Raw genomic sequence first — 144,179 nt, forward strand, 5'->3', positions numbered from 1 at the left:
GGGGGGGGGGAATCAAGGGTAAGGCAAGGGAATTCATTTCGGATTCACTGGACGCAAAGAAAGAATTGCTTGGAAAATTATTTAGTGAATATTCTGTACAGAAATGGATTAATTGTTGTGAACACGTGAAAAAATTGAAGATTCTTACTTTGAAAGAGATGGACTTATGGACGAGCGTGTAGATTAACTGATAATTAGACTTGGTGAAGCCGATTCAGACACGGACACAGATTCATCGATAGACACAGACTCGGATGAGTGGGAGAGTGAAACTGAAGAAGGAGAACTAGAAAACATTTAGAAGGTGAGCTCAGTTCTATCGTTTATACATATTTCATTTTTCTATCGTTTTATTTCATACATTTCTTATGCTGGTAAGAAATATCCCTAATATAACTTAATTAATTTAAGGTTTAAAGGGAAAATATCAAAATGTATTTAGAATTTAGCGTAATCAATAGGTAGCGTAGGTGAGGGGATACTAATTCATGCCTTTCACATTCAAATTTCGTTGAAAATTCTCAGACGATTCCTCTCCCTCCAGGTTTGCAACACTGCGAACTAAAGTCGCCGCAGACAATGGGGTGGGGAAATGTGATGCAAGGTGCGCAAACAATGGATTGCAACGTCTTGTTTTTAAACTTGTCAAGTTATAATAATGTACACTAATGCATTGTTGGCATTGCTAGCAGATATTAACGGTCTACCGATACTCACACAACGAAGAAATAATCTTTACCTATATTTGCATTGTTTTAAAATATATATATATAGCACTGACGAACAAAGGAACAAAGCTGATTTAAATCAATTCACCTTGTTGCCAGACAATGTATTCATGATCAAAAAAGCATTCAAAATGATGGTTTTTCAAACACTTGTGTATCTATGGACCTAATCTTCTTACAACTTAGCTTTGGGAAATTTTCGCACGTACTGAAATATTGGTCCATCCTTCTTCAGTGGTTTTACAATCACTTTCATTAGCCCCAGCTTGATGTCTAAGGAGCCAGCCCCACTTGGCGGAGTGGTTAGCACATCGCGCTACGAATCCCGGCCTGGATGTTTGTGAGTGTCCATTCATCAATTTCATCATATCATCACTCATTCTCATCTTCGCAATTTTTCCAAAAGTGACACAAAAAGCGAAGTAAAATAAAGCAAATCAATCAATAAATTGATGTCTAATGGTAGTAACAAAACTTCACTGGGACCGACTAGTGGTTTAAAAACAACCAGTGTTGTAGTCCCAAAATTTTCAGAGAGTATACGCTAAGTTTCGTGAAATATTAAAGAGACACCATGCTTCCATTAACTTTGGATTGTGTCTCATTAACACATTGACTGCCGTGTGTATGATATGTCATACACATGGCTTCTTGCTTCTGGGCCACGTGTATGCTACTCCATACACAAACAAGAACCTGATTCTTGGCCGCGTGTATGGAAACGCATACACAGTTCAAGCAAAACTATATGACTGTTAAATAGCCGTGGCGTACAGCTAAGATGGGGCAGTAATAATTTTAATTTCTGTAATGTCTTACAAGAGTAAAAAAATCTTCAAAACTTTATGTACGCTTACGTATTCTTTTCACTAGTACAAATGTATTGACAACTAAAAAAGAAGGGTAAATGTGCAAATACATTTTTTTTCTGGTTGGAATTCACAGCAAACGATTATACATTATGGAATACATTGCTAGTTCATCATAATTCTTACAAAACGATTCGTTGTATAATATTTTTTTGTAAACTTATGTTCCTTGTAGATGTATAGTTAGATATAAGGATGACATATTTTCTACCGAACACTTTGGAAGTTCAATGATTTTTGTTGAAACACTCCCGGCACACAAAAGGATTTTTGGGACATTTGTCAAATACTGTCTTCACCCACCTGGCAAACTTCCTCCCTGTCGAGTCAGAATTTCCACTTCTGCCATAGATTTTGTAGCAATGTCCACAGCGTCCTTGCTTCTTTCTTCCATTATCCCCTACTTTGTTTATCAAGTGATGAGTTTGAGTTTTTCTGCCTTGTTGCACAGGTAAAGTGAGTTTGCTGTCCAAGAGGTAATTGTTCAGAAAGAATATTTAGGATTACAAGTTTCCTGAATTCATTTATGTTACTGGACTGGATGCAGTCATTGTAGAGTCTTTCGCAGGGCATTCCCATATGAAGCGAATTGATCACTTACGTCAATGAAGGACTTGCTAGTAATGTAATCAATAATTGCGGTAGGCTTTCTAATTTCTGAACCACGTCTTTCTGTTACAGTTACCTCTTCAGCAGAGTGATCTGTAGATAGGACTAACACATCTCTCTTATCTTTCCACTTCAGAATAGTCACACCTTCCTGAGTTTCCATTCCTACAATATCACCTTTCCTCAATTTATCTTGAACAACATCTGCTGGCAAATATTTACAGTTAGACCTAATTGTACCGATCAGATGGGTATTATTGTCAATGGCAAGGTAAGCAAGAGGAACGCTGGTATAATAATTATCTGTGTAAAGATGCCGGCCTTCACCGAGAAGATCTCTTACAAGCTGTAACACAACAGTTTCAGGAACTGACATGTTACCGGCCGTTTATATTTCCAATAATGTTCCATGTATAACCCCTGCTGGCACATAACTTGAAAACTTTCACTCCGTATTTATTCTTTTTGGAAGGGATGGACTGCCGAAATGAAAGTCTTTCCCGCCACGGTATCATACTTTCGTCGACACAATTTTTTTCCCCTGGTGTGTATATTTCTTGGAATTGTGAAATGAGTTTGTTGGTGATGTTCGTAATTTTATGTAATCAATCATTAGGGACAGCACGTGAATTGTCTGCAAAATGCCACATTCGTAGAAGCAGTTCAAATCTGTTTCTACTCATTATACTTCGGGGAAGAGGAAAATCAAACAAAGCACTAGTGCTCCAGTAGTCTGATAATTTTGGTACTTCGATCACCACAAAATTTTAAAATAGCATGATATTCATAAAGAACAAGACAAAATCTGGTAACACAAAGCGAATAATTATGTGTATGAAATCATATACACGTGGCATACAACGTCAAATTGAAAACCTACGCCGCGTGTATAGAAATGCATACACACCACAAAAACCTCAACAATGGGCTTAATTTCAATTGTATTGAGATATTATGCATACACATTTCATTCACAGTCGGTCAGTAACAAGAAAATCGGATTGGCCCAGAAGAGATACATTTTCAGTTACACGGTGGCAGTCAATGTGTTGTCAAAAAGTATCGCACTTCCAGCATAACTTTCTTCAAGTTGGTCACACTGCCTTCAGCACCCACGTGCTAAAAGGTGGTAGCCTTGTGGTTACGTGGCCGAGGTTTTATCTTAATCGCTCCATTTTTATTTCTTTTGTTACAGAGTAAAGATGGCTGCTCTGCTGGCAGTGTGAACCAAGGAAGAACAGCGATCCGTTTCTCTGGTCTGAAGGAGTGCCAGGAACAGAAATTCATCGCAGGCTTTTAGTACAACATGGAGATAATGCTCTACTGCGTAGAAGTGTGCATGAGTGGATTGAGAGGTTTGCAAATGGCTGGACAAGCGTGAAGCACGAAGCGGGAGCAGGATGCCCATCAACCTCCACCACCGACGGAAAGATTCAACAAGCTCCAGAGTTAATTCTGACGAACCGACGGGTCACAGGGCGGCAGTCGATGAGATGGCATGTTCTCTGCAAATTTGTCATTAGTGGCGTGCCCAAGGGGCTGACGGGTTGGTGGGGTTATAACACCACCCCTTTGACCCAGTATTAAAAAAATATATATGACAAGGCAGGATAAGATAGTAAAATGATGATAGACTACTAAAAAAGTATACACAACTCCCTCCCATTCAGAAAATTCTAGGCACGCTATTGTTAATCATGGTTATTCGTGCTAAATCATGCACGACAAGCTTCAGAGCACTGATCTCTGTTTTCCCTTGGTGCAAGAGAGAGAGACAAATGGAGCGCTTAAGATCAAACATCGGCCACGTAACCACAAGAGTACCACCTTTTCGCAGGCGGACGCTAAATACACATTTCCATTTGATGCATCAAGTTTCACAAAATTATATTTTCTATGCATGTGTCTTGCTCTTGCTTTAACAGTATTACTCCAAACCCAATCAATTTCTGATTTACTGTCGGTTTTGACAGTTGCAGGTCTGCTTATAATGTTTTCAACACCTAACTCTGATAATAAAATTATGATCCATTTTAAATCACACAGACCTTCACATAATGCAACCAATTCTGCTTCACATGTTGACAATGCAACCAAATTCTGTAATTTGCTTTTCCAACTAAAAAACTGAATGTTCAATCTATACAATGTAACCAGTACGTGATTTGCTTCTGTTGTAGTACTCAAACTTGCATCTGTACACAACTCAAGTTTGCCACCTTCGTCTGAAAATGTAATACATAATTGCATGTACCTTTCAAATACCTGTATACTCTTTTTAGTGTTGCCAAGTGAAGTTCTCTTGGATCATTACAATACCTTGACAAATGGCTTACACTAAATGCTATATCTGGCCTTTACATAAGTGAACCTAACATTTGTAAATACTTAGTTTTGTTAACTGATTTTGATTTTGTAATGTTATCCAAGTCTTGGTGCAAATCAGCTGGTGTTTTCACAGGATTATAATCATGAAGTTCATATTTCATTCATATTTTTTTAAATATAACCCTTTTGTGATGACTGATACCCTTTTCCAGTTACAATTATGTCCATACCAAAAATGAAAATAAGCTGTTAATCTATTGAATTACGAAATACTTTTGAATTATTTTCATTACTTTATTAATACTCTCATCATTTGGTCCTACTACCAAAATATCATCAGCATACACTCTTATGCACAGAAGTTCTTGCTCTTTTAATTTATAAATACATCGGTCACTTTCTAGTCTTTTGAAACCTATTTTAGTGAGAACTTCGTTCAATTTCTCATTCCAACAGAGATCTGATTTTGGTAACCATACAAACTTCTTTGTAATTTACATTTTTTGTGCTTTTATTCCACCAAATCATCTGGTTGTTCATGTACACTTCTCTTAAAATACCACATACATATGCAGCCTTCATATCATATAGTTTCACTTTCATTTCATAATATGCTCTCACAGTTAACAATACATGTACAGATAGATTCCATCCTTATTACTGGTGCAATTGAACTTTCATAATCAAGCCCTTCTTTCTGCCCGCAAGCAATTGCCATCAATCTTGCTTTTCTTTTGTATATTGGCCCATCTACGTTTTTCTTTGTACTAAATACCCATTTGCGTTATGTAACCATCATTTTATCCTCTTTGGGAACTAATGTCCAAACACCATGTGATTCCAATGCTCCAGTAGCGGCTGCTGCCTATTCGCACGCTAGCTCGTGCATACCCAAATAAAGGTGTAATGCAATTATCTTTTTTTTTATATTCATTCATTTAACGCCATTTCTTCAAAACATTAAACGTTCCCGGGCCACATCACCTTCCATTTACTTCCTTACTTCACGACCGGATCAAGAAAGTGTGGGGCTTTACTCCCACACCCCCTATACGACTTCATGGCGTGGTGCTAAGCACAGGGGAGCACTTTACCTTTACCTTTACTTCAGCGTTTTTCTTTTCGAGTTTTTCTTGTGTCAAATGACGTTCGCATTAGCAACTTCTCAAAGTAAACTTCTCAAAGATCAGATGCGATGGCTGGAATACATTGATACAGGTGCTGGAAAAAATCATGTGTGTAAGAGTTACTTATAAAATGTCAGCGGTTTGAATTAATCCCATTCATAATGGGAAATGATGTCATATAGACGTTCTGAATTGTATTTGGAAGTTCAACGGAAATTTTAAATAATCATAATTTAATCTTGTATTTTTGTCATAGAACAGTAAATCCAATTCGTTATTCAGTGCATATGAGAATCAGTAACTTACTATATGTCCCTGATTTGAAATGATTTTTATAAAGGTGCTGGCAAGAACTAGTTGCATTTGATTAGGGTTTCGAGAATCCTCATGACAATGACTAAATTGAATAAGTACTTTAAAAGTGGTAATTAACTGAAGTGTACGATGAAATGTTTATGTGGCATTAAACTTGGGTTTCTGATGAGACATATTTATATTGAAGAATATTATACACATTATTAAAATATGGTAATTACACATTATTATTATTATTATTATCCCTTACAAACTATGGCAGTTTATCGGTATAGCGTTGTGAGATTTCGTCAGGTCGTCGAATCGTGAATTTTCTTCAGGTTACGAAAGAGTACTTGATAAGATCGATTGAAGAAATCACTGGGGTATTTCAAATTTGTAATAAAACTTATTTTTACAAATGTTCATGAAATATAACTCTGCTATCGTCTCATTATCAGTGAAAGGTGCGTCATAACTTCGTTTGCCAATACAATTAGCAGAATCGAGTGGAATTAATTGAATGGGGTATGGTGCTTCATCAAAGTTTTGGGGTATAGATTCTTGTGCTAAATTTGATTGTTCTCTTTTTATTGTCTCACTTCTTCTCATACCCAGATTTATGTTGATCTTCATTCATTTTTAAGTGTTCTTGTTTTTAGTACTTCTTTTGTTTCTTCTCTAAGAAATGTTGAATAACACTAAATGCTCAGGACGTTTTAAATCTTGGCGCTGCTTACGAGGCAGGTCACAGTTACATATTTGGACATATCACAGACTAGTGGAGACCGACCTTCAACTCGGAGGCCGAAGTCAAATGGCCATCTCTGCCGGAGAGCAGTGACCCCTATCGTGTCTGGCCAGAGAGACAAGTGTTGCTAACATGTGTTTTATCGCGCCATCTGTTGGCATTCTTGAATAATAGGCCAACGAGAAGGTGTCGTGCGATGAGCACACAAAGGAAATTTCGTACATCGAGCGCATACTTCCTGAATGACCTTTAAACAACCGTATATCAAGTGCACACATTTTTTTCTATCTTTTTGATTAAATGTCAACCTTCCCTCACACCTTTCTCCAGACTTGGTACTGGACAATGTGTAATCTAATACAAATGGTGGTTTAAAGGTGGTTTAATTCAGCAGTCAACTTTTCACAATAATATATTCTCAATCGGCAATAGCCTCGTCACATAAGGTTGGCTTTCAATCAAACTTGGTCACATACGACAGAGCTCTCAGGCAGCGAAGCAACTCGTCAGTTTCAGCATATTTGCACGTACGTCGATTTCGTCTTATCCTCCAATAAGACGTACACCGTGGGAGAAATGTTTGTTTCTTTTTCTGAACTTCCACAATCAGCATGGATTGTATAAATCTGTTGGAACTGTTTAGAACAGCCCTTGAATGTGCCGTCTAAGAAGAAAGAGTCTCTGGACTGTAATAACTTTCTGACATTGTCACTTCCAAACACCATGCATTTCTTTCCATTATCCAGAGTTACGTCGAACATAAGGGAAGCTCGCCCCGTCGGAAAGTCGGAGCATCTCCTCATTGAAAGAAATTTCGGAACTGTCGGCCGGATTTTGCGCACATTGATAAGATGTAAATTCCATTGTTCATTGACGTTTTCACTGAATCCTTGCACTTGAATTGCCGTTCCTTCACACACCGCCAGTAGATAATGTTCTCAGTTTGACGGCCAACAAGGTACCGATATCCGTCGAGCAGAAGACTGGGTTTACTCTTGTAAGTAAGTCGTGTTTACTTTCATTTGAAAAAAACTGCACAAAAACAAAGTGCTCTGAACCACGACTTTCTCACTACAAATACTTTCCAAAGAATGAACCCACTTTACAAATTTCAACTTCCTCCTTGCCCGCACTTTCATATGCTAGGGTGACTCAGTTGTGTGACCTTCACGTGAGCTATCTAACGGCTTCTCTTCTGTGTGCGCTCCAAATACCGTGCACTCGATACACACGTAATCAACATTTGAATAGATATAATAGCGGGTTAGTCAAAAAGGAGAAGATTTCAAAATCTTATTTCAAACAAACAATACACGAGAAAAACATAATCCGCACACCCTAAGGGGACCCGCAGGATTTTTCTCAGGGGGGCAGTCACAGAAACTTTTTTTATTATTATTATTATTATTATTATTATTACTGCTATTGTTTTTATTTTTGTCGTTGCTGTTATTATTATTACATTACTATTGCTGCTACTTCTACTTATGTTTTTTGAATTACATACATTTGTAATTTCCATATTCTGTATATCGATATACAATTTGCATAACTGTATACTTAGCATTAATTCATGTAGAACAAATAAGCTGTGTTTTATAGTTAGATAACCCTACTTCAAATAATAATAATAATAATAGTTGCTGTATCTTACGGTCTTTAAGTTACAGAAAACAATACTTTTTTGTTATAAAATATCTGTACAATTTCACCATTTGAATTACATTAACTCTTTCCAGAAATCTCAGGGGGCGGGCAAGCGTCCCCCTGGCCCTCCCCTGCGGGCGCCCATGCGCACATCGTTGGATACATTAAGCTTCAAAGTTTTGTAGTATGACAATTCGTTTCTTTGGTGCACTAACAATTTTTGGTGTGCTACAATTTGCCAAGTGTGAATTCATTGTATACAAGTGGAACGCAAAATTCGAACCTTCTGTCACGGTCGTCAGGTTGGCAATGCCTGCAACTTGTACGACTGCATATCCACAACACACGAAAGCCTAGAACTGTTTCAGATCTTGGAGAGTAGCAAGCATACTGTTTTTTGAGGAATGCACAGATTTTCTAGGGCTCTCGGATACGCTCGACATTTTCATCGAACGTCCCGTGAGCGACCAATGCTTTTCCCTTTGCATATGCAGCCGTCTTCGACGAATTTCTTATGTCACTCGTAAATTTCTTATTACGAGGCGGATGTTTGTTGAATCTACGGCGGAATTCAAGTAGCACTTCCACAATGGATTCACACTTTTCAAATTGTCTTGTCCTCACTTACCTGCAACAAGAAAAAAAGCGTGCACGAAGACACCAATTGTCCTACAACAAAACTTTCAACCTTAATTAGTGGCGGTGATTAGGGGGGCGAGGAGGCAGTTGCCCCCTCGTTTTTTGCCACTTTTGCCCCCACACTATGCTAAACCTTATCTACAAAGGGAAATAAACTGTCCTTGCCCCACAGTTTTGGGACCTTGCTCCTCTCCCCCGGTTTTGGAAACCAATCGCCGCCACTGACTTAATCTATCCAATGATATGCGGATTATGTTTATGAAGTGTAGCCTATTGTTTGTTTGAAATTACATTTTGAAAGCTGCCCCTTCTTTTTTACTATTCCAGTATATTCTCTTTTTTTTTTGTAAACATTTCTTTCAGTACTTAAACGTCCATGACTTCATATACACTTAAAAATTTTACAAGTCTTCCGTTAAGATGTAAGAAGATCCATCCTACCCCCCCCCCCCACGCCCTCCCCTACACACACACACACACTTTTCGCATACACTTATGGTTGAACAACTGCCTTCGATAACATTGTAGCACAGTCATTAGGTGTTGAAACAGGCGAACAAAAATTACCTGTGAGAAACAATTATGTTTCTTTCGAACTCCAAAAGTGGCTAGAATCGGAAGGGGAAGTTCAACGCAACGTATAACCTTGAACCCAGAACGTACCTCGAAACCTTCCTACCGGCAAAACCTGTGGAATTTTAAGAGTGGAATTCCTATTCAAATTAAGAGCACACGTTACGCAAACCCACAAAAAAAATATTCCTAACTTGATCGTTGCTGGAGATAATAGTTGCTTGTGAAACCTGTGCAAAAAAAAGCCAGAAGTTGTTGATCAGAGGTTGTTAGCTGGGATGCTGCTTGTTAAAGAAACAGATGTCGTGAAAAAACCGTGGGAGGGAAGCTTACAGAGAACGTAACTAAAAGGTTGCTCGTGTGAAATTCCATAGGAAGCTGCTTCATAACTTGTTTCTCTGTCAGAAGTTCCTCAGAAGCTTCAACCATGGGATCCTGGACGGTCACTTTGCTCACAACTGCGGTCGTTTGCACCGTCGAAGCCGCACAAATTCGTAAGTTGCCTATTCCACATATTCTAAGGACGTGTCCGATAGGTGGAAGACCATACTTTAAGCGAGCATCCTCCGAGAACGGTCTCGCAGTTCGGTCTTGAAGTTGTGGACTGGAAGTGAAAGCCTTTCGAATTGCACTTCGACTGCAGCGCCAAAACGATCAGTAGATAAAGCTAAGGACATATTGTTTTTCCCGAGTTTCAAACACTTGTTCTTTACCATAGTCAGATCACATAGTCTTTTCAAGTGTTCTCACACATTAGAACAACTTCAACCAACAACTTGCTTAATTTCTACCTACGTGATTTCAAACAAATGAACAACGAGCCCACAAGTCAAGTACTCAAGCCTGCAACGATGCGTGCTCTGCGATGTGGTCTCGATTGCTTGTTTCATTGGCGCTTTCGAACTGCACTAGGTGACGTCACTTCCGACAAGACCATACTTTAAGTATGCTCTTTACCTCTCGGATACAGCCTCCGCCTCAGCAATGCATTTTTTGGAATATTTGAGTTTTGTTATTCATCTTCCACTTTCGGCTAATCGCGACGATAAGGATGAGTAAAGATATGATTGATGAAGGGACTCTCAGAAAGTTAGGCCCATGCCCAGGTCGGGATTCGAACCCGAGACACCTAGCATCGTAACGTTCTGTGCTAGCCACTTCTCGCCACGTGGATGGACACTTCTTTGTAGTAGTACAGGGGTGAAACCAAGAACAAGACAAGACTTGTGTTAAATCCTGACCAGGAGAGACTACGGGAGATTTCACACCGATGCGACAAGCGAAACGCGACACTTCAGGTATTCTCCAATCTAACGCAGGCTTGTGCGGTCTGCCGTGCCGCTACTGTGTGAGATGTTGCTGTTGCTCGGCTAATTCCCAAGCGGCAAGTGTCGCGTGTCGCTTCGGTCTCAAATCTCCCTCACACCGAAGTGACACAGGTCCCTTTAGTCTATAAGAGGACATTCTCGAAGCATACGCGACGAACAGACCGAGGCGACACGATGATATTGAGAAAACTGGCCAATCCAAATGGCACATGCAGCTTGTCGTATTACTTTGGTACGGAAAAACTGCATTTATTTGTGAATTTTCCATATAAAGTGAAACATCTGGTTTCGGTGTGAAATCTCACGACCCGTGTCACTTGGAAGCGAAATATATTGACTGTTTCGTACCGAAGCCACACAACAACCTTGCACGTACCGCTCGGATTAATCACTTCAGCTAAAGGTAGAGCGTACTTTTTTCTTACATTTTCGTAATAATAAGCAGTGATTCAGTTCTCTCTATAATTAATTCAAAATAATGAACGAATTTAACTATCACCCGTTTTAATAACTGCTAATACAGTAATATATAATAACATTTTATTTCATTAAGCCGGCTCCCGCGGTGGAGTGGTTAGCACAGGGGTCGCGGGTTGGAATCTTGGCCTGGGCATGGATGTTTGTGAGTGTCCATTCATCAATTTCATCATATCATCACTCATCTGCATCTTCGCAAATTAGCCAAAAGTGGCACAAAAAGCGAAGTAAAATAAAGCAAATCAATCAATCAATCAATCCATCTATTTAATTGAAACATGTGTGTACGCAGAGGTTAATTGATTCGCACACGTAGGTACTTCAAAGATTAACACGAGGATAGAAAATAATAACGATTTAATACTAAACTTACAAAGACCATTTCTAAGATGGCTGAACACATTTCTCATCATAAACAAATTTACAAACAATTGTATATCGATTCAGATGTTATGCCCACTTGACAAAACTCAACAATGGAGACGTGTAGAGCTACAGAGCTGTTGTCATAGGCGTCAACTTTGGGGGGGGGGGGGGGGTGAAGGCACTTTCTGCCACCCCAAAATTCAAGTAGAGTGAGTGTCACATTGTATAGCCTACTTTTTTACACATATAAGATATTGTTTATGCCAACCTTGCCCCGCAAAAATTTACTTTGGCCCCAAAAATTTATCTTACGTTGGCTCATCTGCCTGTTGTAATGTAAGATACTATTGTTGTAACGGCCTCCCCGATGGTGCAGCAGTAGCGTCGTCACCTTGTAATCAAGGGGTCCAGGGTTCGATACCCGGTGGAGGTACATAGTGGTTCGGATCCCACATTAAACTGTACGTCTAGTCCCGATTAGCCTTACTGTGTATAAAGTGCACTTGAAACACCAAATCAATCTATCTATTGTTGTAACGAATATCAATATCTTACGGCTATTTTAATAGTTAGTTAGTCAACAATATGCTGTGGAATGGTGGTGACGTACTTGGGCAGTCTAATCGAAATTCACACTTATTTTAATTTGCAGGTGCATAAAAATTAGTATTATTATAGTATAATAATGCCTATGACAATCCCCCTGTGAGTTTGATATTCCCTCCGGAGATAAGTGGATGGATTCAACACTGATGTCAAGTAGGACGGGACTTTCTCCCCTGACCACCTCCTCTGTTGGCGCCCTTGGTCTTACGAGAAAGAAATAGTTCGTAAAATTTTACGTAATATATAAATAGGCTACATGGTATGTGGTAAATTCTCTTTCAGATAAATTTTGTTCGCTAAACTTAGAAGAAATTCAAAGTATTTAAATAATCTAGTTTTTATAGTATTGTAAGTTTTATTCCGAATATAGGACACTTCTCCATAACAGACATTTTTACTTTGTTGTTGTCGGTTATACAGAGACTCTACTGTACGCTACTATGTTATGTATAGACTGAGACTGCTTCTAAATCGAGACGAGTTGCTGAGAGGGCAAGGCACAGTAGGTATGCAATTTAAACACAGTTTGTTTCAACTATAACAAATTTCTAAAGCTCTAACTGATTTCCGACATTTAAAACAAGTAATTTTATAACTTGTTCCCTTGCATCACTTAATGAAGAAAATCAATTTGTTTCTTGGCTTGCTAAATAGTTTCCCTTTTCCTCTTTTCTATCTCAACGAACGAGGCGATCCTAGTGGTGTAAGAGAGAACTGTTTCCAGTTCATTCACAAAGCCACCGCTAGATGTCACTACTGCAGAATTTATACAAAGACTATAATTTTTATGTGCTTTCTTCTTTAATTAAGACTTAAATAGTACAATATTTGAGGACTAATTATTTATTTAAACATATATTACAAATTTTTGTAATATTTAACATCATTGATAGCAGAAATCAATGTAGATTTCTCTATTTCCCACCTTTAAAATATTACGCAATGTCTATTTGTATCGGTAGCCAGAAAATTGTAGTTAATCTAAGATGCAAAATAAAAAAAAATACAATATTTGTAAGCCATTCAACCATGGCAGAAATAAAATATAATTTTACAACGCATGCTACTGAGAACCTTTATCATGACATTTTAAAAATCACTGCCATAATTATCTTATCCGGGGAAAGAGTTTCCCTTAATTTGGAGTTCAGGAATTATAATATCAAGAAAGTGTTGTTCATTGTGGCAGTATTATTTCCCCTGTGACTAATTCGTAAAAATCGTCGCGTGAGTAGCAGTGACCACGTTACACGTGAATTCCCGTATAACTTCGGGAATCTCATACTTTCCTGGAGATAAGTGCTTCAGTTTTCGGGAATAAAACATAGCAAAAACTTCACAGCCATGCAGCGCCTAGAGGCATGAACGTAGTGAAGGTGATGTGATTAGCACCACGCTTCGCTCGCCTACACTTGACCCTCACTCACCCCGGTAGTATGGAACGTCCGTAGGATTTTTTTTCAGGTAGAGACAGGCAAGGAACTTTTCCCAGGGAGACGGGGAAGAGGGATATTTCCTCTAATAATAGTGTTGCCCCCCAAAAAACACTCATTCAGTTTGAAGTATCATGTTCCTGCAACGTCCTTATAATCATTTGACATAAATTACTGTGACTAAAATGAAATTATATATGTGAAATATATGCCTTTACATTAATTTTCATTTTCCCCGGTGGAGAGCCGTGCACCCCCTTGCCCCCTCCCCATCCGGACGTCCATTCCAGGTATAAGGTTTTTATTTGCCCAAATCTTACACTCTTTGATGTGTATTTTCCCAAACCGTACACTCTTTGATTTGTATTTGGTCCAAACTTTGTACCCTTTGATTTGTATTTGATCCACTTTGATTTGAATTTGATCCAAACATCGTACTCTTTGATTTGTATTTGATCCAAACTTTGCACCCATTGATTTGTATTTTATCCAAACATTGCACTCTTTGATTTGTATTTGATCCAAACTTTACACTCTTTGATATGTATTTGATCCAAACCTTGGACTCTTTGATTTGTATTTGTCAACGCCTAACACTCTTTGACTTGTATTTGACCTAAACCTTACACCCAGCTATAGGACCTGCTTTGAGTAGTAACAACTTGATTTTAAAGAATGTAGAAAATTCTTACTTAAAAATACAAGCATTCCTGAATGTAAGGTTTGCGTCAAGTAATACATTATACGCGAGTTAATCCTTTACAAATAATCTGCGAAATACCGGAACTCTTCGTTCTTGAGACCGATACACAGTTGTCTTAAATTATTTCATTAAACGGTATGTTGATTAATACGCAATAGATTTATATCATATGTATTATTACAATGGGCAGAAAGTAATGTTAACATCAAACTTTATTATCTTTACATCAAACTAGCCAGTTTTTCAATCTTTTCTATCATTCTCATGAGCTTGTGTGCCAGTCCTTTTAACGTAAGAGACAGTAGTACATTTATTTTTTCCACACAAAATTATATTTTTCACATTGCTGTATCAGTTTATAAATTAGTTACCATACCTATAAAAATGTTTAGTTGATATTGAAGCATCGAAATGTATTTTAGTGGAATACTTTACTGACAGAATGATTTCTTTCTATAATCTCATATAGTTTTAAGTGTGTCAGAACATTTTGTGCTTTTGAGATTTCGTGTAACTTGCACTAGAAGTCTCAAGTGCTTATTTACGTTCTAAATAGTTCCTGATTGTTTTCTATAGCCAAGCTACTGGCCTCACTCTAATTTACAAGACAATTCTTGCAGCAAAAACAGAAAGCTTTCTACATATTTGAGTGAAACATGCAGGCAGCTCTAAGACTCGAACCCATGTCTTTGGCCTATCGTGCCATTGCTTTACCTAGCACACATCCTGGGTACCGAATCGTACGGAGAAAGCTTTTGGTTAAACAAGCAATTCACTTAAAAATAATATTAAGTACTCCATTACCTTTTTGTGTAGTACAGTGACCCTTGTGTAACCGGCCCCTTTGCCCCTCCTTGAAGCTAACTCTGTTTCTGCACATGTCTCTTGTTTGTTCTAATGCAGATTTTCTCAATCTCCTGGCCCTGCTATTAATTATACCGGGATGCTAGAGATTCTTCTGAAACAGTTTTTTTTCAGTCAACATTATTTAAATCAAATTATTTAGTAATAACATAGTTATTAGCTTTCCGAGTAAAACTACATAATCGTCGATTTCGTAATTACTTTTAATTGGAATTTTTCGGTGCTCAAAAGGCCACTAAATCAGACCTTACCAAATTAGTTCAGTGATTTTGGAAAGTACAGGAATTGACTTGTTTGTTTCTTACTTAGCGTCGGTTTTCTGTCACTTTTGGCTGATCGCGACAATAAGAATGAGTGATGACATTAAATTGATGAAGAGATACTCACAGAAAAAAAAAAACATTAATGTCCAGACCGGGATTCGAACCCAGAACCCCTGGCGTCATAGCGATTGTTTCCCCTGTCATTCTCTTTCTTTGTTTTCTCATATCACCTATATCTTACCCAAAATTCGACCCTTCAACCCCCTGGCATAGTAGATCGATGTGCTAACCACTCCGCCACAGAGGTCGGCACAACAAGATTTAATTAGATTCAGTCGTGTAATTTGAACTTAAACCTAAAGTTCAAATCACCAACTCTGTAAACAAAACCATGCAGAAAGCATTGCAAACTCATAGAAGTAAAATAATCCACACGAAATCTAGCGTTGTTACAGGATTCATTACGTAAGGTAAAACAACGGCCAATTTGTAGTATGGGATACCCTGCCGGAAATGACGTCTCACTTTAAACTCAATGTTCTTTCTTTTGTACTCATTGCTTCACCTTTATGGTTAACTCTTTGCACCAGTAATCATTTCCCATAAATTTGACTTCTTTCTTGCATGCGAATTTAATATATTTTACTTGCATTTTTTTTAGACAAAATTATATAACATGGTAATGTATATTACTAAGGTTTGATATAGATAGGAGTGTATATGAAATTTGTTTGTAGATTTTATGTAAATTGTATCTTATGTAAATAAAATATATAATGGGCATCAACAGCCATATGCAATGCTGTAAGTCCAATAAATATATTGATGATGATCAAAACAAGACAAAGAAAGTTCGTAAATTTATTGCGGTTGGAAACTTTAAAACTCTGATGTTTTGAGAGTGGGTTCTCACATTCAGAGGCTCTTATATAAAATGAATAGGTGCGGCGAACAATGAGTGTCACAGCAGATGATTGCGGTCATGAATCAGCTGACGCGGAGTGATACATCGAATCGGTGAGACGGTTTGTTTACAGAAGGTCTCAGGGCTGGTGATTTACACTTTAGATATAATCGAACTATCACTCTTTATGATTATGCCATAATTTATTTACTAATATTTAATTTCAAGGTTACATATTGATGAATGCATAAAGTTAAGAAAATAAGAAAGTCATTTACAAGAATAATTGATGGATTGGGTCATCGACTTTTTTAAGAAAAGTAATGTACAAGGTATGAAGACTGAGAAACGCTGTTCTAGTGTTTGATACAATACGCAAACTATTTAGATATGTTTAGGAATAAATAACCGTTTAGTTAACATGCTTCATCTCACGACGTTATATAAAACAGTCACGGTTTGATTCATTAAGATGTACGCTTATTTACAATGTACAATTCGAGGTATACTAGCGCCAAGACTTCTGACACTTCAGAAAAAATGCGAACTACAAGCTTCCCTTAAACTAACGACACTAGCGCCACTACTTCCAAGCCAGAGTTTCAATGGTGTATCTGTGGTATAAGCAAACTCTTCCAGCTTCACATTAACAAACCAGAAGCAAAAACTGCTCGTCGTAAGTCGCAAGCTTTTTTTTTCCTATCGGCAAGAAACTCGTTCGTGTTATTAAAATTCAATAAGGGAGCCTTTTAAATGTTTCTTTCAAGCTCCAAGGCTGCGACCATGAAGAAACCTGTTCTCGACTCTTCGCGTCCTTTACCCATCCATTCTTCCAGCTGCTACTCGTACATTTTTTATCGTTATTATGACGTAAATTGCATGGGAAATTTTCTCACAGTCACATATTTGCATGTTTAGGCATAAGAAAACATTATAGTCTGTACGGAAATACAATGTTTAAAGTATAAATTGCCATTATAAATGGAAGAAATATTAACGATGTTGTTCTTAGATAATATTTCTGTACTTTGAAGTGCGCATTTTCTGGTATGAACAAAAGAAGAGTGCTATAACAGCAGCCGAACACATTATTTAATGTTATCGTTATTTAAGTTGCATGTCCAAGTAGGGACAAGCTCTTTACTATCGAAGAAACACTGCACTATCTCTCACAATAATATCAACTCCCATTCAAGAACTAAAACTAAACCGTATAATAACTAAAGCCTGAATCTTGTATTATACAAGTATGAAAGCTGAAAATGTCCACGAATTATAATAATAGAAGTGACACATGAAATTCTTATGTCACATATTTTAAAATATTCCAGTGGATTTAGATAAAACTACATATTTTAAGGTTTACAAATTATGGTTTAAATTTTATAGCCATTGCTGAAGTATTCTTAAGAATCGTAAGCATAGACGGGTTTCGTGTGACGTCTGGATGCCCACAACCGCCATGTTTGCCGTCAATTTTGTTTGTCGCGTGCAATGATATAATCCCGTGAGCTTCTGTTTGAAACGGCGAATGCTGCATAATGTACCATCGTAAGCAAGGTTAAAATCTCCCGTCCGCCCCCTTGAATTCCGTATGCTTACAAGAACTGGTCTCAATCATGGCTGCTGGAAGCCACAATGCAACAGTTTGTGAGGTAGGTGAAACACAGCGGTAAGAAAATGTGACTTACTGGGGTATGCATAATTATTTCCAAGAAAATTATCTATCAGCATGTTGTCGCGTGTGGCTTAGGTCTGAAAAATCCCTACAATGTTACAAACCAGTTGGAAACAACGATCTTTATGTTTTTTTAAAAAATGTTCGTTTGTTTCGATTACTCCTACAACTTTGATACTGAGCCCTTGAGGAGGAACTGCCCGAGGGAGCTTTCAGACTAAAGCGACAAACAACACGCTACGGGAGATAGGCGACAACCAACAAACTAGACGTGTGACTTGGAAACCAACCTCCAGAATTAAATACAAGCTTTCCTATCGAAGCGACACGACAAGCTGCACGTGTTGCTTGTCATTTGCAAGTCGTCCGGACTGAGTCTTTTCCTCAATATCGTGCATCGTCTTGGTAGCGCATGCGGGATGGTGCCCGTGTCGCTGGTGACTTCGGTGTGAAACCTTCCTGTCTCTTGTCGCCTGTCACATTTCGCTTCGATCTGAAAGCAAGCTCCTAGAACGAGTTGGTTCTAAACAAAATATATCGTATGAATTTTTGTTTTAAGCCCACTTTATACACATTTAGATTAATCTGGACTGAACCTACAGTTTAAAATAGAACAACTGTGCAATGTGCGTCTACCAGGTATCGAATCCGGAACCATAGGCTAAATCCAGATTGGACCTACAGTCTTAAGTAGGATCTGAACCTCTATGTGCCTACACCTGTCGGGGCCCCGTGATTACAAGGCGACGACGTTACCACTGCGCTACCAAAAGATATCGTCGATTTCAGACAACATAAAGCTTCAACATTTCAAGAGTCCACGATTTTGCCAACTCATTATCAGATTTTCTGCCGACGACTTAGTCACTGACCATGATCTAATATCGAGCGGCCGCTAACAAGCAGACCTGTTTTTTTTCTTTTCTATTTTATGTCTCCAAAACTCAACATTATCGGTGTCAAGGTACGATAATGCATTTCGACGTCCCACTGGTTCAATCGTCATGAGAACGATGCAATCAACTTGACTTTTGTATCGATTGCGTTTGACTTCGAGTTGTTCCTTGTCACTTGAGAGAATGAATCCGGAATTTGTATCCAAAACACCTGCTCAGCACCTTCAGGAAAAAAGTTGCAACTTTGAATTGGAGAAGAAAACGTTCATTTAACCTGTTTCTTCAATGCAATTATTGAATGGTTTTTAGAGCGTAACGTCTACAGCAAAACTAGTGGTTCAAAAGAATTCCTGCGTGCAGCTCCGTAGCTAGATATTTTGCGCCATAGGCAAGAATGGTGTTTGCCCCCCCCCCTCCATACCAACCATAGTATGTGTCCTTCGATATTTTCGACTATGAGGAAACGAAGAAAGGTTCATCAAAAATAATATAGGTTACAAATATCTGATTTATAAAAGAGTTTATCATATTTAACAATATTTTAGTTATGTCTTTTCGTCTAAAGAATATCTTTAAAAAGTACTATTACTTCTAATTTGGGAAACAGAAAATTCCAGCAATGTGTTACCAGAATATAAGCCAACAAGTAAAAGAAGATAACGTTATGAATAATAATTAAAATAAATAATAGAGTGCGGTATATTCTAAATTGAAAAATTTGTAATTTAAAATCATTCAACTCTGCTTTAAAAATAGCATTGTTATAATCTACGATTACACATTATTCTAAGTAAAATTTACAAAATACTTATAAAACTCGACTGATGTTTCAGGAAGAAAATAATTATAATTTAACTTTACTTGCTTTCAATGAAGCGAATTCGTCAAATCAAAATTGAGCATTTTTGCAATTTGTTTTTCAATTGCCAAAATTGAGATTATTTAAACTCTCCTGACACACTGACGATCTCAGGTATTTATTATTTCAACTTGAATAGGGAACGTCATATATACGGGGTTGAAGGGTGACATCTATTTTCACGTGATTCATCCCCCAAGTAACTAGGGGTCACTTCGTCTCTTGAAAATCTTCAATTGGAACAAAGGTCGAGTAACACCTTGTATGCATTCTTCTCCCCTTACCTCTGCCAAGTGTAAATTTGCCTGTTGCATATTCTGACTTTTTTGCACGCCCCCCCTCTCCCTAGGGTACCCCTCGCTACGGCCCTGCCCCCGAATTGTGTGATATATATGCCACTCATATCTGCAGACATGAACAGAAGAACCTGCAGAAGAACCACTCCTAATAAATTTATATACCCCTTGCCCACCAAGCAACTCACTCCATCCAAAATCAAGAGATTTAATATACCTCCCTACAGCAACAAATGAACGATTAATTAAACTACCAGAAGATAAATAAGTTAGAAATCACATCTCCCGTAACATATAATATATTATTTTATATTTAAACAAAGGTCTTATGCTGCAAGACTTTCTATTCGTGAAGGACTTGAAGAAAAGAAGTAGGCTATTGTTTTAAAAGTAATTTAAAAAATTGGGAGTTCATTTTGGGCTTTCTCCCACCTCTCCCCATATAGCCACAATCAAATTACTGGGCAATACTTTAAAGTTATAAAAATAAACATCTCTGAAACATTATCTGAGTTAAAGTACGTTCCTAAAGTCACTTAACGCACCATAAAACTGGTAACTTAACTTCCTAGCTGGGACTTTAGCAGTATTTAATTGCCATACACACTTTAACGTATTGCATTTCATATAATACAACATACCATCCTCGATGGTTGAGAGCTTTGAGTGCTGGACTCGCCTTCTAGCTGCAGTAGATTACAGGTTAGAGTCCTTTCCTGAGTGAGTGTTCCTTCATCTTCATCATTGTCCTAAAATGGCAGAAAAACAACGAAAATTACGATGTATGAAGTTAATTTAAAGGAAAAAAACATGACTTTGCAATCTCTTTTTCAGCGGAATACTTCAAGCTATGCTCCAGAAGTGATCCTGACGTCGACAGCTGCCTCAAATCAAGCCTGAAGGCGATCATTCCGCAGCTGATCGATGGTATGTTCATCTTAATTATATTCATATACACTAAAATACTGTTTTTGCTAATATATTTTTTTATAATTAAAATAAAAGCAAGTTGGTTAATTACTACTTCATGATTAAGTTGTCAGTTTGTAATATAGCCTGTAATTTAACATTAGTATCATTGCTACTGACATGAGGTGAAAATGTACATGTGTGCGGTGAGCAATGTTACACCACGGGGAGGGGTATATTTTAATACCTTATTCTACTCTGTACATTGATAAGTTTTCATCTTGCTTTCTTCGATAAGTTACACGAGGGAGAGTGAAATATAAATCTTACAAGTCAAACAAGAATTACATGACAATGCAGCTTAAGTTTATATGAGTTACCAAATGTTAATTAAACTTTTTCAATGCTGCAATACTGATCAAGTGAACTTCAAAACCCAATTCTTGTCATTTTAAAGATGTCACCTACTCAACACACTTGCACCAGTGAAGAGCAGTGGTTTCTTGCCCTCTGGAAGCGTAAAACTTATATAAATTTACAGGCAGATGAAAATTCATAATCTTTGCGCATGCTTACCAGAAAGTTTGCAAATGGATGAGTTTGGCAATGGCTTCAGTTCTCAGGCAAATGGGTGGAGACACCTTCGCAGCGAATCATAAGGTTGGATATCAGCAATGAGTTTATCCTAAAAAGCAGAAAACTTATGCAACTCAACATGTTGAAATCAACTAGACGAAAAACAAGAACAAATAAGGTTTTGATTTAACTCTTCATCTTATTGTAGTACACAATTACCATGCAACTTAAAGGAACTATTTCCGGAATAGTGAAAAAATCAAGTTTCACGCGCGCGCACACACACACACACACAACTTGAATATAACTCTCGATGGTTAGTAACGTAATGTTAGTTAACTTGATAAATATTCTAGATTGATCATAGCAACTAAATGGATGACATGAAAAAATAAACACACGTATGTAAAAATTACATGCACATTTGACCTTCATATTAAAAGTACAAAACAATTTTTCTGTAAGAAAAGTATTATCTTATTATCAGACTAAAAATTAAATTAAAAACCCTATTAATAATGTTTTCTATTCAATATAGAGCTTGAGAAATAATTAACAAACTCTAATAAGAAAATTTAAATTGTTCTTAACCATAAGACTGGCTCTCTCAATTTCAAATCATACACATGGTGAACGTTGATTTGACTAAAAACAAGCCATTCGATGAGCATTTGATCAATTTAAAATATGTATATACGAGGGACGTTCCGAAAGTAAGTTTCGTCATTTTCTTTCACAGGGAAGCTTTATTACAAACAGAAGAATACAATGTCATAACAAAATACAATCTTTTGGCTATTTTTCCACATAGTCACCACCGACATTGATACATTTGTTGTACCGGGAAATCAATTTCAAGAAATCCTCCTGGTAAAAATCGGTACCCAGTGATTTAAGGAAGTTCTTCACAGCCTGTTGCACCTCTTCGTTGCTTCCGAAGTGACGTCCCGATAGTGCTGACTTCAACTCAGGAAAAAGGTGGAAGTCTAATGAGGCAAGATCGGGGCTGTAGGCCGGGTGATTCAATCTCTCCCATTCCAGACGATAAATGTGTTCTGCAGTGGCCCTTGCTGTGTGGAGTCTTGCATTGTCGTCCAAGGAAAAAAAACTCGACTTAAGAGCCCTGGTCTCTTACGTCGAATGGCAGACTTCAGTTTGCTTAGTGTGTGGCAATAGCGTGTTCCATTTGCGACCACGTTTCCAGCACACATCTTTCTGCCATACTGGTTTGCACTCGAATGTGCTCAGGCACGTCGGTCTGCTGCTTATCTCTATACTTCGGCACTCTGCGCATGCGCCATCGCTCCTTTGCTGTCGCTCCTCCTGTCGTGAATTCAGGAAAGATTGTCTTTTGTTATGGCAATGTGTTTTCTCACTTTGTAATACATCTTCCCTGTGAAAAAAATGACGAAACTTACTTTCGGAATGTCCCTCGTACATTCGCTCTTCATATGTTTAGGATCACACGGAATGCCAAAATGTTTTAATTAAATTTAATTATCTTCAAGGTGACCGTCGATTGGGCATATATCCTCTGGACCCGTGGTACGTTCCTGAAATGAGCTTGACCTATCAACGAGGACCCATAACGTCGAAGGTGGTAGCGAAGAATAGCAACACTTACGGAATCAAGAACATCGATATCAGATATGCTAGGTAAGAGGAAATCAATTTTCGTTCTTTAAAAACGCCATTCAAGGAATCGTAACTATTCCTCCTTAGATGATCTCAGTGGTGCACTACACCTTAGAATTCCTTGATGACGACTGACGTCACTCATCATAGGGACTCCAAGTGTGCCTAGAAATCACGGTGAAGCCCTGTTCCAAAATCCACATTGAAAACTTGATTTTTAAAACTTTCAAGTATACAAAAATTTAACAATATAATGGAAAATTCAGCAAAAATTACATTACGTGTTTACTTTCCCTGTAAATACTAGACTGAAAAAATCGTATTTGTTTGAATTAAGCTTTCTCAACAAAAAAATTGTTAGCTTTTACTAAATTTTGTAATTTAGAGCAAATTCTAAGGTAACTCTGAACAAATGTGTACAATTACTACAAGAATTTGGTGTTAGTGCACAATCATTTGGTTATCAATTATTTTAACAGATGTTTTGTTCCGGAAACTATTTTCTTGTTATTCAAAACATACTTTTTACCTGTGTATAATTCAATATAATATTTATCATTAATGTAGTTCTATTTTTTTCGAAACACTATATTTATTTTACCTTTCTTTATTTCTGAATTATCTCAAAGGTATGTATAAGAATGGGTAACGACGATACAACATAAATACAATTTACTTTTCATTTAGTGTCACAAATTACAAAACACACACAACATGACGATGCCTGAGTATCAAGGGAATATAAAAAAATAATGGAAAGTATGACGCGTTGCGGATATTAGGAGAGAACTCGGAAGTTCCGAGCTGTTTAAAAGATATTCATATCTATCTCGTTGCTCGTGCACTGCTCTATTCTAAAGCAAATTTCGGAGTATTAGAGGGTAAGTAGATTCCTGTCAGACGTTGCATGAGCTCCCGCAGTTTTAAATGTACATGATCCAACAATAACAGAAAAATCAACCTGTGTCAAGTTCGCCTGAAATATCCGTAACACGTCATATTTATACTACGAGATTGCTGGGCATCATCCATCTTCGTCACAATCTCCATCTTGTTTCAGGGTGAACTTTGATAAAGAGGGCAACATGCATTTGGAGGTGGATGTCAAGTACCCGTTCGTCGACATAGTGGGTGACTATAAGTTCGACGGAAGAGTCGCTATGTTCCCCATGTACGGAAAGGGGCCATTCAACGTCAGTATGAGTAAGTACATTCTCTATTTCTTTATTCTATTCTATGTTCCTATTTCTCTCTCTATTTCTTTGTTCCTTTCTCTTCCTTGTTTTATTTCTAACTCAGCAACTCAATCTATCAATCAATCTCTCCCCTTCTCCAGGGACGGCGCTACATGGAGGCTAGTATGGGCTGAAGCACCCCTCAAAACAGGTCTCAGCCTCCCCTTTGTAGCCCCTAGATTTTTTCGTAAAAAGTAGAAGTTTACATTATAAAACGTCTATTGGGGAAGGTACAATGTTCAAGTATATTTTCTAGTTCGGTTATATTGCACTGTTACTTTATCAGGATCTGTTCTAAAATCAAGGGGGGGGGGATTTGCTGCAGATATGCCTGGTTAACAGTGGCCACTGATCATTTTATACTATAAGTAATTGTCTAATCATGAGTCGCCATAGTTGCTGCGAAATCTGCTGACTGGACGTATTCAGTGGTTGTGAGTTTGTTCTTTGCTTGTACAGCTAAATGTGTACAGTTATGAGCCTCCATAAATCATGTCACTATATTTCGGAATAGGTCTAACAGGTGTGACAAATTAATTTTTATAGGTAGGACGACGTTAAAAATTTAAAGAAACCGTTATGTTTATTTTATGTTTGTTAGTTTCTCATTGGAGTACCGACAATTGCATGAGTGTTAGGGATGGTCTTTCATTGGTTTTATCGTTATATCTATCCTTATCGCTGCAAATATTCCAGAGGGAGAAATACAATGTTAAAGAAACAAAAGAGTAATAATTTTTCTTGTATGTACGCATTGCTTGCATTGTAGAATTATTTCTCTTGTAGCCTTCGGTTGTTACAAGCATAAAAACACAGTTGTGACGTTTCAGGAGACAACACGCTCCCTTCATCAGACATTAATTTTTATTTTTTCATAACTAAACTAAAAATTAATATTTGATGAAGGGAGTGTGTGTTCTCCTGAAACGTCACAACGAAAAACTCTGTTTTTATGCTTATAACAACCGTAGACTATAAGAGAAATAACAAAAGAGTACACAAACTACTTAATTCTTAAATGCCAAAAATTGTAAAGATTAAAATTGGGCTCCCAGCCCGGTTAGTAACTGCTACCTTCATATCATGCGGTCCTGGGTTCGATCCCCGGTAGAGGTAACATATTATTAAGTGGTTTAGATTCTACTAGAATCTGCAGCCCGATTATCCGCTGTGCATACAGTGAATCTTAATATAAATCCAATCAACTAATTATTCCAATACAGTGCGTAAATCAGCACGCTTGAGCAATTTTATTGCTCGCATTCCTAGTCCTACATGTTAATTATCATTTGTGGGGTTCGAAAATAATTCTACAGTACCTTAATAGTGGACAATTTTAATTCCGTGTAGGAGAATTAATCTTTAAAGCACATCTAAAACTATTGATCGAATTCTGAGCAGTATTTATGCATACTATATTCTGAAATAAAATTATAATCTTCAGCAGTCATTTTCTCCAATCAAAATACCCAGTTCAAGAGTTGCAACTATATTCATTGCTTTATGTCAATGTATTATTTGTCTCCTAGTGGAGGTGAATTTGCAGTGAAAATAGGTTTGTTCCCTGAGAGTGGCACCATCTATGTGGACCATCTCGCATCCTCCCTATTTTTAGCCCTAAGCTCTGAATTCCAGTCGTTGAACAACAAAACGTAATATATTTCATTGGCACACTTTCTAGTCAAGGATGGTATTGTTTATTTGATGTCTACTTTAGTTAGTTTCGTTTTTCTAAAGCACGAAAAGTTACAATCTTTCGCCCCTTCCAACTGTTGTAATTTGTACAGTTTAGAGTTATGGCACACTATGAGGCAGAAAGACCTTTCAACAGCTGCTTGCAATGGTTGAAACATTTAAAATTGCCTTTTACGAGCTTTATAAACTTTTTATTATTGAAATTTGCATACCCCATCTACTGGTGCTTACGGCAAATCAAGTGTTGCCTTCGTAATCGAATTGGTAACGAGAGGTTGAGTGGTCCATCTATTCTGTCCTTTGAGGAAGATCTTGCAAAATCTTTGGATTTAAACTAGGTTGTAGCTGCCCATAAATACAGACGTATCTTATCTCAGTTTCTTGCCGTGGTTCATTTTCTCATTTTAGCAAAAAGGTACTCACACTCTTCACATAGAAATCGTGTTACGTGCAGTATTTACACACGTAGAGCTATATCCAGTGAGTTGATAATGAGTGTAGTTTTTATGGTGTATTTTGTACTGTCCATATGAATATTAAGTCTGCCATATTTTTCCACTCAATAATGGCTTAGGGAAAGAAATAAATATAATTAAGGCATTTTATTTTAGATGAAAGATTCTTGCCTAAAAGTATTTTTGTATATGATGAGACCAAATGCAACGTCTCAGTATTTTATCTTTGGATCTGATTGTAAAATATGTCACTGGTAAAATTATTCCGTAGTAAAGTATTAAGTAAATACCTTTTAGCCTGTATTACTTAGCTACCGAGAATTTGAATTTGAAATCTGTGGCCCCCGACTTATTTCAGGCTGGCGCCGTCACTGCCCCTCTCTCGAGGGACAGAAAGAGGGAGGGAGGGAGGGAGGGAGGAAAGTAGTGTTATGCGGTATATCGTCCAGGCGATATCAACTAGACGATATATCGTCACGATATTTTGGCGATATGTATCGCGTCGGCGATATATCGTTAGATATTTTGACGATATGTATCGTGTTGGCGATATATCGTCAACGATATTTGACGATATATATCGTGGAGACGATATACCGCCGATACCACGATACAGAAAAAATATCGTATCGTATCGTCTGTGACGATATTTTCTTGACGATATATCGCGATATCCAATTTCGAATATCGCCCATCCCTAGAGGAAAGGGACCAAGAGAAGTGAAGAAAGTAAAAAAGTAAAGAAGAGGAAGAGTAAAGGGAGAATAAGGATCACTGTCTTTCTTCTCCCTTTCCTTTATCTCTCACCCCCACTCATATCTAGAGAAAGAGGAATCTAGATTATGCAGAGAAAGGGAGAGACAAACACAATTTAATATAATATTGCTTGTTAGTTAGTTACTACGAACCTCCATACATAGACTAAATCTTTAAATCCACTTGGTAAATAAATTATCAATGAACTTCCTCATCTGCGCAAATGAGTAATTATCAATAGCAACTTATGCAAACCTTGGATTTCGAAAAATAGTATCTCAGGATTACTATTTCAATAATGCTATACAACATTTTCATATATCACTTCGTAGGATATTATTGAGAAGTTGTTGTATGTATAAAGAGAGAGTAGTAGTATTGATCCCCGCCAGTGGCTGTCGCTATTTAATATTCGCAATTCATTTGTATGTACTTATAACTAATTTGCACGTACTTAGAACTAATTCGCATGTACTTAGAATTCATTAGCAAGTACTTAGAGTACTTTACATTTATGTATTTGCATGTTTATAACTTTTTATAAATATATATTTATTTATTTTATGAAAAATATGTATATAGAAGGTAATTAGAGGTACTAAACGCTATGCATATGGTTTTATATTCATTACTGCAAAGTATGTAATGTATAAAATGTTAATATTAATGTTTATAGTATTGAAAATAAGTTTTCTATGGTTTATGAACCGCTATGAACAGTGGTAATGGCTGTAGGTACAGGTCCAATTACGAAAGAAGACGGTCCCGGTACTCGAACCCGCGATATGTAATATTATTAATTAGTACTATGTTTTAATGTTATATGTTATGAAAGACGAAGGTACGACACGCCAGACAGACAAGGGTGAACTCCGCGCAGGTAGAGGAGAAAGGAATTTGGGGGAAGTGCGTTCAAGGTCAAATGACGTCACAACGTCAGAACAAAGAAAGAACGCGAGAACCCGATTGACCAATCAGAACCGGTTTTTTCAAGGTTAACCAGTACGCAAGAACAGGAGAAAGGTATGCAATGCCGTAGGGCAGGGGAGGGATTCAACCAGACAACAAAGGATGTCTGAGAATGCGCAGCAAGGGTCAAATCTCTGAAGCTATGCGTCGCTTGTAGAACCGGTTTCCGCCGCCAATTAATATTCCGCTCAGGTTTGCCTTCAAGGCACAGGACGCTTTAGCGCAGGTTTTTGGATACCCAATTAGATTGGAGCGAGAACTTTACTTTGAACAAGGAGAACGAAGCGTAGGGGTTTATTATATGTACTAGGAAGAAGGGAGAGCTATTAGGGACGGGGCCTACAGTTTTCACCATTTGCTTTTATCACGGGGTAACGAACCTAGGACCCTTTGATTATTGATTTAGGTAGTAAATGTATGTTACTGTGTGCTATTTAACTTAATTTTGAGTTTATTTTTTACCAAACTTTGACTTTATGTCAAATCTTTTACAACTTTATGTTAATTTTTTATCAAAATAACACTATTTGTACTATTCAAGCAACATTTTTTATTAAATTTTGGACTCACAAAAACATTTTTCAATTTTTAACTTATTATTTTACAACTTTATGTTAATTTTTTACCAAAATAACACTATTTGTACTATTCAGGCAACATTTTTTCATTAAATTTTGGATTCACAAAGACATTTTTTTCAACTTTTAATTTATTATTTTACAACTTTAAGTTAATTTTTTACCAAAATAACACTATTTGTACTATTCAAGCAACATTTTTTATTAAATTTTGGACTCACAAAGACATTTTTTTTCAACTTTTAACTTATTATTTTACAACTTTATGTTAATTTTTACCAAAATAACACTATTTATACTATTCAGGCAACATTTTTTTCATCAAATTTTGGACTCACAAAGACATTTTTTACAAAACTTTGACTTTATGTCAAATCTTTTACAACTTTATGTTAATTTTTTATCAAAATAACACTATTTATACTATTCAGGCAACATTTTTTATTAAATTTTGGACTCACAAAGATATTTTTTACCAAACTTGGACTTTATGTCAAACATTTTCCCAGCTTATCCTTATTATTACCAAAATAATACAATTCAATCTGTTCAGGAAGACTTTTAGTTATATTTTCGACACACAAAGTGTGTGATCTCAACTTCTATCTGTTTATTTCACAAGTTTAGGCTTATTATTACCAAAATAATACAATTCAATCTGTTCAGGAAAGACTTTTAGTTGCATTTTCTACACACAAAGTGTGTGTTCTCAACTTCTATCTGCTTATTTCACAAGTTTAGGCTTATTATTACTCAAATAACACAATTTAAGCTATTCAGACAGAAGTGTTTATTTTATTGTGCATTTACAAAGAGAGATTTTCAACTTTTAACTTATTATTTACAAGTTCAGGCTTATTTTTTACTCTAATAATACAATTTAATTTATTCCGGCAACATTGTTTATTAAATTTTGGACTAGCAGACACTTCTTTTATTTGTAACTTATTATTTTACAACTTTATGTTAATTTTTTTACCAAAATAACACTATTTATACTATTCAGGAAAGAGTTTTAGGTATATTTTCGACACACAAAGTGTGTGTTCTCAACTTTTATCTGTTTATTTGACAAGTTTATTCTAATATTTACTCAAATAACACGATTTGAACGTGTTTTTTATTACATTTTGGACACACACACACTTACACAGACACACACACAGACACACACACACACACACACACCCATCCACCATCACACACACGCACACACAGAGAGAGAGAAAGAGAGAGAGAGAGAGAGAGAGAGAGAGAGATTTTTTCCAAGTTTAGGTTTCTTTCCACTCAAATAACACAATTTAGATGTGGTTTGAATTAAATTTTGTACACATGAAGTGTGTTTCGTCAAGTTCTACCCTTTTATTTTACAAGTTTAGGCTTAATATTATTCAAATAACACAATTTAATCCAGTCAGGAAGGATTTATTATTATATTTTGGATGCACAAAGAGATGTTTTCAACTTTTTTACTGTTTTTTTTTGCAGGGTATGTATTAATTTTTATTTATTTTGTTTTGTATCATATATGCATTTACAAATTTTTAACTTAGAGTTTAGTATTTACTTAAATCTTTTCAAAATCACTAAATAAAAAGTACTTTTAGCTAAAATGTAAGCCACAGAATATATTATTATTATTATTATTATTATTATTATTATTATTTGGGTTTACTGATTTCCACTATGCTATTTTTGGTTCTGTATTTCTATATGTATTTATTTAGGTCAGGTTACGCCTGCTACGTAGGAACGTTTGTTTATTTTAGAGTTTGCTGAGTATTTTGTTACTTTTATACTAGGTAAAGTTTCCTAAATATATCAGGTAGGGCTCCATCCATATACTTTTGTTTTTGCTGTTTGGAGATGATGCGATCAGCATCACTCTCCATCTGCTTTTTATTTTATGTACCCAATATTATTTTGAGGCTTAGTGAATTCTAGAGCCTATTTATGCAGGAGAGATGGCTTGAAAATTTTGATCTCAGATAACCCACAACTATTTGTCAGAGTATTTTAAAGGATATTTTATATTTATTATGTGCCACTAGAATATCAAACCTTGCTTAATTTTTATGTCTGTAACGCTGTTATTGTATTTCTAGCTAAGCCTTACTGGATAAAGTACACGAAATGTTTATCATTTCGACTATTTAGGGGAAGGTGGGGCAAAGTGAAATAGCTAACAAATAATAATATTTGAAACGCATGTAATTACAGAAATAACAAATCTAAATACACAGTGTAATACCTACATATGTTGGCTACATATAATAAAAACAATGAGATGTAGCCATCTTTGCTTTAGGAAAGACATACAATATTTATAAACACTGCAAGAATTTCACTTTGCCCCATATATGGGGCAAAGTGAAAAACTAACTGGGGCAAAGTGAAATACACCAATTGTGAAACATTACAATTAATTATGTGTTACAATTGTCACAAATGTAATGTTTTTCATCATCAATCTCATTATCAAATGTTGTGCATTCCTCATGAGCCCATTTCTTGCACTTGGAGCACGTGATCCATCCCTCACCTGGCTTCGATCTTGAAAAGGGCTCACTACAAAACATGCACTCTTCTTCGTCACTCTCATCAGAAGATTCATCATCTAGGCCTACTGGTAGTTTTGGTTTTTTGTTCTTACGCTTGCTTAGAGCTCGACCCCCAAACAATTGTTTACGTGCTGGCCTGTTCTTACATGATGAATCTTTGCTGTTTCCTGTAGCTGAAGAGTTATGAACTAGAAGTCAAAACTGCTGTCACTCCTGTCTTTCTCGATGTTTTTCGGATAACGTTGTCTCTTATCATTGCAGGCAAAGGCAAGATGTCCTTAGGGCTCACCTGTTTACACACTTTTGATGAAGTGCTAGGTTGTGGCTGTACCGTTAGGACGTCAAATGGACGAACTTTTAGCTCATCGCGAACTATTTGTACTCCTACTCCTGATGGACCAGCTGATGCCTCTCCTGGAACTGCCGATTGGTTTGGAATTACATCATCCTCACCTGGAGGTGGTCTGTTCGTCGTTTCTGCAGCTACAAAAGCCTCTTCCGGAAAGATGTTGGGGTCAGAAGGACAGATTCCAGTTGACCTGAATCCATTTACTGCGGTCACTGTGGTGGCTGCCTTCATGTACGCTTTCCCAAATAGTTCACCAACTTCAGTTATAGAGACTACCTTTCCTGGGTGATTACGTAGCCACGTTGCACATTCCTGAGAATAAAATGTGCCTAATGGGCCCATGAAGGCAACATCTAGAGGTTGGGGTTTATGACTCGTGTGAGGAGGGATACACAGGATATGCACGTGGTTGTCGCGTGCCTTTAGGACCAATTGAAGGTTCTTTGTGTGGGTCGCGTGGCCATCGAGAATAAGGAGTGCAGGATCATGAACGGAAGGTTTGGTACAATGGATGAAATGATCAAACCACTTTGTAAAAATATCTGTCTGCATCCAGCCTGAAGGGTGGCAATGAACAATCGTATCTGGAGGTGTTCCATGGGAAAAGGCTGGATTATTTCTAACACGTGGAAAAATAAGAAGAGGTGGAATGTAGTATCCTGCTGCACTAAAGCAGATCACAGCAGTTGTTGTTGTTCCTCTTTCTGCTGATGAAATTTGTCCAACTTGTCTCCTACCCTTTAAACTGATAACCTTGGAAGTTTTATTGGGAACAGTGCTCATACCTGTCTCGTCGATATTATAAATGCGACTAGGAGAAAACTTGTGGGTGTCCATCAGTGCTGTAAGGAGATCGAAAAATTTAGCTACAGTTACCTTGTTGAAAGATGAGGCTCTAGCTTGAGAAGTAGACTCTGGAGTTCGAAATGTTAAAGCAGGATGACGTTTCAAAAATCCATACAGCCAGTCTACACCAGCCATTCCAGACTGCTTAGAGAATGGATGTGCAATATTATTACACTCAGCATACTGAAACGCCAGGCAGCGAAGATCCTTCGTCGTGAGTCCGAATAGTCGTGATTCCATAAGAATGACATGTTCCTCTAATTCTGCCTGCTGAGATTCTGTGAAAATCGTCCTGAATCTTCCTAGTCGTTTCTCACATGACTGGTCAACGTCCACTACAATAAAGAAAAAAAAAGTGTTAATACAATTAGTATCAGCCTATTGTATGTAATTACGTTTGTCACTCGAACCTTCAAATATGTCTATTTTGGTTTACTTTATTTCTCTTTATACTCATAACAATTCAATTTTCACAACAAGACTGAAAAGTTTCCAAGCATTATCCTGTGCTACAGTGTAGGTCCACACGTCTAGGTCCTTTCAAATACGGATGGAATGTTTATAGCCTACTGACCATTCATGAATCAATTTATACAATGTTAAGAGCTAATTTTTTATCAAAAACTAACAGTCCAATCAGCTGGGATTTATGAGCTGCACAGCAGGCTTCATGGCACAGTGGTTAGGAAACTAGTCTCTAAATCCGACAGTCTTGGGTGCGGTCCCCACGCTGAGTTTCTGATGTCAAAAATGGGGGGAAAAATATAAGTTTTATTAGCTACATTATTCATCACATGTAGGCCTTTTATCAATAATTTGTTTAATAATGTTAATTAATAGCAGATAAAGTAATAAAAATAAAGTTAATATATTCATTATTTCTTTTTTCAATCCAATACTGTTTCAAATTAGGTCACACCTTTAATGTTTTCAAGTTGGTATCACAGTGAGGATAAATGTCTTCATAATTGCTTAAGCCTACTTAGGCCTTCTGCTCATTCACAATACGATTTGATTTAAATTAAACAATGAGAAACTTATTAGCCTACACACTAAAATGCACTAGGCTATATCCATAAGCTGCAGTTCTACAAAAATAAAATGTATTAAATAATACAAATTGAAACTCTTACCATCTCGTTTTACTCGACGGTACAGCTTGGCAAGAGGAACGGCGAATGAGTGAGCAGCCTTCTGGAAACTCATATTATCTTTTACAGCTGTTACAGCTAGAGCCATAGACTCCTCTGTCCAGGATTGCTGATTAGTTGTGCGTTTGTAATTACGTACCATCTTGCCTGAAACAAGAAGATGTAACATAAATAATACACAATTTTATTGGAATTGTATTAAAATCTAACCATTACTATTTAGATACTTCGATAAACTGTAGCCCGGGGCAAAGTGGAATAACATTTCTCTTTGCCCCTTTCATTTTGCCCCTGGCACACAGTACAGGTTTATAAATTATTTGCATTTAATTTATTTCGTCTTTACACATTTTGCCATTGCCACATGATGCATGACTTTATAAGTAATGATAAAAATATCAAGAGAATAATGTTAACAAAATACATACCTCTCAGTGTGCAACGGAGCAGGGCGCCAATATTACAAGACCATGTGCTCCAAACACTTTCTTTGTTACTGAAGCCGGAGGAAAAGTTGTCGCGTGCTACCACCTATGAGGGAGATGCACCTGTACGTGATGGTGACAATACATCGGCAAACCAAAAGATGGCGCTGCGTGTGTGCTTGGCAATTCGATCATTTCACTTTGCCCCTTATTTCGCTTTGCCCCACTTTCCCCTACCTTTATACGAGGCCAAATTTTTAGTGTAACGAAAATTATTGTGTGTCTATAAAGACTGAAATTCTTTTACCGAGGGGTCAACAACTGGACGCTTACCAACATTGTTTTTTTTCTTTTTTTAAATATAACCATTTATCAATATATTGACAATTCACAGGACAAGACGAAGTTCACACACGACTGACTATATGAACCATAGGTCCATTTGCTAAACTTTTTGTCTATGCTAGAAGAATAATTTAGCCTTATAGCCTTTTTCAAGGTATTTTTGAAGTATTACTGGTTTTTTGGGTGCATCAACACTTGGGTTATTTCCATTTGGTTTATTACACTAGGCTACAATCACTATCTGAACACTGAAATCCTCTGATTGAAACTAAAAGCTTAGGCTGTAACTAGGGATTTAGTATGTATATCGACAATTTATAGGACAACACGAACCTTACAAAGGATTATAGGTGGCGTAGGACCACACGCCAGAGCTTTGTTAATCTGCAAGAAGCACTTACAGCTAATATTACGAGGAAATGAGGTTGATTTTTCATTGTTTCACAAGGAGGCTATTTTTTACACAACCAATATTTGCTTTTTCAAGTAACTACTTGTACCAGAAGCACTTACAGGCCAACTCTAACTAGACTTCGACTTATTCTATATCAGGTGCTAAATTTATAAAGAACTATGATTGTGTATATTTCTGAGGAAGTACGCAAAAGCAGATTACCCGATTAAAGTATCTGAAAAACAGATTTTTCTATGCAAGTATATTTTTATTGACTGGATTATTTAACAGATCAAACAGGAGGACTGCAAAATTCATTAAATGTAGTTCTATAGTATAGGTGGTTTCAGAGATATAAAAAGAACAAATATAAGATTTCGCTTTTTTTGCTTCTGAGGCTAATCGCGACGCTAAAGGTAAATGGCCAGGAAATGTAACGGAGGAGAAACAATCCCAAAAGTTATGGGCTGCATGTCAGTTAATACCACAGAGATATTACAGTAGGTGTAGGTTCTACCACCAGAACTTTTCTATCATAATAATACTGGTTATGCTGTACTGTTAGCTAAAGATGCTGATATTTGAGAAACTTAAAAGCTTACTCACGACTTACTGTTGCAAAAGATCCGATGACAAAATTTAAAAATTGTAATCGGCCAGACAGGGACTCGAACCCTGGACAGATAGGTTAAAATCCTTACGCTATACACACTAAGCTACCTGCATTTTTAAAAAGTTTGTTATGTTAAGAAATATATTGAAACAATTGAGAACACTGTTGGTCTGGTTCGACAGAGAAGGAGACAACATTTCCAATTTTTTACAGACTGGGTGTATTTTTCCACTATTGAGGCCTTCACTATATGTAATTCGAAACGCTAAAGTTCAGCTAGCTTCCAAAATTGAGGTAAAGATTGTGTTTGGCGAGATTAACAAGTTACAATTATATCCAGTTACGGACAAATAAAGCTAAAACTCTCAGATTTACTCTACTAGCCAAGTTTTAGTAACATTTTCTTCACTTTAGTACAAATACCAAAGAAATAGGTATATTTTATTTATAATTTGACAAAATGTACTAGTATTTAATTCACAAAGTTAGGTAAAAAACAGTATTTTTAAAAAATATTGTTACTGCCTTCAAATTTTATGTTATTTAGCCACTAACAACTGGTTTACACTGTTTGGCATCTTTTAAATAGGAAAAGAAGGAATTATTTGTTTAGTATTTTTACTACTTCATATTTATTTAAGAAAACAATTCTACAGTTTAACTTAATTTTAACAAATTGTTACTAATTTATATATCAAAGTTATGTTATTTGGAGTGTATGAAGGCGTATAAAGTTAATATTTGTACTTATCAGTGCAACTAACAATTATATTTTCGACACACAAAAGATGATGTTTACAGTTAAATTACTTGAATCAGAGAATAATATTTTACAGTAATTGATTCATTCAGCACTAGTCAGTACTTTTATGCATCAGAAAGTTTTCTTAATTTTCTATTACGCATGCTATTTTGGGCTATTCTTAAAATGTATTTCTAAGGCAAACTGGTTTAATTTTCTGCTTATAATGCAAAGTTGACATAGTTTTCGCACAATGCATTGTACATTTGTTATACTCTCTACTTACAGTCCAAATATTATGCTTATTTAATGTATAACTAACTAACTCTCTAGCCTTCTTAAACCCGAATGTTCATGGCTGCAGCAACACATGCCTTTCATCTGTCCCTGCCCTGAGGAAGATCTATATACTCCTTTCCTTCCCTACCAATTTCCTTGTAAAATATGTTAGTTAATGTAAAATTAAAGTAATTAAAATTCAAATAAAATAAAAAAATACTGAACAAATAAACAAATAAAGATCTAAGAAGAAAAGCTAACAACCTAAGTCAAATTCAAGCAGCAAGAGGAATACAGAAACCAACATGGCATCCAGAAAGAGAAATCAATAGTTACACCCATAGCACAGTTTAAGAAACTACATAGCTGAAACCTTAGAGAAACATAAAACTGCAAACACAATATATCTAGATTCTTCCAAGGCATAGGATAGAGTAAAAACATGGCTTGCTTATGGACAAACTCAACAACATAGGAATAAAATAGACAAGCAATCCTTTTTTCAGTAGAAAATTCCAATTACTCAAGTAAGCTACATCATACGTAGTACATAAGAAGAGCAAATTAACATCATCAGCAGTAAACCATCATGCAACTTCTACCTGCTGAAACAACTAAGTAAGTATAATTTATCAGAAAAATGCCTACATTTCAGCCTAATTTACCTCTACATTAATAATACTACCAGAATACTAAGGCTTCAAAAGTGAACACTAAGAATAATGTTCAGACTAAAGTATAGGGCATCTTGCAAAGGATTATTACTCCCTACATCTACAAGTCAATAACAATTATTCTAAATACTACGAACTTGGACAAAATATAGTCAAATACACAACACAAAAAGGAAAATAATTACAAGTAAAACAGCAGACACTCAATATCTCAAAACAATCATGCAAAAATATTCTACAACAACAAAAGGAACATAAATTGAGAGTATTTGAAAATAAAATCCTTAGGAAAATATTTGGGCCTAAAACAGATGAGGAGACAAATGAGTGGAGAAGGTTACATAATTTAGAAGTACATAATTTGTATTCATGTCCAGATATTATTAGAATGATTAAATCAAGAAAACTTAGGTGTGTAGATCATGTGGTACGAATGGGAGAGGAAAGAAGAGTATACAGGATTCTTGATGGGAAACCTGATGGTAAAAGACCAATAGGAAGACCAAAACAAAGATGGAGGGATAATGTAGAGATGAACCTAAAGGAAATTGGTAGGGAAGGAAAGGAGTATATAGATCTTCCTCAGGGCAGGGACAGATGAAAGGCATGTGTTGCTGCAGCCATGAACATTCGGGTTTAAGAAGGCTAGAGAGTTAGTTAGTTATACATTAAATAAGCATAATATTTGGACTGTAAGTAGAGAGTATAACAAATGTACAATGCATTGTGCGAAAACTATGTCAACTTTGCATTATAAGCAGAAAATTAAACCAGTTTGCCTTAGAAATACATTTTAAGAATAGCCCAAAATAGCATGCGTAATAGAAAATTAAGAAAACTTTCTGATGCATAAAAGTACTGACTAGTGCTGAATGAATCAATTACTGTAAAATATTATTCTCTGATTCAAGTAATTTAACTGTAAACATCATCTTTTGTGTGTCGAAAATATAATTGTTAGTTGCACTGATAAGTACAAATATTAACTTTATACGCCTTCATACACTCCAAATAACATAACTTTGATATATAAATTAGTAACAATTTGTTAAAATTAAGTTAAACTGTAGAATTGTTTTCTTAAATAAATATGAAGTAGTAAAAATACTAAACAAATAATTCCTTCTTTTCCTATTTAAAAGATGCCAAACAGTGTAAACCAGTTGTTAGTGGCTAAATAACATAAAATTTGAAGGCAGTAACAATATTTTTTAAAAATACTGTTTTTTACCTAACTTTGTGAATTAAATACTAGTACATTTTGTCAAATTATAAATAAAATATACCTATTTCTTTGGTATTTGTACTAAAGTGAAGAAAATGTTACTAAAACTTGGCTAGTAGAGTAAATCTGAGAGTTTTAGCTTTATTTGTCCGTAACTGGATATAATTGTAACTTGTTAATCTCGCCAAACACAATCTTTACCTCAATTTTGGAAGCTAGCTGAACTTTAGCGTTTCGAATTACATATAGTGAAGGCCTCAATAGTGGAAAAATACACCCAGTCTGTAAAAAATTGGAAATGTTGTCTCCTTCTCTGTCGAACCAGACCAACAGTGTTCTCAATTGTTTCAATATATTTCTTAACATAACAAACTTTTTAAAAATGCAGGTAGCTTAGTGTGTATAGCGTAAGGATTTTAACCTATCTGTCCAGGGTTCGAGTCCCTGTCTGGCCGATTACAATTTTTAAATTTTGTCATCGGATCTTTTGCAACAGTAAGTCGTGAGTAAGCTTTTAAGTTTCTCAAATATCAGCATCTTTAGCTAACAGTACAGCATAACCAGTATTATTATGATAGAAAAGTTCTGGTGGTAGAACCTACACCTACTGTAATATCTCTGTGGTATTAACTGACATGCAGCCCATAACTTTTGGGATTGTTTCTCCTCCGTTACATTTCCTGGCCATTTACCTTTAGCGTCGCGATTAGCCTCAGAAGCAAAAAAAGCGAAATCTTATATTTGTTCTTTTTATATCTCTGAAACCACCTATACTATAGAACTACATTTAATGAATTTTGCAGTCCTCCTGTTTGATCTGTTAAATAATCCAGTCAATAAAAATATACTTGCATAGAAAAATCTGTTTTTCAGATACTTTAATCGGGTAATCTGCTTTTGCGTACTTCCTCAGAAATATACACAATCATAGTTCTTTATAAATTTAGCACCTGATATAGAATAAGTCGAAGTCTAGTTAGAGTTGGCCTGTAAGTGCTTCTGGTACAAGTAGTTACTTGAAAAAGCAAATATTGGTTGTGTAAAAAATAGCCTCCTTGTGAAACAATGAAAAATCAACCTCATTTCCTCGTAATATTAGCTGTAAGTGCTTCTTGCAGATTAACAAAGCTCTGGCGTGTGGTCCTACGCCACCTATAATCCTTTGTAAGGTTCGTGTTGTCCTATAAATTGTCGATATACATACTAAATCCCTAGTTACAGCCTAAGCTTTTAGTTTCAATCAGAGGATTTTAGTGTTCAGATAGTGATTGTAGCCTAGTGTAATAAACCAAATGGAAATAACCCAAGTGTTGATGCACCCAAAAAACCAGTAATACTTCAAAAATACCTTGAAAAAGGCTATAAGGCTAAATTATTCTTCTAGCATAGACAAAAAGTTTAGCAAATGGACCTATGGTTCATATAGTCAGTCGTGTGTGAACTTCGTCTTGTCCTGTGAATTGTTAATATATTGATAAATGGTTATATTTAAAAAAAGAAAAAAAACAATGTTGGTAAGCGTCCAGTTGTTGACCCCTCGGTAAAAGAATTTCAGTCTTTATAGACACACAATAATTTTCGTTACACTAAAAATTTGGCCTCGTATAAAGGTAAATAGTCGAAATGATAAACATTTCGTGTACTTTATCCAGTAAGGCTTAGCTAGAAATACAATAACAGCGTTACAGACATAAAAATTAAGCAAGGTTTGATATTCTAGTGGCACATAATAAATATAAAATATCCTTTAAAATACTCTGACAAATAGTTGTGGGTTATCTGAGATCAAAATTTTCAAGCCATCTCTCCTGCATAAATAGGCTCTAGAATTCACTAAGCCTCAAAATAATATTGGGTACATAAAATAAAAAGCAGATGGAGAGTGATGCTGATCGCATCATCTCCAAACAGCAAAAACAAAAGTATATGGATGGAGCCCTACCTGATATATTTAGGAAACTTTACCTAGTATAAAAGTAACAAAATACTCAGCAAACTCTAAAATAAACAAACGTTCCTACGTAGCAGGCGTAACCTGACCTAAATAAATACATATAGAAATACAGAACCAAAAATAGCATAGTGGAAATCAGTAAACCCAAATAATAATAATAATAATAATAATAATAATAATATATTCTGTGGCTTACATTTTAGCTAAAAGTACTTTTTATTTAGTGATTTTGAAAAGATTTAAGTAAATACTAAACTCTAAGTTAAAAATTTGTAAATGCATATATGATACAAAACAAAATAAATAAAAATTAATACATACCCTGCAAAAAAAAACAGTAAAAAAGTTGAAAACATCTCTTTGTGCATCCAAAATATAATAATAAATCCTTCCTGACTGGATTAAATTGTGTTATTTGAATAATATTAAGCCTAAACTTGTAAAATAAAAGGGTAGAACTTGACGAAACACACTTCATGTGTACAAAATTTAATTCAAACCACATCTAAATTGTGTTATTTGAGTGGAAAGAAACCTAAACTTGGAAAAAATCTCTCTCTCTCTCTCTCTCTCTCTCTCTCTTTCTCTCTCTGTGTGTGCGTGTGTGTGATGGTGGATGGGTGTGTGTGTGTGTGTGTGTGTCTGTGTGTGTGTCTGTGTAAGTGTGTGTGTGTCCAAAATGTAATAAAAAACACGTTCAAATCGTGTTATTTGAGTAAATATTAGAATAAACTTGTCAAATAAACAGATAAAAGTTGAGAACACACACTTTGTGTGTCGAAAATATACCTAAAACTCTTTCCTGAATAGTATAAATAGTGTTATTTTGGTAAAAAAATTAACATAAAGTTGTAAAATAATAAGTTACAAATAAAAGAAGTGTCTGCTAGTCCAAAATTTAATAAACAATGTTGCCGGAATAAATTAAATTGTATTATTAGAGTAAAAAATAAGCCTGAACTTGTAAATAATAAGTTAAAAGTTGAAAATCTCTCTTTGTAAATGCACAATAAAATAAACACTTCTGTCTGAATAGCTTAAATTGTGTTATTTGAGTAATAATAAGCCTAAACTTGTGAAATAAGCAGATAGAAGTTGAGAACACACACTTTGTGTGTAGAAAATGCAACTAAAAGTCTTTCCTGAACAGATTGAATTGTATTATTTTGGTAATAATAAGCCTAAACTTGTGAAATAAACAGATAGAAGTTGAGATCACACACTTTGTGTGTCGAAAATATAACTAAAAGTCTTCCTGAACAGATTGAATTGTATTATTTTGGTAATAATAAGGATAAGCTGGGAAAATGTTTGACATAAAGTCCAAGTTTGGTAAAAAATATCTTTGTGAGTCCAAAATTTAATAAAAAATGTTGCCTGAATAGTATAAATAGTGTTATTTTGATAAAAAATTAACATAAAGTTGTAAAAGATTTGACATAAAGTCAAAGTTTTGTAAAAAATGTCTTTGTGAGTCCAAAATTTGATGAAAAAAATGTTGCCTGAATAGTATAAATAGTGTTATTTTGGTAAAAATTAACATAAAGTTGTAAAATAATAAGTTAAAAGTTGAAAAAAAAGTCTTTGTGAGTCCAAAATTTAATAAAAAATGTTGCTTGAATAGTACAAATAGTGTTATTTTGGTAAAAAATTAACTTAAAGTTGTAAAATAATAAATTAAAAGTTGAAAAAAATGTCTTTGTGAATCCAAAATTTAATGAAAAAATGTTGCCTGAATAGTACAAATAGTGTTATTTTGGTAAAAAATTAACATAAAGTTGTAAAATAATAAGTTAAAAATTGAAAAATGTTTTTGTGAGTCCAAAATTTAATAAAAAATGTTGCTTGAATAGTACAAATAGTGTTATTTTGATAAAAAATTAACATAAAGTTGTAAAAGATTTGACATAAAGTCAAAGTTTGGTAAAAAATAAACTCAAAATTAAGTTAAATAGCACACAGTAACATACATTTACTATCTAAATCAATAATCAAAGGGTCCTAGGTTCGTTACCCCGTGATAAAAGCAAATGGTGAAAACTGTAGGCCCCGTCCCTAATAGCTCTCCCTTCTTCCTAGTACATATAATAAACCCCTACGCTTCGTTCTCCTTGTTCAAAGTAAAGTTCTCGCTCCAATCTAATTGGGTATCCAAAAACCTGCGCTAAAGCGTCCTGTGCCTTGAAGGCAAACCTGAGCGGAATATTAATTGGCGGCGGAAACCGGTTCTACAAGCGACGCATAGCTTCAGAGATTTGACCCTTGCTGCGCATTCTCAGACATCCTTTGTTGTCTGGTTGAATCCCTCCCCTGCCCTACGGCATTGCATACCTTTCTCCTGTTCTTGCGTACTGGTTAACCTTGAAAAAACCGGTTCTGATTGGTCAATCGGGTTCTCGCGTTCTTTCTTTGTTCTGACGTTGTGACGTCATTTGACCTTGAACGCACTTCCCCCAAATTCCTTTCTCCTCTACCTGCGCGGAGTTCACCCTTGTCTGTCTGGCGTGTCGTACCTTCGTCTTTCATAACATATAACATTAAAACATAGTACTAATTAATAATATTACATATCGCGGGTTCGAGTACCGGGACCGTCTTCTTTCGTAATTGGACCTGTACCTACAGCCATTACCACTGTTCATAGCGGTTCATAAACCATAGAAAACTTATTTTCAATACTATAAACATTAATATTAACATTTTATACATTACATACTTTGCAGTAATGAATATAAAACCATATGCATAGCGTTTAGTACCTCTAATTACCTTCTATATACATATTTTTCATAAAATAAATAAATATATATTTATAAAAAGTTATAAACATGCAAATACATAAATGTAAAGTACTCTAAGTACTTGCTAATGAATTCTAAGTACATGCGAATTAGTTCTAAGTACGTGCAAATTAGTTATAAGTACATACAAATGAATTGCGAATATTAAATAGCGACAGCCACTGGCGGGGATCAATACTACTGAGAGTGTTCCAAAAATATAATATCTACCAGAAAATATCTTAAAAATACTATGCTCACCGGGACACACATACAAATTGTAATGTCGATGCAGGACTGGTACGGCTCTCCACCTACATCTTAAATAGTACTTCCACTTTGAATGTATATATTAATCAGAAACAAGCCAATGAGAGAGTTTGTAGAAAGCTATATATACCGGGTGGTCCATTTATAATGATAGTATGGAATATCGCGTGCAGAATGCATCCAATCAAAAAATTGCACAGAATAAAAGTTTGATACTATTGAGTGGGTAAGTCAATGCCGCAAAAATTTCGTCGCCGCCATCCACCCCTTGGGGGGGGGTAAATTTCAAATTTCAAATGGAACACCCCATTCGTTTTACATATTTGGATTCCGTGTTGAAAAAGAAGAATTTTTTGTTTGAAAAATTTTGTAAAAAAATTGCAAACTTCGAACATTTATAAACATTTGGCAGTTTCAGATTCATTTTGTTCCCTTTATGTAATAACGGTTTTGATTTCCGTTGAGAACATTGCATAAACGAATTTTATTCAAAAAATGTGTGCAAAGAATTCGGCAAAAGAAAAGTGTTTGCAATTTATGTTCTTGTGTAACAATAAAAAATATTAATTTGTTCCAACTCTTTGGTTTCAAGGAACAATTTCATATGTACAACAAAATTAAGTATGTTACTACAAATTAGTTATCTTTTGAGATACACAAATAAATGTTTAAAGGAGCAAATGTTCAAAATGATGACCGTTCTCTTTAATGCATTTCAAAACACGGTGTCTGACGCTCCACACTGTTCGTCCCAAAATGTCGGGAGTGATAGAGGCACAAGAATCAATAATTCGTTGCCTCATGTTTTCTGGCGTTGTTGGAACTTCGTGGTAGCACTTTTCTTTAAGTAGTCCCCAAAGGCAGAAATCAGGCGACGTGAGATCGGGTGAACGAGCTGGCCAAGAAACGGGTCCTCCACGTCCTATCCATCGACCAGGAAACTTTGTGTCCAGCATGGCTCGAGCCTGAATGGAGTAGTGAGTAGTGTTGTTCATATGAAATTGTTCCTTGAAACCAAAGAGTCAGAACAAATTAATATTATTTATTGTTGCAAACAATTTTCCTTTGTCGAATTCTTTGCACACATTTTTTGAATAAAATTCGGAAACCAAAACCGTTATTACATAAAGGGAACAAAATGAATCTGAAACTACCAAATGTTCGAAGTTTGCAATTTTTTTTACAAAATTTTTCAAACAAAAAATTCTTATTTTTCAACACGGAATCCAAATATGTAAAACGAATGGGGGTGTTCCATTTGAAATTTCAAATTTACCCCCACCCCCCTAAGGGGTGGATGGCGGCGACGAAATTTTTGCGGGATTGGCTTACCCCCTCAATAGTATTAAACTTGTATTCTGTGCAATTTTTCGATTGGATGCATTCTGCATACGATATTCCATGCTATCATTATAAATGGACCACCCGGTATATATATACATTGTTAAATACATGCACACTCATAAATTCTGGAATGGTCTATGTATTTTGCCATAGAAAATATACATGCACACTCATAAATTCTGGAATGGTCTATGTATTTTGCCATAGAAAATATACATGCACACTCATAAATTCTGGAATGGTCTATGTATTTTGCCATAGAAAATATACATGCAAACTCATAAATTCTGGAATGGTCTATGTATTTTCACATAGAAAATATACATGCACACTTATAAATTCTGGAATGGTCTATGTATTTTCACATAGAAAATATATAATTTAAAATATAGCTAACAATCAAATTTCATATACGAGAAATTTCATTCATATTTTCCTAATTCCCTTATTTTTTTTAGAAAAAAACTATAAGTCTTATTTCTATTACGTGCAATTCATCCCCAACTTCCATATCCAAGTAAATGTTTTCTTAATATTGAATGAATTGTAAGGAAGACTTAATATTGATTAGTAATAATCCCGTTTTGTCTTGCGTTGACACTTGTTATATTTTCATAAATTGAAATTTTATTGTTGTGTAATTTGGATCATCACTTCGAAGCTCGAATTAGGATGTAAATAAATACGTTATGTTTTAAAATAATTATATTCACAATTAGAAACAATTACAGAAAAATAAGAAAAAAGTACGAATATTATGTACTCTACTTTTCAATGGAAGATTGACGTGTAAAAATAATAGGATTTGACAAGAAAATCCTATTACATGGAACATTCCAGAAAAGAGTAGTTAGCAGATATTAAGGTGATTGTTAATTTCAGGTGACGTTTCAGTCACGTGGATGATCGACGGGAAGCCAATTAAGAAGGGGGGAAAGACATACATGAAGATCGAACACTTCAACATGAGGCCTCAGCTTAGCTCCTTCAAAATGTACGCCGGAAATCTCTTTGACGGAGACAAAGCACTTGGTGAGTATTTAATGTTCACACTTATATTAGTAAGCTAATGATTACGTATCCATTGTTTTGAACGTGAAAATTATTCTAATCTCTATTTATTTGCAGTTATTACATGGGAATAAAATTTAAACATTTCAATACTTATTATAGTAATTATTCAAAATATCATTCGTTATATGGCACCATTATTTTATACGATTTTTCATCATGTAATAATACTAATAGTACTGTTATTTAATATAATTTTATTTTGTATTTTTCTTAATAAGTATTCATTCGAAATTTTACAAGAATGGTTTATCACCATCATGATGATAATTAAACTTGTATCTACTTCTAAACTTTATTACAATTTGGAAACAGATTTTCTATGTCAGTTGATTGATTTAGAAACAAATGAACATCAAAGCAAGTGGAACCTAATGTTTTAACAGATAGGAAAGGTTGTGTTGAAACACTAAAAGCTCCTTCTTAACAGTAAAAGCTAACATAACATTTTCTACGGTGAAAGTCACGAAATCTTGAATATCAGCTTGATTTATAAAGGAACTGGTTATCATTTCTATATTTTACAAAAATTGTACAAATTCTTGTCGAACATTTTCAATTACATCAAAGGGTAGACTGTACACAAGCATTTAGGTCAACAATTAAGGATTGTTGCCAGTGTCAGTTCAAAATATTCTGTAACTACGCGTAGTTCTAAGTTTTGGGTATAGAAGTGGATTCAGTTTTTATAAGCATAATTATTCTTACCAACACGGTTTTAGAAAGAAAATTAAGGAAATGTTGAACTCTCGTAAGCTTTACTAACAACTTTAATGTTCATTTAGTTTTGTAACTTTTAATGAACAAATGCTGTCTTTGCCAAAATTCAAATTATTGTATAACGCTTATATATATTTTTTTTATTTCCAGTAAAGTGTACGTCTTGTTGTCTTCCTTGTTTAACAATGGTCGTATTTCTCAATTTTAGGCGATACTTTTCTGTCCCTGGCGAATGAATTCTGGGAAATCATGTACATGGAAATGTTGCCATACTTGCAGGAAAGTTGGGACATCCTCATGACAGACGTTGCTAACAAGATCTTCCTCAAGGTTCCGTTTGACGAAATCTTCCCTGAAAAGTGAACAAATGTTTACAATTGTTGTTAATGTGTTTGATGTAGAGCTTGGGAGGTTTGATTTTGTCTCGTACAGTGGGATCCATGAGTATTACCGTACAAATTGTCCATCACCATGTTCGTGCACTTTTTTTTGACCCAATAAGAGCTTCAAGGATTAAAACAAAACTCAAAACAAGCTGTTGACAACTTCTGCATCAGCATACATAATAATTCATCGCTTAAAAACACACAGGATGTGAGAGACAAATTAATGAAAATAGTCATGGACAATTGGCACGGTAAAACTCATGGATCCCACTGTACTTAACAGAATTTCCTTAGTCTTTAGTTTGCTCAATAAACCAGTTCGTTTTAACACAATATGTTCTTATTATTGCTACATCTTCAAATTTATCTGCAGCAGAACATTACTATATAAAGTAAATTCATAGCGATTCATAAGTCTGTGACAAGGTAACTTAATATATAAGGTAGCGCCATCCGTAAATTGCCGCTCATGCACGAGCGCGTGACGTCTTATGGGAGGATCGGTTATGCTCGGTGCCCCTTCGGTTATGTTCGTTCGGGGCTTGGCCGAAGCAAACGGCCGCTATAATTTCTATGCGAGGTTCAGAGAAGGAAAGTGTTTTATTACTTTGAGGAGGGGGAATTATTCATTATCGAAACTTCGGAATGGTATTGAGACATTCCTTTAATGATTAATAACATGACTGATTGATGTTTCAACAAGTCCACTTTATGCACAGAAAGGCTAATCGGGACTGGATCTACAGTTTAAAGTGGGATCCGAACTACTACGTCCTTCCACCGGGTATGGAACCCGGGATTCCTCGATTACAAGGCAACGACGCTACCATTGCGCCATCGGGGAGGCACTAGTAGTAACATAATTGAAAACTCGCAAACGTATTGTGAAAATCCATACTTTTCAAACTTTCTGATCGATGTGTTACAAAGATAGTTGCGCATGTTCTCATTTACCATGTCTTCATTCTTCATAGATTTATTTTGTTTATTTGTTTCACTCCGCTTTTCTTCCACTTTGGGCTAATCGCGAAGACAATATAGTAAAATGTCACGTAATTGAGTTCTAACGACAGAACGACAGTAAAGGAAATTACTCTTCTTGAATAAAATGTATATTCCGGTTTTATAACATTATGTACACGATATTGAGCATTGTATGAAATAAATATAATGCCCATTAATGAAGTTTTACTACTTCGTTCAATTTAATATTTCACAGATATAATGTGGATGATTTTGTACCTTTCTACTCAGTGTAAACAATGGATGTCATACTCTCCTTTCGTGGAAAATTTTCTTTAAAACAGTAAGCTCTTGTGGTGTAGTTGACGAACTATATACTTGTGCCACGAGCTCGGCATATAGAATAGTTTTTCCTGGTTATAGACGACTAAAATATATTTGGAAATGTAATAGGAAAATCCAAAACAAAGTCCAAAAATGAAAATGAAATTTTACTATTTAATGATTCATACCCTTGTACAGTCCTTCATTGTGATTTCTTGTAACTTATTTGCTATATCTTCATTTATGCTTCAGATATATTATCTTAACCTGTTCTAAATGTCACATGTACAAGGGAGAAATATAATTACCAACATTATTAACCTAATCTCAGTGAACATCAAGTTAAATCTAATTAATGATTATCAATTAAATGGACAGAGTTAATAGAAAAACTATTCTCTGAAGAATTAATTATGTCCTTTGAATTCGTAATTTGGCCCAAGTTTAGATTGCAGGGTGATAATCTCTTCATTACACACAAAATCGAGTGGCAAGATTTCGGTACATGTGTACTATATGACTGTATGTATGGCAGAAGTAGATTGCCGTTGTCATGTTAGGGACTTCATGAAATTTCTACATCTCATGCCCTATCCTCAAAGGCATTATTACTGTTTGATTTTTACCATTACCTGGCTTGTCCACCGCAAAGGAATATAAATTATATGGAATTGAAAACAAAAAAATGCAGTAATAGTGGCAACATTCTCTTGACTATACGTGAGCTTACCGTGTTGTCCTTTGCATCTCGCTTTGGCTTTGCTTAATATTATCAATGAGCTAAATTTTCTGTGTGTTCGTAAATCCCTTCCCGTACGCTTTAATTAGTAGGTTAGGTGAATTATGTTTGGTGTTCTTAGCATCCAGTTTCGAGTAGGTTCGGCTAGTTAAGGGTGTGTCATTCATATTTGTACATTTTCGCTCTTCGCTTGCACGTACACGTATTATAGCTTTTAATACGCAAAACGATTTCACACAACTGTAACTTATATCAGCACGGTAACTTGTACAACCTCACTTTGATATCGAAAATTAACATTTTATGGAAATTACAAACTGGACTTGCGTTTCCAAGGTTTGGGATTTTATTTACAATGCAAATTTTGTAGCACGAAATGCCAATCTTACACTCTATTTCCTCATCCTCCTGTACGTAAAATTTCCGGAAATATGGAACTCGGAGACCCGAACATAATTAATACGAAATTAAATAAAACAAACTTTTAAACAAATTATTAGTGAAATGTGATTTACAATTAGAGAGAGTTCACACATATTTCATCAATTGCAAAACCTAATATACCAGGCCGGCAACGAAATGAATTTGACACCCATCTTCTTAACGTAGAAAGTCCAGGTAAAGGTATACCAACTGTATCTCTCAAATAAACGTAACATTTTTTTGAAACGGCTCGAAGAGTCAACGCTTTGCTTATATCATCTTTAGTCCATAGGGATTTCGTTTTACCGTGTACAAAGTATTATATTTGAGTGTCACTGAACACTTTCCCCAAGATATTCGTGAGTTTTCTTGTTACATTGTCGGTTAGGTTAAGTTGAAGATTTTGAACTTGTCTAGTTTCTTTGGTTAAAGCAAGTTGCAAGAGCTTGTTCTTAATCTTTAACTTATTAATTTCTTTATGTAAACGTGTGTTATTCTTCTGTAAGCGATGAATAGTGTTTTCCAACAACGAAACATTGCTAGCAGTTTCTGTACCTACGTCTATTTTTATTTTTTTCGGCGACATAGTATTTAGCTTATTTAAGGAACGTTTCCTTATTTCACACCTTTCGTAGCGTACATCTCCACAGTATTTATCAGCACATCCTAAAAATGATTCATGTTTTGAAGAGGAAGGTTCAGGAGAATTTGCTACACCACATTCTCTATTATTTTGCACTGAAGTAATATGGTGTAATTTTAGTGATGGCACTGCAGTTGGCTTCAGTACTTTCTTTGTTGGCAAACACAGAAGTTCTGCTCTTAGATCTCGCACATAGTCTTCTTTACAAAAATGGGCACTGCACACTCTCGCATATTTAATATTAATATTAAGTTCTCAATCACAGGCACGAATCCACTGTTTACTTACACGATTATCAGCTGGAAATCTATGATATTTTATATCACTTCCTTTAGTTTTTTGGTTATAATTCTCACAACTTGTTACTGCACAATTAGGCATGATTATAGGTGGAATGAACAAAACAATCTCATTTCAAGAGAAATAATACAATAAAAATAAATCGAACGCTACAAAATCAATAACCTGCTTGTTCCGATTTTTGCGACGTGTTAGTAGCTAAATGTACCCCGCACCAAACTTACTGCACATAGCAACGAGCACCGTCAAACCCGATCCTCCCAGATGACGTAATGCATACGTACTTCGCATAGCAACGAGCATTCCCTGAGTCTGTGAGACAATTTAGGAATTCACCACAGATCAACTTTTCAGCGGACAGAGCTGCTTTGTAAGAAACTGCACGAGCGCATGGTTTTCATGGTTTGCCGCTAGGAGTCAGTAGTAACAGCAGTAGCAAAATTGCGATAAGAAAACGTAAGAAGGCGTTTTGTGTGTTGAAAAACGCAAGAACCGTGTCCGCTGTGACTTTGCAGCGACGATTTCGAGCAGAATTTCAGGAGCCATAATTCGCCGCTAATTTCCAGGAACTTCGTAACCGTAACAGCGCGGCTGTGCCATTAATAGATCCTGATATGCTAACGAGTGTGTGAGACGAAATGCAGTATCGATTATATATCTGCCGCATCAGCGCAGATGGACACATAGAGCATTTGTGAAGCGAGTACAAAAAACGTGGAGAGTTTGTCGTTCTATTGACATTAAATTACCACTCTTATCGCATTGTTTATATGTAGTAAAGTTCTAAGATGTCTGCAGACTTATGGATCACACTGTATTGTTCAAGGAATTCTTCAGCTTGCTGGAAAGGTCTAAAAATCCATGGTCCTTTAAAATGTACGAATCGTTTAACTCTCCTAAGAGAGAAGAATCTAAATCTGCCAAATAAAAACTTTAAATTCTGCCTCAGCAAGGAAACCTGTGCGGACGAACATCCCATGACATATGTTCAAGGGCTTCATTTTAAGTTGGTGTAGATAATTAACCTTGAAATATCATTGATATCGGGTTTTCCTCCGCAAGCCAGGGTACCAAGAAATCTATTTTCGTTTCTCGATCGGTTTTTCCATTATCCTCTGTTTTTCCTTCATAAATAATGGGATATTCCCAACAAAAGTAGCTCCAGAACTTGATATTAGTACGTTTATTCATCATAGTCCCCCACCGTCTCTAGTCCAGCTTCTCGCCTTGTAAAATTAAACTATATGTTCTTGAATAAGTCATCGCCCCCAAAAGCCAATCAAGCACCCCCGCCCAAGTTCATGTCATAATCCCCATAAAGTATTTAATTAGGACATATTTTTTTCTAGTTTTAATGAACACTACTCCCGGTCCTGAGTTATTCATTTTCTTTATCTAACATGTCACTATTACATCAAATACTGTGTAGTGCAAAGTGGAGACTCGATGATCTGTTTTGCGTCTAGTATGAGCAAGGTTTGCCAATGGTTTACCATTAATCAGGGGATAAGAGATGAATTACCACATCCAACTACATGGCATGTATATGTAGATAAGTCTTAACATATTTAACGTCATAAAACGTCATAAAACGTCATAAAACGCATTATAATTTTTAAACTGCTTATATTTATATGAAATAACAATGTGCGAATTCTGTTAAGAGAAAATATGCTGCATATTTGGAAATTGGTAATAGGTAATTATAATTAAGTGAATTTTAGTAAAGATGTATTGACTTTTTACTATTTTTTCTTGTGCTCATTCATTAAAACATGTATATGAACAAAATGTACAATTATTTTCCTAGTAGGAACTAAAAACTTAATATTTTGTAGAAAGAAACCAATTAATCGTATTTATTGAACCACAGCTTACACAGTACATTTTATGACGACATAAGAAATCTTAAGTTCTTAGAGTATCACATGAATGGTAAGCCATATTACTCTTTTTGCTTTATTTTTTTATTACTCATTGAAAAAGAATATCAGAATTAGAACATTTGTGCTGTTTTGAAATTAATGTTTATTTACAAGAGAGCATTGATACTGAAACAAACTTTAGTATAAAGATCTTAAAAGAAGTTTTTGTCTCTGAATACTGGACCTTGCGAATTTATCTATTATTTCATCTTTTGGAATTTGTGCAAGAATGTCACTCTCACTACACAAAACAAGCAAACTTGACAACAATGAATTCCTCCAAAGTGCAACCCAACCTACTTTTAATAACCTTTAATTGAACATCACTCGCGGCCCCCGTGGCGGAGTGGTTAGCGCATCGCGCTACGCGAGGGGACCCGATTTCGAATCCCGGCCTGGGCATGGATGTTTGTGAGTGTCCATTCATCACTTTCATCATATCATCACTCATCTCCATCTTCGCAAATTAGGCAAAAGTGACATAAAAGCGAAGTAAAATAAAGCAAATCAATCAATCAATCGAACATCACCCCAAGACCGTAGATACATTACCTCCCCAAAATCGTTCATCATAATCACCCCCAAATAGTTTGGATAATTGATGTTTATTTGAATATATTTCCATATGTTTTTAATAGTTCAGTTTTCGAAATAACAGAAAGCTAGCACATTGATGCGTTAAGTGTAATAAGCTAAATTATATAAATATGCATTTAAACAGTGTTTGTGAATGGAGAATAAGATTTATGAGATTTATAAAACCCACAATTTGAGTATTTAGAAATTTTTATACAATTTAAGATAGAATATTCAACTTTGGCAAACCAAATAACATGCTGCAGCTGTGTGACCGATTCAATTATTATTTCACGAGAATTACAGAACCTTAGCTGGAAATTCCTAAGCTAATGGCGATAATTTAATACGGTTCCTCCTTCAAAGAACTCGCTCCCTCTGCTTGGGGTAAATATAATTATTTTAGTAATCCATAGCAATAATTACGTGGATTCTATCTTCAGTGCAAATTTCACTTGTTAAAGTAAAATTGTCCTGCGACAATATGTTAGAAATGCGAAGGAATTTGATATTATTTATTTTTATTTTTCTGTTTTATCAGGTAACGTGCAAGGTGTTACTGTATGAAGTACACTTAGTACAATTTGGAGGCACGTAGGGGTTCGGATCCCACTTTAAACTGTAGGTCCAGTCCCGATTAATCCTACTGTGAATGAAGTGGACTTAAAACACCAAATCAATCAATCAATAAAAACTTAGTACAATTATTACAGCATACAGGGAATCAATACTACAATAATACTGCTAATAGAACGCACCTGCTTTAAATTAAGCAGGATACCAACAGTATAAGCATTATATTTTAAGAAGTGATGTTATGTAATGGAGCTATAGTATGAAACTTTAGCAAAATGCGAAACACTCGTTTTCGTAACCCAAAACTGCGAGCGGAGCGAACAAGAAAATTTTTACATCCATTTCTTTGCAGTCTTTCAAGAATATTAATTTAATGGGATGTCAATACTTTCTTATGACCCCGCAATATTTACTCTTTTTCAGCTTCTCTTTTCGCACGTTCGGCGCCAAAAACATGTGGATAGCATATCGCTAAATATAATATTCGAACTCTCCCGCACTACAGAAATCCATTGGCAATCTAAGATTATCACTTTATCAAGAGTTTCATATCTCCCCCTTAAATACTATAATACTCAACCCTCCCACCAAAATTTCCGTGCCAATTTTAGACTTACTGTTGATGTTGAAGAGTGGATGTTGCCTCCTCCAAAACAAATAATTCTCAGTCACCAGAATTTTCGCACAGTCTAGACAATAGTAGTATACAAGAATTGGACTGGTGATCTCGGGTGGGAATTTATCAGACCATGTCCCTGCATATGGCGAGTCCTGGCTTCATCCAGCCTCTATAGAGTGTCTCAACCTTAAAAGTCAGTATGGAAGTAAATAGAGTACTTCTTTCTCTCTCTCTAATACATGAGTTTTGCCAATAGCTCTTTCCTTCTCTACCAACGCTGCGTTGGGAGATGTTACAAAATTTACAAAATGTAAAAGTCAAAATTTGAAACAGTGAAATCATTATCCTGTAGAGTTTTTTCTGCTCTATTTACTAACTGCATTATATAACCTATCATAAATTCATGTGATCTGAATTTTTCATAATTATGCAATTTTGCAAAACGCTCAACTTTTTTCTAGTAAATACTTCAAAAGCCATAAATATCAGCTTGAACAACTTGAGCCAGTTTTTTTCTTCTACGGGATCTATGATATTTGTAGATATGATATTCTTCGCCTGAGTGAAATAATTGGCTTACGAGGAGAGTTATATATATATATATATATATATATATATATATATATATATATATATATACATTGGATATTTTGTATAAATCATCAGACTGTAACACGAAAAAGTTGGTTAGTGAGAAACTTTTCGGTTCGTCGCGATACACATGCAGACCCAGCGAGAAAAGGGTTGACCATTCTTTGAAGTTAAATTAGAATGCATTGTTACTCCACAGCATCGTTATTTATTCCGCAATCGTAGTTTGTTTATGAGGGCTGTCTCGCGTATCAAATTCATTGCGTGCCACCAAGGTTACAATTCAGTTGCAGGCAGGTGCCCCAGTTCGTAGAAAGTGCAGTGTGCTTTATTTTCAGTAAAAAATGTATCTTAATGTTTGCTTTTACATTTATTTAATTTGTAAATGTTTATGTAAAGGATACAACATTCAACGAAAGAAGTAACAATAGGTGCGTGTATTACACATAGCTTATAATGCAAATGTAAAATGGTAAATAGTTACGTCGAAATATAAACATTTACATGCAAATCTTGAGGTAACTATCGTTTGTTTTTTTCCAAAATGCATCAAATACATATATTTTGATGATTTCCTATACGATATTAAGGAAGTAAAGTTTGTCCCAATCATTAGCGATTAACAGCGACTCGATGCGACTCCGTTTGTTGATCTGGCAACGCCGCGCTCCATTTAACCAATACTGACTTTTAAGGTTGAGACGCTCTATAGCAAGTGGTAAAGACGGCCGGAGCGTGACCGAGAACGTGAATGCATGGAGCCATTACCTCCAGATCCTCCTATGATGTGCAGGGAAGTGTTTACTTTATGTGCGTTTGTCAACAATCGACCATATTAGTGTGATGTCGACGTAAGCTCATCATTACATTGTGATATACGATACACATTACAGTTTTAAAAACTCAATATGCTGACCAAGGCAGAACATTTATTTTATTTTAAAACATAAACTAAACGTAACGTTTCAACCTTCTAGCAAGGTCTTCTTCAGACTCTGTTCCAAGTACAAATTTCTGTGTGTATATATATCTTCCTGTTTGTACCTTGTTTCTTTTGTACCGGGTACAGAGCCTGAAGAAGACCTTGCTAGAAGGTTGAAACGTTACGTTTAGTTTATGTTTTAAAATAAAATAAATTTTCTGCCTTGGTCAGCATATTGAGTTTTTCATATGGAAACAAGCCTTAATGGTGTTATAATTAGAATTTTGTATATCTGCTGCCACAACTTTAACACTGCTGGAGGTGCATTCTTCACTAGGACATGAGGTCGGACGTTGGGTAAATTTTACCCACAAGCAAAATTACTCCTTAAGCTGAAATTGTAATTGTTTTAAGGCATTTAAATAATTTTACCTGTATTGATTAATCTAAATTTATTAATTTTAAACATTTTTATATGAACATTAAAAGAAATAACATGTTGGTATACAAAACTGAAACGAAAGAGCGCGCGGTGAATGAAATTTACCCAGGTAGTGTTTCTATAGCCCTACGGGGTGGTTAGCACACCTCGCTACGACTCCAGAGGTCCCGGGTTCGAATTTAGACTTAGGCATGGGTGTGTGTGTGAGAGTGTTCAGTGTCCATTCATCAATTTCATCATATCATCACTCAGCCCCATCTCAAATTAGCCAAAAGTGGCATACACATCTGAGTAAAATAAAGCAAATCAAACAAGCCCTGCGAACGGAACTAACGAAGTCTCACAGCTGATTCAAGGTTCCTACAGTTGAAAGAGTTCAATGGAAAGATACTGAGAAATCGCCTTTGTAGCTTTTACCCATACGCACGTCCTTACAGGTTAAAAGGTGCCCCTTGCGATGGAAAATCCAATCGGAAAAACCAAATGACAGGTTTGCTTGGACTCAAACTTGCTAAGTTGTCTACTCGTGATCTGCATGCTACACCTGCTCTGGGCGCACCCTCTAGGGATCAACATCGTGATTCGTGGGTCAAGGGATTATCTGGGAAACCGAATCTCTTTGTATCTGCAGCACAAGCAATGGAAACAAGACACGACAACCGCAGGGAAGAATACTTAAAAGATGATCTTACCGCGTGACCTTCGCTACCGAAATTTATGATTGTAGTTTGAGGGGGAGAATAGCAGAAGGAAATCCCAAAACAAAGCCCTAGGTAAGTGCATGAAGCAATTCCTGGTCAGCCACTGTCATGAGACGGCCTGTGATTACGTGGGTCGCAAGGGCAGAGTAGTAGAACTCAAGCAGTCATCGAAGACGGTGGTCAGGAATGGGTCGGTACCTTGTCTTTCTCGTCTGCCTGTGCGTGCTAGCGCGCTTCTCCATCTCGGTCGAACTACGTAAGTATGCCAACGGCTTTTCAGCCCTAACATAATTGGTAATATCCATAATTTATCCTGAAAGCACGTCTTGTCAAGTAAGCATGCGCACGTGTTGACCTTGACAGTGAAAGTACTTTCATTGTCAAGGCAGGACCGTTATGTGAAATGGGAACATTCTGCTTCTTCACTTTTGGCCGAAAGTGAATTGAATGCAAGGTGGATTGATTTAAATAGCGATTTAAATCAATACAGTAAAACCTCGTTAATCCGAACAAATGGGGGGATAAGTTGACCGGTTTAACGAAAGTCCGGAATAACTGAAATAGTCTAAAAGACCAGTAGAAAGTGTATCAAAACTCCGTTTATAGTAACAAAACACGTTTATTAATGGTGTATTTAAAGAGCATAGGCCTAAATACACTATACAGTACAGTACAAAGTCTGCGGGAAACAGAATTTCATCAGTGGTTGACTGCCTTTTCTTTGGGAAGTTCTCTTGTTGACTTCTAGCCACATTATTAAAACTTGTATTCGGTTTTTTCTGCCTTTTGCCTGTCGATTAACCGAAGTCCGGTTTATCGGGGTCCGGATTAAAGAGGTGTTACTGTATTTAAATCAGGTGATTTTTTGGAAAAAGTCACTGATTTAAATCACTCTCATGAAATAATTTATAAAGGGTGGCTCAAAAAGTCACTTAACACCCCCGATACAAAGCCACTGCAGCGCGCAACATGGATATGGTGATGACCAATCGTTATCAGGCCAAGGGTGAACCACATCGTTCGGCGGCCATCTTGAATTCAAATTAAGAATTTTAAATGGGAAAGGGGTGATATGATATATCAAATCAGGCTAGAATTTCACGAGAAATGCAATGGTGAAGGTTTTTTCGACGTATCTTTAACTAGTAAAACGTTGTGACTGAATTCTTGTACCAATTTGCTCTTTTTCGAGGTGTTAGAAAAATAACTTAAAATTTGTTTAGCGCATCCGTAATGCATCGAGATCAAAGTGATGTCTAGGGAGAGAAGTTCGCATGCCATTGCACACGGTTTTAATCGGATATATCCACGAAGAGCTGCGCATTATGAATGGTTGTCGCGAACAATTTACAGTGTGACGCTTCCATTGAATTAAAAGTCCTTCACAGTGACAAGACTAATGTTTATGTTCATAAGGAAGTTCATAAACAGAATATGCGACCCTTGTCATCTGATCAAATAACTTTGGACAGAAACTGCTTCACAACGTTTCCATAGTGTTCTGGTGTTCCTCAATATTGAAAAAAAAAACTCTGTGTAAAAAGTACCTTATTCCATAAGCAAGGATGAAAAAAACTGTTTATTTAACGAATCCAAGTAGCCCTAAGCATTTAAGGTTCCGTTGATGACAAATTGACTAACCAATCGTGTTCCACACAGCACGACACACCATTAACTTACCAGCACTAACCATTCAGCTTTGATCTGTCGAAAATGAGTTATCAGATAACAAGCATCGAATATTCTGTTTATGAACTTCCTTATGAACATAAACATTAGCCTTGTCACTGTGAAGGACTTTTCATTTAATGGAAGCGTCACACTGTAATTGTTCGCGACAACCATTCATAATGCGCAGCTCTTCCTGGATATATTCGATTAAAATCGTGTGCAATGGCACGCGAACTTCTCTCCCTAGACATCACTTTGATCTCGATGCATTACCGATGAGCTAAACAAATTTTAAGTTATTTTTCTAACACCTCTAAAAGGAGCATATTGGTACAAGAATTCAGTCATAACGTTTTACTGGTTAAAGATACGTCGAAAAAACCTTCACCATTGCATTTCTCGTGAAATTCTAGCCTGATCTGATATATCATATCACCCCCTTCCCATTTAAAATTCTGAATTTGAATTCAAGATGGCGGACATCAAAATGGCCGCCGACCATGCGGGTGGCGTCAATGTGGTTCCTCCTTGGCCTGGCAAGAATTGCTCGTCACCATTTCCACGTTGCGCGCTGCAGTGGCCTTGTACCGAGGGTGTTAAGTGACTTTTTGAGCCACCCTGTAGAATAATGTACATAGGTATTTTGTAGATATCAGAGTTACTTTTGGTGAAAGTACATTTGTCTCGTAATCATTTAATGGTATTTATTAGGCTCTAAGAAAGGAAAATAAAGGAAATTAGATACATGTACTGATGGTGTGAAGCTCATACGAAGGCAAATATAAACACACACATCTCGTCTTTTAAAATTCAACAATTTTTATGGGCAAGAATAGCAAACATATACAAAATACTAATTATGTTAACGTAATGGTGTCATTATCAGTAAATTGTAAATAAACATCGCGGCTGATATTTTGCAAAAAAATTGCCAATATTCAGCTAAATAGATTATAAAGAACATTTTGAGTTACACTTGTATAGTAAGTTACATCCTGAATATTTTATATTCACTGGAATATAAAGTTACTGAAGTTATTATAGTTTCATTAACACACTCAACGAACATTTTAACAGTAGGTTTATATATATGCAATATCAGAAACAGAAAAATGTATAGGTTTGTTAAGACAATTTTTTTATTTGCTTTAATCAAACTGTTCAATTATTTTACTGGACTTTCTTTGAAAAACATATTTATATGTATGGTACCAGAACCTATGCAAGCAATTTTAAGCGTGTTTTTTAATATATATATATATATATATATATATATATATATATATATATATATATATATATAAAATCGGCTGAAATAAAAAAAACAAATTTAGATTTAAAAAATCATCGAAAATGACTTTTTAGACTAATAAACCACGATTTTTATCCGCCCTGGTGGAAAGTATGGTCAGATTAGTCTCAGAACATCCCAGACGACGTCTAGCGAGCCTAGCAACAGAAGTTTCGACTCGCTCTGATCTGCAAATGCAGAAGAGACAGGGATGTTATGGGAAAGAATCTCACTCTAGCACCGTACATGCCTTCATTATACTCCAGTCGAAAAACGTTTCTGTTGCTTTTGTGCCAGTACTGCGACAAAACTTTCTACGATGTACAAGTTCATTGTATTTGCAGTGCGTTCTCAGTAAGCAAATTTCTAGAGAACGTATCACTGAAATTTTCGGTATTCTAGTATTATACGGACTACCTTATTTGTCTCCGTCACATTATATATTCTCCTCGCAAACATGAGTCATTCTGTTAGCTTAGGTTAGGTTAGGTTCCATAAGTGGCAATCGTATTTGGCGGAATACGATTTGGAGGTAGACTGTATAATACTAAAGTACCAAATTTTCTCTCATTGAGATTATTTCATGATGTGCCTCTGAAGAAACACTATGTTGCAGACTAACGAGGCTCTGGCGTCCGGACTCACAGCCATTATAATATTCAGCGGGTCTTGGTGTTGTCTTTTGTCCACGTGTGTTTGTGATTGTCCCATCTTCTTGTAAGCAGAGGCGTCTCGTGAACGCATGCGGTGCATGCTGCGCATGCGTCAATTGTGGGGAAAGAACAGCTTGCTCTGGGAGGACATTCATGAGCATTTCTACATTCTAATTTCTTCATATAGGAGAAGTATATATTTGACACGAGAGCTCTGAACTAAGCTTATATTACATTTCTTGGGTCTGAAGTGACGCATGTGTCAATTGTGGGAAAATACATAATTATTACTTTATTTCACTTCAGATCCAAGAAATGTAATATAAGCTTAGTTGAGCGCTCTCTTGTAAAATAAATACTTCTCCTATATGAAGAAATTAGAATGTAGAAATGCTCACGAATGTCGTCACAGAGCAAGCTGTCCTTTTTCCCACAATTGACGCATGCGCAGCATTCGCCGCATGCATTCTCGAGACGCCTCTGCTTGTAAGCATTCATCCTCATCTTCGCGATTATCCAGAAGTTTGGTTTGGTTTGAGTTGGTGTTTTAAGTCCACTTTATGCACAGTAAGGCTAATCGGGACTGGACCTACAGTTTAAAGTGGGATCCGAACCACTTGTGCCTCCACCGGGTATCGAACCCGGGACCCCTCGATTACAAGGCAAAGACGCTACCACTGCGCCAAGTTGGAGGCCCATTATCCAGAAGTGGCAGAAAAGGGAAGAAAAAATCAATCAATCAATCTATGAACAAATACACAGTTTCATGCGGTGCAATGGGGTGACCTTTTGAGAAGGCACCCAAAATTCATCCTCACTTCCACGTAGTACACGGTAATTGCAGTCTAGCAGGCCAGCGAGGCTTTGCCGACTGGACCTGTAGGGTTGTGTTTTGTCCATGTATGTGCTGAGTGCCCCTTTACAGCCTCAGCTTTTACCCTAGGAAAGGAGATTTAAGTCCTCAGAGACAAATGTTGATTTTAGTTACGATAAAGGGGTGGGTCTCTTATAATGTGATGGCAGCAAATAGCTCAGGTGTTGACGACCCCAAAAATGTTATTTCAATCAACAGAGTTTCATAACCGAATAATGGTGTGGAGCATTTGAACTTTGGTGTAAGAAAAGCAGCGTTGAAAAGGAACCGAAATGTTCTTAGAAAAGCCATTAAAATGAACCTTAGGAATGAAATGAAATATTTCACACTGAGGTGACATGCCACTTGAAGAAGAACAATGTGAAACCACACACACTTGAATGACATATCACTTGAAAAAAAGTTAAGAAACAAACGGAACGAACCTTAAGAAACAAATGGGACCTTTCATACTGAAATGGCAGAACGCACAGCACTACCACGTTGCTTGAATGTTTCTTTTTTAAAAAATTGAAGGTGAGAAGTAACCAGCAAAAATATGTCCAGTCTGCCTCTTGTCACTTGTCGCTTCGGTCTGAAGTTGAGCTTTGTTTTAACTCCACTTTTGGGCACAAACAGGGACTAAACCTACAGCTTAAAGTGGAATCCGAACCACTATGAGCCTCCACCGTGGATCTAATTTCGGACCATTCCGGTCTGAAATCTGTATAAATTATTTCGGCAAACTCCTATTTATATCAGACATCAACTATGCTATTTTAACTTTCTATTCATCTAAAATAAGATTGGTCACAGAGACGTCCTCTGCTTTCATGCAATCTGTCCACGGCAAGAGTTCACGGCCAACGACAATGCTTTTTGCCTCTAGTCATTGTCAGCCTAAAGCCTGCCCTCCGATGTGATGCATTTCAAGGTGTTCAGGTGCAGCAGTCGCCTTGTAGCGACCTTCACGCCTCACATCTCTTGGTTCCCTGATGTGCATACAGCAATCAGATGAATCTAATGACTATGAGGCAGGGATTTATAAGCACTCAGCTTACTGTACGTGATATTCCTTTCTCTTTAAGCTAAAGATGACAATTAAGATGCATTAGACCTTCAATCTTCGATTCGTACCGGGAACCTTTGATCAGGACCGTAACTTGTTGCTTAACTTTGGGGGTTAACAATAGAACTTGGGGCTTAACTCTGGGGCGTCAGAATAGTACTTGGGATTTCACTTTGGAGGTCAGATTCAAACTTGCTGCTTAACTTTGGTGGGTAAGAATTGAACTTGGGGCTTAACTTTGGGGGTAACAATAGAACTTGGGGCTTAACTTTAGGGTGGTCAGAATCGAACTTGCTGCTTAACTTTGGGGGTTAAGAATATAACTTGGGGTTTAACTTTGGGGGGTAAGAATAGAATTTGGGGCTTAACTTTGGGAGTTAAGAATAGAACTTGGGGCTTAACTTTCGGGTGGTCAGAATCGAACTTGATGCTTAACTTCGGTGGGTAAGAATAGAACTTCGGGCTTAACTTTGGGGGTTAAGAATAGAATATGGGGCTTAATTTTTGGGGGGTCAGAATTGAACTTGGGTCTCAACTTTGGGAGAGGCAGAATCGAAAAGATTTCCATCCCATAAATATCCCAAAACTAATTCATTAAAAAACTGTTACATTTGCGAAATCACAAATATTACTCTTTATTGACTTGCTCCTCAGGCCCGGTTAACAAAAGTATTCTTAATAAAACTGAAACTTTGGAGGGGGCAAGTGCCTCCCATTCCCCCACCCCCAAGCTATACCTATGCCTTTGATGGTTAGTTGATCATACAACACGCAGCCACGAGGTAACTAATGGTAATGGGCATCGAATTAGAATAATATAGACAGAGGCGCAGGAACAGGGGATCCAAATTATGCCCCTGTAATAAATTTGAAAAACACAAGAGGCTTCCGTTGAGTTACTAATCATAGCAAACACAAATTTTCTTTTGTCTCCACCATATTCCTATCCAGAAAAATTTAAGCTGCCGTAAATGTACTACTTTGTGGTGCTGGATAGCTTAGTTGATCCGTCTTCTTGAAAACTTTTAAATGCGACGAAAAATTTGTTGGAAATTAGTGCAGGATGATACAAGATCGTGGGTTCACATTTCTAATTAAATGTGAATGTCTTTCTTTTTCTAGGTTCAAAGGTTTATGTAGATAACATAGAAGCTACTAATCTGAAAGTAAACATGGTGATACACAGTAAGAAAGTAGCTACATTTATTTCTGACGAAAACGGGTTTTAAATCATTACATTTGGAATTACAGAACAGAAGTTACAGTGGGTTTCATAAATACCTGAAAGTGCTGAAAACGTAGGTTCAAACGAACCCTGAAAATTCGTTGGCTTTGAACACTTCGAGTGTAATAGTTTAACATGGTAAAGTGTAGTTCGTTTTACACATAATTGCTAATACCAAATAATTAATTACGTACATATATGTATAATATGTTCATAACCAGGGCTCGAAAAATCCCAGTCGCCAGGTCGCCATGGCGACTAAAAATTTCAGCCTGGCGACTGTGATCTTTTGCTGCAATATGTACGTAATTTTGAAGATTCTAAGTTCAAATTGCAGTACAGCGTAAGTTAGCAATTTTTTTATCAACGTTGTGAACATTCCATAGATTCAGTAACAATTTCTTACTCTTTGTCCCCCATTTCCTGCTTTCTCAAATGATTTAGCGATGTTTTGAATACCGTGATGCTCAGCTTCTTATACAGAATGTTTCAAAAGTCGCACAACCTAAACTTATATCATGAAAACCGTAAGAGATATTTACACCGGGTTTACTACATTATAAAGCCTCATCCATTGAGTTATTTTTCATTGCATAAAATTATTAGTTTACGCCATACAAAAATTTAGATAAATTAATAACTGGAGGAAGGCAGGGTTAAAATTTTTCCAGAAATCAACTTTTGAGTGAGAAAAATATCTAAAGAAATTATCGAAGGGTCATATTAGATTTCTGATGACTGATACTATGTCAATCTATCATTTACGACCAATATTGGTCATGTGCAATATTTGATGGATTTTTGACTGAGGTCTTTATGGTTTGAGTGAAAAAGTGACATTTTTGGGACATATCTCGGTAGATGGCAACACAAGCAGGTCGAAATATTGTCAAAAGACGCATGCAACATGTGCCTAAGTATTAGTCATACATTTACATGAAAAATCATAAATCAAAATTTTGTGCCGAAATTGAACTCTTGAGAGAATTCTAGACTGCCCCTGGTTATCCTGAATTCTCTTCGCTCACTTTCGCCGCTACTGTGCCTGTTTTTTAAATTGATTCAGCATGGCGTATAAATTGGAGCAGCGTGTGTGCTTTGCTGAAGAGTATTTTACTAGTAATTCTTACACTCAGGTGCAAGAAGTTTTCAAAGAAAAATACCCTGCTTCTGCTGTACCTCACAAAGCAACTGTTTTACGACAAGTCAAACACCAACAAATGATCCCACAAATTGTTTAGAGTTGGTATTTATTGTTGAAAATCAATTCTCAGATGTTCTATTCAATTTTTTTTTCAAATAATGTAATTGTTTTTATTTCAATAAATGCTAAAATAAATGTATTAACCCAGTGATAGCCTACATGATCATTTTAGTGCAGAGAACCAGGTGTAAATATCTCTTACGTTTTCATAATATACATTTTCAGAGTTTGGGTTGCGTGACTTTTGAAACAATCTGTAGTATGCACAATTGCTAGTAAGTGGTTTCCTGGCACCTGATTTTCAGAGTTGGCGCCTAGCTTTGAAGAAAAATTTTCGAGCACTGTTCATAACTTAGTTCATTAGTTACTATGGAACACAAGAAAACGAATCACAACACACTGTTATATTTTATGCAATCGTACAATCTTTGTCCGTTTTCCAGGATGCAATCATAATGATATTGTTCAAACAGTCGATACACTCGTAGTTTTTGAAATGATGTTCAAATCAAATGAGAATGCTATTGACAATTTTATTTCACTTTTCAGCAAAATACTTCAACATCTGCGGTAGAAGCGACCCGGATGTCGAGAGATGCCTCAAAGCTTCCATCACAACCGTCATAAGCAACATAGTAGATGGTAAGTATTGTATGCAAGTGGTTCCAGTGTGGTGTGGTTATTCTAAGTTATTGAAGGTCATTCCATTCTTTCTATGCTTACAAAACAGATGTTATAGGCCCGCTTTAGACGAAAGAATTTTCCTTAGCACTTTTCTTAACATTTGTGACCAAAATGATAGCGTGTAAAGTGAAAAATCTTATGAGATGCCATGGCATATTTCATGGCATTTCTCACGGATAGAAGCCGTCCTATTTCTGCAGCATTTTCAGTAGCATAACCAATCAGAAGCGACCTCTAGGTCACGAGTGCAGTAGTAATGGCGGACGCGTGAAATGTAAACAAATCACTTCACATTTTTAAAAGCCGATAAATATTTAACCGAGAGGAATAACGTTTCGTATAAAACGATATTACGTACAAAACAATGGCGCTGCTTAAGTACATACTTCACAACGTTTATTGTACACGTATGGAAGAATATTTTAGTTGTTTCAAATATAAACATCGTGCACTCAGCGTGGATGGTGTAACTCGAAGTGTTTTTCATGCTGTATATGTTATACATTGTAATCGCAAAGCTAGCCGAAAAGTTCCACGAAATGCTTGCGTAGTACGTACTATCTGCTATAAGATTTTTGGAAGCATACACATAGCATTTATGCTAGCAAAAATGTTAATGGAAATGCTTTCGTCTAAAACCGGCTTAAGATTATTTCAAAAGAAATCAAGAACTAGGGTGTCAGAGCTTTTGTTGTAAATTTCTTTAGGTTGGTCGTATTGAAGAAAAGAACGAACAGATACCACAGACTCGACAACCTAAGTAGACCTGTCATATTTCCATACAATATCTGTTTCTTGCACCGTGCAAATTATGCAACAATGAGAGTTAAATTAAAACCTTACATTGTCTTTATTTATTATCCAGTATATTTGTTCGTGTGTGGTTGCACAAATTTGCTGCATTTTAACATAGACCTATTGCTGATCTTCATATAATTTCAAGTCTGAGTTAGTGTTCGTATACCTCGTGAAGAAGGACCTTTGAGATGGACGTGAAGTCGCACATGAGTCACTGCGAAGGTCATTCCACCCATCTGCTTTGCGAACTGAGGCCATTGTCGAATTTCTTCCCACCATCCATAAACTTGATGGTGTGGTAAGCATCCATAGAGTGAATTTTCATTTGCCGTAGAAATTCCATTCGTTCTAAGCTTCCAGAGGTCAAGAAACTACTGCTATTCACTGGTGATTGTGTGAAGGAGGTTCCATGTTTATAATGCCAAAAGTGGTGTTGCGAAGCTCATTTGATCAGTGTTGCATGTTTGAGGTCGTTTTGTAAATAACAGTCAATAGCTCGTGTAAATTTGAGCTGTTTACAGTCTTTTATGTGATTTTTGTCTGGCATTTAATGTTTTAATTTGACTCTGCCTTATAGTAATTTTCTCCATTGATATTTCCCTCGCAACTCAACCATCTATAAGAAAGCGTGTTTGGTTTTTGCAGGTGAACCTGCGTTGGATATCCAGCCCTTGGATCCTCTGTTCATCCCAGAGATGACGGTCAACTATCGAAGAGGCCCCATCACTGGGAAAATGGTGCTGGGGAAGAGCTATACCTACGGCCTCAAGGACATAGAGATACAAGATGTCAGGTAATATCAGTGCTGTGTGCATGCGGACATACAGGAGATGCCTTGCTAATTAAAATCGCCAATGATTACTACACTCTGTCTTGAGAATGTTTGAAGCAAAGCCGCGCATAACTGCAGATAAGGAGAGAAAGCGAGTGATCGGAGCAAAGCAGTGTGCGTGCTGGTGCAAACGGCTGGTAGCTGCAGCCGCGTTCTCCACATTTCACCTCTCAAGTGTTCATTGGTCGTGCCCTCTTGAGTGACTACTTGCCCATAGGACTAGTTTCGATCGCTTCATCCAGAAGCCCCGTCTAATTCGCTGCACTTCTTGGCACTAGGTGCAGTGCAAGGTGCATCCCAGCGTCAGGCTGGTGCAATGAAATGACGTTCAACCAAGTAGACGAATAGCGGTGTTCAAGTTAAGAGGAATCAACGAATGCCTGTCTGCTGCTTTAAACGTTCATTTGATTAGTTAGCATGCACCACGTGACCACACACCACACATCACACCGTTCCAGAACGTAGTGCAAACAAATACACTACTTGACACCAAATCAACGAAGTAGACGAGTCGGTGCTTCACCAACTAGACGCGTGAGTACAGAGAGAGTCAAAAAGTGCAGTGAACTAGAAGGGGAGACGTCGCGAAGCCATTTTTATCATCCATTCATCTTCAACGTTTCTATAGTTTTTGTGTAAATAAAATAGAGTTTAAAATGGAACCTGAATTCTTCACATTTTTCTTCTAGCAACAGCAGTTCTCTATTGCATGCAACAGTTTTCATTTGTATCGTTAAATTGATTTCAGGTTGAAGATCGACTTCCCACGTAGTTTCCACCTGGAAGTCGACGCCAAAATCCCTCAGGTGATCTGCGAAGGGGACTACAAGGGAGAAGGAAGGCTGGCCCTCTTCCCAATGTACGGAAAGGGACGCTTCAACGGAACATATAGTAAGTTGATGCTCTCGCATTCCTTGTCTAAAGAATAAATCACATGGAACTGGATTTCCAGTAGGAATGCCCTAGTTGGCGCTGGACTGGCTACCCATTTGCTAATTTTCGCCTCACACAATACTTGTTACCGCGTACTTGTCGATTGACTTTTGTTTCCATAAGACATTGCGCAGAGCAGACAACCTTTACTGTAAAGATGGACGAGTAATGTGAAGAATGTTGTAGGAGAATTAATGACCTACTTTGTGCTTTTATTATACATTTAAAAAAAAGTATGGACTAGAGATTGGCTCGAAAAAAATATAGTAATCAATGCGTACCGAACAAGCTTTCTAATTAACTCGGGTATGAATATTCAATATTCATACATGAGATTCGCAGGATTCATTCACAGATTTTAAAAAAAAATCAATTAATTTAATACAATTGTAATAATAAGGATTTTCATTTTCGGCTAATTTTATTTGTCACGTACACATCTCATCGCTTTGCATAAATACCTAAATATTAATGAACTGAACACGAATGCACTACACGTCATGTCGTTGTTTTTTTTTTATCGAGATACTAACAAAAACAGCCAACACTCGGAAACCGCAGACAAAAAACTCCCCTTTGCAAACTCACAGAATATCTTTACATGCCCAAACTTTGCTCCCACAGAATCCAGTTGATTAAAGCCAGTAGCAATTAGAACGTCCTATTCCTCCAAGCCAGTGAAGCAGCCAGCCAGGCAGCCATCACATAGGGACAGGTAGCCAGTTAAGTGCCAACTAACTGGATATCCAGTTCCGTGTGATTCGGCCTAAATATGTTAGAACTTCCATTGCATCACACCCTAAAATATATGTCTGTGATAATTGTCAGATTTGTTTTTATTTTATTTTGAACTCAATAAGCCAAATTACAGTGTTCTACAATTTAATTACAAAATTACACAGACATGAACATAATACAATGAAGATGAAAAGAAGGAAGATTCAATATAAACATATCATACTTATACACAGTCTATACACAGCCCTAATGATAAGATTGAGTACTATAAAATACAAAAGGTTCGATTTACATTTAAATAGATCTATCCTGGTATTGTAAATATAAACTGAAGTAAATAACATCCACTGTAGCAAAATTCGATATCATTCCAAATCTAGAAAAAATCACCAGTGTAGCCAATCAATGTATATCTCTTCAGCTCCACATTTTGTAAATGTAATTTTATTTTGAATTTGTGTGAAATAAATTACATTACATTACGTACATTCATTTCTCTAAAAAAATGGTATCTTGACAACATGTTTGTCGTTAACTGCTTCCAGCTGACCACCCGCCCTTCAAATCGAAAATGGTTCATTTCACACATATATTCATTTACTTTAAGCATCGTAATAGAATCGTATGAAAAAAAACTACTATGTGCATGAGTCTACAAAAGAAGTTTATTTGACTGAGATTTTAGGTAATTATACACAGCAATGCAAATTAGTCTTTACTAAATTGATTAATTTTTCAAAAATCAATTTGGTAATTTCAAACGAATGAGACTGATTTGGTCAGGATCACTAAGACTTTGGTTCTGCTGAACAATCATTTCTCTATTTAAACTTATTTTTGGTGGTTTCAAACAAATATTTCTTTTGTATGCACAGGGCCAAACTAGGATAGAACAGTTGAAGAGATATGGTAGAATTTTACATTACATTACAAAATATAGTGGAATAAACAAGCTGTAAATTTATTTGCAGCATTAATTTCAACTTTTGAACTTCGAATGTATGTTTCAGACTTGAACGCAATCGCATGTCTTGATCTTAAGAGTGCAGCGTGTGAGAATGCAGGCTTTATTCCGACATGCACATCCTTGCAGCCGATACCGTGACAAACAATGGAAAACATGTCGAGAAAAACTTCTTTCTTCCATAACTCAACAACTCAAAGCTTTGATGCACAGATACTGGCATTCTCTTCCTTGCACGAAAGAAAAATATGTAAAGAACGACATTGACTTGATCACTTACGTAAGGAGCCAAATACAAAATTACCGGAAAATGTGTCACGTTTATAGCTGGGGTTTCAAAAGACCTTCATTTGCTTTCGCTGAAGGTTAACTTTAATTCCAACGTACTATGTTATTATTGCGTTACGTAACTTTAAAATATGTCCTTTCAATGTGATGTGTTGTTTGTACAGCATCAGTACCTTCACTTCAACTATTCGTGTACATGTCCGCCATAAAAAAAGGCTAAAAAATAACACATGATTAAGTTCAGTTACTACATTTTTGGAATGAAACCATACCGCAAATCTTAACGTTTGGCATGATGGCATATGCGGTAATTACGCCGCAATAGCGAGTAGTTCTTACAAGTGGAATTGGAAACACTGGCTCTGACGGAACACTCAACTCACTAGTTTCCTCCCCTATTTCTCCTAAAATAGACTCGTCCGAATTCCTAGCCACGCTGTCAGTGCAGTCTTCAGCCACTACTGTAGGCTACTGTGTGTTTTCCATTCGTGCCTTTATAAGAGTGATTTTTTGTGTTCTGGTGTATAGTTCTATATCAGAACTTGTTTTTTTATCGTCTATAAGTGGTAGGCCCAATGTCTACAATCCAGGTAACAATGAGTAAAATTCAGAATACTAAAACTGACATTCGTTCTTTTTTTCTGATACAAAGTGACAAGAGAAGAAAAAATAAAGCTATTGGAGGTAACTTAGATAAAGAATGGCCTGCTTTCAGCTATAAAATCGTTGGATTTCATTGTATGTTTATCAGTATTTTCTGAATATCTCCCCTCATAAATGCTTTATCCCAGTCCCTTCAGAAAGCTGATACCTCAGTTCAAACTTCCAGTGTAGCTAACGGAGTGATTAAGGAGCTTGAGTCCCAGCGAAACGAAAACACTTGGGACAGAAAATGGAATGGAATAAAGGGTGTTGACAAAGAATTAGGTCTAAAAATTTTTGAAGGTGGAGGTGAGATGAAAGAAGGTGGAAATCCAAAATGGCATAGACTGATATCAAACAAATTAGATGCTTATCTGGTTTGTTCTTCAGTTGGCCAGAGAACCAGAGAAGAGACATGTGCTGAAACACTTTCTACATTTCAAAGTGAAGAAGACTGGAAGAAAAAATACAAGTGTGATTTTTTTTATCCATTACTGGATATTTTGATTGGCGAACTGAAAAGAAGATTTAGTGGTGAAACTTTGGAAGTTGCTGAAGCCAGTGAAAGATTTATTCGTCTGTATGAAGAAGGAGCTGCACGTTTCATTGAGATTTACGCCATTCCTGGTATTGACACAACAATGTTGAAGGCAGAAATGACCATTTTCAGAAATGTAATGGAAATTTCAGATTTGAGTTTGATAAGTGCGGCTTTGAAGAATGTTGTTCCAAAGATAGTGGACACAGTTGTGAGCAAACATACAGAAACATATAAAAATGTTAGCATTCTTCTGAAAATTGCTCTTACCCTGCCATCACATTTGTGAGAGGACATTTTCTGCTATGAGGTGAATCCACAACTGGTTGCGTTGCACAATGGGGCAAGTGAGATTGAACAATTTAATGATCTTATACTCTGAATCAGATGTTGTTAAAAAAGATAACTTAGACGATTTGATTGATGTGTACAGTTTGAAGAAAGAAAAACGAAATTTGACTTTGTGTTGAGTCAACAGTTACTGTTCAGGCATCAAAGGAACTTTTCAATTTATTTTTTCTAAAATTTCTGAAGCTTACTATTGTATCGTAACTTTCTTAAAGTAATACGAGTATTGTATCAATAAAAAAATAATGAAATGCAAAATGCAATAATCGTACTTTTCTGCTTCTTTTAAAACTGACAACCAATATACTAATTAATATTTGTTTACTTAAGCGAGGAAATTTAACATTTTCAAATCTAAAAAGCCTAAAACTCAGTGTTTTTAAGTTGATTTTTTCCTCTTTTTTTAAATTTCCGAGGCAAGGCCTCCGAGCCCCTTATAAACTAGAGGATATTCAGTAAACCTCAGGTTCATCATATGCTTCTTCCAGAGTCTGGCCCCCCCAAAGCAAGAGCTCAAACTCCGCCCATGATGTCCGCAATATTTGTCAGTATGACTACACAGCATCTTGCTATCTATCAATGATTTCTACAGAATTTTCCAAAGTGAAATCTGATACATAGAGCACATTTTATGCATCATTCTCGAGAAGCAGAACACAAAATGCGTGTTCAGGTCACACTTTTAGAATGTCAGTTATTAATTGGGCTATAATTTCCCAATAAAAATGTTTCAGATAAAATTTATGGTTGCGGAGGGACGAATAATAGTTTGACCACGGCAAATATACTATGAATCGTTCAACAGACATTGTAACAAATATATCCCACATTTACACAGTGAAACTACACCAGGGTGAAACATGTTGCCTACATTGTGCAAAGTCAGGCGAATCCTTATCAGCTATTGTGGATACCTCGGAAGAAGTTACGTCTTACGCCATCAGGCTGTGTTGGGTTTCTTGTTTTTAATTTTACCTTAAACAGGCGAAATCACTGACTATAATAGGCACGATGAAACGGTTACTGAAAAGCGGGTTGCCTAGAAAATCGAATATAACATGCAACTGTTGTATTTAAAAAGTATAATTGCTTCTTATTATTCTATTTCATTTCACTCATACCTATTGTACACTTGGAAACCCTGAAATTAGGCCTAACTCTATGTGAATTATATAAGCTAGGTTGCTTAATACATAATGTCGTTGTCGGGAAACTAACGATGAATCGAATAAAAGGATTTAGTGGGGGTGGGGGCGGTAGCTGTACCTACCTACAAAATTGGGAAGTTCTGTACCAAAGAACACATCATGTTTATAATTATTTATGTCAAGTTCATGAAAACAAGTCTTGCAGATTGAGTGTAGTAATAAACGATTGTTTTCGATTTTTCAGAATTATTCAATAAATTGCATTTTATAAAAACTAAATTATGAATCTCTAACTTACAAGATTCTTCCCAACTCACCAGATATGGCAAAATGCATTATTTTTCTAAAGGTAGTAAACAATTCCATTCCTTAATATGTCTAGATTGTTTGTTAACATTGTTTACTAATTTACTTCTTTTCCAGCCGACATATTCGCCACCTTTGAGGTCGACGGGAAGCCGGTGAAGAAAAACGGAGAGACATACATTCAGATCGAACATGTGAACGTGAAGCCTGTCATTGGGAACATGAAACTCTACTTGGAGAATCTTTTTGGCGGAGATACAATCTTATGTAAGTTGCTAAGCTAATGAATTCTCTTGCCAAAGAACATTGCAAACTTACATGTTATTTTTTCTTCATAAGTGTGCAAATCTACACGAAACTACTTTAATATACGCATATTGAATCGAAGAAATCCATCTGACCTCAATGATGTTCTTAACGAAAGTTTCAAATTACTTTCAAACAATTTTTAAAACCCACGTACACACACAGAACTCGAAATGCAATTTCGATGCATGGTAAAACATGTAATTCTGGTTTCTTTGATATGGCCCTGTCTGGCCTGTTCAATTCATGCATTTTAGTGCATAACGGAACAGCAGTTTATAAAAGTACTCTTCGATGCATTTTACTGTGTACTTTGATGCACCACAAGTGCATCATTAGGAGTTTATTCTCTTTGATGTGTTAATGCACTCTGAAAATTATGTAACTTGGTTGCCCAGCAAATGTGGTGGTTCTTATGGTAATGCGAAATTGGCTTTGTTTAGCACCATCTTTGGTATCTTCTTTGCTGTCAAACCACACCATACGATTAGATGTTGTGTTACACCAATTAGAGTGTTACACCATTTATGGTGGCAGCTCTGTCACATATTTCTTAGAATGTGGAGTCAGCATATTTTTGTCAAATGACACATTGTGAATTATGTGAATAGTAACTCTGAAAAACAGTGGAAAAAGTCAAGTGTTTTATTCATAAAAAACAATCATTTATAATCTTATACTTTGTAAATTTCTAACTTGATATATCTTAATGTATCACAAACGTAAAAATTGCTAAATTATTCACCATCAACATATTCTGATATAAATCAATTTCAGAGAAAGTTTATTTTCAGTTTCATATGATGTATATTGTATATTTATTCTAGAAATAGGTGCAAGTGTATATTATTAATGCATGTGACATGAAGCAAATAAGAAAAATCCATGATTTCATAAGTTTCATGTTTTTTTTTCTTCCAGCTGATGCTGCTTTGGCATTTCTGAACACATTCTGGCGCTATGTGTTCAGTGAGATTGTCCCATACGTACAAGAAGTGTCGGATGTCCTGATGACTGACATCGCTAACAAGGTTTTCCTTTCCTTTCCATTGGACAGACTGTTTCCAGAATATTGAACATCATGAATATGGAAGAAAAGTTGGCTTTAAAAGATACAGCATACTCAAATCATTTTGTGCAACTTTTTCGAAGTGTCCGATCACTTATCGCACGCTCATTTTAGAGAAGTGATAACTATTGTGCTTGTTAACCTTAGAGCATTTATTTGTTCATAACTACTACCAAAACATAATGACTTATAATGCTGTGAATATTCTAAGTGCTGTATTGGATTTGTATCATTTACGTTATATTTGCATATCGAAGAATATATTACGTTCCAACATGCATTTTAAACACATGTTTTAGTTTTTTGAAAAATAAATTATTTTATAAATTCACTACATTCTACTAATTTCTCCTTCAAGCGTTACATGCCAAAACAGTCTAGAATCTATGACATTTTCGACTCGATTGTTTTAATAATGCTGTAAAGTGTACAACACAGAAAAAATGTTTTGAGAACCACAAAACAGTTCTAGCAACCAAAGATTTGTTTAGATACATGACAAATAGCTGATTGTTCACCAGAACTAAAATATTTTTGTAATAGTGCACATTAGTCAAAATTAACAAACATTTTTCTTTCTGATTGTGAAGAAGCTTAACCGAACGTGTTCTGTTAATTAAAAAAAATCACTTATATTCTGGGAACAAAGCAAAAGAGGTCAGAGGTTCGAATGCCAGGTAATACGTGAGTGTTTGTGTTTCTGAGAAACTATGTAGTGTAGTGGGTTTCGGAGATATGACGTCATCAATATGGCCGCCGTCAGAATTTGTAGTGCAATCTTTAAACGCGTATAACTTCTCACAGGATAAAGATAAAACGTTCGTTTTTGCACCAACTGAAAGAGAATCGATTGGGCAATTTATCGAATAAAGTATATTATACATACTGAACACACTGTCTGAAATATATTAACAAAAATGGAGAAAATTAGATTTTTCATTACATGTTTTAACATTTTTTCGTTTCATTTTATTGAATGTCCAGGTTAAACTCTAATTTGACTGGACTTATGGAGAAGAGTAAAGAAAGGTAGATGTTAAGAGAAATTGAAAACAACACGAAAAAAAGTTGCTGTAATAACCAACTACAAAAAACGCATTTACCAAAGTTTAATATAATGTATTGTGCGTAAGGTACTCTTAATATTTTTAGCTCTCGAAAATGGTGGTGGTGCATAAGACCTTCCCCACTATAACTTTCTTCCCAAATGAAACTCAACCTGTCACATCTGCTTCCGGGGTGGAAGGTGTGACCATCTCCGATGATACTCAAATGCCTACGTCTCTTGCACGTCGTACACCCTGGGCTGTATTTTCGCAGGCTAATGTGGTTGTTTGATTTGGTTTATTTTACTTCGCGTTTGTGCCATTTTTTTTGGATAATTGCGAAGCCGAGGATTAGTGATGATTAGAGCTAGGATTTGGTTAAGGGTGATGTGTTCCCTAAATATATAGAAATTCATATTGTGAAGAAACTAATTGAATTGAGGTGCTTTCTAAGGACATATTTTGGCACATTTGGCCATTTCTACGTGATAAAGTATATTTTGATGGATTGTCGGTCGTATTCAGCATATTTTAACTTTCTTAAGAAACATACTGTAATTTTCCAAGCGGATTCACTCGAGGTTTTTTTCTTGACTGCAGCAACATCTTTTTCATATTTAATTGAAAATTTACAGAAAGTATTCATTGTGCATTTCAACTCATCAGAGCCCATAAAGTGAACTAAAAATAGTATGTATATGAAAATATTTCAGCATTTAGATATTGATGTTTGAAACAGTCTAGTTATAAGGGCATATTTTTCAAATTATAGTGCATATTTTGTAAAATTTTAGGTCATAAGATCATATTTTATTTTGCATATTTTGGTGATTTTTAGGTCATAAAAATCCTATCCCTAGTGATGATATAGTGAAAATGATGAAGGTATATAAACAAAACACATCCATGCCAAGGTCGAGAATCGAATCCCGAGACCCTTGACATCGTAACACGCTGTGCTAATCATTCTGTCACTGAGACCGGCGCAGGCTAGCATTGTTCTTGCTTCTTGACCGACAGTTTATTTTTAAAAAAAAGGAAAGCCCTAAGAGGCAGCTTTCCCCACATAAACCTCAGATCAATAAATTTCAATTCTCGACATTTTCATTCAGGACAGACAAACACGGACACCCTTGTCAGAACCGGAATTCTAACCCCGTGGCATCATAGCGCGCTGACCTAACCACTCCGCCACAGCGGTCGGCTCTTGTCTGATAATTCCAACTCCATCATCCAATCAGCCTTCAACCACAACGCAAGTCCAGCCTGGATGTGGCTGACTTTGGCATTGAAGATCCCAAAGGTGATCAGCTCCACGATCACCAACAGTCAGCACCATCTTCAAGAAAAAGGACACCGAAGATAATCAGCGAAAGAAGGCCCACGAAGATAATAAAGCAGTTAACCCTGATTATCTTACTTTTTCATGGAACTAATTTCTGAAATTAACGCTGTGGCTTCAAATGTATATCATGTATGCATTGTCCTTAAAAAGAGCAGTTTTCACGCAAAAAAGAATCATTGATCAGCAGTCATGCAGATCGCTGGAAGTTGCGTAACCTTCAGGAATTGAACTTGAGGAATTTGCAGGTCAAGATCCGTGGAAGGAAACCCTGAAATATAGCATCAATTACATAAGAGGAGGTAGACGACAGACCGGAATAATTTACTCCCTCCTTTTCATTTCTTTGCGAAAAGCCATAACAAAAGTGGTCACGTGATGTTCGCTTATAAAGGCTGGTATTTTCAACTGAGGCAGTCATTGTGATTATTCACATCGTCGTGTACGCAGGATCAACAATGAAGACCGTCATCATTCTTGTTCTGAGCGTGCTTGCTCCTTCGATTACATCAGTTGAAATCCGTAAGTAACTCATTTTCAACAATGTAAACTTTATCTTCATTAATTTATCATGAATTCCATTGTTGTTTGTTTCAAAAGTGACTGACTATTCTTCATCCGTAACTGAATTTCAACAATGTAAACTTTATCTTCATTAACTTTCCATGAATTCCATTATTGTCTGTTGCAAAAAGTACTATTCTTCATTAACACTAAGAACGAAATCAATGTAAAGAAAATGGCGTGACCTGTGTGCTTGCCTCTTGGATAAATCCTACAGCACGACCAAGGAGAGAAAACTCCATTGGCGCTATCGTTGAATTTTCAACCGCAACGAGCGGAGAAAACGTGGGAGGATGTAATTAGTTGCTTGCCAACCCTGCTCCTGCGTTGCCAAAAAGTGTTGCATTCTTCAATGCATCGTCCCTATCTTTATTCAGTGCCAAGTGTCCACTTAAGCCTCAGAAATACTAATCGGGACTGGACCTACACTTTAAAGTGGGATCCGAGCCATTACGTGTCTCCACCGGGTATCGAACCCGTAACAGCTTGGTTTGTATCATGAAGGGGAAAACCGTACATAGCCAAAGCAGAGCGTAATGAGTGTAATATTCACACCATTGTTGAATTTTCTGACAAGAGAGGTGGAAGGAGAAGTTATAAATAGCTGGGGGAGTGGTTAGCACTACTTCGCAAGGGTTCTCGGGTTCGACTCCCGGCCTGGGTGTTCCTTGTGAGTGTCCCTTCGTCAATTTCATCATATGACTCATCCCCATCGTTGGGATTTGCTAAAAGTGGCAGAAAAGCGACGCTCATTAACAAACATAAAATCAAATGAAATATTTTAAAATCTGGATAATTAAAATTACATTATGTCTTAGGTCAACTACGTAATGGCCGTCAATAATTCAAAAACATCGATATTCATTATTTTAAGGAAATGAATGCTTTTATATCGCCATTTCCCCGTTAATTTTTTTGCAGTGCAGATCCCCATTCAAACAAGAGAAATTTCCATTCTGTCCTAAATCTCTGTTGTTTCCATTATACTCTGCAAACTTCCAAACTCCGGGACAGTCACTTCGCTGCCCCACGATTGCCAAACCCAGACTGGCCGAAACTTCCCCTAAGCAGACGACACAGCATTTTGTCCTCAACGCACTAAAATTACTTCTTCCAATAATTCATAGCCTGCGATTTCTTATTTTCCTTTCATCATATTTTAGTACTCCTTGCTACAAACGTCCACCAGCAATCTGCACGTCAGGGCACTCTTATGATAGCGTCATCTACTCAAGGTCTTAGGGACCAGAAGAACTTGTATTCCGACCTTGAACCTAAGGTCGCTGAAAAAAGGCGGCAGCTGCCCAGAGGTCATAAACGTGACTGGCTTTCTCTCCTTCCACAGGAGTGTGCTGAAGACTTCAAGGAATTATTTTTTCATGCTAATGAGGAAAGGTTACGTTGCGACAAAGAGAAATAATGAAAATATACAAATATTGAGATTTTGTCTAATTACGTTCCATATTTCGGATCAGAAACATTTACATACAGCCTTTATAGTGTTTAGAAAGTTTTACGTTTTTTCAGAAGTGCATGGGCCTCCCCCATGGCGCAGTGGTAACGTCATTGCCTTGTAATCAAGGGGTCCCGGGTTCGATACCCGGTGGAGGCACAAGTGGTTCGGAATCCACTTTAAACTGTAGGTCCAGTCCCGATTAGCCTTACTGCGCATAAAGTGGACTTAAAACACCAAATCAAACCATTTTTCAGAAGTGCACAGCAAAGTCAGGATCTCTTCCAAATTGGATTTTTGGCGTGCGTTCCGATGGCCACTCCATTAGTGATTTCTCATTCACATTAAACATGACGTACTGCCAATTTCATTATTTATATAGAATGATAGTGTATCCGAATGTGTCGTACAGGGTAACATTTTCCCTACAAAGCAAACAGGGATGTCTCAAGATAAAATTTTCACCGGGGAGAGGTGGATTTTTCACGCCCCTCCTAATTTCTACCCTGTCACCCCCTAACTTTCCATCCTCCCCCTCAATAAATTACATGGCCTTGTTATATATTTACTGTATCAACGAGGAAAAATAATATCATAATTTTAAATATCTTAAGTTTCGCTTTTTTGAGGGTATATATTTAATACCTATTTAATTCCCTAGCTTAAATTGGAACTTGATTTTGCAATATACTTATTACATTAGGCAGCAGTAACTTCAACTAATTCTTGTCTACAAAAATTCCACTCTTTTTCAAACAAATAAACACATTAATCAGATATATATATTTTTGCGCTACTCAAGGAGGTTTGACTCCCCCGAGGGACTGGACTTTGAATTGAAAGTGTGCCTCCACCGTGTATTGAATCCGGTACCCCTTGATCACAAAGCGACAATGTTACCACACTGCATCATCTAGGAGACCCCTGACCGAGAAAGAGGAAGTTGGAGGTCAAGATTAACGAAGAGAGAAGTCAGAAACTGAAGAAAATTGTGAATCTATCTTTTTTACACAGTCGACTGTATCATACAACACTAAGTCTTTGTTTGAATATTATCTCAAATTTATTCTTTTAAGCTAACATATTCTAACTAAACAAAACATTTCACGGTAAATTCCTCTCAACATAAATTTATAGTATGTCTTGATACGGATATATTTGGCGGAGCTTAAAACGTGTTTAAAAATAAAACCTGTTTCATTCACCTCTGCACCACTAATTGAGAGTTGTATACTTTTTCATATAAATTTCAACCAAGAAGAAGATTACGTGGGAGGAGCGCACGTGAGATCAGCGCACAGCAAGATTTCGTGGGACTAGCGCATAGGATCTCAGATGTTAGTGCGATTAGCGCACAGTATGATTATCAATAAGAACTTTCCCTCGCACTCTTCTTTCCAGAGTTGGGACTGGACAACGTATAGATTAATACACGAAGGTTCTTATATCAGCAGCTTCTATTACAGCTTCGTCAACTTTTCAGAACGATCTTCAATCAAACTTTGCAACGAACGACAGAGAATTGAGGCAAGGAAATAAATCTTCAGTTTCAACATATTTGTCTAAAATTGTTTTTATACGCCTGTCGGTTTCAATACACTCTTTTCTTCTCTTGCGACCTGGAATGCCTAGGTCTTTAGCAATAATTTTGGCGATCATCTCCTCAGCGTCTTCCATCAGTTTCTGAATGAGGAAATAAACATTTGGTTTATGTATTCCCACCATCCTATTTAACTTGTTATTCCAACCTTCCACAGGGTAGGAACAAGTGCATATATGTAGATTTCTTTTTATCTTCTAGTAACACATAAACGGCGGGTCAGATGTTTGTTTCCCCTTCGGAACTTCCTGCATCAGCATGAATTGAATAAATTTGCTCAATATCTTCATTTTCCTTATATGTTGTGGCTGGACCTATATTTCGTATATGACGCCAAAGGCATTGATCAAAATAGTAATTACAACCTGATACTGATGCTTGAGGAAACACTTCTCTTATTGCTCGCATCAACTCATGCATTGAACATTGAAGTGCATCTCGACTGAAAGGAATCCTCACTTCAATCAAATGATGCACTTTGGTGTTTATTACTGCCATCTCAAAGTCTGCTTTAACATGCTGATGAGTCCAACCACAATGTTTGAGCTTCGTAAACAACTACATATATGTAGATTTCTTTTTATCTTCTAGTAACACATAAACGGCTGGCCAGCTCGTCCCGGCGGAAAGTCTCAACACATTTTTATCCAAGAAGATTTCGGAACTACCAAACGGATATTGGGTTGTTCCCAGTGTTTTCCTACGTATTTCACACAAATAGGTTTTTACGTTTTCATACTAGGTCGTTCAAGTCAATCGGGGACTTTTTTTTAAAAAAAATAGAAGAACAAATTTCAAAGTGTGGTAACTGGATTTATTTTTCCACATAACCTCCTGCTACAGTTATACACTTATCCCAGCGTTTAACTAACGCCTGGAATGCTTCCGCATAGAAAGATTTATCATTACGGCGGAACCATTGTAGGACAGCATTCTTCACTTCATCATCAGTGTTGAAATGTTTTCCTCCAAGGAATTCCTTCAGGGGTCCAAATAGGTGAAAATCACTTGGCGCTAAGTCAGGACTATAGGGGGGTGTGGTAATATCTCCCAGCCGATTTCCTGGAATGTTTGGAATGTGTGTTGAGCGGTATGCGGTCGTGCATTGTCTTGCAAAAAGAGAACACCCTTTGTGATGAAACCCGGACGTTTCTTCCGTAAACTCTTATGCACATCACGCAGAACACGGCAGTAATACTCACTGTTGATAGTGACACCATGGGGTAAAAAATCAACGTGAATAATCCCCTGTTTATCCCAAAAGACACTTGCCATCACTTTACCAGCAGACGCAACTGTTCGAAATTTCTTGGGAGGTGGTGATTCCGTATGCTTCCACTGCATCGATGCTCTTTTGGATTCTGGAGTGAAATGGTGAACCCATGTTTCATCACATGTCATGATGCGATTCAGAAAATCCTGGCCTTCCATGTCATAGCGGTCCTTGAGTTCTCTGCAGACTTCAACTCTTCTGTGTCGGTCAAAAGCGGACAGCTGCTTTGGGACCCACCGTGCACTCACTTTTCGGAACAACAAATGATCATGAATTATTGTGTTCACTGTTCCTAACGACAGATTACACACCCTTGCAATTTCACGACAGGTTATGCGACGATTGTCCAGGATCAGCTGCTCCACGCGCTGAATGTTTCCAGGAATGATTGCCGTGGGCTGTGATCCACCACGACCGGGATCGTCAGTAATAGAGATACGGCCATCTTTGAAGCGCTTACACCATTCAAATGTCTTACTGCGACAGAGTGTCTCATCACCGTACTGAGCCTGAAGTCTTCTGTAAATTTCTGCAGGTTTTCTGTCCTCGTTCACTAAAAACTTCATCACAACACGCTGTTCCATGTAGACATTCACACTGTTGTCCGCCATCTTGAATAACGATCTATGCACAAACGCGGGAAATGAGCGCCGCCTACCAGTAACAGCACACAGTTGCCAGTTCCTACTGCATACAAAACCTCCAGCCTAGGCGTCTATTTAAACCTGGAAAAAAAAAGTCCCCGATTGACTTGAACGGCCCACGTATTTTGGAATTTCAGTAACTAGTTCATAGCCTCTATTAGACAATTTCCCAAATTCTTGTTTGTAGACGACGTTCACTGGCGTAGACAATTCCTCCCTTGCTATTTTCCTGCATACAGACATGGTTTTTACAACTTCCAACTCTGCAACATTCGGAACACACTGATGAGGTTTTCTTTCCAAAAAGTCGTTAATGTTGTCTTTAGTGGTCTCTTGCCCTTCGGCCTATGTTCCTTTAAACATCTCCAGTAGATAACGTTTTCAGTCTTACGACCAACACGATACTGATGTCCGTCCAGTAAGAGACAAGGTTTACCCTTGGCACTGGTAATAACTTCCATTGCACATTCACCTGCTAGGAAAGAAAGAAGAACATTTGTATGTGCGCTTCACACACGATCTTTTTCTCTCTGTGCGCTCCTCCCACGTGCGCTTCTCCCACGACACCAAGAAGAAATGCTGAAAATTTTACATCTGAGATACTATCATGGCATCCAGGATTATTAAATAAATAAATATACCACCTATGCTCTTTCTATGATCAGTATTAATATTAGTTATGTAACAGTACAACGAAAGTTATTCTCTAATGTAAATTCAATTTTAACAGAAAATATATGGATACCAAAACCATTATAAAATGTTTCTGCTCCATCCATCCTCTGTAATATGGCCTACAATTAAACATAAGTGTGATTATTTGCAATTCTCAATTAGTAATAATATATTTTATAATATCTAATGACAGTTTTTATTTGTATTTTCTAGCCGAGTACTTCCAGATATGCAGAAGGAATGACCCGAATGTAGAAAGCTGTTTGAGAGACTCTCTGAAGACCGTCATTGACAACATGGTTGACGGTGTGTGATCAATTTTTTATTCTTTCAACTTTCAGTACTGAATCGCAGGTTGTGACGGTGGCATACTTTCGTTTTCAAATCAGGGGACACATTTTGTGTTTCTGTAGAGGCGCAAATTGCTGTGTGTCTACACATGGCAATGCTTTGCAAAATAACAAGTTGTAAAGCAACACGTTTTGACAGGCATACTGGTTTTGGTACGATGGAAATCAATGGGTTGACCTAAACTTCCTGCAATTGAGGATATCAACCTCTTTGCAAAACTATATGGTTTAATAACATTTGAACTTTTGATTTCTTTGACATGTTAACACTGGGGCAGGAACGGGTGTTACAGGGGTACATTATACTCCCTCCCAATATTGGGGAGAGTGTACAGCACCTCTTAAATTCTTTGATCCGAATTGTACTCTTTGTACACCCTTCACACATATTTGACAGGCGCAAGCCGCTATTGTTCAAAGAATCACATGTTTAATAGCCAAACAAAAGTCTTTTCTTTATTATTATGTCCATGATCCAAAAGAATTTAAAGCACAGTGAACTTATAAAATAATACTACATTATGGTTCTAGTTATCTCATCTGATGTGTGCTTTCCGAAAACTTTATAAGGAAGTAAGAACTTTTAAAAATGAGTGCAAAATGTTGGAATGAAGCCTGGAACTTATCTGTTCCTGAATTGTGCAATTGTTTTAAATTTGTTAGCAAGCAATGTCAATTGGATATCATCCATTATCTATATAGTTTCGAGAGAGGACCTCTTCTCTTGTCTCCAAGTGGACATTTTTTTTTTCAGGAATTGTTGCTATCTTAAAACATAGTGTTAGAATAAGTGTAGTTAAAAAAAAAGCACTAAACCATGGATAATGTCCAATTAACAATACATGTTAGTGTAGAACCACTGTCACCAACATTCAGGGAATTGTTTTAAAACCTGTTAAATCCTATTTTAAAAATAACCATACCACTTTTAAAACAATCAAAATTATTTTATGAATACTGCTTTTTAATTGGCAGTAGTATAAGGTTATGCAAATTTTATTTTCAAAATTGAGAGCTATGTGACCTGTTCTAAAATAAATGAGATAGCTCTTATTTATTTATATATATTCTCAAACTCACACAAAAATCAATATATATATATATATATATATATATATATATATATATATACACACACACACACACACACAAACACATACGAGTATGTATGAAGATTCTTAATTTATGCATTTGTGTTCCAATGCTTATTAAAGTAATTCGAGTCCTTCTTCATCATTTGTGCAGGCGAGCCCCGACTCAAGATCTTGCCCCTGGACCCATTCTTTGTGCCCGAATTGACTGTGAACTACCAGAGGGGACCAATCTCCAGCAGGTCGACCTCTAGGAACAGCTACGTCCATGCTTTGAAGAACGTAGACATCAGAGGAGTTCGGTAGGTGGAAATGCTTGTTGATATCTCGATAATTGCATTTACTCCATATCAAATATATTTCACAAACTGAGAGACGCTTATGAACATTGAGATCGCAAGTAATGAAGGTGTGTACAAATATAAATTTAGGGCAGATGGTAGGCCTCATAAAAGATTAACGACTTCAGCGCATACATTTTTACAGACATATTTAGAGTTGCTGAAGTCAGATTTGTAGACTTTTAAGTTAAATTGAGCAAAATGTACGGCTGAGGAAGAGGAGATACTTTATAATACTTCAGAAATGTGTATTTATATATTTGTAAATAGCTTAGATCTACCTAATAGACGTCAATGCATGTTGTCTCATTGCAATGAAAAGTGTACTATTTAAATGTCCTTTTGTTAAAAGAATGTGTTCATTGCATAATTCATTTTTGCACAATTTGCAATCCAGGATTTCTATTCCTTTCAATAACGATGCCGTGTCAGTAGCACCATCTTCAAATAAAGTTGCTAGTTTCTGTAAATAAAAAACAGAGGGAAAAGGATATATTCTAGTATTGGCTTTTTGTTCTTCTTCTTCCTCAACTTTGGCCCTGTCAATAAAGTAGTCTACCTTCGACATCGGTACAAATATCGCATCCTCCACACACCGTAACATCCAGAGAATTTCCTGGCTTCTCCAATTAGAACACTGCATACTGTGGATGATATTCTCTGATATTGTTTGGATTCGTAATTTCAGATTTTCATCTCCATCTTATCAACTACTTGCTTCATATTCGTTTGATTTGCCGCCAAATTATATGTAAGCCACGATTTATCTTTATTACAATACCTTTGTTCTTTTCCTTCGCAGGGTGAGCAATGACGAAGGCGCCTTCCGCCTGGAGGCCGACGTGAAGTTCCCACAGATCTTCATCGAAGGCAGCTACAAGGCTGAGGGACGCGTGGGACCAATCCCCTTCTACGGAAAGGGCCGATTCAACAATTCAATGAGTAAGTACAGGTGGTAGGGGCTGAATCAATCTTCATGCTGTTTCGTATCTAACAGTGTTGTACAGACTTTTAATATTGAAAAAAAACACAGAAAACTTAATTTGTCCTTTCGCTGCTTAGCACACGCATATAGTAATATGTACACACACATACTTGCATATGCCCCAAACACATACATATACACACATACAAGGAGCATACACACACTGTACATACACATGTGCATATCACAATATCCTGCATAATTATTTTAGACATTTAATTTATTCTCAATATTCTTTGAACTGAAGACAGAAAGCGTTTAAGAGACAGCCAAATCCAAGTCTCCACCGTTTCTGACAGTTTTTTAATATTGTTGCTTAGGCAAGCAAATTTTTGCACCATGTTTGAAAAACTTATTTTTGTTTACATTCCAGTATTTCATTTTAAAATCATTTTCCGGTCTATTTAATGTAATTTCTCCTTTCTAACAGTACTTTATTTGCAAAGCCATCATATGATTTGTTTCGTGAAATACTGCGAAAAATGAGTTTCTTTAGAATGTGGAACTGGTATACAATGAGTCTTGTCTTCCTTCCAGCTGACGTTTCCGCAACGTGGGTGTTTGAAGGCCGCCCCATCGAGAGAGACGGAGAGGTGTACATGAAGATCGAACACTTCAACATGAAGCCAGTCGTCGGAGACATGAAGTTCTACGCCGACAACCTCTTCGGGGGAAACAAGATTCTCAGTGAGTATCTGGAGATGAAGAATTGTTCTCTCTCAATGTGTCAACTTTAGAGAACCACAGGAATTAGTTAGGATTGAAACTATCCTGCACTCTAAAAAATATGGAATTGAGTTGCCACGAAAAGTGATGGCAACAGGACACTCCGTTTAGTGTTAATGAGATTGCCATTGTTTGGAATCATAAAACCATTTGATTTCAAGCCAAGCCAAGTATAGAGGCCTTTAACATTCGATTATTTGTTGTTACACAAATTAGGGTATTTCATCACTTTCAGTGGCTCTCAGTTGCATATTTTGTAGTGTGTGGTGACGTATGTTAAAGAGGTTTCCATATTCCCAAAGTTGTTTCAATCTCTGAAGATAAGATTATTTTTCGAAAGTTTGGAAAATTCAACCTCCTTAAGAACTTGAGTATATTTAGTTTCACCAAGTGTTGACTAATGACTGTATATAATACATAAAATATGTAACAATATAAACAATACAAAACGTATGACGCGAATTTGACAAGTTGAACTGTGTTACTTTTCAAGCCTAGTAATGAGAAGCTGGCAAATGATATACTACAATTCTACATGTACACGAAATTTAATATCTCCATTGGTTGTTGAAAGATTGCGGGCCACCTAAATTATTCCATTGTATCTCTAGGAGTTTCTGAGTAATCGCTAAATTCCTAAATATAGCTTGGTTTCCATTTTCCATGGAATAATATGTATATTGAATCAAATTGATATTTCATAGTTCTTTAGTTCTTTGAACTAATAAAATTTATTGATTTATTTCGTTGATATTTTTAAGAATTAATTATTATCATTAATTTATTTTAGGGTCATAGATAGATCGATTCGTCAATCGTAATGCTTTGTGTCGTTTTAAAATTAATTTGTTGTCTTCAATGTTGGACAACTTTTAATCTTCACAATCGATAATTTTCGAATTATCCATACGTTGCTTTATATTGATTGTTAACTGTCGCGGCCAACCGAGATAATTTATATTAAAATAAGTTTTTTTAGTCGTAGTTGACAAAGAGAGACAGTCATAGACAGTAATGTGTTATAATTTGTGAATTCTATGTCTTTAAATGTGAAAAATATTAACAAATGCATACTAACCAAAACGAAACATTGATAAATCGAATTGTATTAATTTAATCTAAAAGTCCACGACGTTCTTTAAATTGCGTTATTTCCATTTTTCAGGTGACACTGCCTTGGCTCTTGCTAACGAATTCTGGGAAATTGGTTACACAGAGAGCCTTCCCTACGTGCAGGAAGCATGGGATATCATTGTGACCGATTTCGTGAACAAGATTTTCCTTAGGATTCCCTTCAACCAGCTTTTCCCTGAGAATTAGTTGCTGTATGTCCAACAGCTCGCATTTCTGAAGTGATCTCCTGTGCAGAAAAATGATGAAACAACGCTGTCAACCATGAAAACAGGAAACAACTGTTTCACTGCAAAGAAAGTTGTTGGGATACAACAATTGTCATGTGATATGCAACATCCACGTTCACCATTAGGCTATGTGAATACAACAATAAGTGCAACTATCCTCGTACAAATATCCAGTAAGATTTTAATATTTTTCACATTACCCGTTGCATCCATGGACAATTAACAGTTTTTCACCACAAGTTCTGTGATACCACTTATATTTTAATGTAAAGGCAGGAAAACTATTCCATAGAAAACTATCATACTTTTTCAATATAAGTGTAATGATTTATTTATTATTATATTCATCCACGAAATAAAATAAATGTTTGTTCAAAATATTTTACTTGTGTTATTGTCAACCTTGTATGCTCTCCACTACATGTTATGTGTTGATTTTACGCTCATTTCTTTCACATTTTAATGTACAGTGTTAGTATTATATTTTTCCTTTGTTGTACTCTATTGTATTTTTGTTAATATATTGTGCCCCAAATATTATGTCGAGTGGTTAGAGAGTGTGAATAAATCACTTCACACATATATGCTACTACCACATTTATGTCTCTCTGTACATATGTCTTTAATTTAAATCATCATATTATCAAGAGTCAACTTTCGATCAGGAGAACAAGAAATTCTACAAAAGAATAAGGACTTTTTACATAAACTTTAAATAAATAATTCACTCAAACAAACTCGTTTGGATATGCTTATTTCAATCCCTCAGAACAAAATTAATGTGGTAATGTAATTAACGAATATGTCCCAATCAGAAAAATTAGAGTGAAATGTGTTTCTTAATCTTAATGAAGTGCATGAAAAGGAAATATGACTTGCTTCTGGTAAAACGTTGATGTCAAATTGCACGTTGAGTAATGTCCCAGTCTCGAATTCTGGTCAAGACAAGGGGGTGGTGTATTATTTTTTCTCATCCATTTCGTCTGTTCATAATTCATAAACATCATCGTGATTAACGGCAAGGGTAAAAAAGGTGGGGTAAAATAACCAAAAATAGAATACAATAAAACTAGAATGCAGTGCGAGATTAAACAATTTGAAGGAAAATTATGTTGAACCAGTTGACAATGTCTGCATCATACTAGGAAATCTTCATTCCTCAAAACACGCAGGGTGTTAAAAATGAATGAAAATATTACTGGTAATTTTCATTCATGTGTTGCATGAAAGTAATATCTGTACATGACTTTCGAACAGTGACGGTGCTACACTTTCTCTTGTGGATGTACCACTGGATGACTGTTAAAGATTTGGGTGGCACACAAATGTATTTTGAAAACATTGTTATTAGTCATCAAAACAATATTTTTTTGTTCAATAATTGAAAATGTTTTGAATATCTCCGACTTCATGGTGATCATGTATTATCATATTATATATAGTTATATTTTCTTGTGTAGCTCATGACAAGAGTTAGGTAGAGCAGCCTACGGCTGAACCTCGGCCGCTAAATAAAAGAATTATTATTATTATTATCCCATCCCGACTTCGTCACTCTTATGTACATATCTATTATTGGTTCATTTTCATTTCTCACCGCGATGTAGATTTGGATGCTTTAATATTAATGTTTCTTGTCTCTTGATTGATATTTACGTCGCTTTTCTCCTTCCTTTGGCTAATCACGGAGACCAGGATGACATGATATTGGTGAAAGGACCACTACTAACACACATGGACAGGACACAACATGAACCTCACACAGCATTATCCTGGCTGTGAATCAACGCGCCAGAGCCTCGTTAGTCTGCAAAATGCAAGGCTTACCTTTGGTTGTCTTCAAAAATGGTCACTGCTTACACCCCGTCGCTTATTTCTGTCAAAGGGTTAACGTTGACCGGAATGTCAAGGGCCGTGGGAAAAAAAGAGGACAAATTAGCGTCCGTGGCCTTCATTAAGGGTACTATCAGTATATAAAAAACTCGCCGTTTCAGTTGGTCAGCTCATAACATCTCCAACCGAATGTTTCACGTATACGCCAGGAAACAGGCCTTTATCCCAATGTCCCTTTGTCAACTTTATCCAAAAATCCTTTGTTCTCAATAGTCCCGATTAACCTTAGGGGGAACAAAACACCTCGACCAAGAAGAGAAAATCCTCTGGTGCTGTCGTCGAATTTTCAACCTTAAGCGAGCGAAGAGAGATTGCGTGATGCAATCAGCTGTTTACCATGCAATCCTGTCCCTGCGTTCCCCAAATATTCGATTCTTCAACAAATCATCGTCATATTTATTCAGTGCCATGCATTTGTGTCATCATGAAGGGGAAAACGGTGAGCAGTGAAAGGAGTGACAAAACATTTTAACGTTGCTGAAATTTTTGACAAGGAAACGAGGGGAAATCATTAAACAAGAGGAATTTTATTCTAAACTTCTTGGAGGTTTATGCACAACGAAAAATTGTATTTCGCCACTAAAAATGGTTCCTTAGCAACACACCATAAAGCTTTCGTGACGATCGAGCAGTATGCGCCTGCGCAGTAGCCCGTACAACATGGCCGTTCCACTTGCACCGTAGAAAAGCAGCAAAGTTTTATTCGTTTTTTGCGGTCAGAGGGAGTGAAACCTTCTGAAATCTACAGCAGAATAAAGGTTCAGTACGGAGACATATCGTTTAACTGCTGTTTCACTGCCTCAGTTGCCAAGCAAACTCGCTTCCCACTTCGGTGTTCAGCACTGATATTTCATCATCCGTTTTTAAAAACGAATCCTTACAACCATTCATGTACTCTTCTCTGACTTAAACAATTGTCTCCGTACTTAACCTTCATTCTGCTGTAGATTTCAGAAGGTTTCACTCCCTCTGACCGCAAAAAACGAATAAAACTTCGTTGCTCTTCTACGATGCAAGTCAACAGTGGAACGGCCATATTGTACGAGCTACTGCGCAGGATCATACTGCTCGATCGTCATAACTTTTATGGCTTGTTGCTAAGAAACCATTTTGAATGCCGAAATACACATTTTCGTTGTGCATAAACCTCCATGAAGTTTAAATAAATGTTCCTGTTATTTAATGACTTACCCTCAAATGGTAACACGAGGACACTAGGGAACAAGCAAAGGCAAAGTACTACATGTATAAGAGAAAACATATGACTGTCTACTTGAGCTAGCAAATTTGCCTGAGTTTTACCTCATCTTGGTTGAGATGCGCAGAGTGGTGAAGTTACGTAAGTAATTAGATTTCTGAGATTCCACCGTCAAGAAGCTGCCCAATCGCGTTATTGGAAGTGTTCTTGATTGTCTCACAGCTGCTTTACGTGAAGAACAAGGTATGAACCTTCTCACCCTTCGCTCGACATTGCCAGGACATAAGATACTAATCTTCGCAATCGTCCCCTAACAAGCAGCGAATCTAAACTTTATTATTCCTAAAACAAAATGCTAAATCACACATACATTAGAGTTAAAATTGCTTTCTCAGATATGGATTTACAAGGTCGAAATACACGGAATGAGCTAGGCATGAACGCCCACAATACATTTCCCTCGAATGTTTTGTAAATGTAAAGTGTGAATTGTGAAGGATCATCCTTAAGTTTTCATTCCTTCGTTTAGGAATATATTCACATATTTACATGTATGTAGTGGATCGTGTAAGCTTCCAGGCAAGAGAATACTGCAGGAATTAGCTTGAGAAGAATTAAACCTACTACGTAGAAAGGATATTTTAAAATAATCTGAGAATTTGATAAGTTCTAATAAATACATAACAAAGCATTGAGATCCCATCATATAAATATATTTCTATTTGACTTTAAATATTTATTTCTCGTTCGAATTTGACAATGATTCTGTGCCAAAATATATTATTTTTATAATTATACATTTCTTGAGAACATTAACAATAAAATAGGACTACAAATTACATTGAACTCTATTAATAATTGAGTTAATCAATTTGAATAATTTGCTCAAAATGTGACAAAACACTTGCTAAATACAATAAATAAATTTTGGCATGCATCAAAATGTAACATGAGAATAACGACATACTTATTTATATACGAGGGGAGACTGATAAGTATTGAGCCTTACCCAGAACAAAATGAGCTAGGAGGCTGAAATTTGCAGAGTGTACTTGTAAATTCTTCTACAGGTAATGGTGCAAAAATCTACTTTATATGATTCTAACTTCCATTTGTTTTTCAGGTCCAAAGTGAAAATGGCAGCACCTCCAGAAAAGCTCTCCAAATGCGTCATTCTGTTGCATGGCAATGCCTCGCCACACACTGCAGGTGAAACAATGGCGACACTGACCTCCTTACGCTTTCAAGTGTTGCTCCATCCACCCTATTCGCCTGACCTGGCTCCAACTGAATATCATCTGTTCCCCCATCTGAAAAAACCCTAAACGGACAACGATTTTTGAGTGTTCAGGAGGCAACTAATGCTGCAAATGAGGGGTTACTTTTAGACTTGAAAAACAAAGGGAAGTCAAAATCATAGAAAGTAGATTTTTGCACCATTACATATAGAAGAATTGAACAGTACACCCTGCAAATTTCAGCATCCTACCTCATTTTTTTCTGGCTCAATACTTATCAGCCTCCCCTCGTATATTATTAATAATTATTCGATTTCTGTTAACTTGAAATATACCAATTGCTTCTTGGTGAAACGGCGATATAACCAAAATGAGATTGTTTTGTTTTATAGCCCTTAGTCATGCACCTGAACATAAACTAACAATTCATTTCATTTCATTTCATTCGTTTGGTTTATTTTACCCCATTTTTCAGCTACTTTCGACTAATCGCGAAGATGAGGATGAGTGATGATATGATAAAATTGATGAAGAAACCCTCACAAAGAACACCAATGCCCAGGCCGGGATTCGAACCCGGGACCCCTGGAGTCGTAGCGCGCTGTGCAAATGACTTCGGCACGGAGTCAGCAACAAACTCATATATTCTCGCAAATGTACTATTTTTACACTGAATGGTTCTGTGGAATATATTAATCCGAAGAATACACAATAAGTCAACCTGAGTTGTAGTAACAACATCATTGGTGCCAGCGAGCTAGTACATGTTCTTCGACATGCTTTGATTGATTGATTGGTTTGGTTAATTTTACTTCGTCTTTATGCCACTTTTGGCTAATAGTGAAGATGAGAATGAGCGTTCATATGACGGAATTGATGAAGGAACACTCACACTCGTGTCTCATGGGGTTTTTATAAAAAATGTATTAAATAGAAGGGGGAGATCAAAAAGGCTAATATTTGTAGGCAATATAAAATTAAAACATTCTGTTTTTATCTGGCTTCAAATTCTACTTAAGCGAGACGTCCAATCAGAGGCGTAACATACAGCTGGGCGGCTTCTAAGCCTAAGGGGGGCCGGAAAGGTAAAAATTATTGTCATATTTCTCATGTGAAACGTTTACCAAAAAAATTCACGGTAACTTGCGTGGAAATTTGTACCCACATTTATTCTTTTCTCGAATAAACAGAAATTTGTCTTGTATTTTCTGCTTTCTCTCGACCTTGCACAATAAAGCATCTCCATCTGCCACGAAGCAAGTGTGAGGCATTTAAATTCTTTGATTTGTTTGCAACTCAAGAAGGCAATGGAAAATATAAGCAGTTCTTACTGCCTTACTACAGCTTCATATTTCAGCTCCCGAAAAACAAAGAAATACTTTTTTAGGCTGAGTGAAATTATTAAATATAATTTTCTTCAGTAATTTATTATTATTTATACAAGGCTGTCGCAGAGAAGGTGAGACAATTTTTTTCCTGGCTTGGCAACACTGCCTATGGTTTCGTTACTAGTCGCGTCGTGTAGGATGACTCATTCTGTTTCCGTAGCAAGTTGTCACATGTTGCGAAAGCACTTTAGTGAGCAGCTGTGTTGATTTACGTGGAACGTGTTTCGTTTACCCCTCCAGGTGTTTGTGTATAACATTGCTTTTCGAGATGAGTATTCAATATGAACAGCGACATGCCATAAAATTTTGGTGGTGTTTAGGGAAAAGTGCTGCGGAAACATATGAAATGTTTCAACAGGCATATGCCGATCAAGACAGACTGAGTAGAGCCACAGTATTATCAAGAAGTCATTGAGACTCTGCGCCAGCACGTAGCAAAAAAGAGGTCGCATTTGAAGAACTTCTTCATATTGCACCACGATAACGCTCGCCTACATACCGCGCGGGCTTTTCAGGATTACGCGACGAAGAGAAAAATAGAAATTTTCCCGCATCCAGCAAACAGCCCGGACCTTGCACCCTGCGACTTTTGGCTATTTCCACTTTTAAAGGCCGCTTTTCGTGGTCGTCATTTCATGACGAACAAAGAAGTGATCACCGCAGCGCAAGTTTTGTTCAGTTCGCTACCTGACGGCGAATTTTCAGACATTCACAAAGTGGCAGGAGCGTATGGACGCTTGCTTAGCTGCCAATGGTGCCTATTTTGAAAAAGATGTACGTCTACTCGATATGGCTGATTCTGAATAAAAATGTTGTGGTTTGTAATTTTTTTGTTTTATTTTAATGATTCTTGGAGGGGTCCATGTACATGCTTGTCTTTTAACTGCTACGCAGTCACGACTTTTTGACCAATTGCTCTCATTTTGGTCTCAATCGGCAGCTAATGAACCAAATTTTCACCCTAGTGCATTATTTGCTAGCCAATGGAGGTCGTTGTTTTCCTATACAGGAATTAGTCTCACCTTCTCTGCGACAGCCATTGTATATGATAATTTGCTGCCGTATCCCTGTAGATTTTGTATTGATTCACATTGAGATTTCAAATTTATAGAACCGATGGGGGCCTCGTATTCCAATCTCGCACAGGGCCTCGCGAAATGTTGCTACGCCACTGAATACCCATGCCGGGATTCGAACCGGGGACCACTAGCGTCGTAGCGAGCTGTGAATACCACTCCGCCTTTGAGGTCGGCGTTCTTCGACATGTGTACAGGGTGTGCATTATTATTTGCGAAATACGGAAAAGGTTCACACAACAATACTTTCGGCGAAGAATATGAGGAATATTTTTTTCAAGACTCTACGTCACTCTGTTGTGGAGATATAAGGGCGTAAGTAATTGGGCGCCATTTTGTTCTTTGGAGGTGAGTTGAAGGCAGGAAGGCGTCTGGTATCTTGGCAACGTGGGTGCTGCTCCCATGCTCCTTCCTTTCGCTTGCGGTTCAAAATTCGGTGAACGCGCCAGTTTTTCTCTCTTGTTCAAAATATACGAGTACATACAGGGTTATTAAAAAAAAAGAGCAGATTTCAAATGTTAATTTCTCACGAACTATACAAGATAGAAACACGTGCTATACATCAATGGATAGAGGAAGGTTCAAAGTTTTATTGTTGAAAGTTTTAATGTATGCACTCAACATGAGCACCATGTGTTGCCCGACAAACATCAAAATGGTACTCCATTTCTTGCCACACACGAATTAACTGGTCCTTAGTTATTAAATTGATAGCTACAACAATTTGATGTTTATTGAATGGAACTAATAGGCAGGATTATAAAACTTTGAACCTTCCTCTATCCATTGATGTATGGCACGTGTCTCTATCTTTTATAGTTCGTGAGAAATAAACATTTGAAATCTGCTCTTTCTTTTTGAATAACCCTGTATATTAAAAACCTAAAAATGGCTTTAAATGTAAAAGTCTTCATTTCGTATTTTTATGTAATATCAAAGTACAAAATATGTAACAGTAATTGATAAAATATGTACCTAAGTATGTATTTTCAAAAGGATATGTAGCTAAATATGTAGCATCAAAGAATATGTAATATTAATAACAATTGAGTATCCAAGGAATTTCAAGAATCCTGCTAGATGTTTATTTTATTCAAACATATTCAACATAATTTTAGGACATAAGTTGTTCAAATTAAAATTTGTATTAAATTTATAAAGTCAAAAAACACAGCAATGTGTACATGTTTATGAAACAAATTTTTCAACTATTAATTACTTTTCACATCGCACATTATTGTAGAATATGTAAATATGTATGAGAGCTCTTCTTAACTTCCGAAACAAATTGCAAATAAAACGTCTACAGAAAGAACAATCGAATTAAAATACATAGCTACTTTTGCACTCTTTTGTACAAGGGAACATATTGTGTAACTCGCTACGTACAGGAAAGTAGCTTTCTTTCAACCGATGCAAAGTTTATAGGTTTTTTGCCTAAACCTAAAAGTGAAACGAAAATATGTAACCAGAAAAGAGGGAGGGAGGGGGGGGGAGAAACTTGAGCATATTTCGATAAACAACAGTTCCCGTATTTTTTTTTGGTCTTCAGCTTATCTTTCGAATTTGCAATCTATGCATCTCATTGATTAGAAAATATGACATCGTATGAGGTACAAATTTTCATCATCATGTTTCAGAGATCAAGAACATAGAAAAAGGAATCAAGATAAAATAAATACCGAAATATGTTGTTTTATGTCAAGTAAATTAGCAAATATGTAAAATATTAATATCCTGGCAAATGTGTAAAAATATGTAACATAAAACTGATGCAAGATCATGTCAGTTATATAATTCGTTGACATTTTCCAGTTCAATGTATGTATCTAGAAAGGAATAGAATATGTAATTACATACAAATCTGGGCTGTAGTCATAAACCAAGCCTAAAAAGTCCAAATGTTCCCATATGCCCAATCAGACACTTTAGTATTCTACACTGGTACCTATTGATGATAAAGAAGGTCCATCATTAAAACATTAAAACAAAGAAGTTATCCTTGATAGTAGTTGATTTACACCTTGCATCCCACGGTACATTATGTAAATAATTTGTGTGTGCTGAAAATATGCATGCGTTCCTATGAAAATCAACAATTTTCACGCAAAAAACATTCGCACATTAGTAGTCGTACGGGTCGTCAGCCATTACGTAACTCTCAGCAGGTGAACTTGAAGCATTTGCAGGTCAAGAACTGTAGAAAGAAACCCTGAAAAAGTAATCAATTAGTGAGAGAAGGTGGGCGACAGCCGGGAGTAATTTACCCTACTTCTTACATTTCACTGAAGCATGTCACAATAAAAGAAAAGCAAGTAGACACGTGACATCTGTTTATAAAGACTGTTATTTTCAACGAAGACTGTCATTGTCAATAACAATCTTCTCGTGTGAGCAGGGCCAACAATGAAGACACTCGTCATTCTTGTTTTGAGCTTGCTTGCTCCTCCAATCATCTCTGTCGAAATCCGTAAGTAGATGAAGTTTAAGAATGTACTACTCTTGAATTCCATTGTTGCCTGTGGCGGTTTGGTAACTTGGAAAGGTGGTATACTAACAGTTTAACGGTCATATCAATCCAGACGTGTTTCTGCAGATATGATTAGCTATGTTACTAGCCCCGTCTACTGCACTTTATTACTCTCTCTGCACTCGGTGCAACACCGACTCGTCTACACTGGTGTCATGTAGTGTATTTGGTGTCTCCGCAGTTTGCAATACATTCTGGAGCGGTGTAATTTGTGGTGTATGGTCACGTGGTTGGCTAAGTTGCTAACTAATCAAATGAACGTTTATAGCAGCGCACAGGCATTTGTTGAATCTTCTGAACTTCAATACTTACTTGGTTGAACATTTCCTTGCACCAGCCTGACACCAGGATACACCTACACTACACCGAGTGTCAAAAAGTGAAGCGAAATAGACGGGGCTAATGAGATCTTCGTACATTTCTAAAACATGTTCAAATTTTGAACAATCTCCAGGATACTTAAATTCAGAGAAACTGTCGCGCTTCATTTTTGAGGAGTCCGTGAAAGGCCAAAATGGCGGAAAAGTATCGGCCGATATTGGTAGATTAATTCCAACCGATACTTTCCGATACCTAGACATCGGTATCAGCTCTAATATACGTATATAAATGTTTTCTGTCGCCATCACAAAATTTCTTTAAAGATGTCGCTGCCGCTCATCTGGCATGAGGTAAGTACAAGATATAATCGGTAATCATGAGCCTGAATCCAGGGGTGTACAGCTTCCAATGATGGATGCAATTTTTATACAATCTGAGAACAGTCTTATTCATATATTTCTTTAGCTTTATTCAGAGTGATACAGATTATTATTATTATGATATTGGAAGTGGTGTACCTGGTCAGTGGCCATTATTGTGGTTAGCATGAAATAACAGGGTATGGTAGAAGAACATCGTGAAAACTGTAACTTCAAATGTAAATATGTTGCTGTCTCTGCATTACTCCACATCTTACATATTTTATCCATGTAATTTTGTACTTTTTACTTGACTTAGTGTTGGGTTAGGTTTTATGCTGTAATAATAATATCCCGTGGTGCAACCGCCCGTGAGGCCAGAGGCTACCTACCGACTGCCGCTCTCACTTCCGCCTGCCGAGGAGGGAATATCATCCAACCAATTACGGGGTGACGTGTGGTCGGCGCGACGAACCCCCAGTCATTGTTGTAGGTTTCCATGACCGGGTTACGCTGTTCATTCATAGCTCCCAAATTTCTAGACGATGGCGGGTGTACATACACTTCCCCGTTCCCCTTCATCCCTTGCCAGCATGAGGACCGGTCGCCGTAACAGTAGAAAAGACCTATAAGTGTTATACTGTGCGCATCACTTAATATAAACTGATATTATTATTATTAGCAATAGTTGTAATAGTAGTAGTATTTCGTGTCTGGTGTACCCTCACTGTCATCCTAAAAGGTTTGTTTTGACATCTTTTAAAACTATGTTTCATAACTACTTGCCAAAACGTTTAATGTCAACATGATATAGGCATACTAGCAATGTACAAAAACACAGATTATAAAACGGGGTACGCTAATAGTTAACACGTTTCTTTATCAACGAAATTTATACCTATGTGTGTTTGGGTATATATATTTAGTAGTTCCTCAGATATGTTAGTCTGAACATGACAGCCACGCAAGGATACTTTTTTCCTCAGCTTTGCTGATTGGAGCCCCAGGTTATACGGTCCGTTTTCGTGTTCTCTTTACAAATGGGGCAAGGTACCAGTAAATTATGCATGTAGAATAAATAATTACGAAGTCGTTTAAGAGTGAAAGGTGTCATGTTTTTGTTGCAGGTTTTGCATATTACTTATTTCGAGATGATTTAAATTGCTTATTTTTACTGACAATTTGCCAGTACCATAGTGGTTCGTATCTAACTTTAAACTGTAGTTCCAACCCCAATTAGAATTTCAGTGCGTATAATAGACAAAAAAAAACATATGCAAACTAGGGGAGGTAGGGGGAAATCGGACCACTTTCTTAAAAAAAAACTCTATTTATTGAATATCAGTGCCTTTATTACAATTGAAATTATGTGCATAAAAACAAAAAAAAAACGATCAGCTATTAGACAAATGTATAAATTATTTTCATTTATTATTATTTGCTGAGATTTTGTAACTTTAATGCACGTCGTGCACTGATCCGATTTACCTCACCTCTGCGGGGTAAATCGGATCGGCTGTGGAGTAAATCGAATCTCACAGATTTTGATAAACAAATACCACAAATAAACTGCTTTTTACCAAAGGCGTTTACACAGCGTTCATGTAACCACCCTTTGCAAGCCTGGCACTGTATCCAATCACCAGCCTGGTGACTTTTTTTTGTCGTAGTACGAAAGACTGCAGAAGCCACACCTCCACGCTTCGTTCTTCTCACTTCTCGATGCGAGTTTTCCAGCTTGCTTAATCTGTCTCTTATCCTTCTCATTCTTCCTCTTATCCCCAGGATTGAGGTAAGGATAATTTTCACCTGATATCAGACGAAGTGAAGGAATAGATTTTCGTGTATTTTTCTTCTGTGGCGTTTCCTTTGTTGGAGAAGGAATGAGACTGCGGATTTTATTTTCGGCACTGCTTGAAGGGGTGCCAGAATTGGTGTCAAATGACTGAGAAGTCGAAGGTGTCGGGATAATGCTGATTACGTCCTTAACAAATTTGTGCTTCGAGACAACAAATGGATTTAATGGGTAGATTCCACACACATCAAAACCCTTTGTAGCGTTCCCTACAGTTGCTGCCAGATTCCATGCTTTTGTAAAGATGCACTCGAAAGTCAACTTCGACATTGCCCTACCAGGGTTTTGATGGAGCCAAGACGTAGCTTGCTGGTCTTTAGCGGCTTGATCACACAAACGTCAAGAGGCTGCAATGCGTGGGTTGTGTGGGGTGGCAAGAGCAACACTTAGACATTACATTTCTAACACCAATCAGCAACAGCGATAGTTTTATGCGAAATATAACCGTCCATAATTAAAATCACTTTACCTGGACTTCTATGCCTGTTGAAATGTTCCAGCCACTTCATGCACGCTTCCTCATTTACCCACCCTGATTCAGTCATACACACTTCGGATCCTGGTGGCATATCATCTCGAAATTCGTCCCTCATTCTCTTACCCTTAAAAATAATAAACGGTGGAATGTAGACTCCCGTTGCGGATGCACATGTGAGTAGTGTCACGGTTTCCCCGCGTTCTACACTTGTTAGCGATATTACACCGCGAGAACCCTTACGAGCAACAATGTTGGGTGGTTTATTGTTTAATGGTAGCCCACTTTCGTCCTGGTTATAAATACACTCTGACTTAACCTTCCAGTTTACATTCTCTAATCAGATTTTTCAACTGAGTGTGAAAGTTCGAAACATTTTCTCGTGTCATGCTATTCATTCTTACACGAGAAAGACCTTCGGCTTTCCGAATAGAAAGTTCCGGGTGTCTTTTCATAAATCCCTGAAACCAATCAATGACGGTCATTTCGGATTCCTCGTTGAAATTGTTTGGAATCCCTCGCTCAGTCACATACTTATAGGCATACTCACGTACGCTCCTAGGTGTCAAACCAAATCCCCTTTTGGACAGGTAGACTAGATGCACATCTAGAGCTGCTTCAATGTCTGGAGGTATCACTGGTTGACGTCCAACATTGTGCACTGGAACATTTTCAGGCGCTGAAGTTCTTCTTTGAATTGTTGTAAATGGAACACCAAACACGTTTGAGGCTTTCCCTTCTCTAACAGCAGTGACAGCTTCTTCCATAGTTACAACCGACAAGGAACTATAAGGACCATCAGCAGTTTTCCGAATGTAGTTAGACTGATTTATTAAAATATAAATATAGCCTACTGGATCCCTCCAGTTATTTCAAAACAATCAAACAGAAAGTAGAATTCGAATGATCCGATTTACCCTGAAATACACCTTATTAAAAACCTATTTTTTGTTAGCACTGATTTCTGTGTTTTGTTTAAAATTATCACAAGATCTGGTGAGGCATGCTTAATTCAATGAAATATTACAATTGAAAATAAAATTTACTTAACAAGCAATGGCTAGAAGCTTATTCCACGACAATGAAAACTTACATCGACTGCTTTCTTGTCCGCACAAAATGCACAACTTGAAACAATGTAGTCTGGAACTCTTCTGGCGCCAAACAAACAATGGGTTCTGGCAGTTCTCGTTTCTTCTGAGAGGTGGAAGCACAATACACACCGCAATGACGCAAAAACTTCATTTCTTGTGTCTGCAAAACTGAGTACTGTTCAGCCGATACGATTTTCCCCATGATCCGATTTTCCCCTATCTACCCTACTGAGAATTTATTTTTTCTGTTATGTTTACGTTACTGGTTTTTGGATGTTTTTGGCAAAGTCTACAAGGATTTATTATCAGAACTCCTCCTGCACCATTAACACAAGATTCCAGGAGGGGAGGGAGAACTCCATTTTGAGATATCTCATTCAAGAACAGAGGGGAACTCTAAGGATTAAGCCATGTTGAGCTACTGTACTTATCATCAGAACACTTGCAGTATCTTCGCCTACAAAGGTTCCGGGTTTGACCCCAGAACTGATCTTTGGTGTTCCTTTGAGAATGTTGGGTCATTGATTTTATCTAATCACCTTTCTTTCTCGTCGCGTTTTGCCAAAAGTAGCACAATGCAAAATATGAAAAAAAAAAAAATAATAATAAAATAAAATAAAAATACAAATTTGCACAACACACCCCACCGAAATGAAGTAGTAAACCCTACTCTCTGAGTATCTTTAAGGATTCCAGGAATTCATGGTTTTGTTTCAAGTCAACTTTATGCACAGATATGCTGATCGGGACTACAGTTTTAAGTGGGGTAGGAACCAATATCAAACCGGAGACCCCTTTGATTACAAGGCGGTGACGTCTTGACAAGTCAGGAATTCACCAAGTCCTATGAAATGAAAATTAGCTTGCACTGTAATATCATCATTGTTTAAATTAAGGAACTAGATGAAAAGAATTAACAGCAATTATCTTTCTATTTTCCAGCCAAATATTTCCAGATATGCAGAAGGAATGACCCCAACGTAGGAAACTGTTTAAGGGACTCTCTGAAGACCATCATCAGCAACATGATCAACGGTACGTACACTCAACGTCAAAAGAAATAGTAGGCAAATTACCCAGCACCGCTTTCCATTCAGTCTGTGTTCCATGTTTTCATATGTTTCGCATCAACAGAAGCCAATTTCTTAAACTCAACGCAGGATGTGCAAGAAGGCTGAAAATGCTGATGAACAAATTGTTTACCATTGAATTTGCCGTTAACTGTACATGGTCAATCACGTATTTTAACCAATTATAGGAATTACTTGTGTATAATGACGCCACAATATGTATAATTTCAGCAATACGGTCATCATCTGAAAGAAAAGGTATGATTAAGTTATCAAGAACATGGGGAGCAAAGAATTGCTAAACTTCCGTGTTATTTGATGCGAGTATTTACTGTATCTCTTGCTTGGCATAACAACTTCCATGAATACTTTTTTTTTAAGAAGGGGAAGGAACAAAATACATGATTAGAAATGTACATATTTTCTAAAAGTAAATTTAACTTACGTCTTTCTCTGACTTTAAACATTTATCATGCCATACGTTTTATAGGGAGAGACATCTGCCTTTTTGGAAATGATACCAAAACTAAATAAAAATATTATGTTAAGCACAGGCATATAGTGTTTTCGAAATGTCCTCCAAAATCACAAGTTCGATGTTTTATTCACGAACTTCAATATGTGCGCCATTTGTCTCGTGGAGAATGTCTAAACTGTTCACTCCCATCCCCTTGGAAAGTGAATATCATGCGCAAATTCCATATTTCCTGCAATTTAATTTCAACGCCAGCACATTAAATTATCAAAAAATGACAATTTCAAATTCATTTTCGCATTTTTCCTTTTCAACAGGCGAGCCTCGGTTCCAAATATTGTCCCTGGACCCATTCTTTGTCCCTGAGGTGTCTCTTAACTACCAAAGAGGACCCATCTCCAGCAGGTCGACCTCCAAGAACAACTATATCCATGCCCTGAGGAACGTGGACATCAGAGGCGTCAGGTAGGTGATATAACCTTCTGTATAACATTTTCACAAAACTTGATGACGATAAGCCTCAACGTGTTTGGCAAGAAGTAAACTATTGCATTGATATATGACACAGGGAATCTGTGGCTTACTGATACAAAATTGAACATAAGCCATGTAAAGTATGGGGGTATATCTATAACGGTTTGGTTTTTATAAAGTGGTGTAATATTTGTAGCCAAGGGTTTGCTCTGAAAAACATTTCTTCTTGTTCCATAGTCAGCTATAAGAAATGGATTTTTATGTTTAAGATGAATGTCAGGCGAATTCTGAAAGGAATACACAAACTTGGTGGCTCATGGGTTATTTCAGTCATGAGTGTGTATGTGGTTATTTCAATTAAAAGTGTCTATTCGTTTTTTCAGTCAAAAGTGCCTTTTTGGTTATGTCAGTCATAAGTACGTACATGGTTATATCATTCATAAGTGGCCACTTCGTTATTTCAATTAAATATGCATATTTGGTTATTTCAATCGAACGTGCTTTTTTGGCAATTTCAGTCGTGAGTGCAGAGGCGTCTCCTGAACGCATGCGGTGCATGCTGCGCATGCGTTCAGTAGACGCCTCTGCGTGAGTGCCTGTTTAGTTATTTCAGTCAAAAGCACCTATGTGGTTATTTCAGTTATCAGTGTCTCTGGCTATTTCAGTCATAAGTGTATATTTGGTTATTTCAGTCATAAGTGCCTTTTTTGTGTAGTATCCAAAACAGAAAAATAGTGAAAAATCAGTTGGGTATGTATACAGTCTGATTGGACTCCTTTTGGCCTTGCCCTTCAATTGTAAGTTCACATTATATAAGTCATTTTCTGTTCCATTCTAAGTGCTCTGGTGCCTATCGGTGATAACGTTATATTTGCATAATTTTTTGTCGTAAAATATGTTTCTATTCTCAATTTTCGGGCTAAAACCGGCCGCGGTGGCTCAGTCGGTAACGCGTCCGATTAGTTGCTCAAGGTCCCGGGTTCGATCCCCGGCCGGTTCAAATCCGGGAACTTTTCTAACGTTTGAAGCGGCCCCGGCGCCCACCTAGCGTCGAATGACATGGGTACCTGGGGGAAACCCTGGGGGGTAAAGGCGGTCAGGGGCGTGATGCTGATCACATCACCCCCACCCTTGACCGGATCAAGAAAGTGTGGGGCGTTACCCCCACACACCCCTATACGCCTTCATGGCGTGGTGCTAAGCACAGGGGGAGCACTTTACTTTTTTTTAACCCTTGTGTTTTCATTGCAGAGTTAACACAGATGATGACGGCGCCTTCCACTTGGAGGTGGACGTGAAGTTCCCTTCGATGTTCGTCGAGGGCAGCTATAAGGCGGAGGGGCGAATGGGGCCCGTTCCCTTTTTCGGAAAGGGCAATTACAACTACAACATGAGTAAGTACACTATCCCCAACCTATGTTCGTGCACAATTAGGGTTAACATTAGTTTCAGAAGTAATCACCACTTGAAGTAACCACACAGTTACTATAATTGCCGGTGAGAAAATAGTATCACTTGTACAGTCACGGACATTTCTAAGTTGTAGTAATAGCATTAAACGATAAGGGAGTTGTTACAATCCAGAAGTGTCCTTGACTGTGCAGATCGACCATGAAGAGAAAACCACCGGCGCTCTAGTCAAATTTTCAACCGCCCCGCTTTGCCAAAACGTTAGGCGTTCTTCAACGCATCGTCGTAATCTTTATTCAGTGGCAAGTGTTTGTATCGTCATGAAGAAAAAACCGAAAGCAGAGACGTAATATTTAACGTTGCTCAAGTTTTTGACAACCAAACAAGGGAGGGAAGTTCTACATCCGGCAACACGGGACTGTCGGACACTAGCGAAAGGGAAACTAGAGGAGAAAACAAATGAGTGTCAACTTTAGTTCGCGAGTTTGCCGGGTTTTCCTCATCATGGTTGAGCTATACGTGTTTTTGTTTGCTGCAGGTCTGATATTCTCGCAAAGAAAAGAATACTGCCTTTGCCAAGTAAAGCTAGTAATTATTTTTTTTTACTGTAGGTTTAAATTTCACCATCATACTATTTTGCCTTGAGCTATACCACTTCACCTCCCATGTTACATTTTTTTTAAAAAAAATGCTACTGAAGTGTTTCCCAAAATTGGAAAATACGAATTTAGTACTTCTATGATGTAGGTAAAAATTAAGATTCTGTTCGACATCTTAAAAATGTTACATCGATCACGCTTAAATGCAACACCAGACCAGTTTCAGTACAGAAGCTATAGTTTTGTGTGTTGAAATTGCGGAACTGACCCCCCCCCCCATTGGTCTCCCCTTTCATTCACGGACCATATTTTTTTAAAAAAATGTTATTTGACTTTGAACTTCAATTGATGCCTTGAAATTTCGATGCTCGAAAATGTGTAAGATGGAAAAATGTAGTTTCGAAAAATAAGTATATAAAACGGTTTATCGGTCATAACATATTCATTTACTGTGCATAAAGTGGACTTAAAACACCAAACCAATCAATCAAATCAGTAACATATTCATATTCTTAAACAATCGCTGCACGATGTGGTGGGACTCTTAACTCCTGGACAACATGTAACTTCAACTTGAAATCAAGTCTTTCATCAGGTGTATGTAGAACGAACTATAAATGGCACACTGGCAAAATAAATACTTGCTACATTACTACGATAATGTTATGATAATTATCACAAATACATTTCTGCTTTATCAAAGCTATCAATAAATTTCTGAAATTTGAAGTTTGTTTCTATATAATACAGATCGGTTAATTGGGAATGAACTATAGTTCAAAGTGGAATTCGAACCACTATGTGCCCGCATCTAGTATCGAAGCCTGAACCTCATATGATGCTGTCAATAAATTTAATTGAAACGGGTTCTATATTTTCTTATTGTCTCTATTTTATCTTCAAAATTACTGAAATAAGATACACGGAAATACAATTACGTTTTTCCCCCCCATAGAATAACAACTCATGTTAAATAAGTGTTCTCTTAAAACAGAGATGGATAGCACTGCTCTACAATGAGATTTCTTTTTCTTGCAGCTGACGTTTCCGCAACGTGGATGTTCGAAGGCCGCCCCATCGAGAAGGACGGAGAGATGTACATGAAGATAGAAAGCTTCAACATGAGGCCAGTCATCGGAGGCATGAAGTTCTACGCCGACAACCTCTTCGGGGGAAACAAAGCCCTCAGTAAGTTTCGGGTAATTTGTGATTATACCGCGTTTGTTACAACCTGTCCCGGTTCCCGCGCTAGCTGATCGCTGGCTTGTCTCCGTGCTGGGGAAAGTCAAAGCCAGGCAGCCAATTAAAATACGCAACGTTGCAACAGCGTCTACGTAAGCGCCTCTCTTCTGGCTTCCATTCGCTCCTCGCTGCCCAGCAGACGATTTTTTCCTCGTTTCTCATTGGCACCGAAACTGTCGAGCGATCGCTAGCGCGGGAAACGGGACAGGTTCTAACAAACGCGGTATAGATACAGGAACAAAATAGTTACTTTTAATGTACTATATTAAGAAACAACCTAAAATAGATCCAGCATTCACTTATACTGGGATGTATGGAATGTCTCTTGTCAACTGTTTTCCTTTTCTGAACGATATTTTTCTGTCATTAAGCCAGAACACGCACACACACACAGTTATTACGACTGAATCGATACCATTGCTGTTATTCTTACCGATTTCCACCGACACCGGTGATAGAAACTAATTGTAGCTATTCAAAATACAGTAAAACCTCGTTAATCCGGACTAAGTTGATCGGTTTAACGAAAGTCCGGATTAACTGAAATAACCTAAAAAAAACAGTATAAAGTGCATTAAAACTCCGTTTATAGCAACAAAACACGTTTATTATAGTGTATTTAAAGGGCATAGGCCTAAATACGCGTACACTATACAGTACAGTACAAAGTCTGCGGGAAACAGAATTCCATCAGTGGTTGACTGCCTTTTCTTTGGCAAGTTCTCTTGTTGACTTCTAGCCATTTTTTCCCTTTTGCCTGTCCGGATTAAGCGAAGTCTGGCTTATCGCGGTCCGGATTAACGGTGTTTTACTGTATTTCAGATTATTTATTAATTTTAGTACATTTTCCATTCGAACTATATCATATACATTCACCAGTGCTTTTCCTTTGAAATATTTATAATTTCACATTTCTTTAAATTAGTAATAAGTAGAGCCCGGATTTTAGGCAAAATGCCTATTCGTTTCCGACGCTGGTAGACAAAAATTGAACACAAAAGTACACCGATCTGAAGGTTCTTAACATTCTGAACAATACTTTATGTTGCCTTTTTTTTTTGCCTATTTCACCTTACGCTGCCTTTTCCAAACATTTTTGCCTTTCTTTGCCTCTTTTGTCATTCTCACAAGGCATTTTTTTAAAATTATATTTCTCTTCTTCTATATGATTTCGTTTTTCAATAACCCTTGTTATTCAAATTATTATTTGTAAATACATTTTTTAAAGATTTTAGAAGAACTTAAGTTCTTCTCTTCAATTTGTAATGCCTCTTCTTCAATTTTCACTGCCTTTTTCTGAAACTTGACTGCCTTTTTTTCGACATACACTGCCATTTTTTCAATTTTTCGTTGCCTTTTTGCCTGCCATTTTTAATACTTTTCAGTGCCTGAACATCCGGGCTCTAGTAATAAGCAACACCTAAGATCAGTGAATTTTGGAGGGTGTTACTTATAACTAGAACCAAGAAATTCAGGCATTTATTTTGCTTAAAATAGGCAGGCAAAAAGGCACTAATGGCGTGGAAAATATACACCCAAACCAAAACAAACCTATAAAAGTGACAAATTCTAAGTCATTTATATCTATATAATTATAATTTCATTCAAAAAGTTAGAATCTACAAGGAAATAGAACTTGTACTTTCCATGCTTGCCTTGATTGCACATAACCACTAGTTTTAAGTTTTCGATATTCGTACTTGTCAGAAATAATGTTTCTTTCATAACAGAAAATATTGACTCTACATCGACAAGCTATTGTGTAACTGGACTTATATCGTCAAGAAAAGAATTTAGAAAAGAATGTCACAAATTATTTTCAATTTTTCCCGAGTTCATGTTTCCAGTTTTCTGGAACAGCTAACCCTCTTTCTCCTTGCACTTCCATTAGCGGCTGCACAGAGTCTTCGAAGACTTCCTTGGATCCTATAAGAGATTCACCCGTTTTCCCTAACTTCGTAATTGTCTCTGGCAACACCATAATGTGCTAATTAATAAAAATTTTGAAAGAATAACAAGTTATACTCGTATACATGTTTTTACGAAAATTTCATTGAAAATGGCAAAAAAGGTATTAATATTAAAAATAGGCAAAATGAAGAAGCTTCTAAAATGTTAGCAACAACATAAAAAAAATGTAGAATCAAGAGAAATTCTATCAATAAATGCAACCGGAGAAAAATGCATTTTGTCAAACTTTCGAGCTCTATTTATTACATTGAGAAATGGAAAATTAATCCCCAGAACGATAGGGCGTGAGCATTACGAAAGCTCTTGTTGCGGAAATAAGAATCAGTAAACATTATCCCTCTATGTCAATTAGGAGCGGATGTATCATGATTTGAATTAGCGGCTGCGCGTGGAGCTGCGCACAAGCCTACTGCGCACAAGCCTACTGCGCATGACGCTGCACTTGCTCAAGGCAGTCGTTTGCGTTGAGAGATAAAAAAAATACCGCTGCGAAGGCGCCAACCTATTCACTCAACCTCCTCCCTTTCCTTCTTGTGCCAATGATTAGAATGTTATGTAAAATAATACAAATATTATTATTATTACTTTGCATTGTATTGGATTTTTATTAGTCTTCTTTTACGTCGCCTTCTTGCGCCTCGAAGATAATAGCAACGATGAAGATGAACAATGATTGATAAAGGGACATGAAAGCCCAGACTAGGATTCAAACACGGAACCGCCTTCTTAGATCGCGAGTGAACTATTCAACGCAATCAGTCACATGAAAATGGGTTTACTCAGACCATATTTGATTCATGTTATAATATTTCGTATAAAAGAAGTGCCAAGAAAACATCAAGCTACGACGCCAGGAGTCCCGCGTTCGAATCCTGGCCTGGGCATGGATGTTTGTGAGTGTCCATTCATTAATTTCATCATATCGTCGCTAATCCCTATCTTCGCAAATTATACAAAAGTGGCACAAGAAAAGAAGTAAAATAAAGCAAGTCAATCAATCATATGTTCTAGCCTCAACCTACACTATCTTGTCCCGAGAAGCTCTGGAGCAAGAGACCGAAAACGAGTCTCTACGCAAGCAGTGACTCGATAGGGCTCTACCAATGAACACGTGAGAGGCAGGGGAAACGCGGCTGCAGCTGCCAGGTTTTTGCAGCAGCGCGCATTGCTTTGCTTCGCCCACTCGCTTTCTCCCCTTCTCTACCGTTATACGCGGACTTCCTCCACAGATTCCCGAGACAGAGTGTAATTCAATGGTATATGTAATCACAACATTCTTATTTTTCCAGGTGACACCGTTCTGTCGCTTGCAAATGAATACTGGGAGATTGCCTACACGGAGAGCCTTCCATATATCCAGGAAGTCTGGGGAACCATTGTTCCCGATTTGGCAAACAAAATCTTGCTAAGGATCCCTTTCAACAAGCTCTTCCCTGAGAACTAGTCCATCTGAGCCAAGTACATCATCTGGACACTCACCCGGATGTAGACATTCCTTTCCAATTTCCATCAATGTACAGCACAAAGACTTAATCTCTCATCATATTGTTACTATACCAGGACTGTGTGATCTCGAAGGTGATGTAATCCATATACAATCGTATGCAAGAGTTCACTTTATGGTTGCATCTTCTTTTTACTGCGCAAAACAATTAATAGCAGAAGAGGACATGAATGTTGTAAGGAATAAACACAACACTGGATAAATAGTGTTGAGGGAATGTGCTCTATTCAAGGACCCGTTTAGCAGTTCCCCAAAATGTCTTGTCATTACCCTTGTATGTCATAGGAGTTCCTTCGAAACCCATATCCTTGTGCGGTATACAATGCGCCAATTCTTTATGTGATGCGAGTTGCCTCACATCAGGCGGTTACAGTTCTACGTTTTCCTTAACTATTGCATCATATCTGAAAAGCAACTCATTTCTGCTCACGACTGTAGACCCATATATATCAGAACAATGCCAAGAAACTCGAAAGTGTAAGTGAGTTCTAATATAGATATTACACGGAACAAATATAATAATATATCTTTCAAACCAGTCATCAGTGTCATGACCATCAACGTCACTGTTTGTGAATATGAGAATAAACACCATAGTGTTGTTATTTACCATTCAAAATCATAAACCTATAGTTGATATCGATTGAATATCGATATCGACATTTGGCCATCGATATTAACAATACCGATATTTCGAGGACGATATTGATGCTTCAACCAACACGAAATCGAAATGTCACAATACCCAACTTACAGCTTCGGGATATCCGTCCAAAAGTCATTAATACACACCTGTCATTAAATAGAAACCATAGCATATAATACTATCATATGATGAAATGTATCACCTATATATTTATTTATTTATTATAATCATCCACAAAAGGTAATAAACGCATTTGTTAAAGATTTTTTTACTTGTGTAATTTTCTGTCTTAGAACTGCATAATTTGTATTCAAGTCCAGATATTATTAGAATAACTATATCAAGAAGACTCATGAAAGCAGGCCATGTGGCACGAATGGGAGAGGAAAGAAGAGTTTACTGGATTCTTTTTGGGAAACCTGATGGTAAAAGACCTGTAGGAAGGCCAAGACGAAGATGGAGGGATAACGTTGAGATGAACCTAAAGGAAATCGGCAAGGATGGAAAAGATTGGATTGATCTTGCACAGGATAGGGATCGGGGAGGCCCCTAGAAGCATACAAGTAGTTTCAATACAGTCACAAAATAATTCTGTTCTCAAGAATGGTTGTTATGATAAATACTGGAGTGTCGAGATTATAATAATTATTACCTTTTTATTTCATTCATGTGTATGATGTATTGTTCGTGTGATCCATACTTTACTGAATAATAATAATAATAATAATGTTATAATTAGGGCTAACCTATTTCTAAGGAGGGGGATAAACACCTACTTGGATTCGGGCAAAAATATTATGGTCACCCTATTTATAGCGCAAGTATTCATCTTAAATAATAAGGAAGACAGTGACGTTAAAGCAATGATCAAAGTAGACTTTATTTAAACGAACCTTCAGAATTTACATGCAACCTTTCGCACCAAAGTGACACGACAAGTTTAGCGTGTCTCTTATCGGTTGCGTGTAGCTCTTAGTTCGTTTTTTCATTATCGTCCATGGTTTCCCCTCGGATTGTTGGTCGTGCATAACGGAACACATGCCCCTTACCACTAATGTGTTAATACCCGTGTCGCTAGTTACTTTGGTCTGAAAGCTCATTTATACAAGCTTTTAGTCACGCCAGGCGAAAGGCCTTCGACGTGGTAGATCGTGGTAGGTCGGGATTCGAACCCGGGACCCATGGCCTCGGAGCGCGCTGTGCTAACCACTCCGCTACGGAGGTCGGTAAAAGGTCCTTGGACGTGGTAGAAATGCCATGAGAGGGCAAAAGTACCAATACCAAAGCAATATTCTTAGTGAAAAAGTTGAGTTAAAGAGGAAGCGTTTTCAGTCTCCATAAGAAATACACGGGAATCTAAACACGTTTGTTGATGATATTTCTAATAGACTATAGGAATACGTAGTAATCGCCGGAAAGTAAAGGTTAGAAGAAGAAAAGAAAAAGGCATGATGTGAGTTGTATTGACATGCTCGAACTTGTTTCTCCCCACCCAACTGACGTAAACACGCTTGAAGTTAGGAGGTGAATATGAAATACCTTTCCAGAACCTAACCCACTACCACAGAACGTGCCTAGTCCTAGGAAAGAATTATGGTCGGAAATAGCTGGTTGGTGCTCGTTGCATAGGATATTATGACGTCAATGGGCAAGAAGTCACATTGTGATTCTATAACTGGTTGAATGGGGAAAACCATTAACGATTTTCAAGGGCACCTTCAGGACCTTTGTTGCAAGCAACACACTCAATATATATTTATGCCTGAATCAAACAAAGCTATATTTACTGCAGATATGCTCCTTGGAGTTGGGCCAATGGTGTGGTACATCCTCACCTCTTAGATGGCCTCGCACGTATTTATTGGTAGGTTTTTTGTACCCACAAGGCATTGCGCAGAGCAGACAAATGGACGAGTGTCTTGAGGAAGAACGTTGTTGTAGAATAGATAGCTATACTGATGCGCTGCTATTTTCCTTACAATTGCCAAAATTAAATGTTTAAGAAGAAAAAGAAAATATGGGCTAGAAATGCACCAGAAAGAAGAAATGGTAATAAAAATGTACTCAACGTGCTTTTAAATTAACTCGGGTATACATTCGTACATGCAGTGGCGGCGATTGGGGGGGGGGCAAAGACAGCATATTTCCCTTTATAGATAAGGTTAGTGCGGGGGCAATAGTGGCGAAAAGTGGGGACAATTGCCTCTCGCCCCACCAAATCGCCGCCACTGCGTACATGAGATTCACAGGATTCATTCGTTAAAGAAATGTTGTACAACAAATTATATCAAACGCTTAATGCACTGATAATAATAAAGATTGTCATTATCATTATATCATGTAATCACATCTGTCGTGGATAAATTCCTAAATATGCATCAATCAGGCACGCAATCTGTTCAACCATTTCGACTTTGCCATAGCAACAAACAAAAGGGCATCACACAACCAACACTAAAAGAAAATCACAGACAGAAATAACTTTTTCTAACAAACTCTCATATTACTTTCACAAGACCAAAGGTTCGCTCTGATTGTTACCACAGCATCGAGCAGAGAAGCAAGTTGCAATTACAACACGGTCTAGTTCTAATTCAAGCCTGGGAGCCATCATTTTCAGTCTCGTAGCTAGTCTGGCGCCAACTAGGGCATTCCAGTGGGAAACCTATCTCGGTTCTATATTTCTATCTTCCTTCTTCAATGATAAATTAGTGGATTGTTTCATTTTACTTCACCTCACTATCAAGGTATCCCGGGTTCGATACCCGGTAGACACACATGCAGGTTCGGATCCCACTTAGTCCCGGTTAGCCTTTCTGTTCATAAAGTGGACTTAAAACTCAAATAAAAAGTTCACGGTACTGCTAGTTTTGGCTAATTGTGGAGATGAGTATGAATGGTGATCAGAAGAAATTGAAACGCACATGAACGAAAAAAACACATGCCCCACAGAGCATTATACTGGCTGTGGGTTTAGGCGCCAAATCCTCGTTAGTCTGCAAGAATTTAGCCTCGGTTGTAGTACGTGCAACTGAGGTTGATATTTGGATGAATTCTCAGAAGGCCTCCCTTACACCTCTATCAAAAATTAATCTTGTACAGTCATGGACGTGGTTCCATTGGATGTTAATAGGAGCGTTACAACACAAAACTGTCCGTGACTGTACGTACTAAACACGAGAAAATAACAACCATCACTACACTTCATCAAAATCCTAAATGTGGTGGTAAAAAAATAAAGTTTTTTCTGTTGTTTTTTTTTAAAGGAAAAATGTATCAAAAAACAAGAACAATCTTGGAGGCTATTGACCGCTATTTAGGTGTCTCTTTAACTCAGAAATTAATTTTTCCTAAAGATACCGATGGTAATTCACTAATTTTCTCTAAAATTATATTTTTGAAATACACCCAAACCTGAGGGATTTGGATCTCTCCAATGGTCCAGTCGCGTGACCGAGATGGCCAAAATCTATTTACTTTTTCTGCACAACATAACAACGCTGGTCATTGGTGTTCTTTGTAAAGTTCAACGTCCAATGACACGCACTGAAACGCGGCAAGATAATGCAACTGACTCGTTTCCGGCGTCTCAGTGGGCCACAAGCGATAAGATAACCTGCAGACTTCTGGCACGGAAATTCCGCGCTTTGGTTCCGCGCGTTTCACTGTAGTGGGCGTTACACCATTTGATTTCAATAAAAGCAGACAACAGGAGTTCTGTTGCCGCGTTCCTACGCTCTCTCAGTGGGCAACATGCATAAGTGTCTTTTATCAATTTCAACATATTATCACTCAATCCTCATCGTCGCGATCAGGCAAAAGTTGCAGAAAAGCGAAGTAAATTAAGCCAAATCAATGAACCAACAGCTATGCTCCATGACAAATCTGGTCCCGGGCTCGATACTCGGCGGAAACGCATTGCACAGTGGTTCGGATCCCACTTTGAACTGCCGGCCGCCGTATTGGAATGGTTAGCACATCGTGCTTCGGGGTCCCGGGTTCGAATCCCGGCCTGCGCATGGATGTTTGTGAGTGTCCATTCATCAATATGTCATCACTCATCCCCATCTTCGCAAATTAGCCAAAGATTGGCACAAGAAGCGAAGTAAAATTAAGCAAATCAATCAATCAAAACCAACTTCAAACTGCATGTCCAGTCCCGATTAGCCTTCTGTGGATAAAGTGGATGTAAAACAACAATGCAAAGTAAAAGTCTATGATAAACAGCACACAGGACCGTAAAAAAGATTACAAGTAGTAACGATACTCATGGTTTCAAATTAGACTAATACCGTATGCACATAGTATACCCTGTGTCGGTTATCTCTGTAGCAAAGCCGACGAAAACATGTATTTGCGCAAGTAGTGACGCGAGACGTCTCCACCAATCTACACGCGAGAGGAAACTGTATTGCGTGAAGGGGTCGGGTGGGGGAAGCGAGTCCAGTTACAGATTTTCGCCGCAGCGAGTACTGCTTTCCTTTGCACGCTCGATTTTCCCCACCCCCTTCTCTGACGCTATGCGCAATCTTTCTCCGGAGATAACCGAGACAAGGTATAATGTTGCCATCCATTAAACAGACAAAGCACGACGTGACCCTGAAGATCCATATAAGAAACATGATGATTTCAGGGCCAGCACATCCAAGGTGTTTCCCAGCTAAACGACATTGATATAAACATAGGTTTTCCCATCAATTTTCTCTTCCCGAGGTCTTAGCTAAAGAAAAAAAACTTATAAATGTAAAAACAAAAACATAAAACGGGCAAGAATAACTCATCCTCATTTGTACCCACTGCCGCTTCCTTGACCCAGTGTAATGCTGAAAAGGAAACTATATAGAAAAAACTGGTTTGTAAGGAAAGCAATTTTATGTCCTTGGTCCTTCTGCACCTTTCCTGTGTTTTCGTTGCACGAATCCGAAGCAGCCAATCCTTTATTCGAGTACTCTGGGCTCAGTCATCAATATCTCCAACGAGTGGTTCGGACGTGGAGGTTACCATGGGACTGTATCTTCTGGTCTTAACTTTGTTCGCCTTTGTGCAAGTGAACTCGCAGCAGCTTCGTAAGTATTCACATTTTTCTTTTGGTTTTGTACCCAAAACTGGTCTTGGTTGCAGATACGTTCTTTTTGAGGGCCAGGTTCTGCCAAACTGCTTTTCTCGTTGCGAGATGCGTGGTCAGTACATCGAGTCCCGGAAGTCGGCTATTTTGATGCCTGGGATTTAGGTGCCGGTTATTTTGGTGCGAACGGTACCAGACATTTCGGTGCCTGGGCATTTTAGTGCCAGACATTTCGGTGCCTGGACATCTTGGTGCCTGGGCATTTTGGTGCCAGACATTTCGGTGCCTGGGCATTTTGGTGCCAGCCATTTTGGTGTTTGGCTATTTTGGTGCCTGGGCATTTTGATGGCAGACATTTCGGTGCCTGAGCATTTCGCCGCAACCGAATTGCGCACACTTTAGATCCAGGATTCCGCACAAATCTCACTGACCTCTTTTTGCGCACAGATTTTGATCGAACGTTGCCACTTTGATAGCTTTAAAGTCTGTGCGAAAAAGTGTTTTTTTTAAATTTAGACAAGAAGAGAGAAATTAGAAATAAAATAGCAAATCTCTTAAGGATTAAATAAAGAATATAATTTGACCAGTAAATGTAGCAAGTCAAGATACAATTTTCATACCAATTTACTCAAACTCAAAAGTTAGGTTAGGTTAGGTTAGAACATTTTATATCTGACATCATCGCCTCATCGCCTCATCATGCGCAATCCTGTACATTGTGACAGCTTGTCAACGGCTTATCAGATACCACTGATAAAACCGGAAAAGTGTGCGCAATCCGGTTGTAGCCGAGCATTTTGCTACTAGATGTTTTCTCTAGCACTTTTCCATTTTGCACACCCTTTTACCTCTGAACGCCGATTCACTTTCAGTGACTGTAAATGCTAAATGCCTTCCTCATCATATCACATACAAACTGGCTTCTCACTGTGGGAAGAAATTAGCCGCCGCGTCTAGTTCGCTGCACTTTTTGTCACTAGCTGTAGTGCAGGTGTATCTCATCCCCATCTTCGGAAATTAGCCAAGAGGCACAAAACGCAAAGTAAAATAAACTAAATTAATCAATCAATCAATCAACAAATGCCTGTCTGCTGCTTTAAACGTTCATTTGATTAATTAGCATGAACCACGTAACTGTACACCACATATTACACAACTCCTGAACTTGCTGCAAACGGTGCAGACACTAAATTAACGAAGTAGACGAGTCGATGTTGCACCGCATAACCAACTAGACGCGTGAGTGCAGAGAGAGTCAAAGTGTTGAGCGAACTGGACGGGGCTACTAATTCGTCATGGATTGTTGTATGTACTTCAAAAAAGAAAAGGCCTAAAGTGCTCTCTGAAGCAGTCCGCGCCTGAAACTTGTGAAGGAACATACTCGTGCATCAGATGTGAACTAAGCCTTGCACTATTTAGCTGTATTGCGCTCTCACTTCTTTAGAGACTATTGTAATACATAAATTAAACACTAAATACGCTAAGCTCTCATACATAACACAATAAGGTGTTAATATATTAGGAAACTGTATGTTTTTGTATGATGCACTTAAACGTTTGGTCTGAGCTACAGAGTTTATGTAGCTCAGACGAAATGTTTAAGTTCATCAAAAAAGATGCATTCTGGTGCATGAAAACGCATCAAGGTGCATCAAGGAACATCAACTGATGTATTGAAGTGCATCTCGACTGAAAGAAATCCTCACTTGAATCAAATGATGCACTTTGGTGTTTCTTCCAAGACATACAAAAATGCACCCAAATGCATCAAATGTGAATCTGATTCTTTGAAGAAGCCATAAAACACACTTTAGTGCATCAATCGATGCATTCTGGTGCATCAATCGATATGATGCATTTAGTTTTCTGTGTGATAATCGCCACCACTGTCCGGCACCAAAATGTCCTAGACCGTGGAGTCCCACCGTCGACTTCTCTGGTTTCCTGGATCAGAGACCTTCCTTCTAAGTATGTCCCTGATTGTCAGAACCCAGAAGACTTTCACACTGAACCATTCAGTTGCGTTGGAGCTCTCTGCACCATATCACTACCATAAATTACTTTCCTTGAATAGTGGTATTCCATGTCTAACTGCTCCTGAACCTCAATTTTAAAATTAAATACAATGGGCTGCTGTAGCTTTATTCTATCTTGTGAGTCAAGCTAAAATTGTTATTTGCATAAAACCTCAAGTATTATACAAAAATTAAGTAAAGGTAGAAGGTATTTTACAAACTGTTAGTTTATGCTTTTGTTTTCTATTGTGTCCCACTCCTGACACAAACAAACAATTAATTTATCATTTAACTGTTACATTTCCTATTCAACTCTACTAGAATATTCAAAGGTCAATTACCTTCTCTCTCTTTGTCTAAAATAATTTATTTTTCATCATTTGACAATTCACAGGAATTAAAATAATTTTCTTATTAAGTGAAGAGGATGTGATTCATCTGTCCACCCGTGACACAAAATTGTTCACTTACAGCTACAGATCTGAAAATTATTTTAAGGGTAGTCAAGTTTAATCAACAGTGTTAAGTTTCATATTTAATTGCACAGAAACTGTAAGAAAGGTGTTTATTAACTACCAGGTGGTTATAATTAAAGTGACGGTGTTCAGAGTGGTACAGCACGGGCTGTAATGAGAGTATCCGTCTGAAACTTCGTAGATATGATAATGAAGCAATGCGCTCGCGAATTATGCAAAAAAAAAAAAAAAAATAGTTCCAATTCTCGCCACCAGGGTAAAAAACGGCGCTGTAAGCAGTCAAAACGTGGAAATTTCCATAACTCTGACGTCAAAGTCGGTGAAATTGCCTAACCATTGTGTGAGCTCCCTGGTTGTTGTTGGTGACGCTTGTTGCTTTTTCCTTTAGTAATGTTCATGTAATTCGAATAGTGAAATTGTAGCGATATTTTATTACAAAGAGTATTGTTTTCTGCGATTTATAGTGTTTTTCCTGTAACTATACCAAGTTTTGACTGCTTACAGCGCCATTTTTTACCCTGGTGGCGAGAATTGGAACTATTTTTTTTTTTTTTTGCATAATTCGCGAGCGCATTGCTTCATTAGCATATCTACGAAGTTTCAGACTGCTACTCTCATTACAGCCCGTGCTATACCACTCTGAACACCGTCACTTTAATTATAACCACCTTGTATAAGTAGAATTGTTACTTTTATATAGAAAAATGTCAGACCCGTGACAATGAAATTACCCAATGTTGAAACCAAGATGCATTAAAGAAGATCATGCAGTAGGCTCATGCAACGTCCGTACAAGCATTTAAGCATTCCAATAAAGGGGGAACTTAGAAAGTGATGCATTCCTAAATTTCTTTCGGCGGGAGCTAGAGGGGGTGGGGGATTGGTCCTCTCTAATTATACCAATACATCTACTATTGTAGTTGTTTTTTTAAAAAATATATTTACCAATGCTTTTGAGTATTAAGATTAAATTTAAAGATCAAAAATTGGAATATATTTTTCTTGTAATTTGTAATGGAATTGCATTTTTCTATGTACGTTCGTACCAACTATCGTTATTGTAATCATAGGCGTAACTTAGCAGGGTCAAGGGGGAGCACTTGCCCTCCACAAATTTCTAGGTTTATGAAAATTTACAAGTTAATGATACTTTTAGTAACCTCCTGGTACCTAAGGAGCAAAGTAATGATTATTTGTTATAATTTTGCAAATGTAACAGTTATTTATCAAAATAGAAGTGGATGATATTTCTATGGGCATGAAAACTGTTTCATTTTGCGTAGCCAAAGTCAAGCTTCAAGTTCGATTCTGCTCCCTCCACCCCCCCCCCCCAAAACCAAGTTAAGTTCCAAGATACGCCTATGATTGTAATGGCACAATTTGACTTCACACCACTTAGAAAAACCATTAAAATGTACAACAAGAAAATACATTTATGATGTATTTAAGTTAGAGCGTGTCTATAATTGCTCTCCGAGACGAACACGTACTCAAAATAACCTTAGACTCTTCCTCGATTTAAAAGTAGCCTTTGTCCATACAGAAACTGGTTTCCTGACATTCGAGTTATTGAGAAACCACACATGATAACCTTGTGCAAGCTAAGTTACTTCCTAAAACAAAGTTTCAAATTACTTTGTCCACTGAAATTATAAAAGTTCTCCGAAATCCAATTTACGAATACCATTTCTTGGTACCTGGTATAATTTTGAAGATTTCAATATGATTTTCATCGCTTTTCTATATGCTGTTTATTACATACTTTATACAGGGTGTACGGCTTAGACCTTTAACATTACAAAAGAGCATAATTTTGCAGAGAAACACAATTTTATTACCAAAATTTGCATTTTGGTAGAAAACACATGCATTTTTTGTCCCAGCACCAGCATTCACACAACTCACACAACCTCGATATGAGGCCCCCCCCCTTCTCCCCTCTGGCACGGCAGATGTCGAACCGATATTCCAATTCCGTCGAGGTATTCACTAGCATTTGAGGGGTCACATTGTTAATCGCCTGACGAATTCTGTTACGCAGATCTTCCAAGTTCTCGACAGGCATACTCTAGACTTGGTCCTTGATGAACCCCAAAAGAAAAAGTCTAGGGGGGAAAGATCCGGGGAGCGCGGAGGCCAAGCAAGTGGTTTAGATCTTCTTCCTGTCCATCTAGTAAAATGCTCATCGAAAAATTCTTGTACAATAATAGCAAAATAATGTGCCGAGGCTCCGTCTTGTTGGAAAATGGTTTCTGGAGGCATTTAAGGCACAGCATAATGCTGAAGCATGTCTAAATAATTCGTTCCTCTCACTGATTCTTCAGCAAAGAAGAACGGGCCTATTATCTTCTCTTTCATTAATCCACACCACACATTAACTTTTGGCGAGTCTCTCATAATTTCACAAAACTCATGAGGATTGTCACTTCCCCAAATACGGTTGTCCAGAAAAGCATTGTTGTAGTCAATTTCGGTTAACATTTTGCCCGAAAGCGTCTGTCTTTTAGGCTTATCATCAGGATAAATTCGTTGATGTAACTGGATCTTGTACGCCCGTAGACGTAACCTTTTGTGCACAACGTCATGGATAGTAGACCGAGGAATTTTGAGCTCTAAACTTGCACGTCTTATAGATTTTCTTGGACTTCTTGTGAATGCAGTGCGAATCACTTCAATGTTTTCCTCTGATACCTTCCGCTTCGCGTACTTCCTGCGCACCGACACAACATTTCCAGTTTCTCTTAGCTGTTTATCCCACTTAACAATACTCACATAGGAAGGAACATTGTCGTGACGTTGAAGATTGAATTCACGCCGAAAAGCACCTTGAACAAGCTTGACAGATTTGTTATCTGCCAGTGAAAGAACGCAGAACACTTTCTGCTGAACCATCCACTCCGCCATCTTGGAATTTATGCGTTACACGCGCATGCGCGTCACGTCAACTCGAATTACTGGTGATTCTCGCAAATGGTCGCAGTTGCCAGTCCCATACAAACAATAAATTTAATTTGAAATTGAATGTAACTAATGTTATACTGTTTTGTAATGTTAAAGGTCTAAGCCGGACACCCTCTATATTGAAATGGCGACGATGTGGAGGAACAATAATTAAATGAAAAAGAACCTATCGGGATTTTGGTGAAGCAACAATAAAGAAGTGTGAGTTATTACTCTATATGTACAATGCGTTCATTTTGACTCTGGGCCGCGATAGCGCGTGACTGCAGACGGCGTGGCATGGCACGGATGCCGGCATTTTTGACCCGTGACGTCCCGCTTATTTTTAGGCACATGTCTTTAGCATGCAGACAACTATATTTATATTGCATAACGAGTATTAACCCTGTGTTGTTCAATGTAGTGTGTTTGACCGCGCCTTTGTGTTTTCGTTTTTTTCTGTGGAATTCCAGTGCGTGTTTAAGAACACTAAAAAATAGTCTATAGAAACAATTCCCACACTGCAGATGAACTGGAAGACAATATACGAACAGAACTTACAAAAATTACGGAAGAGGAACTAATGCGTGTAAATCAAAATTTCATCAAAAGATTCCGGGAATTTGTGTTGGGCACCATTTTGAAACACTCTTACACCAGAGGTTAGTGCTCGTTATGAAATATAAATATAATTGTCTGCATGCTAAATATATGTACGTAAAAATAAGCGGGACGTTACGGGTCGAAAATGCCGGCATCCGCGCCATGCCGCGCCGTCTGCAGTCACGCGCTATCTCGGCCGAGAGTCAAAATGAACAACTGTATATTATACATATCTTCCTTTTACAGCTTTCGAGCTATTCCCGTTGTATGTGTTTAACACTGCAATATAAGTTATTTTGTTTAATCTTCTCTTACAGCTAGCTTCATTAAGCCATGCCCAAGGAACGATCCAGCGTTGGATAGCTGCGTAAGGAACAATCTGGTGTCCGCATTCCAGAATACCATGAACGGTAAGAGTTATCACCAGGGTTATTAAAGGTCTAATTCCGGTCCAGGAGAGAAAATCAGCAAGTGTAAATGGGTTTTGGACCGTAAAGAACCATTTTATGTTTAAAGTATTTCAATTCGGTTAAGGAACCTTTTCTCCGAATGAATTTAAATACGATCCAGGAACATTCTTTCCGGATCAATTTTAATACGGTTCAAATTCCGTATTGAAACGCAACAATACGCAACTCGGACCGAATTTAAATTGTGCGAGAAAAAAAGCTTCCGGTCCTGTTCCGGAACCCAATAGAACCCATTAGAATTTATGCGTTACTGGACCTTTAACAGCGCTTGTGCTTTAACATAAACGTGCGCACGGGGGGAACAAGGGAGTCAGTTTCCCCCTAAATACTATCATTTAGAAATTAAGTGCAGATTGATCTCAATACCGTTATTAAACAATATTATACTCTTAATAAAATGAAGTATTTCCAAGTCGATTTTAGGGTGTGTGTGCATTATTTCCTACTGTATGTAATTGTACTATCCCACTTTGTTCTCTAGCAAAGTTCTTGTTATTAATACTCCCACATACTTTATTCGTTGGTTGGACCTCCCTGATGGCGCAGTGGTGTCGTTGTTGCCTTGTAATCAAGGGGTCCCGGGTTCGATACCCGGTGGAGGCACATGGCACAGTGGTTCGGATCCCACTTTAAACTGTAGGTCCAGTCCCGATTAACCTTACTGTGCATAAAGTGGACTTAAAACAACAATTCAATCATTTATTCGTTAGTTGTGTCACATCTGTGTGGCTGCAGAAAAAAAATACTCGTGCATGGGAAATAATTTTTGTGAAGTTGCTTTGTATCTGATATACGAATTCATGATTATATGTAAATTAGTCTCTGAACCACAGACAGGGGAAATAAATGGGGGGAGAGAGAACATTTGTGCCACGGAAGTTGAAATTCTTGTAATGTACGGTAGCGATTTTCGGTGGGTTCGGACACACTCTTTATACGCCCCTCTTTCGTACCCATCAAGGCAATAATATAGTGAGGTGGAATGAAGTTTTTTCCCCCCGACTGCAGGGGTTAATCCAATATTTTGTATCTAGGGGTAAGTCATTTAGGATTTAGAGCCAAAATTACGATAAAATTGGCCCTTTGTTGAAAATGTTATGGGGCTGTTGAGGGTTTTTAGGGGTGCTGGGATGTGTAGATAAATCACTACCCAACTGAACTTTCAAGGCATTTGCTAATCAGAGAGTCTGCGCACACCTATAACACAATATCGTGAACAATAAATGAAGACAAAATTATATCTAAATGCATAGCCATGAAATTAGGCGGGTGGCAGAAGTTCTCGCTGTTGCCACGTCGGAGCGCAACCCGTGTGTTCGGATGTTTAAGGGAATGAAGGATCTCGTCGTAGACTTGATCTATGTAATCCATGTGATACAAACTGACAGTATTTGCTCGAAAGGTCAGGGGTGACACAAAAGTTCCCCAGAGAGAGTCAGTCTGACGCTGTAACTAGGCAACGCAGCCCGGTTGACGTCACCACACAGTGCGCGGAAACCAGCGACTTTTGTCCCGCTCTCGCTTTGCTTTTCCCATATGTGGCAACAGCGCAATTCTGCCCAGCCGCCTCTTTTCATGGCGTGCGTTTAGATCAATTTCAGCAGTAAGCATTATTCGCATCTGAAAAATACTGAATATTGTCATTGAAGAGACTCAGGTACACACAGAATACGAAGCACATCAAATCAAGGCTGATGCACTTTTTTGGTGTAACAATTGACACATTTAAATGTAATTTTGATTTACTTGAAATTATCGTGTCCAATTTCTCAATTGCATTTTTATTGCATCACACGGAACAGCAGCTGATAAAAGTAACATGGATTTCTGTATTTGATGAACCGAAAATGCATCAGTGTAAGTTTTTGCAACTTAATGTGTACTGGAATCAACATACATGTGCCAATTGACACATTTTATGATCTTTGTGTGTATATATGTATATACGTATTTCTAGGCCACACTAACTGCAGAGAAGGTATCTACAGGTTGAGTAAAAAGTCAGGTTACACACGGATTTATAGTGAATCTTAAATAATGTGCGCATCTTGAACATCTATGCATTTGTTCAAGCGACGTTTCCAGTTCTCCAGAACCTTTTGCAGAACGTCCGGCATAATCATGTCTACACATTACTTAATGCGTTCCTTCAGATGTTGGATGTTATGACTGAACTAAGTAGACGAGCGCCTTTAAATGAGCCCACAGGGAAAAAAATCCCTGGGTGTCAGGTCTGGAGACCGCGGTGGCCACTCAACGGGGCCACGGCGACCGAACCATGCACCAGGAAACTGGACATTCAACCATTCACGGACAATTAACGAGACAAGGAAAACTTCCTATGTAACCTGACTTTTGACTCGCCCCGTAGAATTTGCCATCTGCAGGGTAACCTTTTGTGAAGGTGGCGTGTAATATTGGGGAGGGGGTATTGTAGGAAGTCTTAGTGTTTGGGGACAAAGCACTGTTTCTACAGGGTGTCCCACGAACGGCGCAACTGGGAATTAAGAGTGGCGTTACTTTGTAACCGAAACCTGTACATACATAAGTCATACACCAAATGTTAGCCCTGTCCAAGTAGATATTTTTAAACATAGAAACAACAAACGGGGTGCAGTGTTGTTCATGCAGTGTTGCCAAATGTAAGTGAAAGTGTAAATTTTTTTTCCACAAAGCATGGAAAATTGCATGTCAAACATTCGTACGGAAATTTGGACGTCAATTTCCACCTTGGGTAGATGGACTATTTCGCCATCTATAGTTCAGAGAAGAAAACCGATCGTTTTCGCGTATAGCCAATCCTGAAATGCCTCGTAAAGGCGTACCTGTCCAAATGGGTGTTTTAAAAAATTATGAGGTACAGTGGCAACACTGTTGATGTTTGAAGGCAACAAAAGGTGTGTTTAGTAATGGTCTATGACATGGAAATACTGGAAACAGGAAAAAAGAAAATGAAAATTATGGTGAAAAAAGTGTTACCTACTCCTGGCAACCATGCAATGCGCGTAACAGGCAGTGTAGCTTTACAAAAGATGTTGAAAATGACAACCATTTTCCCTGAGGCATTCATTAACACGTTTTATCATGTTGGAAGCAACTTTATACAAGGTTGATTGGTTTATATTGTTAATGGCTGTGCAAATGTTTATTTTTAGATCATCAAGTGTTCTTGGGTTATTAATGTAAATTGTTTGTTTCAAATAACCCAACAGAAAAAGATCTGGAGACGTCAGATCCGAGGAGCGACTGGGCCATAAGTTTTTGCTTATAATGTGATCGCCAAAAAACTCTGCCAACATGTCTAAAGTTTCATTAGACGTGTGACATGTTGCGGAGTCTTGTTGAAACCAACAATCACGTTCATCACGTTCCAACAGAGAAATAAACTGTGTGATAAGGTCATGATAAACTATTCCGTCAACTGTTGTTTTGAAAAATAATGGACCGATTATTTTTCTCCGCGAAATCGCGCACCACACACCGATCTTTTGTGGATGAAGTGATTGTTCATGTAACAAATGAGGATTGTTACTTGACCAGTGTCGAGAATTTTGACTGTTGACATATCCATTTAAGTGGAACCATGCTTCATCCGTGAAAAAAACCTTATCCAAAATATTCACACCATTGTCTCTAATAAAATTTCTAAACCACTGGCAGTATCTTACACGTGCACCTTTGTCTTCTTCCTTCAGTTCTTGCACAGCCTGTACCTTATATGCACGTAGATGCAATTGTTTTAACGCTCGGTGAGTTGTTGTTTTTGATACACCTGACTGTGCAGCAAGCTTACGAACAGATTTCCTGGGAGATTGTGATATTCTCTGCTCCACATCCTGCAGCACACCTTGTGTCAAAACTGGTGGTTGTCTGTGGTAGGGTTTGTCATTAACTGATCCTGTTTCACGAAATCTGTAAACAAGTCGATATATCGTCGAATTTTCTGGAACACTGCTATTCGGATATTTCTCGCGAAACATAGTTTTTACACTAGCGTACGATTTTGAACAAAAATAATGTTCCACAATGAACACCCTCTCTTCCAAAGAGGACTTCATTTCACAGAACAATTCTAATCTTCCCCTACGAACAATGCGAAATGCACGGCTCAAACAGTTCTGAGTACACAACTAACTGATTCTTTTGTTCTCGTTCGGTAGGCGCTCTTATCGCATTGCATGGTTGCCAGGAGTAGGTAAGTAACACTTTTTTCACCATAATTTTCATTTTCTTTTTTCCCTGTCTCCAGTATTTCCATGTCATAGACCATTACTAAACACACCTTTTGTTGCCTTCAAACATCAACAGTGTTGCCACTGTACCTCATATTTTTTTTAAAACACCCATTTGGACCGGTACGCCTTTACGAGGCATTTCAGGATTGGCTATACGCGAAAACGATCGGATTTCTTCTCTGAACTATAGATGGCGAAATAGTCCACCTACCCAAGGTGGGAATTGACGTCCAAATTTCCGAACGAATGTTTGACATGCAATTTTCCATGCTTTGTGGAAAAATAAATTTACACTTTCACTTACATTTGGTAACACTGCATGAAGAACACTGCACCCCGTTTGTTGTTTCTATGTTTAAAAATATCTACTTGGACAGGGCTAACATTTGGTGTATGACTTATGTATGTACAGGTTTCGGTTAAAAAGTAACGCCACCCTTAATTCCCAGTTGCGCCGTTCGTGGGACAGCCTGTAGTAGGATGTTAGAGAACAGCAATAGCATGGAACTATCCAAATTTAAATCTCGATACTTCAAGATTCTTTGTACAATTTTTACATACATGTATCAAGTCCCTATCTATCATTGTTATTCACGTTATGTTACATACGTTATGTCTACAATATAATATACAAGCTCCGTTGTAAGTATTGAAACACATTTCGTCCGTAGTTTTCAACTCAAAACAAACGAATCGGCAACTTCATCCACATTTATACAACGTTCTGGAACTGTCAATCTGTCCCTGTGTACAATGGAAAAGAAATATTACAGATGACTCTGTGAATTAGCAACAACCTTATATAAGTGAAGGAGCCCCTTTTGTTAAGCCTCAATGTGTCATCTTATTGCCCTCCTGCAACAAATAGCTACTTATTTATTTACAATAATTGATTTTATTTGTCATATTCAGAATTAATTTACACAGCGTAATTTTACATTAACCGTAATCTGATCATAATTATACATCATATTACTTGAACACAATATTTTCGTCAAATAAAGTGTAAAGCGAAAGCCCAGCATCGCCCTTTTAATTTAAAATCGGCTTGATGAAGGACGATTAAAGTTCGGATATGAGTAATGAGAGTGGAGGCACACCAGATGCGGCTAATGGTGACTATATTGAAAGCCGCCATCTTGAAATTACCTGCAGATTGTGAGTTTCCTCATAAATAAGAATTAATTGAAAATTAATTAAAATTTTAATAAATAGAATAAACAAAATTGAAATTAATAACAACAAATGTATTATACACAATGTGTGTGTAGTAAAAAAAAAAAGGAAATCGACAATTGAAAAAATGAACATCTTTGGGCTGATCACAAAGGATTATCAAAATGTACTTTTCTTTATGTTTCCAGGCAACGCAGAGTTGGGTGTGGAAACGCTGGATCCTTACAAAATCTCTGAACTCCTGGTGACGTATGACAGAGGACCAATCTCGGCTAAGATATGGACTAAGAATGTCATCGTGCGTGGTTTCAAAAGTCTCAACATAGATTATATGAGGTTAGGGCTCTCTGTATACTGACTAAATTTAATGTGTAATCCAAAGCATGCATCAGAGCGACTATTAATGTTAGGAGCGCCAGCTTTTCAAATTGCATTTTTTTGCATTATTATAGACATTTGTAGGGAAGTGTGCAAAGAAAGAACGAATGAGTTAATAGTTTTTGGCGCTTCGTCACGCATGGCCATTTTGCACCCTCTTAGGTTCACGAGGAAAAATTCCTTATCTAAAACCCTTTCGTTTGATTATAAAAAGGAAGTAAGGGTACTTGAGCTAGGCTAAAAGTGTAAACGGACCTGCAGAGGATACGCAACACATTAAAAATATAAGAATAATCTAAAAAATTTCGTCAGAAACAGTTTAAAAGACCTCCTCTTCTCAAAAAGATAAAAACATTTGCTAAAATACTGTCATCACATCTCACCATGGTCCATGAATGATAAACAGATGGAAAGATTAAAAGTTTGTCAGAGGAAAGTAAAGTCGTCACATTGGATTAGAATTTGCCGAACACTAAAGAAAGAGTGCTACAATATTGTTATAGGCTTATACACAAAATCTGAAATATACCGAGTGGCCAAAGTTAAAGTTGTCCCTCTGTTGCCCGTTTGAAGCATCGGATTCCGGTGAAACTTGGTAGAGATTCGCCTTAGGCAAGGAAGCTATGCTTCGTTGCATGCTACACTTAGAACACTTCATTTATAATTGCACACGAAGACTTTAGTGTTTTATATATATATATATAAAAATTAAAAAATCGATTTAAATTTTTAAAAAATCAACATAAATAATTTTGAAAATAAATATCATAATTTTTATCCACCCTGATATATCCACGCCTCTTGAGGGTGTCTCAAAAGTAATAGCGCAAAACTGGCACAGGTGAAAGTACACGATAATAGAAGCAAAAAAGTCTCAGTAAACATGGGTCTGCAAATGGACCGTTTTCGAGATAATCGGGAATGTGTGATTACAAGCCGCCACTGACTTCAGTGTTTGTAAACGTCGTCCTAGTTGGTAAAATACCAATAATACAGTATGAAAAATCAGGAGATCTCATTGCTTTTATTGAACATTCTACTTACTTTAACAAGGAATACAGCACTACTTTAGTATGTTCTATGTTACAATTACTGTACACTCGTACCTGTTAAAGGAGTTATTCAAAGTGTTGTCCTTCCATCTGGATGCAATATTGTTCGCGATTCCGCATTGAGTTTCGAATTCTTTCGAACACCCCCGGATCATTTCGGAATTGGTCACAAGCATGTAGGTACAATTCTCTGTACTGATTGTATCCATCCTGTTTGATTTCAACCACCTCTCGGAAATGTTCTGTTTTGTAAACGAAGAGCAAACCTCGGACCGCGCAAGGAGTAAAGCACTCGGTGTTTACAAAATACAATCAATGACGGCTTGTAACCCCACATTTGCACATATTATTAGCATTTTACCAACTAGGACGACGTTGGTATGTGGCGGCTTGTAATCACACATTCGCGATTATCTCGAAAACGGCTCGTTTGTAGACCCATGTTTACTCAGACTTTTATGCTTCTATTATCGTGTACTTTCACCTGTGTCAGTTTGCTCTATTACTTATGAGACACGTTAGGTTAGGTTAGTTTCGGTTAGGTTAGGCAAACATAGTTAAAATTTGGTGTCGTGGTAGTATCAGGAATATATATATATATTTGCTTGTTAAACAAAAAATATCGCCAAAATCGACTGTTTCCATTCTGAAAACTAACGCCTTAATTTAGCTTATTTTGCAATTTCTAGACGTTTCCGACAACTTTTAACTTCAGATTCGTGATTAGGAGGCCTCAATTAGTGAGTATGCCAATTATGGAGAAAATCGGAGAGGGGTCCGGTCATCTTCAGTCGTTCCATATATATATATATATATATATATATATATATATATATATATATATATATCAAGGTGGATAAAAATTATATTTATTTAAAATATCATTTTTGGTAAACATACATATTTTCTTTTTCTGATGCTGTAACTACTATGGAAATGTTTGTTGAGTTTCTGAATGAAACTAATAAAAAAAATTAGTAGCTTTTCTTCCAGTGAAACTAAAACATTCTGGATGTACTCTATAATTGTAACTTAAAATATTAACTTAAATATTTTTGTAGTCTTTGTACCTTAATTTTGAATCAGCTGCCATGTTTATTTACAGTTTTATGATAATGACACTATTTATGGTTTAACATGATTAGTATTTTGTATACTTTTCTACACAAAAAGTTTGATATTTTTGCCCATAAAATTATTGAGTTTTAAATCAAGATAAATCCTGTGTATGAGCTTAGCACCATCAGTACATATAATTTATTTCCTTTATTTTCCTATCTTAGAAACTAATAATCACCATTAATGATTACGAAAGTGATGGATTTGCACCAAAAGTGATTCTGATATCTATAAAATCCTTATGTGCTTTCTTCTGTAAATTATTTAATTAGAGTGATTTAAATCAGTTATTCTTTTTTTAAAAAATGAACCTGATTTAAATCAATCCACCCTGATATATATACAGGGTGATCCGTTTGGGTATGGATAAAATAAAATTGATGTGATTTTTTTTTGGTCTAATGTAATTACCTGAAATATTGTATACAAAAGACTGAAAGGTGGGAGTTTTTATTTTTATACACTACTAACAGTTTGGTACAGTTTTCAGTTTTCTACATGGCCTCCATTGCGAACTCTACACAACTCATAACGGTGATTCGTTTCATTCCACGTCTGGTGTAACATCCGGGAGCGTATATTCTAGGCTAGCTAGGCTATCTGCAAAGCCTGAAGTCTAGAGAATAAAATACAGGAGGAAAACCGATCAGAAATTGTAAATATAATTATTCATATCAGTGAAATGATGATGGTGATTCTGGAGTTGTCAACCTGATTTCCTGTAAGTTGGCAACTTGATTTCCTATGAGTTGGTAAAATGATTTCATATGAGTTGGCAACCTGATTTCCTATGAGTTGGTAACCTGATTTCATATGAGTTGGCAAACTTATTTCTATTCATAGCCTAGGATCACGTGACATAGTGAGAAAGCCCAGATCTTGGACTCAGTATACGCTACTGGTAACATCTCTGGGGTGATTCTGTCGAAAGCCTGTGTGATTTTGAGTTTCAAATCATCAATATCTGTGGGTTTCTCTGAATAGACAGTGTCTTTAACGAAACCCCAGACGAAGAAGTCTGAAGTGGTTAAAAGGACAAATTTATCCCGTTGCTGGTTCGTAAACGCCATTTTAAAAATAACGAATCAGTTCAAACTTCATTGTTGCCAGCACACTACAGCAAATCTCCCATGTTTCACGCACGAAAACACCAATGCGAAAATTTTCCTACGATCACATTTACGTTTCTATTAATGTTTTATTTTATCCATACCCAAATGGATAACCCTGTAGGCTATATATAAAATGAATGATCATTCAAGCTGAATTCCTTGTTCCATGTTATTTTTGTAATAATATAAATACACGAAGACTTAAACACAAACATCAAAGACGTAGGTCTTCGTGCATTACAACCATGAATCATTGTGTGTAATATGTTTACGAGAAAATTTCCAGCAAAGGAACTGTAAAATTAACTAATAGTTATTATCAAGTATTGTAACTCAGTTACGTTTTGAACCAAATATCTCTAACAGTAACTCAGCTACTTTTCAGAAGTAACATTCCGAACACTGATTGATTCATTTGGTTTATTTTACTTTGCTATTCTGCCACTTTTGTCTAATCGCGAAGATGAGGATGAATGGTGCTATGATGAAATTGATGAAAGTACACACACACACACCAAGAACATACCATATCTAAGCCTGGATTTTCGAAGAGTCGTGAAAAACTTGACAGGGAGGGAGGTGATAGAAGTGGTAGACGATAGAACAAAGACAAAAGAAGCGGGACAACAAGTGGGGAGATACCTGGGGGAAATGAGAGAACGACGGAGGAAAGCTATTAGGGAAGGCAGCGAAATGAGTGATCATGCTTCAACCTCATCTTTATAGTGTAACGTGAAGTGTAAAGATCTCTTATAACATAACGAAGAGGGGGGAATGGAAGTGTGAAAGACAGCCCGAGAAATGGTGGTTGTGCGTACAGCGTACAGCTCGCACAAGGAAAACGAAATACAATACAATACTCCATCAACTATTTTCTATTCTTACAGACTGAGAGTCGACGATTCCAACAATATCAATGTTGAAGGCAAAGCTCGGTTCCCGCAACTTTTCATCGAGGGAATCTACAGAACCGACAGCCGATTCGTGCTTCTTCCGCTACTGGGCAAGGGACGGTTCAACATTTCTCTGAGTGAGTATGTTTATATAGTGTTATCACTAAGACACCAATTTCTATGTGGTCAAGACATGCAAAGTATGTAAAAACATGTAAGTAGATTGAAATATGTAATAATATACACCGTGTCAATAAATATACTGTCATACTTTAAAGTGGTATTACGTCGCTTTGGATAATCGTATTTAAATGAAACTGGTGACATTTGAAAGAAAAACTCAAATATTTTTGTGCATGTCAACAATGGACACCAATATCAGCAATGGACAACAATGAACGAGATCAAACATAGAAACTGAAATAAATTCACTCAGAACAACAATGGACGATGCGGGTTCATTGTTGGATATTTAACAGGCAGGCAGGTTACATGTGAATGTTTTCCTTTAAAATTGTGTTGTTATTACAGAAGATTTAAGAACGTAGTTGGTGTGTTTTAGAATATCATTACACGCAGAGTTTGGTGAAGGTTCAGCGTGCTTATATAGGCGAAGGTTTAAAAATCAGGCTCCTTCACACACGTCAATTTTGAAGTGGTACCGGGATTTGGTGGATCGTGGCTGCATATGTCATCAAAGGAAAGGCCATTGAGGGAGACCATCTGTCAATGCGGGAATTGTGGAACAAGTGCGGGAGGCATTTGTTCGTAGTCCTAAGAAGTCTGTACGTAGAGCTAGTCAGCAGTTGAACATCCCTAAATCCACCGTATCTAAGATCCTGCGTACGCGACTGAAGTTTCACCCCCTACAAACTGCAATTAGTGCACAAGTTGAAACCTGATGACCCTGTAAACGGTTAGATTTCTCTGAACATTTTATGTTACTAATGGAGGATAACGTAAATCTGTTAGGAAAAATAATTTTCAGTGATGAGGCAACATTCCACGTTGGTAGAAAAGTGAACAGACATAATGTAAGGATTTGGGGGAGTGAGAATCCACATGCAATTTTGGAAGTTGAAAGAGACTCCCCTAAAGTGAATGTCTTTTGTGCCGTATCGAAACGTCAAGTCTATGGCCCATTTTTCTTTCGAGAGGCCACTGTGAAAGGTCCAGCTTATCTTGGCATGCTCACTGAATGGTTATTTCCACAATTGGAAGAAAATGAAGGCAATGAATTTATTTTTCAACTAGATGGAGCACCTCCTCACCGGCATTTACATGTTAGGAAACATCTGAATGAGCGGCTTCCAGGAAGATGGATTGGACGTGCCGGAAATGATGATAATGTCTTCTACAATTGGTCGCCGAGGTCACCTGACTTTTCGGTCTGTGACTTTCTTTATGGGGTTACATAAAAGATTGTGTCTATGTACCCCCATTGCCTCAAAACCTGCAAGAACTGCAAATTCGCATCACTTCTGCAATCCAGTCCATCCCTGTGGATATGTTGGAGCGTGTGTGGCATGAATGGGAATTTCGCCTTGATGTCTGCAGCGCCACTCGTGGGGGGCCACATTCAATGTCTATGAGTTGTAAAATAAAATATTTGAGTTTTTCTTTCAAATGTCACCAATTTCATTTAAATACGATTATCCAAAGCGACGTAATACCACTTTAAAGTATGACAGTATATTTATGGACACGCTGTATTTTGTAGTCTTCAATCATTTCCTTAATTCCTACGTTATTTGCCTCCCCGATGGCTCAATGGTATCGTTGTGGCCTTCTAATCAAGGGGTCCGATACTCGGTGGAGGCAGATAGTGGTTCGGATCCCACTTTAAACTGTATGTCCAGTCCAAAGTAGCATTTATGTGGACTTAACAAAACCTCAATTCCTATGTTATTTGTTTCGTTCGAGTGTATTTCTCAGAAATTCCTCTAGGGGCAGCATCTGAAGTACTTACATGTAGTCACTGTTGCCAGAATAAGCACGGATTATTTGAGAAATAGTATGGCAGTAGTGAAGAGCACAGTTCACACGCAGCCTGAATTTTTTATGTTGTATGGCTTAAAGGTGAAGGATCTGACACAACCAGATAAAAATTACAGAATTTTAAATGTTGTGTTCCACAAATATAATTTAAGTGCAAAATCAAAAGTATAGAAATGATGCAAATACTGCCAATTATGTGAAAATATATGCACTCTAAATGGAATATATGGTGGCCGCGGTGGCTCAGTCGGGAGTTCCGTGGAAGCCTTCAGAGAGAGCGGACGCGGAAACTAGTTGCTCCGTGAAGGTCAGTGAAAAGTTGCCTTCAGGAAACAACGAGCGGGAGTGCCGTGTGCGTGTTGCTTGTGGCGTTTGGTGCATTTGGCTGGCGAGTAAGTAGAATTGGAAAAGTACTTTAGAATAGTAAAAAGATTAATATCATTAGACAAAATACCATCCAGATACGTTTTCCGTTCGGGGTACCGAGGCCGTCGGCGCGAGAAATTCATGACTTTATACATGGACAATTTCAACTCCACGTAGATGAGATCTTGGGAATACAAATACCTACGCATTTTCGATGTGTTTTTGTAAAATGTATCAGAGAAGCAATAATAACGCGAATATTAGAGAAATGTGGGCCGGAAACAAACTTTTGTTATGATAATGGTGAAACTGTAAAAGTGCTTTTGAGTGATGCGGGGAGGGAAAGAAAAGCGGTAAGAGTATTTAACTTACCACTAGAATTAGATGATGACTGTGTGAAAGAAAAAAATGACGGAATTTGGTAAGGTGGAATGTATAGACAAAGAAACGTGGTCAGAAAACTTTAAATATCAAGTTTACAACGGGGTGAGAATAGTGAAAATGGAACTAAAAAAAACGATTCCGTCGTTCATTACAGTAAAATCTCATCAGTGCCATGTGATATACGACGGACAGCCGAGAACATGCAGGGCGTGTGGAAAAGAAGGACAGGATAGCTGACAATGTGATAGTCGTCAAATAACAACGCTTCGTGTGAATAAAAACCGAAAGAGAAATTATAGTGATATACGTAATAGTGGAAAAGGGGAGTTCCTCGAACGTGAACAATCAGTTCCAACCAGATAATAATAAAAACAAGTCGGAAGGTCTACAAAAGGTGATAAAAGAACAAAAGAAAGATAAGGGGATAAAGAATGTGCCAAGTGACACCCGCCCGGTGGAAATGTTACCACCGGTAAATATGGCGACTACAAATGAAGAACACAACCAGAAAATCTTATCGATGGACACAAAAGAACCGGGAACTTCCCACCTAGACAAACAAAATGAAAAAGGAAGTGAAGAAATGCAGGATGCCCAGATGTAGGACGAAGGAAACTCAGTTGATCTTCATCCCATCCCAGCGGCAAAGGACAACGTCCCAAAAGAGGAGGACAAGGGACCTTCGAAAGACTGTGAGCTGGAAAGTGAATTTAATACAGAAGAAGAAAGTGACGAAAGTGCCACTTCAGTGTCAAAGTGGAAAAAGTCTCAGCAGATGGGTGCAAAAAAACGGACGAAGAATACTTCGAAAGGTAGCGAGAACACAGTAGCGAAGAGGAGATCAGTGAGAGAGGTAGGAGGTATGAATAGAGTAATGAACAGAAGAAGTAAACCCTAAAAAGGGAAATTTAATTGGATATTTCATTTGTTATTTGTATAATTTTTTTTCAAAGGTATGAGGGACGATCGGAAAGTACTATTAACTTTGTGCTACATTATTCATTTATTAATGGTATATACCACTAGAATATGTACTATTAATATTAATGGAATCTTTTAGCCTGTAAAATGTTAGAAGAATTTGTACGGGTACACTCCATAGACGTATTGTTTTTGCAGGAAGTTTGTATGTGTGACTTTCCATCAATATATGGTTACGAAGCCATAGTTAATATTGGTATCAATGGCCGTGGGACAGCAACACTTGTTAGAAACGGACTAACCATTAATAATGTAAAAAAGTTAGTAGATGGGAGAGGCATTAGCTTTCAAAGTACCAACTATACTTTTGTGAATATTTATGCCCCATCAGGCAATCAAAATAGACAGTCACGTGAACAATTTTATAATCAGGACATTTTATATTTGCTACCGTTAAATGAATCTAAAATAATACTTGGGGGTGATTTTAATCAGGTATTAAATCCCAGCGATTGTTTAGGAGCTTATCAAAAGAGTCCAGCCCTTGCAACATTAATTGAAGAATTGCATTTGAAAGATATTTGGTTACAGAAGAGACAGGATATAATATTTACATATTTTAATAATAAATCTGGATCGAGAATCGATAGGTTATATACAAATACAGATCAAATAAAAAATATAACATCCATAGAAGCATTGCCAGCGCCCTTTACTGATCATATGGCAGTAAAAATGGCAATAAACCTGGAAGAAACAAAACTAGTCAGGGGTCCTTCATATTGGAAACTAAATATACAGTTATTAGAGCTTCCATATATCAATGAAATATTTGCACAAAAATGGGTCGAATGATGTAAACAACAAAAGTATTACAGTAATCATAATGACTGGTGGGTTCGATATGTAAAACCAAAATTAAAAACTTTTTTCTGCTGGTATGGAAAAGAAAATGCAAAAGACAGAAACGGTTTGATCAACTTTTATTACCAGTGTTTGCACGAGGCATGTCATGGGAGAGATGTCACCAAAAATTACCAAGCCGTACAGCAGTATAAAGCCAAAATCTTAACACTCCAGAGGCAACAAATGGAAGGCATAACAATAAGAACCAATTCCAAGAATTTAATTCAAGATGAAAGAACTTCGATGTATCACTGTGTACAGATGCAAAAACAACAAAAAACACTCATGATCAACAATCTTGTGGATTCAGGTGGAGAATCGCATGTGAGTCAGCCAGGAATCATGCGGACATTTTATGACTATCATGGGGAGCTTTATCAAACCGGGGAGGGGGAATCAGAAGCAAGAGAGACAATACTGAATTCTTTAACTAATGGTTTGCAAGAAGAGGATAGACAACTTTTAGATACTGAAGTAACAATAGAAGAAGTATATGAAGCGTTACGAACATGCAACCTTAAAGGAGCACCAGGAAAAGATGGTATTGGTTACAAGTTTTATTTGCAGTTTTTTGAGATTATAAAATATGAACTAATCAAAATCATACAAGATGCCTTTAAAAATGGAAAAGTTTTACAAAACGAAGGCATCATCATATTGATACCGAAAAAATCACAAATAGACGACTACAGACCAATAACATTACTAAATTGTGACTATAAATTAATGACAAAGATCTTAGCAAATAGGTTAAAGTTAATTTTACCACGGATACTCAGCGAGAAACAAACATGCATTTGGCAAAAAGCATAACATATTCAGTGCAGTTGGAGGGATTCGCGATCTGATATCCTATTATATGGTGCAGAAACTTGATGCATGTGTGCTTGCTTTTGATTTCAAAAAAGCATTTGATTTAGTGTCTCATGACTACCTGTTTGAGGTGCTAAAGGCATATGGATTCAGTGATAAATTTATTCATATTTTGAAAGGTTTCTATCAACAGGCAACATCTCGGATAATGGTCAATGGATTCCTGTCGTCCCCAATAAATATAACAAGATCAATTCGGCAAAGATATCCACTAAGTATGCTCTTGTTTGCTTTAACCCTGGATCCTTTGCTGCAATATACCAGGAAAACTACTCCCGATGAGATACACGCCTTTAAAGAAAACCAAGTGTTTGCTTTTGCAGATGATCTATCTGCTTGTATCACCACAAACGAGCAAATGCAAAAAATGATGGCAGCGATACATATACAGGGTGTTTCTAAAGGTCGTTTACAACGCTTGGGAGGTGATTCCTCACACGAAAACAAGCAAAAAGTCTAAGTTCCATTTTTACGACTGAGGCTTCGTTTCCGAGATAGGAGCCTCGCAAAAGGTGACAAAGTGAACGTCACACCTGACTGGGACGAATACTATCACAGATAGAGAGGCGGTTCCAAGGGAATCATAAAGGAATCGTATGTGCTCAGTCCGGAAGTCACTATGAAAAGTTCACTGCACGCATGCGCAATGGAGTCCTCAAAGGAATTGGGGATTTCCAGCAAGAACAATGCATGGAAAAGATATGTAACGCAGCAAGAAGGACCGTGACAATGATAATGCGTTAAATACAACACATCCCGACCTCAAACATCAAAACATGAGCACCGAACACAAAATCCGAAAAGTTGAGCACGGTTGCATACCCCAGTTACACGCGAGGAATGAACGAATCATGTCATGTGGCATACGAGAGACACATTACTCCACCAGGAGGAGGGAAAGAAAAACACAATATCAGATGATTGCGACAACGTGTATTTTTACACGCGACAACTATGTAATATCCCCCCCCCCACACACACACACACAACAACCAACAAATGCTACAATGTCTTATGCACAGACAGTGTGTGTGTCACTGTACACCAACTGAAGATGTCACTTTCACCACACAAAGGGGGTGGGAGCAATACCAAAAGTGTTCGCACGCGATCATTGTGACGTAAAAGAGACCAGTTTTGGAAGCGCTGCACAGGCAAGTCTGGCTCTCGTAGTCTACGTTTGACCTTCATGACTGCTGTTCCCGCGAGAGGAGCTCGAAGGGTTGGTTCACAATTGGTCTGTGGTGTTCGTACGGTGATACGGCCAATTTGTGCAGTGTGCCAGTGTTAAACAAAAACAATACTTTGCAGTTCCAGCTCCCTATTACACAGATGGCTGCGTATACGACCCAGCAGCTAGCAGACATGCATCTCATGTATGGGGAGGCACGTGGTAATAGCCGTGAGGCAAGGCGTCTTTATGGAAAACGCTTTAAACATAGACGTTTACCGTCTCACACCTTCTCTCAGGTAGTGGACAGTCGACTGCGTGAAACAGGGTCAGTGTTACCACCGCGGCAAGAAGTTGGAAGACCCCGAAGTGTACGTACACATCAGTTTGCAGAAGATGTGTTAACAGCGGTCGCAGAACATCCTGGCACCAGTACGCGAGTGCTCGCTCGGGCACGAAACACGTCTCATGTGTATGTTTGGCGAGTGTTGTCAGAGGAAGGAATGCACCCTTTTCAACTGCAGAAAGTAAAAGAACTGTTACCTCGTGACTTTCGCCCTCGTATGGAGTTTTGCCAATGGTTGTTGCATCAGCTGGACACAAACCCTCACTTCCGGGCAAAAGTATTGTGGACAGATGAAGCCATTTTCACCAGGATGGATGTCTTCAATAGTAGAAACAGTCATGTATGGGACTTTGACAACCCACATGCACTTTTTGTGGCCCATCACCAGCACAGGTTTTCAGTGAATGTGTGGTGCGGGATAGTACATGATCATTTAATTGGACCATACATTCTCCCTGTTCGCCTGAATGGTCTCACGTATCATGCATTTCTTAGTGAGGTTCTGCCTGAACTGTTGGAGACCGTACCTTTGGCACTGCGGCAAGAAATGTGGTACCAACACGATGGTGCACCAGCTCATTTCGATTGTAATGTACGACATTTCCTGCATGACGTGTTTCGCAATAGGTTCATTGGTAGGGATGAGCCTGTGCCTTGGCCACCGAGGTCGCCAGATCTCAACCCTCTCGATTTTTTCTTCTGGGGAGAAATGAAAACCCTCGTATACGACACACCTGTCACATCAGCTGAGGACCTCGTTGCTCGCATCAACGTCGCCGCCGCGACGGTAGCAGATACACCTGGCTTGTTTGCTCGTACTCGACAATCCTTGATTCGTCGCTGTCATATCTGCGTAGAAGTAAACGGCAGACATTTTGAAAACCGTCTGTGATTATTGCCCTCGGCAAATCCCAGTGAGAACACTCTTGGTATTGCTCCCCACCCCCTTTGTGTGGTGAAAGTGACATCTTCAGTTGGTGTACAGTGACACGGACTGTCTGTGCGTAAGATATTGTAGCATTTGTTGTTTGTTGTGTGTGTGTGTGTGTGGGGGGGGGGGATATTACGTAGTTGTCGCGTGTAAAAATACACGTTGTCGCAATCATCTGATATTGTGTTTTTCTTTCCCTCCTCCTGGTGGAGTAATGTGTCTCTCGTATGCCACATGACATGATTCGTTCATTCCTCGCGTGTAACTGGGGTATGCAACCGTGCTCAACTTTTCGGATTTTGTGTTCGGTGCTCATGTTTTGATGTTTGAGGTCGGGATGTGTTGTATTTAACGCATTATCATTGTCACGGTCCTTCTTGCTGCGTTACATATCTTTTCCATGCATTGTTCTTGCTGGAAATCCCCAATTCCTTTGAGGACTCCATTGCGCATGCGTGCAGTGAACTTTTCATAGTGACTTCCGGACTGAGCACATACGATTCCTTTATGATTCCCTTGGAACCGCCTCTCTATCTGTGATAGTATTCGTCCCAGTCAGGTGTGACGTTCACTTTGTCACCTTTTGCGAGGCTCCTATCTCGGAAACGAAGCCTCAGTCGTAAAAATGGAACTTAGACTTTTTGCTTGTTTTCGTGTGAGGAATCACCTCCCAAGCGTTGTAAACGACCTTTAGAAACACCCTGTATACTGTCGTGCTAGTGGGGCCAAAATAAATATGGAAAAATCAAAGGCGCTACCATTTGGTACATGGGCTCAAAAATATCCAGATATAGGGATACCCAAGACTACTAGAAGGAAAGGCTGGGGTCAGACACACCTCTTTTCGCGACTGCCGCAGGTGTGACGTCATGGGCGGACAAAACCCAGCTGAGTCTTTACCCCATACGGAAAGAAACGTGGAAAGGCTGATCTGTTTTGTTCTTTTCGCTCCTTTTTCTTGTACTTCTGGATTGTTGGGTTCAGGGTGCGAAATCCTGGAGGGGACGAGGGGGATTTCCCCCCCACCAACAATCTTGGCCACAAAAAAAAAAACACCAAAAATTTCCCGGGGGAAAGAGTTTTTGTTATAACAATGAAAAGATAAGCAATTACTTTTAATTTCAAATATACTTTACTAAGAATAATATTGAAAACACACACAAATTAGTGTAGTTGTGAGTGTTGAATGCTTTCTGTCTAAAGAGATCATTAACAAATCTACATCAATACGCACAGTAAAAGTAAAACAATAATGCAAAACAATAATAACTATGAAATCTAATTGATTTATATTAACATAGTGCACAAACTAAACAAAACTTACACCACATAGTAAAACCACTTCAACTATGTCATAATTTATTAACATCTTTAACCGGTTAGTAATGGAATTAGTTAGCCGCTTTACACTATCTGATATGTATGAAAGTAACAAATTAATTTCTATTTAATAATCACAATAATTATTTTAATTGAGTAATTTATTTTTACTTTTAATAACAGTACAAATATGTACATCGTATAATTCACACATATGTTTGTGGGGAGGGGGGTTGTAGGTTACGAACTTTCTCCCCCTCACCAGTTTTCAATGATCTCGCACCATGGTGGGTTGTGAGGTGTTGCAGTTCACAATGCTTTCAGTGAGGTGTTGCGACGTGTCGTGATCTCTGATGAAAAAATAAAAACAGCGGGCGACAATATATAACTGAACACATCGCATCTAGCGAGACTTGTTAGTGGATTGCAATACCAGTAGTCTCATTACACAACATCAGGCTACCATACACTTCAATTGGGTTACAATTATTAGAATAAGACATAATAATATTGTAATTTTTTAATAAAGGCTCTCACGAGTATAGTAAGATAAAAAAACTGCAAGCATACCCCTCCCAATTTAATATCCAGTCCCCCACCAAAATTCCTATGTCAATTTTAGGTTCACTGTTGGTATTGAAGAGTTAGATCTCGACCTCCTCCAAATAATTTAATTCTCAATCGCCATACCAAAATTCCCACAACAGTCTAAGCGCAACAGTAATTAATACTCAAGACTTGGCTATCTCCCATCCTAGTGCTCAATTTCCTTACTATAGAGTTGGAAACTTCCCCAGCCAAGGGTAATTCCACATCAGAATTCACGATAAAAAGTTAAGGTTTAATATGTAATAGCTGGCTGGATATTGTGCACCTCAAATAGTAGATACCGTGTTGCCGAGAGACGACACTGGTATGTCTCGTCGCGTGAAAATACCATCTCTTCTCGTGTCTAGTCTCGTTAACAACACTAATAATACAATATAGTAACTGTTATAATTCCCTTGGAAATACACAACTTGCTATTTATATACGAGTGATGCTTAAATGACAACGTAGTTCAACTTCCGTCCTCCATTGTTCTATTATTTATTCAGTCAAATTTTCATCACAATCCCCCCCCCCAAAGTTAAGTGGACTCAACAAGCTTTCACATACCCGCCTGTGGGCACCCCTGTTCGACATCCCACTGATTATATATATACGTATATAAAGTGACCCTCGACTTTCTTCAGTTCTATGTCTCAAGTTTTCGTTCAGTCAAAAGTTTTTTAAAGTGTTCGTTACATAATACACACGGAACTTCACCACATTCCTCCCTGTGTAGTTCAAAGATTTATAAGACTCAGAATTGTAATCTGAATAAGGAAAATTAATGAAGAAATAAATACCAATAGTCGAAGCAAAGTTACCAAATTTGAAGAAGTTAAGTGAAAACAGCTCCTCTCTCATTCCTAAAAGAGAGCAATAGATGAGATTGTTTTCTTTTACATATTCAACTTATCCATAATTTTGGCTTTCTGCCTTTCTTTATTTAACAAAATTATTTTACGCATTCAACATATATTTTTCTTTCTGCCCTAACAAAACGCATTACTAGGTGTATTAACCCCAATTTTACATGAAACTAATGTTTCACAGAGGAATGTGACGACATATAAACTACCGATAAAATGTGTGCGTAAATGGCTGTGTAATCCAACTGTAAGGACATACGTTATGTCGGATCCTAAGTAAGTCTGTGTATTCACTCCCAATTAGCTTTTGGGCATAATTACGGCTCTTTTTTGTTCATAATTGCTGCTTTGATTCGGCTGCGAAACCGGAGCGTAGAGCGATCTGTCCGCGCGTGACGTCACGCCTGACGTCAAGGACCACGTGATCAGGTATGGCCCCAGCCTTCTCCTCTACTAGTCTTGAGGGATACCATATGTACAGGAAATTAAAATATTAGGAATAATTTTTCACAAGGACGAGGAACAAATGCTAGAATCCAATTGGCAAAAGATAGCGAGAGACATTCGCATACAATGTTATCAAATGCGCAGGAGACAGTTGAACATGGTACAACGGGTGTGGTTTTTGCAAACATATATGTTTAGTAAATTAAACTATACGGCCGAAGTGACCGCAATCAATCAAAAATACCTCAGAATAATGAATTCAGCAATTGGTTGGTTTATGTGGTATGGACATTTTTTTCGAATACCACTATCAAATCTATGGCAAATGAAACTAAAAGGAGGATTGGAGCTCACAAATATTGAGATCAAATGCAAATCCCTATTCCTGGCAAGATCCTATACGCTATATGGCATTGAAGACTACATTACATCATTATGGATACAGTTATGGACGGAGGAATTTCCACCCCAAAATCCGCCAGATCTATGCAGATTGAAAAAAGGACCGTTATATCTCAGAAGTTTGATGCAAGAATTCAGTTATGTGGTGCTTCCGCCAAAAGGTGAAGATGTAAAACTCTCTCAATACTTATATACACTGTTTCACAAACAGTTGCAGATACCGACTCACCGCATTAAAAAACATTTTCCCTATAACAGATGGCAAAATATTTGGAAAAATTTAAATAAGAAATTTCTGGATACATCAGTGTATAGTGTTTGGTACAATGTAATACATGATATTATACCAACTAATGAACGCTTACATAATATCAA

At 37.3% G+C, this 144,179-nt stretch overlaps 4 protein-coding genes across 4 annotated transcripts in view; all 4 read left to right on the plus strand.

Moving 5' to 3' along the window:
• The first annotated feature begins 9,885 nt into the window (after window positions 1–9,885).
• LOC145994260 (protein takeout-like) lies at window positions 9,886–47,421 on the plus strand. The gene is made up of 6 exons (XM_083130365.1): window positions 9,886–10,059; window positions 21,073–21,165; window positions 23,232–23,379; window positions 24,419–24,561; window positions 45,881–46,030; window positions 46,998–47,421. The coding sequence occupies exons 1-6, from the start codon at window positions 9,993–9,995 to the stop codon at window positions 47,150–47,152; spliced, it is 756 nt and encodes a 251-aa protein (XP_082986491.1). The 5' UTR covers window positions 9,886–9,992; the 3' UTR covers window positions 47,153–47,421.
• Window positions 47,422–56,987: 9,566 nt separating this feature from the next.
• On the plus strand, window positions 56,988–88,310 carry LOC145994034 (uncharacterized). Its single transcript, XM_083130116.1, has 12 exons — window positions 56,988–57,175; window positions 65,435–65,527; window positions 67,013–67,160; window positions 67,948–68,090; window positions 73,222–73,371; window positions 74,332–74,485; window positions 77,262–77,389; window positions 83,290–83,382; window positions 84,672–84,819; window positions 85,661–85,800; window positions 86,381–86,530; window positions 87,735–88,310. The coding sequence occupies exons 1-12, from the start codon at window positions 57,106–57,108 to the stop codon at window positions 87,887–87,889; spliced, it is 1,572 nt and encodes a 523-aa protein (XP_082986242.1). The 5' UTR covers window positions 56,988–57,105; the 3' UTR covers window positions 87,890–88,310.
• Window positions 88,311–97,104: 8,794 nt separating this feature from the next.
• LOC145993834 (protein takeout-like) lies at window positions 97,105–110,404 on the plus strand. Its single transcript, XM_083129670.1, has 6 exons — window positions 97,105–97,193; window positions 102,300–102,392; window positions 103,220–103,367; window positions 104,628–104,770; window positions 106,424–106,573; window positions 109,888–110,404. The coding sequence occupies exons 1-6, from the start codon at window positions 97,130–97,132 to the stop codon at window positions 110,040–110,042; spliced, it is 753 nt and encodes a 250-aa protein (XP_082985796.1). The 5' UTR covers window positions 97,105–97,129; the 3' UTR covers window positions 110,043–110,404.
• Window positions 110,405–115,632: 5,228 nt separating this feature from the next.
• The window catches only part of LOC145994261 (circadian clock-controlled protein daywake-like), a 33,774-nt gene continuing 5,227 nt past the window's right edge, over window positions 115,633–144,179 (plus strand). Inside the window, exons 1-4 of the mRNA XM_083130366.1 lie at window positions 115,633–115,814; window positions 122,165–122,257; window positions 127,917–128,064; window positions 132,277–132,419. Of these exons, the coding sequence (XP_082986492.1) occupies window positions 115,751–115,814; window positions 122,165–122,257; window positions 127,917–128,064; window positions 132,277–132,419 (448 nt within the window). The 5' untranslated portion in view covers window positions 115,633–115,750. The remainder of the gene's footprint in view (window positions 115,815–122,164; window positions 122,258–127,916; window positions 128,065–132,276; window positions 132,420–144,179) is intronic.

This window comes from Lepisma saccharinum, chromosome 10 (assembly GCF_977018435.1).
Source record: "Lepisma saccharinum chromosome 10, izLepSacc3.1, whole genome shotgun sequence".
In the NCBI taxonomy this organism is placed as follows: Eukaryota; Metazoa; Arthropoda; class Insecta; order Zygentoma; family Lepismatidae; genus Lepisma; species Lepisma saccharinum.

Coding starts and splice junctions, on each gene's coding strand:
- LOC145993834 (XM_083129670.1), top strand. CDS start 97,130: ATGAAGACACTCGTCATTCTTGTTTTGAGCTTGCTTGCTCCTCCAATC. Junction 102,393..103,219: donor CATCAGCAACATGATCAACG/GTACGTACACTC, acceptor CCTTTTCAACAG/GCGAGCCTCGGTTCCAAATA. Junction 103,368..104,627: donor GTGGACATCAGAGGCGTCAG/GTAGGTGATATA, acceptor TTTTCATTGCAG/AGTTAACACAGATGATGACG.
- LOC145994034 (XM_083130116.1), top strand. CDS start 57,106: ATGGGTCGGTACCTTGTCTTTCTCGTCTGCCTGTGCGTGCTAGCGCGC. Junction 84,820..85,660: donor GTAGACATCAGAGGAGTTCG/GTAGGTGGAAAT, acceptor TTTCCTTCGCAG/GGTGAGCAATGACGAAGGCG. Junction 86,531..87,734: donor CGGGGGAAACAAGATTCTCA/GTGAGTATCTGG, acceptor TCCATTTTTCAG/GTGACACTGCCTTGGCTCTT.
- LOC145994260 (XM_083130365.1), top strand. CDS start 9,993: ATGGGATCCTGGACGGTCACTTTGCTCACAACTGCGGTCGTTTGCACC. Junction 23,380..24,418: donor ATCGATATCAGATATGCTAG/GTAAGAGGAAAT, acceptor ATCTTGTTTCAG/GGTGAACTTTGATAAAGAGG. Junction 46,031..46,997: donor TGACGGAGACAAAGCACTTG/GTGAGTATTTAA, acceptor TCTCAATTTTAG/GCGATACTTTTCTGTCCCTG.